General features: G+C 39.4%; 4 protein-coding genes and 2 long non-coding RNA genes across 8 annotated transcripts; 2 read left to right on the top strand and 4 right to left on the bottom strand.

Annotated features, from left to right (window-relative positions):
• Positions 1 to 7,117: 7,117 nt before the first annotated feature.
• Positions 7,118 to 13,501, bottom strand: qrsl1 (glutaminyl-tRNA amidotransferase subunit QRSL1). The gene is made up of 11 exons (XM_084381092.1): positions 13,397 to 13,501; positions 12,183 to 12,342; positions 12,003 to 12,101; positions 11,816 to 11,912; positions 11,489 to 11,650; positions 11,218 to 11,393; positions 9,460 to 9,572; positions 8,769 to 8,961; positions 8,531 to 8,648; positions 8,080 to 8,285; positions 7,118 to 7,635 (listed from the first exon to the last, which is right to left on the bottom strand). The coding sequence occupies exons 1-11, from the start codon at positions 13,418 to 13,420 to the stop codon at positions 7,418 to 7,420; spliced, it is 1,566 nt and encodes a 521-aa protein (XP_084237218.1). The 5' UTR covers positions 13,421 to 13,501; the 3' UTR covers positions 7,118 to 7,417.
• Positions 13,502 to 13,570: 69 nt separating this feature from the next.
• rtn4ip1 (reticulon 4 interacting protein 1) lies at positions 13,571 to 31,398 on the top strand. Its single transcript, XM_084381093.1, has 9 exons — positions 13,571 to 14,169; positions 15,495 to 15,646; positions 18,011 to 18,079; positions 18,488 to 18,612; positions 19,589 to 19,637; positions 20,051 to 20,187; positions 20,583 to 20,766; positions 30,044 to 30,136; positions 30,992 to 31,398. The coding sequence occupies exons 1-9, from the start codon at positions 13,887 to 13,889 to the stop codon at positions 31,112 to 31,114; spliced, it is 1,215 nt and encodes a 404-aa protein (XP_084237219.1). The 5' UTR covers positions 13,571 to 13,886; the 3' UTR covers positions 31,115 to 31,398.
• Positions 31,399 to 32,740: 1,342 nt separating this feature from the next.
• On the bottom strand, positions 32,741 to 80,697 carry crybg1a (crystallin beta-gamma domain containing 1a). The gene is made up of 23 exons (XM_084380973.1): positions 80,270 to 80,697; positions 63,993 to 64,134; positions 55,377 to 56,803; positions 52,297 to 53,438; positions 45,906 to 51,562; positions 44,260 to 44,298; positions 44,045 to 44,163; positions 43,497 to 43,674; positions 42,438 to 42,577; positions 41,878 to 42,004; positions 41,749 to 41,784; positions 40,327 to 40,487; positions 40,026 to 40,152; positions 39,609 to 39,754; positions 37,996 to 38,122; positions 37,766 to 37,795; positions 37,549 to 37,661; positions 37,140 to 37,272; positions 36,852 to 36,985; positions 36,321 to 36,444; positions 35,936 to 36,094; positions 33,877 to 34,039; positions 32,741 to 33,599 (listed from the first exon to the last, which is right to left on the bottom strand). The coding sequence occupies exons 1-23, from the start codon at positions 80,602 to 80,604 to the stop codon at positions 33,511 to 33,513; spliced, it is 10,848 nt and encodes a 3,615-aa protein (XP_084237099.1). The 5' UTR covers positions 80,605 to 80,697; the 3' UTR covers positions 32,741 to 33,510.
• Positions 80,698 to 84,637: 3,940 nt separating this feature from the next.
• Positions 84,638 to 85,714, top strand: ccr6b (chemokine (C-C motif) receptor 6b; the record flags this gene model as incomplete). The annotated part of the gene is made up of 1 exon (XM_084380615.1): positions 84,638 to 85,714. One exon carries the CDS (start codon positions 84,638 to 84,640, stop codon positions 85,712 to 85,714), a length of 1,077 nt encoding a protein of 358 aa, XP_084236741.1.
• A 20,161-nt stretch (positions 85,715 to 105,875) lies between these two features.
• LOC311273755 lies at positions 105,876 to 110,133 on the bottom strand. Of its 3 annotated transcripts, none has more exons than XR_014624699.1 (10): positions 109,592 to 110,133; positions 109,148 to 109,478; positions 108,866 to 109,032; positions 108,503 to 108,739; positions 108,289 to 108,374; positions 108,074 to 108,178; positions 107,786 to 107,966; positions 107,369 to 107,410; positions 106,195 to 106,276; positions 105,876 to 106,111 (listed from the first exon to the last, which is right to left on the bottom strand). It is a non-coding gene; the product is annotated as an uncharacterized lncRNA (long non-coding RNA). The 3 variants fall into 3 exon arrangements; XR_014624701.1 differs by lacking the exon at positions 106,195 to 106,276 and having other exon boundaries at positions 109,592 to 109,724; positions 109,829 to 110,133; XR_014624700.1 differs by lacking the exon at positions 106,195 to 106,276.
• A 417-nt stretch (positions 110,134 to 110,550) lies between these two features.
• On the bottom strand, positions 110,551 to 112,697 carry LOC311273757. Its single transcript, XR_014624702.1, has 3 exons — positions 112,419 to 112,697; positions 111,146 to 111,247; positions 110,551 to 110,987 (listed from the first exon to the last, which is right to left on the bottom strand). It is a non-coding gene; the product is annotated as an uncharacterized lncRNA (long non-coding RNA).
• Between the last annotated feature and the right edge of the window lie 7,605 nt (positions 112,698 to 120,302).

The raw sequence follows: 120,302 nt of genomic DNA, 5'->3' as shown, positions 1-120,302 counted from the left end.
TGTTATGTTATGAGTTGGTATGGTACTATTTTGTTTGCCCTCGGTCTTCTCCTACGCACCTTCGATCTTAATGTGTGCAAAAACTGTATTCTATTGATGAAAATATAAAAATAACTCATTTATTTTATTTCAATAATGCATAGATCTTGATGAAAAGATTTAATGTATTTAGGTGACTGGTATCTATGTGTGAGTACAAATTGATCCAGATAAAATCTCTAACTGATTTGAATGTTTTATTTAAAATTGGACTAGGCTTGATTTAATTATAGGGGGCTGTTGGGCCTTGATGGAGGTATGCACCTTACTGAGTGCTATTCTTGTTATCCATGCCAGAGAAGTATCCTTTACTTACTGCATTTACTGTACTGATAAAAGCCATCATTGCTTCAGGGAAGCAGTGCTCTAATCACAACAAACAGTCAACTTAAACACGGTTCAAAGAGAATAAACCTTTAACACTTCCCATGCACTCAGGGTGTATGATTTTTGACTTATCTCGACGAGCAAATCACATTTTCCAAGCTAATGTATTAAACATCAGCTGTTAACATGAGGAGACAATTATAAATCAAACATGCCTCTGTGCCGGGAACAAATGTGAGCAGTTAATGGTAGGTTTGTCATCCAATTATCTGGCTACCATGGTAACCATCTTTTTCGTCATCTTGGTTTCCTCATGTCATTACATTGTCTACAATAACATACATCTATCCATCCATTTATCCTGGAAGCAAACTGGATGATAAGTATACAAGCGAGCATTGGGCAAGAGACATCCACAAGAACATCCTGAACAGGTCACCAGTCCATCACAGGGCTAACACACATAGACACACACAGATGTGTTTACCTTGAACGGCTTTCCAAAAACAGCCCTTTGAACTTGTACAACCACATGTTAATCTTTGGAAGTTGCATCAAGCTGAAGAAGGCAACTTCTGTGTTGGGGAAATCCCTTCACCTGGCACCGCCCAGCTGTGTCACTAATCTGCTGGCCTAAAGAGGAATGGGCGCGTGCATGCACACACACACACTTTATCCTTTAGCATAGAGTATTGTCAGCACCGATTAGTTGTTTGGTATATGATCACTTTAAACACGCTATTGCAATCCAATATGAAAAAAAAAAAAATCACACAATGAAAAACTGGTGATATTAAAACATGAACAGTTTTGTTCAAAAAGAGATATCTATCATTTGTGAAAATTGGCACCTTTCTTTGTGTGACAAAAATGATTCTTTGCATGAATATAAAACTCGTGCTGAAATATCATTGGAGTTATTAGCTGTCTTAGGTCCTTTTCTTACAGAACATCTTTGTGTAAACATCAGCTGACTTTTATTTCTGAAAGAAGTGTTTGTGTTTTGGAATAAACCCATCACAACCATGGGTTTGCTTGCCATCAGTTCTAGGTTAACATGCAAGTAGCACACTGTACTAAATGTGTGTAGGAGCACTGGTTTAAGTCACTTACAATTAAACCAATTTGAAATGTGAAAAAACACTGCAGTTTACTTTATGATAGAGCATCAATTGTCAGTATTTCGCTTATTGGCTGGATAGCACAACCTTCTCATGCATGACATTTTTCAGTGTTTAACTTAGTGAAGAAAAATTCTGAACTCAAAGTAAACTGACCTCTTGCATGCTGTTGATGCTGTGCTAAACATGTCTGCTAACCGCCCAAAGGCGCTGAGGTTAACTTTCACATTACCAAGTGACTGACCTATCCAGGTGTGTTTCAGGTGCCTGATAAAGTTTGATGTGGTCGATCCAGCGAGTCTTTTGTTTGCACCTTGTGTGTAGTTCCTATAGGCAAAGCTTACTTTAAAATATAAAAAAATGAACATTATCAACAGAATGTGAAGAATAGTGTTGATGTCATGTCAAAGACATTTATGTACTGTGTTGCAGACATGTCTACTAAAGTTAGCATGCTAACCAGCTAGCACCAGCCCACCCAGTCCTTATAGGCAAGTCTTGTCATTCGGCAGCCATCAACGCCTCCGGGTGGTTGTTTGGGGCTAACGACGAGGCCCCTATCTAAATGAATGGGGAGAGAGCCAGAACTTCACTTTCAATGGTCACCAAGACATACAAACTGCATGCATAGAATCAACAGCAAATCTGATGATTTTCCCACAGGTTATAGCCTACCTCTGCATATGTGCACGGTTTCATGACACTGACTTCTTTTCAATTCAAAACCAAGTGATGCTCCCAAAAGAGCACTTGAACAAATGCAAGTTTAATGTCTAATCTTTGAGTAACCTTGCCTCATTTAGTAATGTTGTGTATTAGCATGATATCCTTCTCTTCCATGCTTTTTAGAAGTATGTCTGCAGCTGCACCAAATTGTTTGAAACAGTGGTGTATCTCAACTGTGTGCTCCCATCAATGCAACTTGGCTGATCTATCTTTTCCAGTTCACTTCTATAAAACAGACAATTGGCTTTGGGAGGGAAGTGACGGAATACATGTCATACAACTGCCATGTCTGGCATAAGGGACTTTTATATTCAAGATGCCTGAAGTGTTCTCTATAATGTCTAGATGCTAGCTGCAGCAAAGAGAACTGTATAGTGAGCAGTAGTAGAGCTTAGATCAGGCCCAAAAAATCAAGCCCGACCCTACTCGAGCTCGTGCACGTTGTGTCCGAGCCCGACACATTAACTGCAATTATGAGCCCGAGCCCGATTTAAACCCGACATTTTTTTAATACGTGGTGTAACAGTCAGAGTTATTCAATGTAGCGCCGCTAGGTGGCGCCTCCTATTGTTTAGTGGGTAACGTAACCTGTACGATGAAGAAGAGCAGGTGTACTTCCGCTCCCCATGAGAAAGGAAACTGCCGACAGAGCGAAGACTCCCCATTTTATTTTGTCTTTATTTTGTAAAGTGTTGGTGCAAGAACCTCGGCCTGTGTTCGTTTGCCTGTATGCCTGTAACATCTAGTGCCGTAGAGACCTGGCATGGTATGGTCAGTATTATGAATAAAAGTGCCGTGCGGAAACCCCCACATGTTGCCTGCCGTCTCTTGTAACCGGAGCTATCCGCAATAAAGTGGACCATCACCTTCCCCTTCACCAGCCCATGTTACAGTGGGCTGTTAAAACTGACGTTCTCAACTACAACTCCGAGTTGTATCCGCATGTAAACAGCGTTGTTTGTTTATTCATAACGGAATGGATCGCAAATGAATAAAGTAATGATTAAAAAAAACCACAAACACAAATGCTTGATCAAGGGCCCGGCCCGGTCCGGCCCGAGGACAGTGGCGGGAAATATCGACCCGAACCGGCCCGGTCAAGTCCGAGCTCGGGCTTGGGCAGAGAATCTAAGCTCTAACTCTACTACCTCTGACCTGGAAGATGTCATCTCTGAGCTGCGCGCGCACCCGCGACCATAGACATATATACATGTACATGTATATATATGTATATATGTCTATGCCCGCGACAGCCGGCTTGTTTACCTGTAGCTGCTACTGCTAGTTTGACCACGCATGTTGATAACAGACGAGCCCGGACTCAGAGGGGAATAGCACTAGCGTATCATGACAAAATATTGGTGAAATTAACTAGTTTCGTGGCAGATAATGCGTTATATAGAGGCTGTATTTCAGTGACCCGTCACTCGCATTATATGGATATATCGGCGCTACACTGGATCTAATTTCGTCCGAACGACTTCAAATGACACCAAAGTTATCTGGGTGAGTAAATGATCATATATTTTGCTAGAAATAAGGTCCAGGTTGTAAAAAACGGTAGTTATCCTTTAAGCAGGAGATTGATCAAAATTAATTCGTAAGGATCCTTAAATCTGTAAAAAAAAACAAACAAAAAAAAAACAATGTCTGTTACACATTGCTAAATCAGCCAGTTTCATGGATTAAAGTTCTCCGTCGCTACGACGGATTTCCGTCATTCAAACTTCACAGAGGCGACTTGTGAGATCACTGTAGATCAGAGGAGAACTGTTGGCTGATGTTTATTGACAGATTGTCACACTCTACAGCCAATTGTATCGTTAACAGCGTGTGCGCGCCTGACCAATGACAGTGTAGTGACCCACACAGGGCGGGATCTCAACACGGAGCGGCGCCAAAGTTTAGCTGCTTAGCTAGCAAGGACTCGTCGCGCTGCTACGTTATCAACTGAGTTTAGTCAGCACGTGAGAACTCGTCTGACACGGAGAGTCTCCTGTTGTGTGCTACATGTGTGAAATAACAACTATAGTCTGGACTTTGTCTGCAGTGTATCTGTGTAAACGGCTTCATTCAGCGTCTCTCCCTCCCCTCTGGCACCGTGAGTTACCATGGTTACAGGAACGCCCTGAAACTTTATAATGATGATCAATAAGAAGTTTTTGGTTAGTTTGACTGTACACAATCATGAATGTTGCCTGATTGTAGCTCAATGCTGAAATCTTGTATTAAAACATATAGAACAAAGCCTCAGAGCTTCTTTGATTATTAACAGCATGTTAGTGATGACAGAAAGTGAGAACTCGCCATCAGACTGACAAGGCTGCAAAAGTTGCTGTTTGTATGATGTATTTTTCTGTTAAACGATAAGAGGCTCACTTTAAACAATATTATTAATAATAATAATAATTAATGATAATGATGATGAGAAGAAGAAGTAGAAAAATAGCGTACTGAAAAGTCCTGTAGATGGTTGATTATTTGAAAGAGTAAAACTTGAGAGAAGCTTGGCAAAAAAAAGGCACAGATTGATTTCATAGATTGAAAATTACATTGAAAAGACAAAAAACATTTTAAGTGTGAATAGAACAGCTGTTCAGATCATCCTCCTGTAAAACACTGTTGGTCAAGTATTTAAACTTGATGTCTGCATTAGAGAACATGGTGTGGGGTGAGGCTGTAAATCTTATCTTATTTTTTAGCACGTGTCTAGTAAAATGCCCTGTAACATGTTTCACAAATTACAAATGACTTGGCTACAGCTCGAAAAAACATTTCAGTCAAAAGATTTTTTTTTGCTTTAATCCATGCAGTTTAGATCACTACAATGGGCTTTCACTGTTTATATGATGGGGCTTATTTTTGAGGAATAGTTTAACATTTTAGGAGCCAGCTCCATGATTAGCAAGGATAAAGCCTTGGGGCAAGGGGAAACAGCTAGCTTGGCTCTGTCCAAAGTTAAAATATATACGTGTATTTTCACGTGTCATACCATCCCTTGAAAGGTGAAGCTCTTATTTGCTAAGGTTCCCACACAAACAAGGGCACAAGCTCTAACTAGCCTCTTAATCTGATTCTTAATTGGCTAAATGTGGCATATCACTTTGTGTTGTCCTCAGCCTGTATTGACCTTCTTTCAACCAATGGCAAACAGGTTATATGCTAAAAATAGCAGCCATGCTAGCTTCATGCTAATTATAGCAGCAGTGAGCTGATTTAGGAATTCCTGGACACTATAACAAAGTAAGGGAATTGTACACCTGGTCTTGAATAACACTACATGGCAAATTTCTCCTTCTTTGCTGCCTGTAATTCATTTTTCTCAAAACAAGTGACAAAATATGCAAGGGTCTTAAGGATATTTCACCGTATTTATAAAGCAAATACAGTATATTTTAATTTAAATGTTTAAACATTTTTTGTTTCAAGGTACAGACATTAATTTATAGAAAATAATTGAAAACAAGATTTTATTTATTTCATTTTTTTGCAGAGTACGCTTTTTTTTAAACTCATTTATTAAATATGAAATATATTAATATAAATATATAAATATAAAAATGTAAGTCCTTCTCTAAAATTAAGAAGTATGACTGTTGCACCATTTGCTTTTGTCATTTTAGGCAACCCAATATATTACAACACTCAGTTTGATTAATAAAATAGAAATACAGGTACAGTTTATAGATACAAAGTGTATAGACACTAAAACAGAGAAGAAGAAAAGAGGAAGAGGTACATGCCTCGTCACACCAGTGAAGTAAGGTCACTAAGATAATCAAATTCACTTGTCAGGTATACAGTGGCGGTTCTGTGAGTTAAGCATGTACATTTGTCAGATGACGCAGCAATAGTCATATCAACTCATTAAAGTTCAAGTAATTATTATTTAAAAGAAACCAAAAAAAACCAACAGCATTTATGTAAATGTATATAAAAAATAGTGATTATATGCGTAAAAAATAATATTCAATCGTATGCACTTTTTGAAAACTGCTGAGTTGCAGTATCAAGATTAGTCATGAGTGTTACAAGGACCAAGTATAGATTCCCTCCTGCAGGTAAATAGTGCAGGATTACATGGAGCTGGAGTCGGATCGAGAGAAGGTTATTGCACTCTGTGCAGCACCTTAGTTTAAGCCAGTTTCCAGTACTGTAATTGGCTGAATGGACTGATTTTGCTTGAATTGATTCCAACACTTAAATGTAGACAGTCTTAGTATTTCAGGGAAAGTATCTACTTGAGTCAAAGGGGTTTTAGGATTCTGCAGGTATTTGGTCATGCAAAGTTGTTACTCAACTCTTCTGCACTGTCTTTCTTCTGTCACTCATACTTGCAGAAAAGATTTGATGTGTGCATTTGACTTTGATATGTGTAGTCTGAATAGACAAATTTGAGGCAGGGTCTAGACTTGTTGTATACAGAATGCTGACCTCTTTACCTTCACTTGCGTTTTAAAAAACTTGTGTAGACCCGCTTATTTTGGCGGAAAGGCGGTACTTCCCAGATGTAGATTGTTGGTCTGTCATTGCTCAGAAAGCTGCTCTTAGCTAGGCAGAAGAGGCAAATGCTAGCCAGGAGGCTAATGTTAGGTAGCGTCCCCACCTGTGAGAAAGAGGATGTATGTATTTATGTAAAAAATAGGGAGTATGCAAATATGTTGATTTGAGTAAAGCAGGTTTGGGGAAGTCCCATTCACCGGACCCGCACAGGGGCCTAGCCATTTCAGGTAGTGAGTCTGTGCTAGCATGGCCCAAAAAAATCAAAACTCTTTTCTATCACCAAGTTAACAGATGCAGGTGAAGTAAATACTTTAAGCAGAAAATGTGTCACCTTGATTTAAAAAGAGTGATGTGAAACTTTCTTAAACATTACATATAATAAATAACACTGTCAGAATAAATCAATCCTGCATTTATTTATTAGCACCACTTTCAGAGAACTAATACAGCAGCAGGTCACAGATCGAACACAATGTCCTGCTCTTAAAATGTGATGAATGTCGTAAAACGTTGTTGAATTTGTCACTTATTGTAACTGTGTTTCATTCCATCAAGGAAACTTAAAACTTAAGCACTGGACTCAACAACAAGGTGTCTTACGAGCTACAAGCTAAGAATGTCCATCAAATAGCATAGCCCATTCTGTGAACCTGTGTTTAGTGACTTTGTCAACAGTCAGTTACTTGTGTTCACAGTTGTCCTCATACAGCTGAAGCCTGCTCCCCATTAGTCATTCCTGTGTCCTTTCTCCTTTTGCTGGAGTCTCCATAGACACTGATGGAGGGAAACCGAACCCTCTGCTCGACCCATTGGGCAACACTAAGCAGCTTTTTGTCTTGGAGGGCGGGGCCGATAAGCTGCAAACCAATGGGAAGGCCCCGTTTTGATAGAGCAGTTGGCACAGAAACAGAGGGGAGACCTTGGGGGGAAGGAAAAAAGGAGATGAAGAAAAGCTCAGGTAAGGCAATGATTAGATCTCAAGGTTAGTTACTGTTTAGTTTGGAGAGGGATACAAGCCGGTAGAAAGTTGAACTGAATCTAAACACTCAGACGGTGAGATACATTGAGCTGAAATCGTGATGTATTCCTTGCAATCAGAGCTTACCAAAGTAAAGTGAGGGAACTGCTTTCGCTTATTTCCTCTTTCAATTTCACTTTGACATTTATTCTCAACTGTGCTTTGCTTATAGGATGGCAAATGAGCAGAAGCATAAACTAAAGTAGTTCTGGATGAAAGGTTCTTTGTTCCGGGTGTGTGGGTGTATTATAGTGTGTGTGTATCCATGTATGCAGAATATATAAGTTCCTGATTCCTCCCACACTTCCTATCCATGTGTGAACAGTTCTGTTTTTCTCTCTGTACCTGCCATGTTGACAGGCTGGGTGAAGACGTCTTCCTGTGCGCTGCGAGTTCGGTTGTCTTCCTGTGTGAAGTCGGAGTAACAGGCTGCGTCAGTCAGAGTGGTGGGCGTCAGCAGCAAGTCCACACCTGTGCTGAACACGTGCTTGAAATCGTTTGCGATCAGCCGGCGGACTTTCTGAGCTTTCACAAAGTAGTGCTGGTAGTTCCTGGCAAAATAAGGATGTCTACAGTTAATTTTGCTACTTTGGAAATATTACAGCTCCACCAGACAATTTTATTCTGTCTTATATTTCATGAAAGACAACTTGGCTAGTAACCAAATGTGCTCATAACTGTCGGGTCAAATAACAATAAAGCAGAGAAAAGGTCAAAGCAATAAGTGTCAACTATGCAATGGTTTGTAGGTAAGGAACTGAAACATAAGTGTGCAAGAATCAATCTGTTGTCTTACTTTTTGAGCAGGAAGTAGTTCCCAGACAGTATCCTCCCTCTCACTACATCATTGAAGCCCTCATGTCGGGTTGAGGCATACATGGCCTCCGTTGAGCTGTTCACTGGACTACGATGGCCTGATAGAAGAGGGAGGAAAATCAATAGTATTACTCTTCCTGATTTTGCACTGTAAAAAAATCCAGGCTCCCATAATCTCAAGTGTGATGTCAACTAGTGTAAAGCATTGTAGTTTATACCGTATTCTAGGCCGTCAAAACGGGCCATGTTAGATGCCACCTCAGTATGGCACAGGACGTGGTAGCACACAATGGAGTACTGGGTGTGGGGGAGGGATACTTGCACCACCCGCGCCCCTGCTCTCTCAAACATGTCAGCAACACGACTCCACTGCACTAGAGTCTCCTCAGACAGCCCTGGGGCGTGGTACTCCTAACATATATTAAGACAGGAAAGACATGAAGCTTTAGGAAATCAATGTAGTTGAAAAATATTATTTTAAGGCCATTTTGCCTTGAAGCATTGATGAAGCATTGAAAAAATAAAATGCATATATATATATGTACACACACATATATACATATATAGATTCATATGTATGTATGTATGTATGTATGTGTGTGTGTGTGTGTGTGTGTGTGTGTGTGTGTGTATATATATATATATATATATATATATACACACATACATACACAAGTCTGATCTGCTTTGTAAGTCCTTAACTACCCTTTACTTCTGCTTGCTTGAGGATTGCAGTTCTCTGAAGTGTTTATAATTTAAAACAACTTACTTACTACTTACTACTTACTTACTTACATCTTACATTTAAAATTCTGTAGGCTGGCAACTACCACTGAAATGTTTAAGTCTTTGACAATTCCAGTAATTTTTAGTAATGCTGAGATAATACAAGAAAGGACTTCAACTCACCTTGGGGATGCCTACACAGATGTTCTTTGCAGCAAAGTCCTCAGTTAGCTCAGTCAGTGATGAGGGTGCAGGAACTGTTGTTGAATCTCTAATATCAAAGCCTTGAAGGATATCTGTGTAAGATATCAGCAAAATCAAGGTTAGGTCCATAATTTGAGGGGAGTATGAAAAAGGCACAACAATTTAGAACTACACTTCTGATTCATTTACTATGTCACAATTTAAAGGTACCCTGTGGATCGGTTAAGTTATGTTTACTTTAAGTGTTTCTCACCAAGACCAACCACCAAAAAAGCCAATGTTTTAGAAATAATTTAAAATATATCAAATGTGTGGATTGTTCACATTCATGTTTGCTTGCCTGCCTTTGTTGGTGCATTGCTACATTTGTTGGTGTGTTCTCACCACCAACTCTGGTGTGAAATCAATGGGTGGCTCTGTCCACTATTTTTACAGTCAATAATAGCAACGCTTGTGGTCAAAATGCCACAGCCTACCTTTATTATCAGTATTCTTTGTAGTATCTGGGTAAGCATACATGTATAAATTTAAACTACACTATTATATTTTAAACATGTTGTTCAGTTTCTTAGTTTATTGACACTGAACACAGACAGGAAACACTGCAACAAAGAAAAGTGGTTTACATGCCAACCTCTCCCATATCAGAGAGGGAGCTGTAGTGGTTTACCCTAATGTCATGGCTGCTGGATATGGAACTATTTTTTTTAATTTGTCCCATCACACTTCCTGAAGAGCCAACCGTTAACTTCTGATATATCTGACTAAAAATAAACTGTTATATTTACCGTGCATTAAATGGTACCTGGTCATACACTGGCAAGCATACTGTACTAAATACTTTCCAGGAGGAAAACAAACCTCTGCTCCACAACTACAGTGTGGAAACTGAGCAGAAAAATAGATTTTTTGTAATTGCACTTATATAAATGTAATTTATGGTGCTGTTAGATTACTGCTAGACCGCCCTGTTTAATGGGCTAGAGGTGCCTGTGTCTGTGTCTGTGTCTGTGTGCGGCAAGAGGGAGAGCAAACAGTTTTTTGACCTCTATGAAAATGTTGTTTTTGAAAGGTTAAATGCATATAAATATGAATTGAATCAGAATATTTCAGTAGTTAAATTTATGTTGTGAATTTTGGAAATTATTACAGTTAATACATTTTTACTTTTAGATGTTACAACGCTCTAGAGTTACTGGAATTTTTTAACACGGGTTGGAAACAATCCTACATAGTGACCACTAAAAACTATTGGGTGTAGACATAGCTCGGCGCTCCATTTAATCCAACAAATCATTAATTGTTTTTTAAGGGTCATGACACCCTAAATTATCCATCCATCCATCCATCCATTTTCTTCCGCTTATCCGGGGCCGGGTCGCGGGGGCAGCTGTCTGAGCAGGGACACCCAGACTTCCCTCCTACCGGACACTTCCTCCAGCTCCTCCGGGAGGATCCCAAGGCGTTCCCAGGACAGCCGGGTGACATAGTCACTCCAGCGTGTCCTGGGTCTTCCTCGGGGTCTCCTCCTCCCGGTGGGGCATGCCTGGAACACCTCCCGAGGGAGGCGTCCAGGGGGCATCCGATACAGATGCCCGAGCCACCTCATCCTAAATTATGATATATTAAAATAAAATTCATAGTCAAAATATTCAAAGCTTCAACCGAATACCTCAACAGAAATTTTAAATGTAAAAAAAGACATAGTGTACTAATGGATCATCAACAGTTTCCTACCTAAGACGATGGCTGCATCATTGACACTGCGGGTCATAATGCCGGGGACATCCATGGAGTTGACCAATGGGATGAGACCATGTCTGGACAGCAGACCATACGTGGGCTTCAAGGCCACAACACCACACAGTGCTCCAGGGTTACGAGTAGAACCGCCTGTGTCTGAACCCAGAGCCCTGCCAAGTATTACCAAAACAGTACACTTGGATTTGATTCAAATCTTTCTTTTCTTTTTAACAGTGTTCTTTAGCCAGTGAATGTGTTCACTCACACGTAGCTGGTGAGTGAGGCCACAGCTGCAGCACTTCCTCCTGAACTTCCTCCAGTGACCACCCAGTCAGAGTCTGCCACTGCTCCTGTCTGCTCTCTGTAGGGAGCCGCATAACTCCAGGGGTTTCTCACTGGGCCAAAAGCCCCATCAGTACTGCCCGCACTGTGAGACAAATACATAAATCAGACCAGTAACCTGAAAAATGCACTCTGTGTCTTTTTCCAGCCCTGTCAATCAATAAAAAAATAGTACAATTTGTAACTAGCTGTTACTAAAATCTGGCTGTGAGTAGAAAAGCTATTCATTCTGACACTATAATGGCCCTACCCCATAGCAAACTCATCCATGTTGGTCTTCCCCATGAGAACAGCTCCTTGGTCCAAGAGCTTCTGGACCACTGTAGCATTGTAGGGTGGGGTGTAGTCTGAAGAAAAAGTAATGGTAGCTTATTATTACTGGACTGACACAGAGTGACAAATAGATCAGTTGTACTTTGACTGAGGTTTATACATACCTTTCAGCATCCTGGAAGCACATGTGGTCTTGACATTCTCTGTGCAGAAGTTGTCCTTGACTGCAAAGGGGATTCCATCCAGAGGACCTTTGGGGGCACCTGAGGGAAAACAATAACAAACAGTTACAGTAACAAATATGACTCTACACAGCATATATAGAAACACTCACATGTCCATACCTTGCAACAGTCTGGTTTCTGCCTCTTGAGCCTGCTTCAGCGCCAACTGCTCTGTCACGGTGATGTATGCATTAAGATGTTGTGTTTTCTTGATGCGGTTCAGACACTTCCTACAAAGCTCTGTTGGGGAGATTTTTCCCTCTCTGAGCGCTAAAGATACCTGGAAAACAATAATAAAGCAGTAATGTAACTCAGTTCCTTTACTATTAGGCCTTTTTTCACAGCAGACAAGTTGATTTGTCATTGCAGGAAAAGTGGAAATTCATCATGATTAACTTTATTATTTACAGCTGTGCTCTTCTTTCATCTTATCGTGAAATGCCTTCCATGAAAAAGGCATATTATAGTGAAAGTTTTGGGTAATTTAGTTGAGTATTTAAATGTTATCCTACTACTGTTGTATATTTCTACTCCAATAAATTTCAGTGGTTAATGTTTTTGTTTTACTCCACTACATTAATTTGATAGTTTAATACATATTACTTTGCAAATAAAGACTTTACAAAGATAAACTCCTAAAATAGGATGATGCTACAGATTAAAATACTCAGCAGTGTATCAAGTATATTAGCCCATATCGTGCCATCATATCATCGTGCATGACTGCATTAAGATGCTTCTTACCTGTTAACTCATCAGTCATATTGTAGTTTAATGTTAATTATTAATATAAAACCAAAAAACACTGTTTTGGGTTACTTGGCATAATGAGTACATACATTTTGAAATACCTAACTTACTACTTACTTTAACTTAAATAAACGTATTGCTTATTTTACTTTGGCAAAACATCCTTTTTTAATTCTTCCACAACCACGAAACACATTTAACTTCTGTAATTGTTTTGTTTGTGAATTTCTAATTGTTGGCTGGACAGCTAACTGTATGACATCATATTTCTTTCAGTTTATGCAAGAGAGGTAAGCAGGTTAGTAGCATTTTTTGTTCACTTAAATCTTCTACTATAACGTATTCATAAAACTACGTAATACAACTTCTTCAACAACTTCAACAACCAGATAGAAACTTTTTTAAACACCTGCCTGACAATATGTTTTAGCTATTGCCAGTCAGGGAGCAAAAGTATCAGAAATTCCATATTTTTTCACTTTGGCTTACATGAATTGACAGCAAACAGCGTCTACTATGCAGTTAAATGGAGCAGGCAAACACGGAGAACTGAGCTCAAAGAGCAAGTGAACAAACGTACTAACCTCTCTTATTGTCAAGCCGAGCATATCTACAGCATTTTTGTTATAACCTTTCAAATTAACAGCAACCTTCACACAGTGTGCATCACTAGCAGGCCGCCATGTTTGTTTCGATATTAGATGTCTAACAGCGCTCTATGTGATTGGACCGCTGTTGAGGAAACCTCGCTCTGATTGGTGTAATGGCTGAGCGCTGTCAAAGACACCGGTCGAGGAAGTGCCATGTTTCAGAGGAGGACGTTGAGTCGAAATGAGCATAAACTTAGGAAATACTGCATTTTATCGAATCGAGTAGTTCGACATGTTTATATAAAAATAAAATGTTTATAGTCAGAAGGTAGTCGTGAGTTATAAAGACGTTTAATAAGGGATTTACGCTTGAATTATTACGCTTGTATTATTCCTGCAGGTAACAAGGACTGAAAGCACTGCTAATTTACAGTTGCGCAGTTGCTTTGTATTTGACAATATTTAAGCTGTTAGGATTGCAAAGATGTGTTCTGTAAGACACTTAGTGCACAGCGGGTGGTTAATTCTACTTAATAAATCACGAAGGGTAAACACATCACTTTCCTGGCATGGCATCCAGTCAAGACTGTTCAGTACTACCAAAACCTGCATGACTATTATGCCTGCCTGGGTTATTGATAAATATGGCAGCAATGATGTGTTACGGTTCACTAAAAATGCCAGTTTCCCTGTCATCAACTACCCAAATGAGGTTATTGTCAAAGTGTATGCAGCAGGACTAAACCCACTTGATGTCAGCATGAGAGGTGAGTGACAAGCCTATTTGCATGTACAGTATAGAAGTGGCATCAGATTTGAACCTGCAGGACTGAGGTTAAGAAAAGTGTGGGCACTCTCGCCACTATACTGGAAATTAATCCAACAAATAATTTCGACACATGCACTGCATATCCAAGCTTAAAATCAAGTATAGTTTGATTGGAGTTTTTTTTTTCTTTCTGTTGTGGGCAAATAGATACTTAACAGTGAGGATATTGTGTCTCAGACTGATGTTTCCTGTGGTTAGATGTTTCTTACAATGAATCATGCAGCCCATCCTTCTCCCACACAGCCAGTTATACCACACTTTGATCTAGAAGGAGGTAGGTTAGTGTGGGGGTGAACAGAAAGGGGGCAAAAGCCATGATAGTTTCTAAGGGCACTCAGTGAAAATTTAAGTTTCATTAGCTGAAATGTTCTTTGATAATTGCATGTTGGAAGGTGTTATGTTGTCCCTGCCTTACGTGTTTGTTGTATGGATGACTAAGACATAGGAAAACATGAAACGTATCTTTTGCGATACTCAGACCTGGGACAGTCCAAAAAGTTTGATGGAGGTTGGTGAGTTCCTGGCTTCATTCACTTCAAGAGGAGCTAAAACATGTTTGTCATGTAAGAATACTTAAAGGGACAGTTCACCCCAAAATCAAAAATGAATATTTTTCCTCTCACCTGTAATGCTATTTATCCATCTAGATTGTTTCGGTGTAAGTTGCAGAGTTTTAGAGTTATTGGTTGTAGAGCTTTCTTTTCAATATAGTGGAACTAGATGGCACTCAGCTTGAGGTGTCCGAAATAAAACATTTGAAAAACTCAACAGCAATTTTCAGCTTTCCAGAAGTCATGACCCATGGAAGTCATGGCACAAGAGGAAAAGTCAGGGGATCACCAAAGTTATTATAACGATTCTGATACCGTGGGATGCCGCCAGTAAGTAGCAGGGTTATGTTTCTGATAAATAAATTATGTGGTACTGGATCTATGTGTGGTTTTATGCACTCGCTGATACCAATTTCAGCATTTTAGGCAGTATCAGAGGAAATTTTAGATACTGGTATCAGTATCAGAACTACCCTATGGACCTATACACCACCAAAAAGAGAACTATTTGGTGTCTCTGATTTTTTTTTTTTTTTTTTTTTTTGCCTTGGTTGGTATATTAGGCAGTCCCCAAAAGTAAAACATTTAAATTATATTATTCTGTTGCTACATGAAATAATCTTCTGTAAAATTTGATCATTCTCTCATGTTTGACTGTACTGAAGCTGTAAGCTTGAGTACAGGCTGTAATCGGACACTCTCTCCCTATCAGGAGGCTATGGTGCTGCAACGATGTCTATGAAGAGAGACCCTCTGAATATCAAGCAGTCAGGCAGTGAGTTCCCTCTCATCCTGGGTAGGGACGTGTCTGGGGTCATCATGGAGTGTGGCCTTGACGTGAAGTACTTCAGAGAAAGGGATGAGGTAAATCAAATGGCAAATGATGGAGATGTGTGCATTCACACCCAGTAACCACTTCATTATTCATATACCTATTTATGGTAACAACTTGTTCCTGCACACAGTAAGTCATATATGAATAAAGTATGAGTGTAAAGTAAGCAGTGAGGGTGCTATAAACAAAAGCATCTAGCTGTGCATGAAAACACCTTGCTGAAAGACAGATTAGACAAGATGAGAATGATTAAGAATAATTCAGTCACATCTTTAAACAGTGCAAATAGATAACCTGTCCTGATGAATCCTCATTTATGATGACAGCGCTAAGACAGTGTTTAGCAGGAAGAGTGTCAGCATGTCAATGGTGCGAGCATCTGGTGGTGTAACAGTGTGGGAGTGTTTTCTTGGCGGACATCAGGCTCTGTAACGCCAACTGATCATCATCACCACACTGTGTCTGAGCATTGTGGACGACCGAGTTCATCCGTTCCTGGCCACAGTGTACGCTTTGTCATAGCGATCCTTCTACCAGGATTATGCACCGTCATCTCAACCTGGCTTAGAAGCGTGACATGACTCGATGCTTTTCCACCTCTCAGCCCAAAAAAACATTTCAGGTAGAACCTTTGCACAAAGCTGTGAGATGCTGTCGAGTCTTATTAAGCCAGTGTGGTAAACTTAATCAACAATCACTTTTGTTATTAGATACCTTGGAGTATTTTTAATTGATAATATTGTATATTAAATGTACTACAAGGAGGTTTTAACTGGTTGTGAAAAAGTCTGTTTAATGCTGATGTCTCTATATGACCTACAAACAAGACCATCACCAAGTGGAATTTCTATACCATTGTTACAGTAATTCTTAATGCCTGTAACCAGGTCAGATTCTGACTTAACTGGGTAAGAAAAGTGATGAAGTTAAAAGTATTTTTTGATGGTAGAGTGCTGAGGATGAATTGAGGAGTCTAATAGCCTGAGGAAAGAAGCTGCTCTGTAGTCTGGTGGTACAACACTAAATCTTCATATTACAGTTATTAATCCCATATAGCCACAAACAGATACATTACCTCAACATCATTTATCCTTCAAACAGCTGTGTTTAAAAAAGTCCACAGGGACCGCTAGAATCAACAAAAAATGAAAGTTCCTGCTAGCTGCTTTACAAATCTGAATCATTGTTCCATTACTGTATGTTCCAGCTTTTTTTAAATCTTATGTTGGCGTGGAAACATATGGAGTTATTTTTGTGTATATTATGCAATTAAACAAAATAGATTTGAGAGGAAAACTTTCCACACTTCAATTAAAAAAAATGTATTATTGCAAGTAACAAATTTGTTTTCAGATCAGATGTCATCAGATCCACATAGATCTGATGTTTTTCTCTGCCACTATAATTAAAATTGAAAATGGGTGGATGGATATCCGGACAGCTCAGCTAGCGTGACACCTGTTGTTAAAACGAGAAAGTTAACTAGCTGGCTACAGGCTGATAAAATATTACAGCAACCAACATTAGATTGTTGAACACAAGTCCTGTAAACAGTGGCTAACATAACATGCACATGCAGGCTTATAGGCAGCCTGGGCACATAACGTTAACGTACCTATGAGGAGTGAGTGACTAGCTAATTGAGCTAACGCTAACCTAGCAGCTACGGGCTGACAAATAATCTGTTTGTTTTTTTTAACCCATAACAATATCACAGATTGTTATACAAAAGCACAGTACAAATACATGCACCAGTTCAAAAATAACATTCTTGCTATTACTAACACGGAAGTTATGTGTAAACACATCTGGGCATTGATTATTTGTCTATACATCCATGCTTTGCTCCCGCTGTCTTCTCCATAGACTTCAAAAGTGGGTGCTGCCAAGCTGTCACTCTGATTGGCACTGGCCAATAGAGATGTGTGTTACATCTTTCAGCGTAGGTCCTGCCCACAAGATGCAGCTCAACAGCGGGCAAAACTTTTGGATTTGCATTAATACATTTTTAATCACAAATTTATTTTACTTGCAATAATACATTTTTTAATTGCAGTGTTGATAGTTTTGCTCTCAAATCTATTCTGTTTGATTGCATAATAAAGACACAAAATAACTCCATAGAAACACAACAGGTGTGACCAGTGGTTCTCAAATTGGGGGGTTATAGTGGGAAAACTATGGAGTTCAACGAAGTTGAATAAAAATAATTTATGAAATACACAAACAAGGGTTTGATGCTATAATGCTGATCTTTATTTCACTAAAATTTAATTTGGATCCTTTGTTATAAATTGCTTGCTGTAGAGATATGATACATTACCATACAACCTCATCATCCTAAACAATTGTGAACTGACTGTATAGAAATGTCGACTGTGTGTCTCCCTCAGGTGTGGGCAGCTATCCCACCATGGAAGCAGGGCAGCTTGGCTGAGTTTGTGGTACTAAGTGCCAATGAGGTACTTTTCATCTCATGGATACATTGTTGTTTTGAGCTAACGTTGTTAGTGCTGCAGCAAATTTCTCACTTTAGTGTTGAGGTTGACTTCTATGTGTGTGGAGTAATTTAGCCAGTATCAGTTCTGTGTAATATGTTTCCTTTTTGTTGATTGTGGTTTTTGTCAGTGACACACTTGACCAGTTTCATCATCAGCATATGAAACATGTGTTTTTCTACTTCTAAATTTAAAAGGCAGGTCCACCACTTGCTGCGTATTACTACTGCATGTAAATGGGGTCAGGATTAGATCGGCTAACTCTGGCACAGTAGTGCATTCTCATAATGACTTAGCAGGTGTACTGCAGCAACGTGTTGAGGCAGTGCTACTTGTATAATTGCTGTTATTATGAATGTGTGTTGTGCTCAGGTGTCCCACAAACCAAAGTCACTGAGCCACACAGAGGCAGCAGCCATTCCCTATGTGGCTACCACTGCCTGGTCGGCACTGGTCAACACCGGGGGGCTCAGTAAGGACAACTGTGCTAAGAAGCGGTGAGGGAAGACACACACACACACACACACACACACACACACACACACACACACACACACACACACTTGTTTTCATCACTTTTAGGGAGATTTCATTGATTTACATTCATTTCCTGGAGCCTAACCCTAACCTCTACTTGCCTAAATCCTAACCTGACCTACGTCTTCACCCTAAAATGACATAATGTACGTTATGGAGTCCATCATTTAGGTCCCCGCAAAGCTGTCAGACCCCATACCGTGAGTGGCCTCCTGGGTTTAGGACCCCACAAATGTGGAAAAACATGACCGCACACACACACACACACACACACACACACACACACACACACACACACACATTCCACCTGTTGTTAATCTCTGTCCACCCCAAAAAAGCTCCCTGTCTTTGATCTAGACAATTATTCCACTCGGTGGTCCTTCTAAGCTCGGCCCCTGTTAGCCCTCACTGTAATGAGCCACTGGGTGATGTTCTCTGGTTCTCTGGCAATGGCTCAGACACTCTCTCACACCCCAGTGATCTTGACACGATAAAGCCTAGAGTGCATTTGACATTAATCCTAATGAGGGAGAGTCTGTGCAACAGTAGTGTAGAGAAAACTGTTGACACATTCATGGTACATTGCATTCATGGTAATTTGTATCAGATATTCTGTCAATGCAGTTTGTAAACTGTGATTTTGTATTTCTGTTCTGTACATGCCACATCTATTGCATGTCTGTCTGTCCTGGGAGAGGGATCCCTCCTCTGTGGCTCTTCCTGGGGTTTCTTCCATCTTTTTTTCCCCGTTAAAAGGTTTTTTTCCCATTATGGCAAGTTTTTCCTCACTCGAATCTAGGGTCTAAGGACAGAGAATGTTGTTCACTGTACAGTTTGTAAAGCCCACTGAGGCAATGTGATTGTGATTTTGGGCTATATAAATTTAAATTGATTTGATTTGACTTGGTAAATATATGCATCTCCTCGTCCCCACAGGATTCTAATTATCGGAGGATCTGGGGGAGTGGGAACATTTGCCATACAGGTATGGACAAAGAGGAGCTGCATGTTATACACATTATGTAATTTTGTACCACAACAGCCTGCTTTAAATTCAAAAGTGAATATGTTCACCCTTACTCTATCACAGCAGTGCAGAAATAAACAAGAATACTGATGTTGTGGTGTCCATGTTATAAAAAGTCTGTCAGGTTTCAGACTTTGCCGCTCACCTCGCTTGGTGACCTCAATAATGTAGCTCACATTACACAGATGTCACACTTGATCTCATTAATTATACATTCTCTGTGCTTCTCAAACATTGGGTAACTCAAACATAGACTTGTTCTGTAGTTATGACATAAATTCTACATATTACCATGAGAAACAACAATTTTAACACACTTTTTCCATGTGGTCATAATGAAAAATGGAACTGATACTATTGCTTGTATCCAGATGCTGAAGGCTTGGGGAGCCCATGTGACTGTTACCTGCTCCCAGAATGCTGAGCAGTTTGTAAAGGAACTGGGCGCAGACCATGTGGTGGACTACACTGCTGGACCTGTTGAAGAGCCGCTCAGTGCACTGGATAAGTGAGAGAATCACACACACACACACACACACACACAGACACACACACACACAGAAATCTACAGTAATTTTTAATCCGTGATGGTATTTAATTGGAGTGGCTGTGTGTGTGTGTGTGTGTGTGTGTGTGTGTGTGTGTGTGTGTGTGTGTGTGTGTGTGTATCAATGACTTGCCCACTTATTATGAGGGCAACCCCATCCCTTTATATTTATTATATTTATATCAGCTCATTAGTGTTACATAACTTAATCACACTCACCCTTAATCTCTTTCTCCATTTCTGTCATCTGCCCAGCCATCCTTTTCTTTTTACACTTACAAATTCTCCCTATATGTATATATATATATTTGCTTGTGTCACTTCTTTTCACCAACCCTACCCCTCTTCACCTCAAGATTTGACTTGATCCTGGATAACATTGGGGGGGACACAGAGCATTGGGCCCTGAGTCTGCTTAAGCCTTGGAGCGGCGCCAAGTATGTCACCCTTATAACATCGTTCCTCCAGAACACTGACACGCTGGGCATTGCTGATGGGATGATGCAGACTGCTGCAACCATGGCCACCAAAGCCCTCAAGGTAATCATGTTAGAATAACATGAAAAACAGTTTGTTTAATGACATATTTATTGAAGGATGCATCAGTGACATCAGTTGCTGCTAGTAGTGCAAGTATTTCATTCTAGGCATGGTTTATTTTACCATGCCAAGAATAAAATAGTTGGACAAACTTTAAAAATGAGAATTTTAGGTAAACATTTTGCGCACTACCCACTACCTACCTTAAAGTTCTCTCAAACAGCCCAAAAACTTCTCTGGAAAAACAAACATAAAATCATCAAATGATTCAGTTAAGTTGGCTGCATTCATCAAAAAAAAAAACACAGCTTCCTCATTCATTTGAAATGGAACACTGCGTTGACACACAAAAAAAAAAGAATCTGACTCAACTTTTTTTCACAACACGATGTAATGTCATCCTGCACATACTGTATAGTGTATGTGCAGGTGCATATTCCTGGTTGATGACTTTGTGATATGAAAACTTTATATGGACTGTTTACTTTGTGATGGTTGATAAAATGATTGCTGCCAATTATACCCATATTTTGATTAGAACATGTCAAAACTATTAGTATTAATCTGCTGCTATAAGGATCTCCATTATTCTAGGAGGGCTTTCCACAGAATCCTGAAATATGAATTTGGATGGATGTTGGCACTAGGAATGTGTATGATGAGCCGAATAGAATGTTGCTACCCTCGCTGGTCGGTCCCATATTATATATATTATTAAATTATTATTATTATTATTATTATTATTATTGCTAGTAGTAGTAATAGTAGTATTTAATTAATGTACGCATTTCAAAAACACATTGACATAATTTGCACTGAACTGTTGTGCCTTCCTATACAAATGTTGTTTTATAAAAAATGAGCATCTTTTACGAAATGTTAGCTAGATATTATGTTACATAAGACATTATGCAATATTTTTTGGGATAATGTTTAAAGGTGCAATATGCAAGAATTGGCCACCTTTTCAATTCACTTCAACCTGTTCAACAAACAGGGGTCAGCATTTCACCAGAGTAACAGCTAACTGTGGCTGCCATTAGCTATTTAGCTTGTTTAGCCATGCATCTGGTGGTCCAGACTGAGAGCTTAAAGCACCAGAGGAGTGTTGGTGTTGTCACCGCTTGCATAGGAGCTTTGAACCGGGGCAGGAAAGGGCTAACTGGCTAACTGCCTAACTGCTTTGTGTTCCTTATTTGAGGATTTGAGGATAGCTGGAGAGTTGACAGGAAAGGGAGGAAAGAGAGAGGAGGGATCTTCCAGTCCCTAGGCAGAGAGCAATCAGATATTTATAATAAAATTAAAAAGGCATTAGCTGGAAATATACATACAGGCAGACAAACATCTAACACAGACACTGTGAGATCTCAGTCTTGATTAGCTTGTCACATAGTCCAGTAATCTGATCCAAACTACAGTTGACCTGTGCTGAGACAAACTGAGTGAAAATGCCTGTCATTTCCCTTCAGATAACAGAGGAAGCTGCTCATTGCCAATACCACAGATGTCATGTTATTTGTTTCTCCAGTTGCTATAGCTACAGTGTTTCTCAGTCAGTCTCAGTTTTCAGTGTAACAGAGAATAAAACATTCTTCCTGAACTTCATTAATGCTTGTTCAGTACATATGTGGTGTCATACTCAGGACAAATTTAGAATATAGCACCACAGACACGCTCCTGGAGCTGAGTACGTTCAGTGTAAGTGGCATCCTGTCAGTGTACCCGCTATGATGAACATTGTGCAGAGCAAAGCTTGCATGCAGTGCATTTGTGGCTTGTGCACTACCTCTTTCCACTTGAGTCTTAACCACACAGTCCACAGTATGAACTGACTTTTGATGGAACAAATTGATTGAAATAGATGTTTCAATGTCGGTGTGGCAACAGCACTATTTCCTTGGTTCAATCATTGGTTATGGCTAAAGCTCAATTTGTTGTTCTTTTTTTATTAGTTGGGGTAATCTAGGATTGTCTTTAACATGAATGAGAGGAAGTATACTTATGTGTATATATACAGCAGCAAAGTTAAGAAAGTTCTGTCTTGTTACACACTTTTATTGTTTGGACATAACAAGTGCATGAGTATTATCTGATCCAAGCGATTAGAGCATAATACAAATTATTTCCATTACATTACATTACTCAGTAAAAAGGAAACTGTGTGTTGACACATTTCTACCTAAAACAGGATGTGATGTTGAGTTGATGTGGGAAACTTTAGAAAGTTGTTCCAATTTGTTTATTTGTTCAAAAAATTTTGTACAGCTCTCTTTGTTGACCTTTCTAAGGCCTTCGACACGGTTGATCATTCTATTCTGAAGCGACGACTGCTTGACATAGGTTTATCTGAGCAGGCCGTTGGTTGGTTTGATAATTATTTGTCTGATAGAAAACAACGTGTTCATTTTGAAGGCAGCTCATCCACACTGCTAAATGTTTCTACTGGTGTGCCTCAGGGCTCAGTTCTGGGTCCGATTTTGTTTGTTATTTATGTAAATACATTGGGTAGAAACATCCCAAATGCCAAATTTCATTTTTATGCTGATGACACGGTTATATACTGTTGTGGCTCCACTCTTGCCGAGGCTCTTGGCAACCTACAGACTGCTTTTAACCTTGTGGAAAGTCAACTCATTGAATTAAGACTCGTCTTAAATGCTGCCAAAACTAAGCTGATGATATTTTCCAATGGCAGGGAAGTACCTGTGTCTCCTCCCAGCATTTTGTCATTACAAGGGTGTGAGATTGAACTTCTGTCCTGTTACAAGTATCTCGGCATTTTAATCGATGATCGGCTTTCTTTTAAACCACATGTAGAAAACCTGGTAAAAAAATTAAGACTGAAACTGGGATTCTTCTTCCGTCACAGATCTTGTTTTTCTTTCTCTACCAGGAAAAAGTTGGTTGCTGCCACTTTCCTCCCTGTGCTTGATTATGGCGACCTCTTATATATGTATGCCCCTGCAAATTGTCTGCGTTCTCTGGACACCGTGTATCATGGTGCCTTAAGGTTTGTCACTGGATGTAAAGCCCTCACTCACCACTGCACTTTATATGCCCGAGTTGAGTGGCCATCTCTGGCAGCACGCCGCCTTATACATTGGCATATTTTTATTTATAAAGCCATCTTGGGTCTTCTCCCCCAATATTTATGTAATTATGTCTCTAAATCTCAAAGCAATTACCGCTTGCGTTCTAACGAGTTTTATGTATTAAATGTGCCCAAAGTTAACTCTGAATTTGGTAAGCACTGCTTTAAGTACGCTGCACCTGCTGCTTGGAACGCACTGCAGAGAACACTAAAGTTAAAGGGGCTCATCAACCTTGGGTCTTTGAAAACTCGTGTGAGAGAAATTGGAGCAGCTTCATACCGCACTTGTTCTTGTTTTAATGTGAATCTGGAGCTTTAGTCCTGTTGCTTCTATTTGTAATGTATTTTATCTCTGTTGCTGTGTGATTTTTGTGTGTCTTGTAATTGTTGCAACTTTTCTATGCTGCTGTCTTGGCCAGGCTTCCCTTGAAAAAGAGACCATTGTGTCTCAACGGGACCGACCTGGTTAAATAAAGGCAAATAAAAAAAATAAAAAAAAATAAAAAAAAATAAAAAAATTTGTTTAAGTTTATTTGCTCATGATCTTCAGCTGGCTCTTATTCTGTAGTTGTAAGCATGAATGAATTTTTAGCCAAAGGTATTGGAAACACGAAACAGGATTCTCTTTTTACTACTGCTGCAACTAATGATTATTTTTATTGTGGATTAATCGTTAATTAATCGTTAATTTTCTCAGTTAAACAATTAGACTTTTGTTCTATAAAATGTCAGAAAATGGTTGATTGATGTTTTTCAAAGCCCAAGATGATGACCCTCTAATGTCATGTTTCATCCACAACCCAAAGATGAAAGAGGAGAGCTAACATAAAATATTCACATTCACATTCACAAGATTTTTTTTTCTGAAAAAATTACTCAAACTGATTATCATATCATCAAATAACCAAATAGTTGGCGATTAATTCAGTAGTTGACAACCAATCAATTAAACAATTAATCGTTGAAGTTCTATTTTTTTTTTCACTGTTAAATGTTTTTCAAGAGCCAAGATTAGTGATTTTTAAAGCTGCTCTAATCAAGATTTCAAGTTCGGCCAAACATGAAATTCAGTCATTATCTACTCACCCCATGCTGATGGAAAGTCAGGTCAATTATGCTGGATGAGCTGTATGGAGCCATTTTAGGGTTTTTTTTTGTTTTTTTTTTGTTTGTTTTTTTACTTTTAAAACAAGTCTCCATCTACTTTGGTTGTTTTGGAGAATGCTGCTGTACTGTTTTGCTGTAAAGCCCCATCATTTTTTTGTGGACTACAATACTTCACCTAACTCTCTCTCTATCAACATAGGGGTGACTAGATATTGACTACAGTTTTATTTTGGGTGAACTTTTCCATAACAGCCTGCACACAGTGCTGTTACAGAAATAGTCACTGAACACATACCAACACATTTGTAATAACATTAATATACAACTGGTCAGCCGCAACATTAAAACCTACTGACAGTTCAAGTGAAAAAAAACATTGAACATCTTGTTGCAATGCAATCTTCTGCTGGGGACGTTTGGTCCTGACATTCATATGGCAAATGTGGTTGTAGATTTTTTTTTTTTACTTAGCTTTGGTACAGTACATTTGATACTATCAAATGTGGATATTGTGATTGTTTCAAACCCATGTTATCAGCAACCTTACTTAGCAATTAAACATATAGAGTATTTGGCAACTAAAGAGCCAGATATTTTTTCTCAGGAGTTGATTGAGACCAAAATAGAGCTAAAAGTTGACTTAATTGCTAACTTGGCCTCACTGCTTTCAAGTGAAGCTAGACTTCTCATGAAGTTCAAACTTAAGAAAAGGAGTGTGTAAGGAGGATTAGAACAGGTTGGGACAGCCTCAGAGAAACTTGCCTATTTCTTTTTTTTTTTTCATGCTAAATGTGACTGAGTTACACCACTGGGTTTGCCCCAGAGGTTGCCACAAAGAGGTATGACATCTAACAGGCTACACACGCAGACTTTGGGGAGAGTTTGGTGTTTATTGCTTTCCTTGTGACAAAATACCATTTAGATATAAAACTTTAGCAGCAGCTGCATATTTTGTTCAGTACTATACTCCTTAACTGGTCACTGAATTTCTACACTTCCTTTCCAGCATTAAAGACAGTGTCCAGTTTCTTCTCCCTTTACAGTACCACTGATCCTTAACCCTTTCGCCTTCTTCTTGCTGACTGTAATCAGATAGTATAGTATGTCATGTAATGTGACGCCTTAATGGCGCCTTAGAAATGTTCTTTCTTTTGCTATTTCCATAGAAATGCCATGACCAGCCGTGTTGCCTTAACAGTCCCTTAACAGAATATTTAAGGGCTCAGCTGATTTTTTTTTTCATGGTAACACCTTGTGCTTCTGGTTACTTAACATGTTTCCTTACAGTGTAATATAAGTAAGACTAGGAGAGGTGGGGACTTAATTTTCAACAACCTTGTCTCTCATTAGCGCCCACACTCTCGTCTCTCATTAGCGCCCACACTCTCACTCCAAACAAAACTTTAATTTGAGACAGATTATTCAGACTAACGCAGCAAAGGTGTCCTTTTCCAGTGGCTGATGCGTGTCCGTGTTAATGACTGATGTTCTCTCATAGAGCTTGAATGAAAAGACACATTTACATCAGAATGATGATACCTCCGACTAAAAGAACAGGAAGGGGGGTGTACCTCATGGGTTTATAGACAGGAAGGAAAAAATACTCTACTGTATATCTCCGCGTTCACTCACACACTGTGTACATTGTTAATAAAAGGGAAACTAGAGCGGCGACAGCTGGACTTGTTGTCACAGTGTCCTCATTTCTTAAGAGGCCTGAAGGAAACATGTTAAGTAACTCCTTTTATATCCAAATCTCTACAGCGGACACACAAGCACACACTCGGTCAAACATAACAAAAGAGCAAGTCAACTCATTTCTTCTTTTGTCATGAGTTGCAGGGAAACCTACTCAGCTGTTAAAGGCTCAAGGGAAAATAGGCTGCGTCTCCACCCTGTTGCCTGACACTCTTTGGATATTGACCCACACTGAGTAATGTAATACTATACACTGCTGAAAAAATTAAGGGAACACTTCAATCACACATCAGATCTTGATGAATGAATTGTATCCTTTTAGGGCCCTGTCCAGCGCTCCTTGTCTAACGGCCGGCCTCCTGGTGTCTCCTCCATGCTCTTGAGACAGTGCTGGGAGACACAGCAAACCTTCTTGCCACCTCATGTACGGATGTGCCATCCTAGAGGAGATGGAGTACCTGTGCAACCTAATTGCACTACCCATACCACCATATGCTACCAGTAGTGACTAGGACTGTCCGTGGCCACCACATGCAAAACCATTCCCTTTTTGGAGGTTGTCTTACTTTCGCCTCTCCATTGCACCTATTGTCACTTTCATTTGCACCAAAGCAGGTGAAATTGATTCATAATCACTTCTGCTACCTAAATGGACAGATTGATATCCCCGAAGTTTAACAAACTTAGTGTTATACTGTGACGATTAAGTGCTCCCTTAATTTTATATATACAGTGGGGTCCAAAAGTCTGAGGCCACATTGAAAATCTCAAATATTGTCACAGAAACCTGGAAATATTCAGAAAGTTTGAGGATTCAGATAGTAAATGAAAGTGTCAAGTCAAGTTGCTATTCAAAGCAAAGAGGGGCTTTCCCAGCTGGATAATGAGCCCAAACACCTCAAAGACCAAAGAAGACCAAGGAGTCCTGACTGTCATGGACTCTACAGTCACCTGACCTTAACCCCTACTGAACATTTATGGGGGCACTCGAGAAGCTTTGTGGAATACTGTCAAATCATGCTGTGATAACATGAGTCAGCAGGTTTTGTGGAAGATATTCTGACATTAATGAACATTTTTGAAAGATTTAATTTTCACTCAAATGTTAAGCTTATATTCCTATTTGTAATGAAATGAATAGAATTACATTAAAAACAAATGCAAATTAGAAGCATTTTGACAAGTTGTCTCAGACCTTTGGACCCCACTGTACACTGGTGTATATACAGTATATAGATGTATAGAGGATATAAATTAGTATTTCTGTCTATCCTTGGACACATGTAGGTCATGGCTTGCATACACACTACCATTGTTTCTTTAGTGTTGCGAAGACACACTTAACCACCTAAATAATGAAGTCCCACCTCTATATAGTCAGTTACTTATTCAACACTAGTGAATCCTTGGCCTCGAGCAAGCACTACTGTCACACATGAAATGTAATGAACACTGCTTTTTGAATCAGGCTACACTTCCTTTTTTCAGTGTTAAATCTGACATCAGTCAGGTCCATATTTGGAGCATATTCTGTGGAGGTTTGTGCTACATGGAGAAAATACTGTCTAAGCCTAAAACACAAACCATTTTATAAGCATTCAACTGAGAATAGCAGTTCACACTCAAGTCAAGAGAGAATGTAGAAAAACCCTGTCTCTGACAAAGTCAGTTACAGCTGCACACCCATCACTGTCAGGCCTACAAATACACAAGAATTCTTAGCAGATATGTAGGCAATCCCCTCACACTTGTTTTATGAAAGTTTTAAAGGAAGTAAATGCATCTAACAAACACAAGTAAAGTGGAATTTCAAATGTGATCAAGATTCTTTTTAGGGCAATTTGGCTTTTAAAGCTTATGACAGTTTTGCTTATGTTGCTGTGGCCACAAGGCAACTACTGTATGGGATAATACTAAACGCTAACACTTAGTGTAACAGCAGCACAAGTCCCAAAGTCAGCAAACTTGCTCGGTGAATTGACTTACAGAACAAAATGTAACTAGAGTTGGATTTGATAGCTTATTTAGGCTAATGTAAACATTAGCTATCATACACTACTGGTCATACGTGATCACAAAAACCCAGATTGTGTTAAGCGAAAATTCAATGTCTTCCATTGCATTCACGTCACAATACTGCTGTTGTTCAAATCATCTGCCCCTTCAAGCGGTTGCTAGTTTGTGCACTAGCTAATGTTGCTAAAGCTAGCTAGCAAATAGTAATGTAGCTCATGCTAGCTAGCTAAAGTTAACATTGATAACGCTACCTAATGTTAGGGTTACAGTATGCTGTGTGAATACTGTAGAACTCAGCCATTTTTAAGTTTTTGTTTGTTTGTTTGTTTTTCACAATCTGGCAACTACCTAGATGATGAAACACAGATACCACATGAAACGGCATTATACTATTGGCTCACAAACCTAGCTAGAAACTGGAACCAATGGTCAGAATTCTCACACAGAGATAAACAAAACTATTATTATATATTATTTTGGACTCGACAAAATGTTTTAAATTATTCATTCACAATCATAATGGAAAAGAGATACTTTTGTCTGTACTTTTCTACAAGCTCTGTAGATGTATTTTTCATTTTAATGATTTTTCTACATAAAGATGTTGTCAATAAGACCTTCAACTTATTAATTTCTATTTCCATTTTGTCTTTCTATTTCCATTTTGTCTTTTAAAAGCAAAGGTTGTCAACATTTATAAAGACAAACAATTCTAACCAGTCTGTCAGAATTTTCTCTCACACATTGCTGTACTATAGTGCACCAGTACTATAGTTATTACAACGAAAAATGTATCCTTTATGCTAGTAAAATCAGTGACGAGAAGAGGAAGTATTTGATGAGTATATTGTTAATCATAGTAAGGTCACAGCACCTGTCACAGGAATGTGACCTTAAAAGAAGTTTTAAACTTCTTTAAAACTTCTTTAAAAGAAGTTTAAACTTCTTTTAAAACTTCTTTTAAATCTCTTCTTAAAACCCATTTTTATAGACTTGCTTTTACGTGATGTCGTCCTTTTACTTTGCTCCTACCGTCTGAGTTACTATATTGATGTTTTTGTTTTTGTTTATTTAACCCATTTCTTTTACCTTCTTTTTCTTATTCTTTACTTATGTTCTTCTACTACTTCTCTCGAATCTGTTCTGTTTGTCCTCTACAATTTTGCTTTGTCTTTGTCAAAGCACTTTGTAAAACTCTGTTTTTAAAAAGTGCTATATAAATAAAGTTTATTATTATTATTATTATTACTATGTTACACTGTCAAGCTAACATTATCAACAGCACAGTTTTGTTAATGCACATAATTATACATGCTGTAATTATTGTGTTCTTCATGCTCTTTCTATCATTTTGTTGTCTTGTAGCACCTTGTCAAAGGAGTTCACTACCGCTGGGGATTCTTTGCACCTAGTGGTCCTGCTTTGGATGAAGTAAGGGAGATGGTGGATGCAGGACAGGTACAGGACCAGATTCATCGTTTAATTAACTGTTCAGACAATTAACTGACTTCTGTTTCTGCATTTTTTTCTTCTTCTTTTAATCGTTGTGTACTTCCCATAACCTCACTGGACAAACCCCCCCTTCTCACAAATTCTAATTGAACCCCTGGTTCACATTACACAGAAAATACATGCAGTAAAAATGTAGGCCAGGGAATGTTGATTATTAGACATTAATGACTCTCCATCAATCAATCAATCTTTATTTGTATAGCGCCAATTCACAACAAAAGTCATCTAATGACACTTTCCAAATTGAGCAGGTCTAAACCATACTCCTTAATTATTTACAGTGACACAACATTTCACCCATGAGCAAGCACTTGGCAACGGTGGTAAGAAAAAATTGCCTTGTTTTTTTTTTTAGAAATGAATGGGTCAGAATAGTATGAGGCATATTAGTAATACAGTATATTAGATTCCATGAATGCATTTGACATCTCAACCAAATTAAAATTTGGTGATCCTGTAGAAATGGATTACATTTTGATATATCATGCAGTTCAGCAAAGGGTTATTCCACTCTCTATGCAGATAACAACCCTTTATCTATCTTATCTCACTTGCGCATGTTCCTGGACAAGCATGGTTTGAAACAAGGAACATGCAGCAGCATTTAGAAAACAGCTGGGCTACATTTGAAATCTGATTTTTGTCCTATTCTTTTCTTATTTTGGAGCATTTGCACGATGGAGACTTATGTTCAAACTAGAAAAGCCTTAAGATTTCACCCACCCACCCCTCACTGATCTTGTAATTCATAATATTTGAGAAACAAGGCTTGTATGACTTCCTCTATCTGCTCTCTATCAGATCCGGGCCGTGGTGGAGGAGACCTTCAGCTTCTCCGAGGTTCCCCAGGCTCTGAAGAAAGTGGAGAAGGGTCACGCTCGAGGAAAGACTGTGGTCCAGATCAGCAGAGGGGGACATGACTAAAAGCACTGACTCTAGAAAACATTTTTCTGCACAATCATTAAGCAAACTGAATGACAATAATTTGAATCCAGGGGGTTAGCTTCGTATATCCACAACTGCAAACAAGGTACAACAAGGTTAATACTGTACTGGTATCTTTTCTCATGTGTGCGCTTTGTAGCTGTGTGTTGGGTTGCTGAAAATGTGTATGTGAATACTACAGATGCTGTTGTATGATTTAAAATGTTTGGCATTTTTAAATTGTCTTCAAATAAAAAAAGACAAGCTGATTAAAGCAAATAGAACATGTAAGCACTGTCAATTTATTTAATTATTTATAAAGCTCATCATGTGACTGCTGCTCCTGATTGATGTCATGTTTCTGACATTTTCAAACAAGCTTGACTGGTTGCAGTTTGTCCTCAATAGTGTAAATAGTTGTATAGATTTTGTCAGTTATCTAAATAAAATAACGCTCAATATAGCGAGTGAACACTATCTTTTAAGTTTAATGATGAAGTGTGCTTGAGAGATGTTACCAAAACTCTATGGTCATTTCTCAGGCAGTTCATATTATTTTATCCCTCGTGTTTTGTAGATGTTAGAGACTATAAATTCTACACTACTATGTAACTTGACCTAACTTCGTAGAAAAACATACAAATGCACACCATTTTGCCAAGTTCCATTTCATAACCCATTAACCGGCAGTGTTGTAGAAAGTACCTAAAAGTCATACTTGAGTAAAAGTAAAGATATCTTGTTTGGTGAAAGTCACCAATATGAATAATACTTGAGTAAAGTACCTGATATGATATGTATTTAAGTATTAGTCATTTTCTGGAAATAAATGTACTTAAGTATCAAAAGTACATATAAAAGTAAATTACTGTAAGCATACATTTACATGTATGTACAGTAAGTGTTGACTAGGCGTTATCGGCGTTATCTGCATTATTGACGTTATTGACCTTGCCAATTATTGGATCTGATATTCAGCATTTCTCTAATTATCAGAATCAGTGTTTTTTTTTATCTGATTGCGCAGAAAATAAATACATTTAAAAATGTGCTGCTTTGGCGCTGAGGCAGCCTGCAAGCTGCAAAGTAACAGTGTAGCAGAGTAAAAATGACAGCATTTGCCTCAGAATGTAGTGGAGTGGAAGTGTAAGTAGCATAAAATTGAAATACTCAAGTACAGTACCTCAAAGATGTACTTAGGTAGAGTGCTTGAGTAAATGTACTTAGTTACATACCATCCCTGTTAACTGGTGGTCGTAGACAGAATAAATAAAGAATATAAAACATCTGGAAGTAAATAATAACAAGTAATGCATAAAAGTGGTCTTACATTTTTAACTGTATCAGTTCATTGGTCCACAGATCTGTGTCCACGCTTAAACAACTGCAACTTTCTAGGCTGACATTTGCCATGGAGGTCAAGTGTGTGCGCACATGAAAGCATAAACGCATGGATACCTGGGCATGCCGGGTTGCAGCGACTGTGAATTAGAGTTTGTTTACTTTTACTTTTTATGTGGTGGGCAAACATCTAAAAATAAACGTTTAATTCTATTCACCAGTGGATCATACAAAATGGTTTGTGTTAGTCACTTGACTGTCTAAAAAAGTTTCACAACAGGTAAATTAAAAACTTAGGGATAGTTTTTTATTTTCTAAAAAAAAGGGCAAGAAAGACAATCACATTCTTGTTTTCATGTGTAACAGTTTTGTTTTTTTACATTTAAATATTTACAACAGAGAGCAGACCTGTGAGTGCAGTTCTGTGTTGAAATTTCAACTCAAATGTATACACTTGATGCCTATGTACAACTGACTGCAGTAAAGTACAGCTTGTGTAAAATTCTAAAAAGATGTCCAAACTTTACAATAGATCGAGAAAACATCTACAGAGATCACTGGAGTGTAGGCAGCCACTGCCACTGTCAGTAGACAGTATACATTCATATTTTCCAACATTATGATCAGAAAGCAGGAATGTAGTAGAAAAGTACCATAAACTTAAGAGAGGTGTGCAGCATTGAAACAGGGCTGAGTTCTCACTACATGCAGTGAAAACACATAGGCTGCATGGACTCTTTGGTTTATAGTGTTGTAACAAATAGGCACATTTTTGTGCTACTTGTTCATTCTAAAAAAAGGACACCATTTCATGAAATATGTGAGTGCATATTTTTAAAAGTTTGGTTAACAGTTAGAATCCAGTCGATGGTTACCCTTCTCCTTTACAATAGTAAAAATGTTACATAAGAGTGCAGTGTTTGTGTAAAGCCCTCATACTGGTCACATCTATGTGGTGAGGACCTGAATTACAGGGCTCACTGATCTGACAGAGCTACAGTAGAGGGCTATGAGGACCCCAGCAGAGCTTCTCTGGAGAGTCAAGGCTCTTCAGATCACAGGATCTCCACAGTCCACCTTTGGTTCAGTTTTCTCTCATCAAATGTGTTGAGGATCACCTGGTTCTTGTCATACTGATGGCCACCTAGGAGGCAGAGACAACACAAGTCAGTGTTTTTGATTGTAAAATATGTTTAGACTGTTGACACCAACTGATGAACTGTCAGTAAAAAAGAGAACTGTATGATTGCATTTGGGAAGCCAGTCTGACATTAGTAATCTTTGTACCTCCTAAGTACACCAGGAGATGGAGCTGTAGGATTAGGACTGAATGTCAATCATGCAGAGTTTTACTACTCAGGGTAGTTGAACCTTGTTAATTTATTATATATAAGCGACAAGTTAAGACAATGCTATCTGACCTTTGACCTCAAGGACCAGGTCAGGTTTGAGGTGGCAGCGCACCAGGCCGTCTGGGGTGATGCTCCACAGCAGGTTGTTTGAGCCTTGCTCTGGGGAAACGCAAAGCCTGCCTCCTGCCATCACCACACTGCCTGTAGTCTGCAAGCTACATTCTTCCACCAGCTGGAGACACAGAGGACATGATAGACAGGAAGAAAATACATTAGTTAATATGGTTCATTTGTATTTGTTGCTTAAAATCCAGTTTAATCGTCATTATATTACACTAAACTGGTTGTCATCATAGACTACAAAGAAAAGTAGAGAAATCTGAAAACCCATTCTCTCTTTTGTCAATTTTGTAATAGCAAAAGACAAAATACACTACAAAACTCTCACAGGATACCTCTGATTAGGACTGCAACTATGTAATTATTATTTTTATTTTTTTGGCCTTTATATCACTTTATTGATAGACACAGCTCAAGATAGACAGGAAACAGGATGAGAGAGAGAGGGGGAGTGACATGCAGCAAAGAGCCCCAGGTTGAGACTCGAACCCGGGCGCTGCAGCGAGGAGAAAGCCTCTGTACATGGGATGCCTGCTCTACCAACTGAGCTAAACAGTTCCCTGTGTAATTATTTTTATTAACAATATTCTGTTAATTATTTTAAAGATTCATCAGTTGTTTGTTTAGTCTGTAAATGACAAAGAAAAGCAGCAAATCCTCACATTTAAGAAGCTGGAAGCAGCAAATTTGAAGCACTTTTGCTTAAGAAAATGACTGAAAGCATCAAAATAGTAGTTGGTTTCGATTGACTAATCAAAGCAGCTCTACGTCAGATGGCTCAGTCTTTGCTACTACTTTTTCCTAAATGTGTTACTTTATGAAAGGAAATTGTAAAACTTGATCTGAATCTGAGTCGAACAAAGTGATAGATAGTGTTGCAGGACAAATGTGCATGATTTTTTTTATTTCAAGGTACAGCAGTAGCATAACCCTAAAAAAAAGAAAAAACGTTTTTACATTAAATACTAGCAGTTGATCCATCCTTAACTTTCCTCCAAACTGTCCTGCCCACTAACTGCAAACAGGCATGAAAACATAAGCTCTTTGGCGGAGGCCACCAGTGGAATGAAAAAGTCTGTTGGGATTACAGTACATGTTTTTTCCTGCTTTGCATATTGTCTCGACCAACACAGTTAACTAACATAGGGTCAAAGATTTTCACTACAGCCATGTTTGAAACAACAACTTTCAAACAAGTAGTCCATCAAAAGAAAATTAGGTGCCAATATTTTTTTTTTTAAATCTATTAATCGTTCCAGTCATTTTTCAAACAAAAATATAAAATATTTGCTGGTTCAAGCTTCTTAAATGTGAGGATTTGCTGCTTTTCTATGTCATTTATGATAGTAAATGAAGAGTCTTTGGTATTTGGACTGTTGGTTGGACATAAGAAGCAATTTAAAGACATCACTTTGGGCTCTGGGAAATTGTGATGACCATTTTTCATATTTTGTTTGACATTTTATAAACCAAAAGATTATTAATCATTATTATTATTATTAAAATAGTCAGCGGATTAATCAATAATAAAAAATGGTTGTGAGTTGCAGCCCTATAGAAAATTAACAGGTTTGCAAATTCACACACTTAATATTTAGGGCTCATCTGTGACAGGGAACTTGTTACTGTCGGGTTGGACAATACTGTAAAAAGATGACAATGTGATATTTTGGTTTTCTGCAGTATAGATTGGGATATGAAAAAATACATGGATTTCCACCAGAATAACTCTATTGACTAGCTCTATTTGGAAATAATTAATCATTCTGAGTGCACTTTACAAACAACCAAAGAAATTGATAAATTGACCAAGAATAATTGTAAATGGTGGTTTGTAAATTATGGTCATAGTTTGCATTTTTTGACCGTGATAAAGATGTCTCTGTTCACTTGAATGGTTTTGAGATAAATATAGCTCTGTCTGTTGACCCTGTCAGTTTCAGTAGAGTTTGCAGTCATGTGGGTGAGTAGATGATATATTAGCAGTGGTGTTCACATAGTGCTGTACCTTGCAGGTGAGCTGCCCGTCCCGATAGAGCCAGACCTGCTCTACCCCTCCTGTCTCTTCCACAGCCTGAACCCTCATGAGCTTGATGTCATCCAAAGTTCCTGTCAGGGACATCATACATCCTGTCTCCCGGTTCCGCAGACGGAAGTACATCTGCTTCTGTTAAAGTAAAAACCACAAAAACACATGGTTAGATTTCATGAATACATGCCAAAGTCATTTACAATCACTTGTGAAACTTGTTTTATTGAACTGATTTATTTCTGTGGACTATTTTTTTAAAATTATTTTCCTGGGGAAAAAACAAAAATAAAGATACCAGACATTAATTAGTTGAAGTCCTACACCATTTTTTTTTTATGGGTCCATATTGATCCTTCCATACCTGCAGTAATGGACGTAGGGATCCTATTCTCTGCCAGCCGCTGAACTGACACAAATCAGCCACTTGACTTGGCTGAAGAAGCAGCTGTCGACCACAGTAGTTACTACCTTCATACAACACCCACCTGGGGAGAAGACAATCAGCCATGTGTGTTACCTAAGCTCCATAGATTTGCATTAAACATCTGGGATGGTGTAGAAAAGAACATAACAAATGAACTGTCTATAATTAAATTTAAAGCTGAGATAATTTTTTTTTTTTTTTTACAGTTTTAACATATCTATCTAATTGAGGGGGGGCCTTCCTTATATTTGCATGCTTACTGCTCTTAATAAGAACATGTCCAATTCTAAATGCTAAACTAACACCAATTAAGGGAATTTAATTTGTCCATGTCAAACTTTTTGTACAAATATGAACATTTAGATGTTTTTCTATTTAACCATTTTGCATTCTCCACACTGTAAATTCGAACTGTGCCTTTACAGGTACCAAAAACACAACAGTGAAAATTGACAAGTAGTGACGTACATTCCTCCTTCCACCACCAGGGAGCGTGTGTCTAGGCCTGTCTGCAGCAGGTTCACAGCTCCATTTCTCAACACCACTCTGCGACCTCTACAGCCCACCTTACTGAACAATATGATGGAGGGTAGAGAGAACTCCTGAACAAGAAGACCAGAGAGGTTAATTTATTATTAGTCTCATCTACAAAGACTAACAGAACAATGATTCCTCTATAGCCAACAAGGCAGAGTGGGCACCTAAAAGGGCCCAAATGTCACATTTAAAACACACGCAGACACAGACAATACTCACATGTCCAACGGTCTGTATGGAGCAGACTGCAGTGCCTGAGGACAGGAAGCCTATGGCTTCTGTGTTGGGGTATTCTCCCTTCTCCAGCACATACATGTTCTCTGTGAACTGGGCTCCTTCATATGCAACCCAGCTGACACACAGAGACACACATATTATTGGTGTTATATTGCTCTTCAATTTTGCCCACAACTCTTTATTCTCAATAAAATCATGACTCATTAACAGTAGATCCAACTCCATCACACTTCCCCCAATTTGGTGTAGCTGTGTTTATTCAGTGTGTTTCTAAAAGGTCTTGTTAGCACTGAGGGATATCATATTTCTCTCAAAGTACCTTTTGTTTTCATCTTGGTGCCAAACACAGCACTAGCAAGGCAGTGTTTGGTGCCTGTTCAGTTGTGCCTACCTGCCAGCCAGCACCTTACAGGACCTGGGTGTGAAGTCCTCATCCAGAGCTGCTATGCTGTCCTCCAGAGCCACCAGCGTTCCCTGGAAGTCTGGCTCAGAATACAGCTGCACCTGAAACATATATACAAACAAAACTTAGTGATCCAGCCAGAACAGACAACCATGATGGTGGAGGAAAAATGGGTCAAATAAAGCCTTGAATGAATGGCTGATACCTTAAATTTTGTTGTTCCCATCAGTGTGTCCTATGGAACAGACAGGAGAAAGGGATTAATATCAACTGTGCACTGCAAATGGTTGATTGTTGCTAGGGTTTATTTTAAAAGGTTGAACTTTACATCAAAGATTACATTTACTTCAAACATCACAGTGAAAGACACATTTATTTTTAGAACAACCCATGTTAAAAAATCTGATAGGTCACATTCTGTTATTCATTTCTTACATGGAAGACTGGCTGTATGGATGAGATCTTGAAGTTTGGGGCACCCCAGTCCTCTGGGCTTCCATATAGGCCCTTCTCCAGGATGTAGAGCTCTCCACTGAATCCAGGCTTCTCAAAGGCTACCCACCTGCCAGGGACACACAAACATGACAGAGTCATTCATCAGAACTCATTCACAACCCCAATTCCAAAAAAAGTTGGGGTGCTGTGTAAATCGAAAATAAAAACAGAAAGCAATAACATATGGCGTTTTTCCAAATACAACTGTCAACCTGGCTCTACTCGTTTTGACTCAGCGCGGCATACCTGCTTGAAGGTGTATCTCGGCTAATGATGCACTTATCTCGATCCCCACAGTGCTGTAGAAGAATCACCGCTAACAAAGTGGAAACTGACACTTCTTTGAGGGGAATACGGGTGCTTGTTACAGATTGGTCACAGTCACGAGAAGTCCCTGCAACCTGCTTGAAGGCAGGCTGGCCCTACTCGGCGCAGTAAAACTGGTGATGGAAAAGTAAATCAGCGTGACTTAGCGTGACTCAGTCTGACTCAGCGCGGCCAAAAGTGCTGGTTTTACAAAGTGTTCCTGAGCCCACGTAGTATTATCCTTATACAATTATTTGTTTGACAAAGTGCTGAACCTCGCCCCATCCTTGTTTGTGAACGACTGAGCCTTTTTAGGATGCCCCTCATGATACCCAATCATGATACTATCACCTGTTACCAGTGAATCTGTTTACTTGTGGAACGTTCCAAACAGGTGTTTTTGAAGCATTCCACAAGTCTTTTGTTTCCACTGTCCCAACTTGTTTGAAACATGTTGCTGCATCAGATTCACAATAAGCATATATTTACAGAAATCAAGAAGTTGATGAGTTCAAAAATATAAAAATATTGTCTTGTCTTTGTACAGGTAAAGCTGCCTGATCACAGCACAACTTAAGTATCCGGATTAAATCACAGTGTTGACCTGTAAACTCTCACTATAAAAAGAGAACATCAATGCTTCTCTGAGGGTTGTAAAACAATTCAGCAGGCGAGGCAGTTGTAAAGTAAACAGTGACATTACATATAGCTCTGAAGATTAAACAAATTCACTCAGCTCAAATGTGCAGTTGGCAGACTGACAAAAATCTGCTGACTAAAAAATGTATGTCACATTCTAAAGGTATTATTTAAGATAAAACTTTTTGTAAACAGTTAAGTACTTTACAAGAACTTCATAAACTGTACAGTATTTACTGTACTTGGATCAAGGACTTTCTTTCTTTACTGAAACATAATCTATATCTTAAATATTAACTCAAGTCTCAGTCGTTATTAGTATCATCAATCTAAATCCTTGCCCTCAAGAGAGTTTTTTTCATCCTTTTTCAAACCTGACATAACAATTACCCAACTGATCCGTCACACTGGATTGTTCATAATTATTTTCTCTAAGGCTGTATGGGTGCACACGAGTGTGTATGTTTGTGTGTGCAGTGACAGAACATGCCTTTAGAAACACTATAAGGGTGTGGACCACACACAGTCAAAATGTTTCCCTCCTTCATTATTAATTTTAACTTAGAGAGGTATAACTTTTTTTAAATACAAAAAACTGTTTTACTTACACTCCACTCATGACATTGATGGACTGAGTTTTGACACCATAGCCAACGTCCTCCATGTTGATGACAGGACCCAACAAGTCTGCGCTGAGCCCCAGTGCGTCAAAGTGCTGCTCACTGAACAGTTTAACATGCGGGGACAGGAAATCCTTGGAATATGAAAACACAGTGAAACAATAAGAAAGTGAAAAGCATCTTATTGTAAGTCTTAACTGTCCAGGAAATAATAACACAGAAATTTTAAGTCTTTTATGTTTCTAGTTGATTTAGAATCATCAGGGGGAGCGCTGGCACATTTTAGTTGACCTGTTCAAGGTGGAGCTCAGAAAAACCACAGCAATCTGTGCTGAGCGTCAAAGATGGAAACAAGATCAGACAAGAAATTTGTGTCAGTGTCAGTAATATAGGGCTGATACTTACTGTGCACACGGGTCGAAGTGACAGGAGCCCTTCTTCTGATCCTCCCCAGTCAGTGCAGTGAGGATACTCCCCCTCCTCCAGGATGTACTGCTGCCCTTCAAAGTCTACCTCTTGATAGCCCACCCAGCTACAATAACAAAACAAAGAAATATGAGTAAAAATTCACTACCTTTACATTATTTGATTTTAAGAAGAAAACATATCCAAATTATTTGGCTACCTGCCAAACAAAGGTGATTAGCAGATTATCTTTGGTTAATGACGATGGGTGATTTATCTATTGACTCAAAATGATACTCACAGACCGCCAAGTATCTTTATAGACCCCACTGTAGACAATGTCTTCTTGTTCTCCTGTTTTTCATCTGTTTTTTCCTCCTCTGGTTCTTCTTGCAAGTTGTACATGTCACTGTTGACCTCTATGCACTCTCCCTCAAAGCTGGGCTTCTCAAACACTAAGGCCTGAATGAGAGAAGGAAAGGAAGGCGTTAAAGATTAGCCTCAGTTGTAAACACAGACCTTATATGTGTGTGTGTAAGTGTAGAGTTTGTGCCTCTATGTGTTTTTGGCTCATTTCTGTCCTCACGTAGACAATGCAGTATACAAAATAACTTGACATATCTCATATGCTGTCTTAGCCTGGGGCTTTGAGCTTTCATTGAGTTGTATCAAAGAAATTTATCGGGAATTTGTATCACAGGAACTTTCCCTTGGGTCCAGGAACCTTATGAGAATCTCTGAGGAACTTTATATTGAAAACAAAGATGGGCTTTGTGGTTGGCTTCCCAACTTTTTAATAGAGAGAGAGAGAGAGAGAGAGAGAGAGAGAGAGAGAGAGAGTGAAAGTAATCGAGAAAGTAAGAGAAATAAGATTTTATTTTCTTTATTTTCTGATAGTTTCATGGCGTCCATGCACTAAAACAGAAATATATGTATGTCTAAAATTCAACAAATTGTCTGCTGTGCACTCTGAGCATTTCAATTTTTTTCAAATTTTTTTTTGTTCTGTTAGTCTTTTTTTTTTTTTTTTTTCCATTTCTGGCATTTCACTCAAAAAGCAGAGTCACGCAAATACGAAGAACAACAGAGTGACTCTTCCTCGTGTGAATTATTTGTCTGATCCTATTTCAGATAGAGTGGAGACATACAGGAATGTGCAGAATGGACTTAGTTCCTATGGCAACGATTGATCGTTAATAAAGTTAATTTTCTTTTGACTGACTAATCAATTAATGAAACTCCAGTTCTGCCTGCTTGACCAAAAATCTGAGTACTATGTCCCCACATGGCAGCTTAGATAATATGTGCAATTATTGCTTCAGACTGCTTTTTTAGCTATAAAAACATTAAATATCAGTTCCCCTTCAACTAAAACATTTAGAGGTGGTCACATCACATCTTCACTACTGTAAAATCTGAGACCTTCACAACATTTATTTCTAATATTAGATGGTATGACTCTTAAGTGTCTCTAAATCTATAAATATTCAACTCAAATTTGGAGCCATGGGAATACAAATGCCTAAACAAGCTGCAATTTTTCCCAAACCAATGTGAATATAAGCCAAGCCATCAACATAATGAATCATATCGGTTAACATGCCTCAGCTAAATCGCTCAATATCCACAGCCATCTTTTTCATCTTCTCAGCTATCATTTGCAAGATTCTCTAAACAGCTGATATTAATAGAAGCAACAAATGTAATTTAATACAGAACACACCTGGAAGTCATTAGGATGCTCCACCCTTATTGCTCCCTATAATAAAGAGAAGCACATTTGTTAGAGCAATACAAGTGACAAAATGACAGTATTGTGCAAAAAAATATATCCATATTTCATGTACTGTACCATTCGGAGGGGTCTGAGAGACCCGACAAAGGGCTGAGGGAAACCCCAGGACTCTGGGCAGGGATACTCCCCCACCTCCAGCACTCCTACAAAACCTCCAAACCCTGGATCAGTGTACACCAGCCAGCTACAGACAGAGACGGTATGTGAGAGAAAGTGGGGACAAAAAGGGAGGGAGGAAAGTTGACACATGACAGAGTAATGACTATTTAGTGACATCTTCACAGTACTTTAAAAGGGTAAACCTGTTTCAAGCTATCGCATTATAAAGTGACTAAATACATTACTTCCACTCTCTACATAATGAGCCAATTGAAAAATGTAAGTGCTAACCATCATAATCAGCAGTAGTTAAAACTATGTCAGCCACTGGCTCTAGCCTGCAGCAAGCATTCCTTCATAGACAGATCTGAATGTTGTATACAGACTCTTTCCCACACAGTCTCCAGTTAGTAGCAGGTTCCCCACCAACAATGAAACTGAAATGTCTCCAGAATTCAACATTACTTTACATGAGTAACACAAAAGAGCCGTTGGCTTTCAGTGTCAGCTGAACTTACACTCCAGAATGGACCTTAATGGAGCCAGTGGTCTGTGGCATCCCATAGGAACCAATCTCTACAGTGTCGTCACAGTAAGATGACATCCTCCCCAACCCATTCATCTCTGCAAACAGATCAATTCGGGGCATGCTATAGTCCTATAAAACACAAAATAAAAATATGTGAGAAGATTTTATTTTGAATATTTACAGATGGTGAAGGCTATCATTAGACATTTTTATTACATGTGCCAACACAATATTTTGTAATGCTTTAGTTTGAGTATTATCAAAAAAATCTAAACTCTTTATTTCATTTAGCAAAAGAGACAAAAAATATATTAAATGTTAAATACTGATAAAACACAAGCAACCACACAAAAACTTCTACCTAAACAAATTATTCTATATCTATATCAGAAATTGTCAGGTAGAGCCCAACTGATACTCGTTTTTTAGAGCTGATGCCAATACTGATATTAGGTTGCAAAATATTCTGATATTGATATATCGGCCGATAAACACATTTTTGCAACGATCCCTTAAATGTGGTTATCAAACACTGACAAAGATATAGGCAGGATATCCTACAGTTATTCTACAATGAACTTTATCGTATGCCTGTGCACTGAAACAGTAAACTGCACTGGGAATGTAATCATAAATGACCCCAAGCATAATTTTCTGCATCATGATCTCTAAAAAAAGCGTTTTCATAATGCTGCATATCGGACAACATATACGCCAATACCGATATATCTGTCATAGGCCAATATCGGACGATAATATCAGCCCATTGATATATTGGTCGGTCCTATTGTCAAGTAAGCTAATAGGTAAAGTATTAAACTAATTCAGCAATCAGTGTAAGCTTTGGATGGGAAGTTTTTGATAACTGATGAGAAGAGATTTTTGTTGATCCCAGAAGTATTGATATTCAATACACAACCCTATTTAGGGTTCCATAGGATTCACATGAACCACAGGATTTAAAGAAAATTACAGGAAATGCAATAACTGTAACAATATGAATGCAGTATGATAGACTGACAAATGAAATCAATCATTCAGTACTTACCCTGACTGCCAATCTAATAGAACCTATGACCATCGGTGCTGTTTGTACAGGTTGACCCGTCTGGTCTAATGTTGTTGGAGTTCCTTCTTCTGCCCACATATTCACTATGTGCTCTGTAGGACCTTCCTCAAGGGCAATGATACGACCCTGGAAGCCAGGTTTTTCATAGAGGAGCCAGCTAAAGGAAAAGAAAATTATTTCATCAAAAATCTAAACCATTTCTCATTATTATAGTTTGTGGAGAACTAATGGGGATAATTTAACAGCTCAAGAGATGGCTCTGTAGGATATATGCTTATGAGGACAAAGAGAAAACAAGTGGGAATAATCTGGAAGGATGGCTCTGAAACATGGCCAGTGTAAGTGCAGACATGCAGTACAACCTGGACAGTCATTTACTGTAGATTATACCACATCAGCCAAAAACTTAATCACAGAAGAAGATGGAGTGATGTTCCCACCCTCTATGGTTTTACTGAATTACACTTATGATCATAAGCATTCATATTAAATCTGTAGGGGCTTGAGACTGGCACAAAGACCCTTACCATCCTCTGATGACTCTGACTGAGATGACTGGGGACAGCTTCATTGTGGTGGCATCCTCTGTATCACAGTAGAGCTCAAATGCTTCCCCTCCAAACTGAGCTTGTTCATGTATGACAATCTGGATGAGAAAATAGACATTTCATAAGATATGTGGCAGTGTGTTAATCACACAAACCATTAGTAAAAAAATCATGTAAATAACATGTAATCATACCTTTCCAGGTCTTTTGTGGAACCCTTTTACTGCAGGTATCTGAAAGAAAATGTAGTACTTTGATTATAAACTTGAACCTTTGCTATAAAAGGCCCAGTCCTCCTAAGAATAAAGCTAATAGATGCTTTGTTAGCCTTTTCAGAGCCAAATTATGTCAAGAAATAAGAAATTTCTTTTCACCACCAGTCTTGTTCCAAATGTTGTGATTTTAATTGATTTGAAACTAGAAGTTATTTAACAATAAGATTATTTAAAATGGCTATTATTGTTAAAATATTTTCACACAATTGTGATCAGGTTGCTTTGGTCAAGTTTTGTACTACTAGGGCCTATACTAGCATCTACATCTTCTTGCAACTCTTTCAAACGTTTATTCATTACTTGTAGCTAAAAATGTACTTATTATCCTTTACATTTAGCTATTTCAATCTTTCATCCATTACTTTTAGCTTAATCTTCACTGTTTATCTCTTACTTTTAACTATTTCAACTGTTTATCCATCACTTTTAACTAAATATTCAGTTTATCCCTTACTTTGAACTATTTCAATTGTTTATCCATTACTATTAGCTAAATTTTCACTGTTTATCCTTTGCTTTAGGCTAAATATTTCAATCATGAATCCATTACTTTTAACTAAACGTTCAGTTTATCCCTTACTTTTAACTATTTCAATTGTTTATTCATTACTCTTAGCTAAATAGTTACTGTTATCTTTTGCTTTTAGCAAACTGTTTCAATTGTTTATTCATTACTTTTAGCTGAATATTCAGTGTTTACTCCTTACTTTGAACTTTTTCAATCGTTTATCCATTACTTTTAGCTAAATATTCACTTCCATTACTTTTTAGTTATTTCATCCATTTATCCATTACTTTTAACTATTTCAACTGTTTAGCCATTACTTTTAGCTGTTTCTCTAATTATCCTTTACTTTTACATATCTAACAATTTATCCATTACTTTTAGGAAACTAAAAGGAACCCTCTGCTCATTTACACACGCTTGTGGGGCAGCATGTGTGTTCAGGTGTCAGGCTAACTCAATATGTGGATGTATATATATTTAAATCAAATTGTAATTTATATTTTACCAAATGAGTTCATTAGTTACTCTACAATCTTTCTACATATCCTCTAGTAACTGCAGAAGTACTCCCTGGGGTACAAGTACTCCTATGGGAATCACTGAGTACACAGTTTGAGTAAAAGAAACCAAAATAATTGTCTTGTGATGCCAAGGGTCTAATGGGAAAGAAATAAACATGTTGTGCAGCAGGTATTATTTTTTTCATAGTGCTGCTTTATTTACATGTTGATGCAAATATCTTAATGCTGATCTTGGCAAAGATTTCCCATGCAAAATTCCTCACTGAGAACACACTCCTTGTTTCGCCTGTCCTCACTTGCAAATTACTAATGACTCTGTTGCAACAGCAACAAAACAAAAGAACAGGGTAGGAAACTGAGACACATCGCCATGGAAATAAAGTAGGGAATTTCTATCTGTAAAAGCCTAGCTGTTCAAGACCCATTCATGCTTTGGGCTACTGTTTCTCTAGAATGATCAAGACTGTTACTTAAAATTAGAAAAAAGACTGAACTGACAATAAGAATATTAGGGCTTTAAAATATTGAAATCCAACCTTAGTCTTAGAAGTAGAGAGTCCATTTCTAGAAGTCTGTTGGCTGTAGTTGTTGGCTGGAGGCTGTCCTGCAGGGCCCTTCAGCCCCACATCCACATTAGTTGCTCCTGCTATTGAGGCCTGGTCCATCATAGTACTACCCTCAGAATTCAATGTAGTCTTATTCCTCTGTGTAGAGCCCTGGGAGGCCTCAGATTCTCTTTTGTTCTCCTTGAGGTATTTCTCTAAATGATCAGGCAGCTTTATCTCAGAGAACGAGGGCAGAGGGGGAGGAGAGGAGGAGCTGGGTGCTGACTCAATCATTGTACCTATACCAGCACCCACAGGTGGGCCCTTCGTGTCAATGCCAGGCAGAGGTGAATCAACAATTCCCTGCTTTCCAGCTGAGGGCAGGTCGTTTTGTTGGTTAGATGAAAGTGTGCTATTTGAGGCAGAGGCAGCTTCCTTTCTGGCCTTCCTGGAGGACCGAGGAGAGCTCAGTAAGCTGGAAAGGATGGACATCCTTCCAAGCCGTGACGTTGGCTTCCCAGGCTCTTCTCCATTGTTTTGTTTCTTTTCTTCTCCTGAATCAATATTTGTCCCCTCTTTGACTTCATCTTTCCCTTTCACCTCATCAAGTGATTTCATTTGGTCTCTTGCTGTGTGCTTGCCTTTATCTTGTGCATGTTTTTCTAGGGTCCGTCCTTCCCTATTAGCTGCTTTTTGTTTAATAACCATACCTGGAGAAAGATCCCTAAAACTTTTGCCGTTTTTGCTTAAGCCGAAGTGGAATTGCTCTGGATCATACGTTCTCTCAAAGTGGTCCTCCTTAATGGCCGGCATGGCAAAAGGTGGAGATGGGGACTTTTTATGGATATGCCTTTTTGGAGGTGCTGAGAAAGGAATGCTGCCCTCCTTAATGCTCCTGATAAAATCATCATAGTTACCAGACTCAAGTGATTCATCCTCACTGGCTGAGGAATTTAGTCTTCTGTTATGTTCTTTCTTCTGTTTTTGATGATGTTCCACATCCAACCAGCTAGATGGGGATTCGTTCTTTAGCGGAAGACTTTGAGATGGGGTGGATGGTTTTACTTTAGCTAAAAGAGATGAACTGTCATTGAGCGATGGCTTTGTAGGCTTTAGTGGATCACTGAGGATCATGTGTTTTTCTTGTCTTGAGGTCTGCAGATCCTGTTTGACACCACCATTTGTCTTTGCTTTGTCTTTTGTGTCTTGATCATTCTTGTCAGCCTCAATAGCACTAAGAACTTTATATGGACCGACAATGGTTTTGTCGGTTTGTTTTCCACCACCTGTTTTGATGGATGCATCTTTTAAAATAACTGGTCCTGACTCTTGCTTGGCACCTATCTTTGATGCCTTCGTCTGCTGATCCTCCTGCTTCGTCACTTTATTTTCAACTTTAACACCATCTTTAATGATGGTTTTCTGTTCCTGTTTCTTATTAGTCTTTCTAGCAGCTTTTTCAGTTGTCTTTTCTGGGAATTTGGTATCATCTTTTGTCTTTAGAGATTCTTTTGTTACAGTCTTTTGTTTCTGTTCAGGGTTAACATTTGGACATTTCGGTATTCCGGACATGTTTTTCTCTTGTTTTGTAATGTCCTCACATTCATCTCCAAGAATTATGGACTTCTCAGCTTTCTGGATCTTGATTTCACTGTTAGAGTTGGTAATTCCAGTCTCATTCACCAAACTCTTCACTGATGAATACTTGGTTTCAGTGTCTTCTTTAGTACCCGCAGTACTCTGGGTTTTACTTATTCCCTGAATTGTATCCATTTGTAAAACTGTTCCTTCTGTTGTCTTCTCTGGAGCTTTTTCTGTCTCCATTTGGTTTTCTAGGTTAGCTTTTTGATATTTGGATTCTGCGGATGTAGAAGCATTTTCCTCTGTTGTTTTAATGTCCTCATCTTGGTCTCTAGCAATTACGGTCGTCCGGTCCTTGTGACGACTAACTTCAGTGTCAGCAGTCTCATTTGAAATCTCATCTGGTAAATTCTTACCAAATGCCTTTGTTTCACTCTCTTCATTAGTGCTTTCAGCATTCAGATTTTTAGTGCTTGAGGCTTTTAGTTCTGGAGTTTGACTCTCCTTCATAACATCAGTGTGTTTGTTCTTCTGCTTTGATTCATTTTCCCTGACTTCCTTGTCTTTGGTTAGAAGTTCTGTGGCTTCTTTATCTTTCTTCTGAACATCAGTACCAATGACTTGATCTGGAACAACGGTGGTCTTGTCTTTTTGTTCTGCACCACTTGTTTTGATGGATGCATCTTTTAAAATAACTGGTCCTGACTCTTGCTTGGCATCCATCTTTGATGCCTTCATCTGCTGATCCTCCTGCTTTGTCACTTTATTTTCAACTTTAACACCATCTTTAATGATGGTTTTCTGTTCCTGTTTCTTATTAGTTTTTCTAGCAGCTTCTTCAGTTGTCTTTTCTGGTAATTTGGCATCTTCTTTTGTCTTTAGAGATGCTTTTGTTACAATCTTTGGTTTGTGTTCTTGGTTAGCATCTGGATGTTTGGATTTTATTGACTTGTCTTTCTTTGGTTTTGTAATCTCTTCCTCTTTATTTCCAACAATTTTGGACTTCTGGTCTTCCTGGATACTAACTTCACTATTAGATTTCGTAAATGTAGTCTCATTCACCAAACTTTTTATTGATGAATCCTTTCTTTCAATCTCTTCTTTAGCACTCTTGATTTCACTTAGTTCTTGAGTTGTATCCATTTGTAAAACTTTGCTGTCTGTTGTCTTCACTGGTGCTTTTTCTGTAGAAGCATTTTCCTCAGTTTTTTTAATGTCCTCATCTTGGTCTCTGGAAATTATGGTTGTCTGGTCCTTTGGGCTACTAACTTCAGTTTCGGCAGTCTCATTTGAAATCTCATCTGGTAAATTCTTACCAAATGCCTTTGTTTCACTCTCTTCATTAGTACTTTCAGCACTCTGATTTTTAGTGCTTGAGGCTTTTAGTTCTGGAGTTTGACTCTCCTTCATAACATCAGTGTGTTTGTTCTTCTGCTTTGATTCATTTTCCCTGACTTCCTTGTCTTTGGTTAGAAGTTCTGTGGCTTCTTTATCTTTTTTCTGAACATCAGTACCAATGACTTGATCTGGAACAACAGTGGTCTTGTCTTTTTGTTCTGCACCACTTGTTTTGATGGATGCATCTTTTAAAATAACTGGTCCTGACTCTTGCTTGGCATCCATCTTTGATGCCTTCATCTGCTGATCCTCCTGCTTTGTCACTTTATTTTCAACTTTAACACCATCTTTAATGATGGTTTTCTGTTCCTGTTTCTTATTAGTTTTTCTAGCAGCTTCTTCAGTTGTCTTTTCTGGTAATTTGGCATCTTCTTTTGTCTTTAGAGATTCTTTTGTTACAATCTTTGGTTTGTGTTCTTGGTTAGCATCTGGATGTTTGGATTTTACTGACTTGTCTTTCTTTGGTTTTGTAATCTCTTCCTCTTTATTTCCAACAATTTTGGACTTCTGGTCTTCCTGGATACTAACTTCACTCTTAGAGTTCATAATTGTAGTCTCATCCACCAAATTCTTTATTGCTGTATCCTTTCTTTCAGTCTCTTCTTCAGCAATCTTGATTTCACTTAGTTCTTTCACTTGAGTTGTATCCATTTGTATAACTTTGCTGTCTGTTGTCTTCCCTGGTGCTTTTTCTGTAGAAGCATTTTCCTCAGTTTTTTTAATGTCCTCATATTGGTCTCTGGAAATTATGGTCATCTGGTCCTTCGGGCTACTAACTTCAGCGTCAGCAGTCTCATTTGAAATCTCATTTGGTAAATTCTTATCAAATGCTTCTTCTTTAGTACCTTCAGCACTTTTAGTGCTTAAGGCTTTTGGTTCTTGAGTTTGACTCTCCTTTACAATGTCAGTGTGTTTGTCCTCCTGATTTGATTCATTATCCCTGACTTTCTTATCTTTGGTTAGAAGTTCTTTGGTTTCCTGTTCATTTTTCACTGTTGACGCCTTCATCTGCTGATCCATTTCCTTATCAACACTTCCTGCATTATCTCTGAAGAGGATCCCACATTTAGTTTTTGTATCAACCACACCAGCTGTATTTTCTTGAAGTGCACTTCTTGTTTGCTCTGTCTCTGTCTTCTTGTCTTGTAGGGCATCTGTAACTATCATCCATGGTTCCTTCTCTGAGTCAGGCTGTAAACATCTCTCCTCTGATGAAATATGTGTTGATTTCCGTGGTTCTGCAATGTCTTTCTCTGCTTGATCCTCAATAGTTCTACCCTTGAGCTCCTTTTTGCAACTGTTCTGTGAGTCAGTGCTTTCCACTGCTGCGTCATTCTGCCTTTCATTTGGTTTCGAGTCCTTCTCCAATCTTTCAAATTCCCCTGCCAGTAAAAGAGGCTCTTTGTCCAGCTGATTTTCAACATTCTTGAGTGATTCAAAAACAGTCACAGTCTCTGTTTGTATGTCCAAAGCCTCTGTTGGTTTCCTGCCAACCTCCTCTTTGCTTTTCTCCTCTACCTCAAAATCATTTACACATTTGCTACTGAATGTGGGCAATCTATCCTTTTCAAGAATGATATTTGTGGTTTGATCCTTTAATAACTTCTTTTGCTGCTTTTCACTGTGATGGGAAACTCTACCTGGCATAACACCTTCCTGATCCGTGTGATTCAATATGTTGTCATGAATGCCGTCAAACAAAACAGGTTTGGCTGAACTATCAGTTACATCCTTATGAGCTGCTTTTGTGTCCTGAGCCAACCCTGCAGAATCTGGCTCTTTATCTTGAATTGAATCTGGTTTTATGTCACTTATTAGCTGGGTTGTCTCCAAAATGTCCTTTTCTTTCAAATCTACTGGACAAATCTTTGGTGAAAGTGGTGTTTCCTGTTCCTGTGTTTGAATGTGAGTTACATTTTCAGGTGGAGACTCAACTCTTGTTTGTTGTTTGGTGTCACACTTTCCTCCCTTGCTATCAGCCTGAGCCTTATTTACATCGGTAACTGGTGACTGAGACAGACCTGCCTCACTGTAGGGCAATACCTCAGCTCCTGGGCCTGTGACTGGTGTAACTTTTGCTTGAGTCTTTTCTGTAATAGTGACATTGTTGTTTTGAATTGATTGAGTTTTTGAAATCTTTGTAGTTGTAGGACTGGTTATGCTCTCCACCACTTCTTTTGTCTCTTTTCCTTTTGGTTTGAATTCACCTGTACTGGACTGATTGTCTGTGAGTTTTATCACGTGTTCTTCATCCTCTGTAGACTGAGACTTGAATTTGAATCTATCATCATCGGCACTGTCCTTAACTTGATCTGCTATGAAACTGTCAGACACCTTGACAGCTGTCTCTGTTTTAGTGTTCTGATCTGTGTCCTCCTGTTTAGATGCAGATGTATTTGGAGAATTGTCAGGTGGTGTAATGTTTCTGGATATAATTTTGTTGGAGCTTTTCTGACCTCTTGTAGGAAGCTTGCTTACAGATGAGGATGGATCAGCTGAATCCTTTACTGGACTTTTGTTGTGTTTGATGTTATCGCTTTGTTTGGAGAGCCTCCATTTCTCTTGCTTGGTAGGAGGTGGAGAGACAGGCTCTTTGTGTGTGTCACTCTCTTTGTGACTAATGCTTCTTTTAAAGGTGTGTTTGGTTGGTCTTGTTGACAGCATACTTCCTGTTGGAAACACACACAAACACAGTTTTAAAACAACAACAAAATGTGAAATGAGAAAAATCCTCTCGTATGAAAAATAGTTGCTTATTACACTTGTTTGCTTTGTTGAGGAGAGTTAGATAAGAAGATCAATGCCACTTCTATATTTATGTGGTTAGTATGAAACTGGAGTCAGAATCTTGTAAGCTTAGTTTAGCATAAAGACAAGAGGTAAAAGGCCCAGCTCAGTCCAAAGGTAATAAAATCTGACAACTAGCACCTCTAAAACTGACCAAGTAACATGTTCTATCTCAATTGTTTACACAAATAAAAAGGTTAAAAACAACATGTTGTAGTTTTGCAGGGATTATGTGCAGATCTGTTTATTGGATAGTTAGGTTTTGTACAGGTTAAATAAACAAGGCATACCTTGTTAATTAGTGAGCTTGACATGTGCTGGTAGGCAGATTTTGATGTTTGGACAAAGCCAGGCTAGTTGTTTCCAACTGCAAGCTAATCAGCTGTTAGCTACATTTTGAACGTATAGATAAGAGTGATATGAACATTTAGACTAACTCTCAGCACACAAAAAGCTAATAATTACTCAACTCAAAACTATTCCTCTAACATATGAACAATTTTAAACATCCAAGTAAACTGTATCCAAGGATTTTGTTACAATGACAGCATAACCAGTACTGGAACTGATTAATATACTGTGTCACATACAACATGATGTGATCGTACTGCCGTACCTTTCTTAGGACTTTCAGAGAGCGGTGGTGGTGTCTCACTGCCAGGTCTCTCGTCAGGGGTTAGGTCTTGCCGCTCTGAACTCTGCTTCTGGACTGTCTTGGGTCTATCTGAGTCTGCCTGACTTGATGTAATTTTTTTTATGCCACTTGTTTCAGTTATCTCATTATTCCTCTTTCTTGTCGGAGATGAAATGGGTAACCGACTACTTGATGCCATGGAGTCATTGTTCTCCAGAATGTTTTGCCTGTGTTTTTTGACATCCAGGCTCCTTCTGTCAGTTGGGTGCACTGTTTTAATACTACTCTCCTCTGGGTCTTTCACCACACCATTTACCAGGTTTATAGAGCCAGTGTCCTCATCTGACTTTTCTTTAATATGCTTTGTTCCCATCTTGAGTGTTGTTTTTGTAGGAGAAATGTCTCCTGATGTAGCTTTCTCCCCCTTGGCCTCTTCAAAAGTTGGTTTCCTGCCAGCTTTGGTTATACTGACGGGAGATTTCAAAGATTCTTTGGTCCTGAGTTGTTTCTGAAGTTTGGAAATGACCACTGACCCAGAGGCATCAGTCACTGATGATTTATCTGGTGTCTCTTGTGATTTCACATCAACCTCTGATGTTGACCTTTTGGGGATTTTAGACTTTGAACCTGTTGCACTTGATGTACCACTGGTGCTTTGGTCTTTTATGTTTATATGTGTTGGTAACATTGGTAACAACGTATCATTGCTACGTTCCCTCTGTGGTGGTATATGACTGGAAGTTCCAGCTCTTGGACTCTCTGTGGAGGCCTTATCCTTTGTTATCACATTTTTTGCCTTGCTGCCAGCTGCTGAGGATAGGGTCTTTGCTCCACTGACTGTGGTATGCCGACTTTGTGATGCTGATTTAACCCCTTGTATAGAAGGTGTAGCCTGGTTAGGCCCTTGGCCTCTTACCCCAGACCCTACCATTTGTGACTTTGCTCTGTACATATCTGAGGTTGCAGAGGTATCATCAAAGTCAGAGGCCTCAGAGTCTGTCTTTTCTTTAACTACGGGTTCAGTAGTATTTGTATCAGAGTGTGTATTCTCATCTGTTGTTGGAAATGACTCAAGGCTGGCTTGAGCCTTGAGTTCTGCATTGTTGTTTTGGAGGCTTGGCAATCTAAAGGGAGAGAGAGAGAGAGAGAGAGAGAGAGAGAGAGAGAGAAACATTAACAGAAATACAGTATTTAAGAGTAACCTGAATAAGCTCAGGCGTATGACTCTTTCAATAAGGGACAATGGATAGTACAGTTCATTTTATTCTCATGTTGGAAAGAAGTATCTACATGTCAGTTAAGTAATATAAAGGAATAGTTTGACATTTTAAGAAATACAAGACGTTTTGCCTTTTGATGACATGGTTGACTGCTTTCACAGCTGAACAGAACATACCTAGTTGAAGCCAGCAGCTGGTTAACTTAACTTAAGATAAAGACTGGAAAAAGGGAGGGGAAACAACTAACATGGCTTTCTAATTAACTCACTTAAGACATTGCTGGAGGACCTGTAACTGTTCCTTGATAACCTGATTGTGTGGAAGGCGCTTTTTTTTATTCTGCCGAAAACAGAAGAGTGGATTAGGCTGTGCAGAAGGCCTAGAACTCAGTTAAACATCAACACCATCACCAAAGACACCTCCTTTGTTGAAAGGTAACATTACAATGCATAATCACATTATATTGATGCCGTAATCTTCACGGACACATCACATTGTGTACAGTCACATCTTAGGTCAGGTCATCTAATGTTACCAAAAAGCTAGCTAACTTGTTATATCAGGGAGAGTTAGTCTGATGACATGTCACCACAGTTAGCCAGGTTTGCTTCCTCCTAATTTCTGTGGTAAAGTTTGAAAGATTTGGAAAAGGAAAGATAGGTTGGTTGCTGACGTATTTTTTAGACGGCATGAATTATCGTTACCAAGAAAAGATCAAGGCTTCTCTCATTGCTGTTGAGACTGGAATGACTTGGTCTCAATTTACATCATTTTACCGTGTTCATAAAACTTTAAGCAAAATTATGTAAAAAATTGCATTTCACGTGATGTGGCAACCCCCACAGTGCAAGACCACTTTGTAAATACAAATCCCAATTTGTCAGACGTAATGTAGGTGTAACTACTGACAAAATTCATTATGTCATAACAATGTTATGTCTTGATTTGTTTCTTGAAGTAAACATGTATGTAACGCTGTGATCCTACCTTCTCACTGAAATAATATAGTGCAGAAACAAGTGATGGGGGGGCGAAGTGGCTGTGACAGCGACACCACCCTGTTACAAGACACTGTACCATCAAAATGATTTTGAAGCTGTTATTTTAAGGTAAAAAGTTACATAATGTTGCTTTAACATCTTTAATATATCTATCCATCACGTATTGTAGAACTTGTTGTTGGGTTCTTAAAGCTATATTCCCTGCTTCCAGAAATTAATAAACACTGCGGCACCCAGCTAAATGGGACAGGTGTTGCTATGTTGAAGAGAAACTATTGTTAAAACTACTTTGTGGTCAAACTTAGGCTATGTTACAAAACCCCCCCTCAGGAGTTCTGTAAGTGTAAATCAAACTCTCGTCAGGTATTTTTTGGCCTTTTATATATATTAGGCATGTGTCAGTGTTACCAAGTAACCCTTAAATCAAACAAAAATGCACAGCCAGTTTTGTAATGACTAACTTATTCAAGCAGTGAAGCTACACAATAGGTAAACATAGCAAAGGTGACCTTCATTTCAATTAAAACTTCACAAAAAGAAAATGAATCTTGACTTCATTATTACTACAATTATTTTTTACTAAGTAATAAATACTTCTTAGGACTTTCAAGCATAATTTGCTGTACGTCATAGAAAAACGTATGTCCTGTACATGAATATTTCAGTGCCTCGGTGCCAGTTTAGCCTGTATTGTTCTGCTCTGTTACAATGGAGCATGGGAACTCAGAGCTCAGGTTGCATGCAAGCTTAGCTCTCTTTACCTCCCCTGCTTTCTGTTTTCCCAGGATCAAAAGGACTGTTACACAGTAACCACAGAAAACTAAAATAGACAGATACTCACGGTTTTAATTTAGCTGTGTCTGAAGCCTTTGAAGTTGAATCTCTGCTATACTCTTCTCCGGCCAGTTCGTTCCTGTCTAAACTGGGCTCTGGGCTTACATACACCTTGTGGGCGAAAACCTTGTGTTTCGAAGGCAGGTTCACAGTCTTGCGCGTAACACGAGTTTCCCCCGATCTGCGTTTCTCCTCAAGTGAACCCTGCTTTGAAAGGCCGCCAGTGTCAGGCCCCTCTGGCTGCGGTTGAAACTCCCCTGCAGTCAGTGCCAAGGAGATGGCTGATTCTGGAGTGCTTCCACTGGACAACAAACCCTCTGAGGGGGTAGAAGGGCTTTCTGCACCTCCCTGGGTGTTTGAGTCGTCCTCAGGAATTACTGTGACAGGTATAGCCAACACAGGGGGAGAGTCAGCTCTGAAGCCTTCCTCCTCCTCATTCATTACATCGTTCTCTTTCTCCCCCTCCCTCTCCCAGTCCTCCTCCTCTCCCAAGTGTGTTTCCACCCATATGGCTTTGTGGAGTCGGACAGGAGAATCACCTCTGAGTACTTGCTCTTCCTCAGGTGAAGGGCTCAATGCTTCAGCTACAGTGTCCCAAGAGAATATCCGAGCCCTCCTCCTGACTCCAGAGTCTTCCTTTGATGTGTCTGGAGTGTCTTTATCTACCTGTTGAGTTGTGATGACGTGTGACTTGGACGACTGAGTGCCTAAAGTTATTCCTTTCAAAGCTGTGATATGCCCCTTCTCTCCAACTGTCACTGATGTTTTCTTTGATCCTAAGCTTATCGAGGTTAAGTTAGGTGACCTAGGGGCCTCGTTTGCTTTGGAGAGTGGTATTTTTAATGACGACAGCGTGGTATGGTTATCTGCACTACCCTCACTAGAGCCCTCTGTGTGTTTCAGGGTATTTTCTTCCAAACTGACCTGCAACCTCTTGCTTACTTCCTCCACAACTGACTCTGCAAAGCCTAGTTCTGACCTTGAATCAACACTTGGATGAGTGGTGGTAGCAAGGTGCGGAGTGATGGGAGTCACATTCCCAGAATGCCTTTCATCACTGGCTGTGCTGACCCTGCACATATGCACCTGCCTCACACTGCTTCGGCCACTGCTGTCGCTGTCTGCAAAAGGGAGGTCTGCTTCAGATGTCAGCGCTGAAGCTGAGCTTGAGGCGCTGCGACTGGAGCTTTGGCTAAGGGTCTCGCCACCCTCTGCTCCCATTCTGCTCTCTGCATAATTAGGCACTGCTAGTTCACTGTCTTTTCGAGAGGGAGTTGGAGTCTTCAGCCCATCCTCCTGTTGTGAAAGTGGAGACGAGGGGGATGTTGGGGAACTTGGATCTGCGGAAGCATCTGGATGCTGCCTGCTCTTCTTTTTCTTTGAGTTGAAAAAATTGGTGATGCGATTAAACATTCCCCTCTTCTCCTCCAAATTCTGAAAAGACAGACAAGAAGCAGACATAAAGATACATATTCAGTTGGAAAGAGCAGCTGGCACACCCATTTCTGTAAAAGATGTGCTCTTCAATAGATATGTAACTGAAAGCTAAAAGCTAGAACAACTGACACAATAACCATACATTTCTTTTGAGGATCTGTATTTAAAATGTGAATTACCACACTTTTGTTTGAAATCTCCAGGTCAGAGGCTATTTACATTATATATTGAACTCTTAACTACTAACTTACGTATCAAATTAAAGCATATATAACATTTTAGAACAGGGACAAGGTTTATATGTGTAAGTTCAGAAAAGATTTAAGGAAGATCTAGGAATACTAAAACTAATCAGCAATGGAAAACACATGTAGAACAATACAAGTACTGCATTCAGTTCCTGGAAAGAGTATGCATAGAAGATACACTATATTATCATACTTATTCAGCAACCTATTAGTGACATAAAAAAGTTCAAGACAGTGTGGCAAAAACCTTGTCGCACTTGGAAACCGACCTGGTGACAGTTATTAATAGGGATGCAACGATGCATCGGCTGAACATCAGTATCGGCTGACGTTTGCCTCGTTAACTGCCATCGGCCATCGGCAAATAAAAATGACATTCGCCGATGGCCGTGGTCGATGATTATATCTTGATTTAAAGCTCTGGTCTACGATCTGAGAAAGGTTTGAAAAAAGCATCCCCCCCACACACACACCCCTCCCCTCTGTGCTCCTTAACCCCTCCCCTCCGAGCTCGTATCGCTCTCCCCTCGGAGTCCCGCAACACACCCCCTCCCGCAACAAGCAACAAGAGCAACAAGCCGGCCGGCAGAAACCAAATACAGCCCAGCTTTGAATGCGGAGTAACGATGTCGGATTCACAGGTAAAGTTATTACAATGCACGTTGAAACTCACGTAAATCTTGTAAGTCATTACAATGTCCACAGCTAAGCTCCACAGCCAAGCTAGCGTAACGTCATTAGCATGTTACAGCTACGTTACGTTACAGCTACGTAATAAGTTACTATTTATCAACAGCTAAGTTAGCCACTTCTAAAAGTTATTGAGGGCCAAGAGACTAACAGATGCTGCCGTCAGCTTTAATCACAACGATCGCTTCCACATTGTGGCTGAAAAATAAACCTTCATGAGTCTCGGACCAGCTGTGTCCCAGCTGTTGTCTGAGTAGCACCAGACCGCGACACAAATGTGCCCATAAACCGTAATCTCTTGTTTATGACAGATAAGACACACAAATACACACATCGTAACGCGTATATGATAATCCATCATATTGATTTAGCAAAGGCTTCGTTGAAAACAAACGGACAAGACCGGGAGGAGGGTTAGCAAAACAGTTGAGTAGTGACCGGGCGAGAGGTTGTTATGGAGAAATAAATCCGGACAAATAAAATAAAAATCCGGAAATAAATCCAAAACCCCTCCGCTTCGCGTTGGGGTTTCATTCATTCATTCATTCATCTTACTTGCATTACTTGCTACTTCATTTAGCTGCCACGAGCAAATAAATAGGCTGATTTGGTGTAAACATGATAGCAATGTTAGCTTGTTGTAAGCTTACAATGCTAGCATAGAGGCTAACGTCTCCGTCAAACAAATTAACAAGTGATGACAATACTGCAGAGACAGAAATTGTCTCGACACCGTCTAATAACACAGAAACAAACTAATGGCAGCTTTCACAGTCATGAGCCAGCATCGGCATGAAAGTTATCTGTGTCACAAAGTTATCTGTGTCACAACACAACACACAATAAAGACGAAAGATTACCTGCTCAACAGAAACTCTGCTGTTTCAGCATCGCTGGACAGTGATCTGGCTAGTTTTGGCTGCATGGCACACACACTTCAACTAGCAATCCATGATGGTTTTTTTTTGTTTCATAAATTGGTCTGATTGGATTTGTACTCATTCAAGGATAGTGTGATGAAGAGCTGAAAGACTTGTATGTTTCCGTGGCACAAAAAAAGGAATAAATAACAAAAAGAAAAAACATCGGCATCGGCTACGGCCAAGTTGTTATGTTAAACATCGGTATCGGTATCGGCCCAGAATTTCACAATCGGTGCATCCCTAGTTATTAAGAATAGCCAGAGTAATCATACAGAATAGCCAATCATTTTGCTGATGGTCTCTATTGCTAATGTAGGTTATATTTAGGCAAAGATTCTATTGTATAATGTCAATTAAAACAGTTACAAGTTACTAAGTCTCTTAAGAACTTTAAAATAGCTCAAAACTAAACCAAGCTAACAGGTTAAATGCAGACAACCTGTTGCAAACAACAACACACTGGTAGAACAATCAGGCTGGAGTGGGATGACTAATAACTAACCAGACAGTAGACAGATATAAACTTCTTTGATGTTCAGCTCAAAGCTCACCCAGACCAGCTACTAACTGTGCATAAACAGCAGAGTAAAGAAGTCAAATATGACAGGTTTAGGTCCAAAAAGAGCCTAATAGCCAACTAGGACTATATGATTAATTAACAAAGGGTACAGTGTTTAACAACAGTGACTTCGTAATGTCAGGGCAGTCGGTTGTAAGCCACATTTTAGTGCTTGCCATAACACATAACACAACAGGATTTATATTAGAGCCTGACACAAAGGAAAAACACCAAGCCAACATAAAACACATCTTTCAAACTTTGTCTAACTGTAGTCACTGTATAAAGAGCACATGTAAGGACAATAAAAACCACAGTGTAAAAAACAACAGTTACAGACCATAGTGTAGAAAGCAACAGTTGCATACCATTTTGTCGTCCCGTAGTCTAATCTATTTTCTGCGTCAAATTAATGCTTGGATTGCAAAAGTTGCAGATGAAAGAAATTCAAATGTATGTCTTTTAGAATGATAAGCATGATGATCCTTAAAGTAGGTAGGTACAAAGGTACTCATAAAGTTAAATATTAAAGCCAGTTCGTACTTCTTTAGCAGACTGCATAGAAAAAAAAATCCTCTCTTATAAGCAGTCAAGCAGGACTGGCTGTATGACTAGTGTGTGTCTACAGTTAAGTTTCCCAGCTCTCAAGTAAGTGTCTGACTTGAGGGCTTGGTCATTTGCATCACAGCTACAGTGTAAAAACACGATTGTGAAAGAAGGTTCACATGGCAAACAAGCAAAAAGAATTCACAATCCAGTAAAACTGAAAGGGTGTGGATAGAACTGGTGGAGAAAACCCCACCCTTCCTCATTCTAAAGCCAGGCAAATCAATAGGACAACTGTTATCAACTGTGCTTTTATTAAGAAGAATTCTATTCTATTCTAGTCTATTCTATTCTATAGCCTACCTATCACAGTGAAATGGGTAAAAGGGGCTACAGTCCAGTGCAGTGTGAGTACGTAAATAAATGTGCAAAACATTTGGCATTTATCTTAACTGCTCTGAAGATCTAATGTGAATTTTTCAAGAGTACTTTCTGAACAGGCAGTTTTCTATGACAAAAACCTGTTTCCAGTGTTGTCAAACATTCACATAATTCACTGAGCAAACAGCAGGTAGAGACAAACTGTGGCCAGGTTTTCCAGTTCAAGTCTAAACAAAATGGAACACAGAAGCCTGAAAACTTAAAAGCCTCACTCAGATCAAATATTGGTTTTGCTTTAATGTCGTCAAAGCAGTGATACTGTACCTCCAGGATGTTTTGATTCATTTACAAATCCACCATGTTAAGGCAAAGTACATTGAAAAAGAGCGTAAATTAAGTATCCTTTGTCCAAGTCTTGAATGACTACCTGTCATCCCTCGAAGCAAAGCTTCTACAAACAGCTCACCAATAAGCATTGCCCTTGTATTTACTCATAGTGATGACAAATGTCGTGGGTGGAGATATGGTATCATATCTGTGTGCACTGTGGCACACTTCCTTATCTGTTAGCCGAAGCTCTGCTTCATTCTCTTGATCTTAGCAGCAGATAATAATAAAGGAACAATGATGTTGATCTTAAAGTTAGATAATGCAGGGCTCAGGGTCGTTCACACTGCATGCAAAAGTGTAAACACAACAGGCTGAGGCTGATGATTTAATCTTTTTTCCCGCTATAAAACTGAAGAAATTCATAGTTTTTTCTTGATGTTATATACTCTAAATATGATATACTAGAATTCCTGAAAACATTTAATAATAATAAGATGGCAACTTATTCCCAAAGACACAAACGTCACTAACAACAGGTTTGACAGGTTTGAGTCTATGAAAAAAGCCAAGGGACAATTCCATCCCATAGGATTATGGTTATCCAGTCTTAAAGGGGAAGGACAACTGTTTTACACACTTTTACAGCCCCTAAATATGTTATTTGACAGGCTAGTCTGTCGGTGAGCATTTACTGTCTCCTACAACCAGAAACAGTCTGAATTGGTGATGTCATGGAGTTTTGCAGCTGTTTGGACACTAAAGTGAAAATATAAACTAAGTATGTCCTATCGTCCTAACCCTAACCCTAAGCTACCCCCCATGACCAATATGGAACATGCTCAAGCTATGGATCGAAAAGGTCCAAGTCTACTACAGACAAGTGAGTAAGATTATCACACACTGTTCTTACTGAGTGTACAGGTACACAAAACACACCTCCCTCCTGTATGCTGCACCTACTTCCATTTATGACATAATTACTTATTGTAGTGAAGGTAAAGTGTATTGTTTGATTGCTAATTAAATTATTTTTGTGTATATTAATAACAGCAAAGTATACAGCCAAAAGAATAGTACTTCATTTGTTCAGTTAAAGCAACATTGTGTAACTTTTTACCTTAAAATAACAGCTTCAAAATCATTTTGATGGTACAGTGTCTTGTAATAGGTGTGAAAATGGTGTCACTGTCATAGCCCCCCCACCCCCCATCTCTTGTTTCTGCACTATGTAACTACAGTGAGATGGTAGGATCGCAGCGTTACAGACATGTTTACTTCAAGATCCAAGTTTCAGTTCAGCTCAGTTGGTAGAGTGGGTGTCCCATGTACAGAGGCTTTGTTCTCACTGCAGCGGCCCCAGGTTCGAGTCCCAGCCTGGGGCCCTTTGCTGCGTGTCATCCCCCTCTCTGTCATCCTGTTTCCTGTCATCTCTCTGAGCTTTCCTGTCAATAAAGCCATACAAAGGCCAAAAAAAGAAGGTGGCATACAGAAGAAACACTGAAAGTGCTTATGGACAAAAATATTCAGATTTATAACACAGTGCCCAGTCTCCTTTTGTAAATCCCAATAACTCAAAATGAAACAGCCCTAATTAATATTTATTCACACTGATGGCATGAAGATGAAGAAACCAGCGAAAAGGGGTAAAAAAAAGGACTTTTCACACAGTTTTAAAGTCTTGCTGTTGAGGTTGAGACAAGAAAAAAGATGTTGCTTGGTGGACACAGTGTGGACAAAACATTTGTTGAGATGCAACATGTGACGGATGCTGCTGGCTCAGAAAAAGAAATCAGACATAAAAGTGGATGCCAAAAGCGCACAGCCAAGGGGGCTGGACATGCAGGGGGAACGAGGACATGCAGCCCACTCACATTCCTGCCTGTTTCAGGCCCTGAAACAGGCAGGAATGAGAAGAGAATCCCTCCTCAGTGGAGTACGGGTGAAGCGGAAAACAGTTGTGAAAGACGCTGAGTCGTGGTGCATCATTAGTATTCCCTAATTTTTCTTAGTATTTATTATCCCAAATCATGTTTTGTTTGTTTGTGTGTATGCAATTCAGGGTGTGTCAAACAGGTGTTTGTTTATTCCTTTTCAGGATTGATGGATCAGATTTACATTTTTTTGCAAATAAACTCCTCACATATATTAGGTTAGAGCTATTTTTTTATTTATTTTACAGAAAAGGTATCAAATCCAAACCGTTTCTGCTGTTATATCCTTTGCCATCGTAGTCGCAGTTTCTCATTTCTCCAGTTTATGTGCACGTCAGAGTTTCTTTGGATGACTGCACTGTCCCCCTTCAAGTTTGTTTTTCCTAAATCCCATACTTTGCTTTGAAAGGGGCATACGCCTTCTTTTGTGAATGAGGCCCCTGGGATTTGTATTTGACAGTGGTGTTGCACTCAGAAACTGTGGGGGGCGCCAAATCACAAAAAAATAAATATATATATATATAATGTTGCTTTAAAATATGATTTTGACAGCAATAAGCAGTGGTAGAGGAAGTACTCTGATTATATACTTATCAAAAGTATAAATACTGCAATACAAAAATACTACATTTAAAAGTAAAGTATCAAGTAACTAAAGTATCAAATGTAAGTACTGATAATGCTGTATTTTGTTGCTCCTCTGACTCTACTATTATTTATTATATCATTGGATTATTATTGCAGATGCATTAATGTGAAACCAATATATTACTGTTGTAGTTGGTGAAGGTGGAGAAAAAATGTACTATTTCATATATTGTTTATTGTGTATTTTATGAGCTCATAATATTTTCTTTGTCAATAACAAGTAACAAAAGCTGTTGAATTACTGTAGTGGAGTAAAAATCACCAAATCTGAATCTGGAGGAATTTCAAGGAATTTCACTCTATTTTTTCCATTGCTCTAAATGTACTTAAACAGGAATAGACATAACAGCTAAGAACAATGAAAACAAGGTAAGTAGAAAATGCAGACAAAAGTTGAAAGTAGAACAGTAACTCTACATATAATAAGTCAAATATAGTCAGTATGTAAATCACGACGACATTATTTATTTCATGTATTTTGCTTTTGTCGCTTCATGTATTGTTACTGTTACTGTTGCTCCCATTTGATGTAAATTTATGTCCAGCTTTTCTTTATTTCTTTTACAATAGTTTGATGATGGACATGCACCTTAGAAAGAATTCTACTGCTTTTTTTTGGTACAACAAAACAATTTTACTATTTGGGTTGACAATTAAAACAGAATTATTGAAACATGATGCTAATTGTCCCTGAAATCAATTTTATTACCAAGAAGTGAGTAATGAATTCAAAGAAAAAGGGTAATTCTTTGCAATTGCTATAAAAACTATTATAATACTGCAGATACTGTACTTTTAAAAAAGTACACACGCATGCAGAAATACACGCACGCACCCACACATACTAAACTGTAACACGTTTCTACTATTTGCTACAATCTTTTTAGTTTACACTGATTATAAATGTGAAAATAAGTTCAAGAAACAAACCTTGAAGAATTTGGAGGGCGAAGTAGGGTTGTATGGCTGACTCATGTCAAAGCTGATCATGGAGGTGGACTCAGATTGAGGGTCCCAGTCCGATTCAGTCTGGAAACTGCACTCAGTGGAAACACTCATCTGGTCAAAGCTCCTGGTGGAGAGAGAGGCAGGAAACAGAGAGAAAGAGAGAGAGCGAGAGAGAGGATGTTATGTCATTGTTTTTTGTTTTTTCTCACAATACAGAGTGCTTATGATTTTACAGCATTATATCCTTTAAGGCTTTAAAAGATATCTCTTTTAATGTGTACTGATTTTTCAATAACTTATAAAAGATATAACAATAATGAAAGTAGATCATATATTTATAATGCATATTTCCATAAGTGCATGATATCACAATTTTAAACATGAGCTACTTTGTTGGTCTAGTTCAAAAATGTACATATAGGATCATGGGTGGTGCCCAGTCAGTGTTCACATAATGTTCCAACCTTAGATCCGAACTTGCTCCAGTCTGCTGTGGGACATGTTTGTGGTCTAATTGTTCTTAGCTACAGTGATGTCTTCCATTCTGCGTTTGTGTTGAGTTGGAAACAAACACACACAGAGGAGACAGACAATATGACACTTGACGGACAACATTCACTCTGCAGCAGCAAACCACACACGCTGAGCAATTAGAGTGCCTTCGGGGATTCTAGAACACATGTGAGGCATGAAGAGGTGAGTCTATTTCAAGAGGAGGGGCTTTTCTGCAGTTGGAGTTAGTCTGCTATAAACAAATCACACCCAGTCTGGAACTACAGAGTCTTCTGAGCAGCCTAACACACTGACAGACAGCATTCCACCTCATCAAAACAACACATTTGCTAAATTTGGACTTCAAGCAATGCTGTACTGTGTCTAGTATGATAGCACTATTAAACAACATAATCATGGGTTTAACTGCACGAAGGCCACAAAATGGCAGACTCCAGGTGTAATATGATTAATTTTCCCAAAATGCAACATATCCAAATGTCAGTATTTACTTAGTAAGAGAGGATATTAATCCAAGCCTTCAACTCTTTATTTTTGTCATAACAGCGTGACAACATATTGTTGGCTGCTCTGGCATTCATTATGCAGTACTTCCCTTTAGCAGACCTTGTCCCCAGTCACAATCACATGAAACAATATGTTGTTTCCCCACAAGGGGGCAGAGCTAGACTGATTCTACAGTCAAGCTGGCAAAAAGATAATTCACTTGACATTAGTTTTGCAGCATTTGTCTGTTTTAGAATGTGCCAACATTTTGAAGTCAGCCTCCGTAGTTGATGACGACTGCTGTACTGACTGAGAAAAATGTGCAAACATACAGTAATTTACTTTGTGAAGTCATGTTAAAAAATCAATGTATAGTAGGTGGACTGCTGTGCTGTCAAATCTGAAAAGACAGAATTAAAATAGAAGATCCAGAGGGCTTGGCCAGAGATAATCTACCATATTTACATTCTTTGTACAGGCGAAGCAGTGGGATGAGTCGACCACACCTCACCAGATATGAACCTCAGTAGTTTCATGTTTCCACTTGATAAAACAGGCTGATCATCTGATTGCACACTTTGTTGGAGCTAGTTAAAATCTCCCTAGTGTTTACATGACCTAAGAAAGATAGACCTACACAGTCTATCACACTCTTGGTTATGGATACATTTTTATCTATTAATGTTGATTTAAATTACCTACTACCATTAATTACCCTGTCCCGTTTCATATCGAAGCATCTCTTACTCCCAAACTATTAGGGTTCTATCTTACGCTCAGTGCAAAGCGGTGCACAGCACAGCGCAAGTGTCTTTGCTTTTTACACAATGTGGGCATCAACTGCATTGATCTGAAACTAGCAAATGTACTTGCGCCCACCTGTGCGCCCCTGGGCATTTTGGTCTTAAAATGAAGTGTGGTCAGGCACACCAATGGCAGATTGCTATCTTGAGGCTGCAGAAAGCGACAGTGCCATAGACCAACTAAAAGCTGGTCTAAGGTCAAAGGCACAGTGTGTGTGTCAGATGCACTTTCCCAGGCAGGTTCACATTGTGCACACGCTCAGATTTTACGATTTGAGAGGCTGCTTTCCATTATTTGACACAGTAATGCCACTGTAGCAAATATTGTGGCACATTTAAGCAGGAAAACTAAAAGCTGTAGTTATAAACTCTCCAAAGGACAGAACTTTTAGCTTCTGAAATACATATGTTTAGACAGGATCTCAGGATTTATCAGGACAGCTGCTTTATGCCAAACTATTTTACTTTATGAATCTGGATGGCGATTGGGACCTTTCATGTGTAGAAGAACAAAGAACATTAACATGAAATACTAACTGACTATCCACCGTCAATGGACCATCTAAATAGGGCCCATAATGAGTTTTATTAAACTTTTAAATACCATTCATGTTAATTAGACCAGTGGTTCTCAAACTTCACATCAAGGTCCTCTAAACTGACACAAATTAATCCATGAACCCCCATTGGATAAGATTTTGTCCCAGGGTCTCCATCTGACAAGAATTTTGCTTTTAAATGTTTTCTAACAGTAAGTGTATGACATCTATGATCTATGATTGCGGTAAACATTCATACATCCTGTCAATGGACGAGATCCTAGTGAAAATATATTATTCCCCTTTTTGCTCAGGTCCCACCAGAACCCCCTCAAGGACCCCTTGGGGTCTGCAGACCTGACTTTGAGAACCAGTGAATTAGACCATTTCCCACTTTTCCAACTGTTCATACTCCTTAAGCTGCTTCTTCTTACATGGTTAAGCCAGCTAATGCGGTTTCGCTACCAGCATTTAGTGAAGCAATGTAATTCATCTCCCATCTTAAATTAAAAACTATTCATACTCTTTAAAACATTTATGTGCTCATTTATACTTTAAGCCAACTCCATTCAAACAAGAAAATGTTCCAGATCTTTCATGTAATATGACTTTTATTTCACTTTTAAATCCCATTCAGATTAGTTAGACTATTTCCCACAGTTCCAACTCTTCATACTCCTTCAGTCGCTTTCAACAAATCTTAAAATATTCTACATCTTTCAGACATTATTGATATCATTCAGCTTTTAAAGCCAACAGTGCAGTTTAGATTCAGCTTTTCAACTTAATTTATATTATTATATTCTGGCATCGGATTTCACACTGGGCTGTCATAGCACCAGAACAACAGTAGAGGTATATGCCCTACAGTATCAGGCTGTTGAGCCAAATCACAAATTTGTCTAGTGTTATTGAAAAGAAGGAGGATTACTAACTGTTTCTAAAACTTGCTTAATGTCTATGCAATGAGTGATCTCTAGAGGCATAGGAAACATAAGCAGCTCTAACTGACCATAGCACTCGAGGAGCATGTCAGTTTCACCTTTGCAATAACCCCCTAACAATTAAATCCATCTTAAAAAATGTAAATGTATCTTGTATTTGCTTTGCATTGTGGTCCTGTAAGGATGTCGCTACTGAAAAAAAAAGTTTTTTATAGGAAGTGTAAGAGACTTTAGTTTCACATTAGAGGTGGTCAGGTTGATGTCCATTAAATTCAGTAAAAGCTTACTGTGAAGGGAAAAAGTGACCGATGCACTCTAATACAACCTTGAGGCTACATTTCAAATGAGAATGTCAGCAAGCACACAGGTGTCTTAGGGCCAGCTACAGAAACAGCTACAGCTCACTCTCAGAGGATAATTGCTACCTATGCATCCTTACCTAAAAGAGCCAAGCTGAGAATAACCCCTGACCTTGTTAAGGTTGAAGTTACAAAATCCGTTGGGGAAAATCTGTCTCACCAGCACCCTGTCAATGTGCAGGCACAAACCAGCTTCAACTTGTCTGAACCTTCTCCTTGTTGCACCACAGACAAAAGCTCTACTGTTGTAAGTGCACAATTTATGAGAATTTAACAAGGAATGTTTGCTGTTATGCCTTTGGCATCCCCTGGAAACTGAAAAATAAATATAACCTACATTTATATCAGGGGTTAAAAGTTTATCTTTAAAGATGATTTAAACTTATATGAAAATGATACAAAAAAAGGTTAGGTATAGAAAAGTTGAGTCTCCTGACTGCTCTTAAGCTTACCTTTGCTGTCATCTTATCTAATCCTTTTTAAGACAGCTAGTAAACACAGTCACTGTGAGACCAAGAATGATGGACTCTGAATAAAGATTGTGTCAATGTTGACATGTTGCAATTCTACATTCTACAACACTGCACACAGTTAACATAATTAGTGAAGGCTGAAGGGGAAATACATGTAATTATTGCTGCATGATTTTTGGGATCATGAAATGAAAACTTTTCATAACCTCTGGGTTTTTGTTGTTGTTTTTTTGGAGAAAAAAAGGTGGCAAAATCTGTAGAACATGCAAGGCTCATACAGTTTGTGGGTAAATTGCTTATTTGTTTATTTCTATAGAATCTTGTCATCACAGTTTTGTTGCAATGCAACCATCCGAGACTCTAGAAAGTCACTGCCTTGTCCTTGAAATGATGTGCTGTAACATCCCTCATGCTTTTCATTAGGCTTCATTCTAATTTTATTTAGCCTGAGGAACTTGTTTCTTGTTTTTGTCTCTGAAAAAGGTAAACCCAAATCTATGTGATACAAACTGTTCACAAGCTACATTAACTATAAAAAAGGAGGACGTTACCCAGGCATTTGCATGCACGAATTTCCACCAAACCTCTATGAACTTAAACCACTTCAGATTTTCAGCTAACCCACAAAATAACACCAGACTGATCCAACATGCTGGTGCCAAGAAAAAGGTTATCAACACAAACTCATCTTTCATTGCACAGGAACAACCAGGCAAATAAAACAAACAGATTCCAGTGAGCCCAGCAAACCTGCAGACCTGTGCAGGGCTACCGTATAAACTCAAACAAGGGATGGAAAGGATTCAACTACTGACTCACCCTCTGTTGTGTTATGAGTCACTAAAGACAGTTGATGGAAGATTTTCTTTTTCTAATATAAGAAAACTAAGACCACACTGAAGAAGGGCACTGCTTGATTACACAAATTGTGCATGGCAGAACTGCTGCCTGATGTAAGGGCCTGCTCCAAGGTCAAGTTGCCCAACAGGAAACTTGGAATAGGCCACTAAAATTAAGTGCAATGCAGCAAAAATGTAGAGGCTCAAGCTTACAATGGGTCTAATTTTCTTTTTTCACACTCAGACACTAGAGAAGTTTCCTTTAGGGCTGAAAACTGATGTTATGCTATGCAACAAGTGATACATTTATAATGCAAATCCTTACAATAACCTGAAGCACTACTGACAAGATATAAATAGGCTCTAACATGGCTTCACACTTTGAATCCAAAACATTCATTGTTTGTAAGAGTGACTGTGCAATAGGGAGTGCCTGAAACAGCTGCTACAGGGTCGAGTATTTTGCCAGATGCTGGGCGGGTCTGCAACAACCAGTAGGCTGCAGCCACTACACTTCCACTTGGACCAATAACTGCTATGATGGCGTGCAATGGAAACAAAGCCAACATGTTTGTGAATATTTTCAAGTGTTTTCCTTAACTGCAGAGTGCAGACATTTTACAAAACTTAAGCTAAATTGTATTGTACTTCCAGTATGTGGGCTCCATCTCACAGATGGCAATGTGCAGTGGAAGTAATAAAATGTATACAGTACTGTGTATTATTGTTGCAATCACCTACACAGACAGTTGTGATGTTACCACAAGTAGAAGTGGATGTCACAATGGCTGCTCATAATGCTGACATTTTGATTTTGGAAAGGGAAACACCTATTTGTAATGTTTTCTCCCATTTTCTCTCTTTCACTCTCTTTTTCCTATGTTCAATCTCATTTCACTTCAGTTTTTTATTGGTATGGAAGCAAATTTCTGTCAGGACAAATAAAAATAACTATGATAATACTGATACTAGGTAATGATGACCGTAGTAAGTCAAATCAAATGAGATACTACATCTCTATATATTTTACATCATTTTAAAGAGAACATCTTATATTTTGAACTTGGTAGTTGTAGTAAGTTTGACTAAATTAGTCAACTTTTCTCATTTTGACTTACCATTCTTGACAAGACAAGTTGAAACTTGCAACTACTCACGCTGTGCCAGCCTGCGACATTCTGAAAACCTTCCAGTTAACACAAATGCGACAAGACAAGTCGGTGTACCAACTAAATAGCAACAATTCTTGGTACTTCCATTCTAGCTACCGGATTTTCAGATCTTCTTTTTTAGTTTTCTCTATAGCTGGATATCATCTGTAGCGTCTTAATACATGAATGAGCTTAATGATACTGAGTTTCTTGCTATATTTTTGGAAATGATTAAACAGCAAATACAAACGGTGCCTGCACAGTGATTGCATGGTTGAGTGAGTGAGAGAGATCGAGTGGCCGAGAATGAAAGTTGACAAAGGAAAGCACTGAGGTTGTCTGTTTATCATTAAATAAAAATTTTAAGGCTTCTTTCATATAGACACAGCTGTTACTCAAATTGATTTAGGGATTTTTTCCATCCTCCTTCCAAAACTGCCATTTCAACCAGCTGTCAGTTTGTACCTTACTTGACTAGCTGACTTAGCTATGAGGCTGATTGGCTGTTGAAACAGGGGACATGCATTCCCAAATAGCAAAATTGTAGACATGTTCTTACCGCCCATATATCGCGTGGAATAGTGGCACTTGGGCAGTCCACGTCTGTTCACCAGATCTGAGCCACAACAATACATAGAACTGTCAAGGGAGGATTTAATGCAATAAGACTACTTAAACTAGATACAGATTCATTCTTTTCTTTTTCATGCAAAAATAAAAATAGATAATTTGAGGCACATGCTGTAAGTTCAAAGTAATAGAGCAAATAAGACTGCATGTCTGAGTCAGCTCACAGTGTTTGCCTAATTCCAACTGGAGTGAATACTCCTTTTATAGTCCTCGAGGTGCGCTTGTGTGAGAACTTGGGAACTCTACATGAAAGTGTGCTTGTGTGTAGAGAATGCTATATATACAGCTTATGTGTTTAAAACCCACCCATAAAGAAATGTACCAATACCAAGTATGAGTTTCAGGACCAAAGCTAGGTCATATTGACTTTGTTATACCTGCATGTTTGCTCTTTCACCTTGATTTTAATGGCTGTGTTTGAGAGCCTACTGGAGCACAAAAGGGCAAAGGCAAACAACGGGTTAGGGTTAGGTGTTTACGCTGGAGTTAACACTTAGCCTTCCTGACTGCCATTCAGTGTGCAACACACAGCCATCACCTGTCAAGATGAACTCAGGATGCATACTGACTTACAAAAAGAGAAACTGACATCTATACAATCCAAAATAAACAGATGCACACACACACCACGCACTCTTCTTCCTTTTCAAAACCTGGTGCCTACATTACCCACAATGCAACTTAGCCACTGAGTGACATCACAGGAGGCAATTTATCAGATTACATGCAGTTACCTCTGGAGCCACAGAAGGTTTGATACTTTTTCACATATGCAGTAGTACTCCCCAAGACCTTTAAACACCCTTGAACATGTAAAAAAAAAATGGTGAAGTTACAGTGTAATCTTTAAAGATTCTCCAGGTACTTTTACATCATAGGCCATAAATACCCATATTTTATCCAGTCATTATAACATCATCAACCCACAGACTACATCAAGAAAGAAACATGGAAAAATAGCTCTACTTTGTCCAAACAGTATACTGTCACTTATCTGATAAGCTGCCTCAGTTTCCACAGTAGAAGTGGCGCTGTTGTATTTCTGAGTGGACAAATTACATTGTTGTGGTAGCTGTTTTTAAATCCAGCTTTGTCATTTGGACCTCTATTAAAAAGAGGTGTATCCAACTTATCAGGTGACGTTCATTTGTTCCATTTGAACCAGGTTCATTCATTAGCAGAATGAAGTTAGTCTACTGATTTCCAAGCCCCACTTAGAAGCCTCACATACTTGAGTATAGCTAAACAGAGCATTTTTGGCTATGACAGGCGTTTGACACTGTGGCCTGATATAATAGGTAACATTTTGGAAAATTGGCAAAATATGCAAAGTTAGATACCAACAGTTCCTGTTTGCAATTCATACTGATAGATGTGCAGACAATTATCACTTCATTACTTTCATACGAAGATTTTCACTATGAACTAGTGATGTCAATGTTAACTGTCGATACTGTTTTTAAACAATTATGCATGTTGGTCTATTGGTGAATTTGCATACATAGGCTTCACACTGTCCCTTAATGGCTTCGCTAGAGCGGTCTGAGGTAAAAAGTGAAGCACGCTAATAAAAGCTTATTGTGGGAACATTTCACAACTACCTGTAACTTCACCAGTGCTGACAGGGAAATCCAGTGTGTTCCCATCTCCAGCGCTGACACAGCAAAAAAAAAAGTAGAGGTGTGAATTTTCACTGGCCTCACAACTAGATTACGATTCAACTGTCAACAATTCGAATTCCAAACGATTCTCAATACATCTCGATGCAGTGTATGGCATCCTCAATGATCTAAATTACTGCACATGGCTTCTTTTTCATCACCCTTTTATTCAGAAAGTCCTTCCAATAATCAGACTACAGCAGTCTACAAAATAAAGGCTCCAATACATAAAATTACAAAAACAAAACATTTATCCATCTGCAGTGCCTTACACGTTTGTTGTAATCCACAATAATATTGTTTTCACATAGCAGCTTTAAGATAAGGCATTTATTGACTCTGCTGCACACACCTCTCTCAGAGTTGGACAGAAAAGTTGACAGCGCTTCCTCAGATCTTCGCTCTAACAGTTATTATTTATGGCTGCAAGACATTAGCTCCAGGTGAAAATGGCTAACGTGATTAGAAATTGTTGTGAGGCAGAAGTCACACTCAGCCTGTGTCTCGTCCAGTTCGCGCTTCCCAAGAATTTAACAGGTGGAAACCAGGGGAAACATGTAAAAAAAAAACACAGATGTCAAGGTCATGATGTAAACCGTCACGCCTCTTTTGGTTCCGCAGCGCAGAAGTGCTGTGTGAATTGACACACTGGTGCGGCTTGATTGTCATCCCCTAGCTGCTAGTGTGGCTAGAAATACTTTGGAAAGGCTTAAAGTTTGCAATTTAGTCAACAACAGTTATGGTTTGAATGCATAGATTTATAAGATAAAGTAGATACCAAATGCAAAGATTGTGCCTATTCAGTCCAATGCAAGTTGCTCACCTAGTACAATAGCAAAAAAAGTTTTCTAGCTTTGAGGTTAAATTCCTGGTCATGCGGCCCATTGAATATGCGCAGTACAGTATGTCCCACTGGTCCTGCCCGCGAGGTCCTTCTGGTCACAGATTTCAAAACCACTTTTCTCGGCTCAGGGAAAGTTTTGCAAATATGAAACCTCCAATAGTCAAAGATCCATAATAGAATGAGTCTTAAAGGATTATTTTTGCAGTTGGAGGTGTCCTGTCAACAGTTTTACAGACCTCTCTTTAATAATAGTTTATGGGGAAAATAATTTTTGGGCCACAGGGGAATTTTTAACTGCAATACCACGAGTGGCCACTGGGCATAATTGAAAGCCAGGCTTGCTGGCTCTATTGTATCCGGGGCTATAATACATTCATGTTTAACTGCCTTTAATTCCCTTTCTCATTGAACTGTTGACAGATCTGTCAGCTATAATCATATTTAATTGCGACCGTCAATCACTTCAGAAAGTGGCACAAGGGAAAGAGACATTCCTCAGAAAACATGTGGTTCATTAAGCCAGAACAAATTAACAACCTCCACACATTCAGCTAGTCAGGAAGTAGTCATGCAAGTGGTTATACAACCCTGATTACAAAAAAGTTGGGAGTAATGTCGTAATTTCCTTTATACAGTCATGTAGTTCACAAAGTAGTAAACCTCATCCCATCCTTGCTCGTGAACGACTGTGCCTTTCAAGGATGCCCTTTTCATACCCAATCATGATACTATCACCCTATCAATGAACCTGTTTACCTGTGGAAAACAGGTGTTTTAGGAGCATAGCACAACTTCCCCAGTCTTTTGTAGCACCTGCCCCAACTTGTTTGAAATGTGTCGCTGCCGTCCTATTCAGAATACGTAAGAATCAATTAAGTTTATGAGGTTAACATTAAATATATTGTCTTTATAGAGTATATATCAGGGGTCGACAATATAAATGGCCCGGTGGCCCGGACGTACTTTAAAACCGTCAGGGCCACCAGATCGCTCCAAGCACTGGCCCGGTGGGGCCAGCATGGATTAAAGTTCTCCGTCGCTACGACGGATTTCCGTCATTCAAACTTAACATAGGCGACTTGTGAGATCAATGTAGATCGGAGAACTGTTGGCTGATGTTTATTGACAGATTGTCACACTCTACAGCCAATGGTATCGTTAACAGCATGTGCGCGCCTGACCAATGACAGTGTAGTGACCCACACAGGGCGGGATCTCAACACGGAGCGGCGCCAAAGTTTAGCTGCTTAGCTAGCAAGGACTCGTCGCGCTGCTACGTTATCAACTGAGTTTAGTCAGCACGTGAGAACTCGTCTGACACGGAGAGTCTCCTGTTGTGTGCTGCATGTGTGAAATAACAACTATAGTCTGGACTTTGTCTGCAGTGTATCTGTGTAAACGGCTTTATTCAGCGTCTCTCCCTCCCCTCTGGCACCGTGAGTTACCATGGTTACAGGACCGCCCTGAAACTTTATAATGATGATCAATAAGAAAATCATGAATGTTGCCTGATTGTAGCTCAATGCTGAAATCTTGTATTATAACATATAGAACAAAGCCTCAGAGCTTCTTTGATTATTAACAGCATGTTAGTGATGACAGAAAGGTGATAACTCGCCATCAGACTGACAAGGCTGCAAAAGTTGCTGTTTGTATGATGTATTTTTCTGTTAAACAATAAGAGGCTCACTTTAAACAATATTATTGATAATAATAATTAATGATAATGATGATGAGAAGAAGAAGTAGAAAAATAGCGTACTAAAAAGTTCTGTAGATGGTTGATTATTTGAAAGAGTAAAACTTGAGAGAAGCTTGGCAAAAAAAGGCACAGATTGATTTCATAGATTGAAAATTACATTGAAAAGACAAAAAACATTTTAAGTGTGAATAGAACAGCTGTTCAGATCATCCTCCTGTAAAACACTGTTGGTCAAGTATTTAAACTTGATGTCTGCATTAGAGAACATGGTGTGGGGTGAGGCTGTAAATCTTATCTTATTTTTTTAGCATGTGTCAAGTAAAACGCCCTGTAACATGGAGGGGGGCGCAAAAATCAACCAACTGAGGAGGAGATGGAGGAAGAACTGATTGTGCTTGAGTAATGCAGCACTGTTTGCACTTTTGATTATGTATTTGCACTTTTTGACCTCAGTACTGCAGTATTAAAATAAATGTTATTAAATCAAATTGTTCTTTTTCGTTATTATGGGGATCGATTCCCGGGCCAGTGGTTACAATGGTGGGGCCAGTGATCTTCAAAAGCTTCAAATTTCCCTTATTGTCTACCCCTGTATATTGAAAAGGATTAGCTGATTATTACGTTCTGTTTTGTTTTACAGTGTCCCAACTTTTAGGGAATCATGGTTATATATTACAACAGATGTAATATAGATCATAACTAGACTAAAGAACAACAAAATATGCACATCATAGCTGGAGATGAAACGCAAGACAAAGGATCTAATTAAAGACCTAACCTAATTTCTACTTGCAGTTTCTGTAAAGAGAAAGACTCCCACTCAACCTACAAACCTGTTTTTAACTATGGAAAAAAAAAAACCTCTCAACGGTTCAAACAGAAAACACCACATTTCACAACCAGTTCCCTGGAGCGACATCCTTTACATGTGAGTGTATTTATTATTCTCTCCCAACCCTCCCTACTGCATACCAGTAAGCCTTCTTAACGGCACCTGCACAGCTATCTCCTCCCAGTCCTTCTGCAAAATCTGTCTCGGTCAGAATTAATCTAGACAGCACACAACAGGTCAATATTGAATACTCGAAATGCTGGTTCGTTGGACATGCCACAAAAATTCCCAGTTTCAAAAGCCATGTAATCTTTTAAAGGGAGGTAATACCTGTTTAGGCCCCAACAGGTTTGGCAGTGTTGTTCAAGTATTTGCTATAAACTACAACGTCAATGAATCAATCAGCAGTAAATCAATTCTTATCATCTGATCTGCTAGAAAGTGCTTTTAGTCAAAGGCTTTGCTAGCTTAGTGCATTCCTGCAAAGAGAATCCCATGACAGGAAAGACTAGAGAAGCGGTAGATTGAAGACCTAGATCACAACCAAAGGAATATCTGCTGACGTGGACAACATGACTGAACACATTTTTTTCATGCTAGATCCAGTGTGTGTCTGTTACAACTTGTAACTTGTCTACCACACTAAAATAATGTCTTCCCAACTTTTTATTCTATGGTGTAATACTATGTTTTTCTCCCTTTCTAATAACCAGCTCCAAACATCAGTTTGCAACTTCTCAGAGAAAACTAGAAGAACTGTTCATCCTCTTCCATTCTTTGTGTCTCACACCACAATTCTCCCTAATAAACTCCTGTACTTATTTTTGTTCCGAAAACTGACACAAATCCATTTCTTGAGAGCAATTAGTGTGCAACCTTGGTTGAAAAGGCCAAGACTATATGACCAAAATCTGAGCACTTGAACTCAACGTGGAAATTATACATGATTACAATTGATTTAAATATGTAATTGACAAACATAATTTTATAATAATCGGTTTGTTGAAGACCTGTCTCGTCTTTGTTTGCATGTGAATGTGCAGGTGTGGTCCTTCTCAGTTCCGCCAACACTTTCACTTTCAGACAGTCTGAGCCTTCAGATCTGACAACACAGGTTTGGCCTCTCAGCAAACCCGCTCAACAGCCCAATCCTTTGTCAGTTCTATTTTAAATCTTAAAAAGTGATAAAAGGTTTTGCTCATAAGTAAAGTGAGTTTTAGCTCTATTAATATCACATCATAAAACCCTCATCATTGCACAGCTGAACATAGTACCAAACAATTAGGGCAGGGTTTGCAACCTTTCTACTTTTTTGCATCACAGTCATTGGGATCATTTTATGTAATGTAATTAGGAACACTGTGGCACTAAAGATTAAACTGGATTGGCAGCCACTGTGACTGAATGGTGCAACTTAGCTAAAGCATTGAATTTTATTTACATGGCATTGACAAATCATTTAGGCAGTATTGGCACAAATACTAATTGGGTACATCAACATGGTGCATCCCCCAACTATTTATCAGCTGGGCACAGATACTTTTACTGAGTACAAGCCAGGCAGGTCTCTCAGGCCTACAGGTACTGGTCAGCTAGTGGAGCTTTTAGTCATTATGTTGCACCCCTCTGTAATCAGGTAAACTTGGAGCTAAGATTTGCCAACACAACCCATTTCTTTTGTAAAGACTGTTCTTTTTTCTACTGCTTTTAGCTTATAAGTTTAATTGTGCTTTTATTTTTTTATCACACGGATTTAAAATTTGCCTGTCCTTTAATTTAGCAGTGTAGATTATCCATGTAAAGCAAATGCCCTTCAGTAACATAAGCTTGTCACTAAAGTGATGCAGCAGAGGCACTGAGTGACCTGTTTAAATTTGTTCAAACTAAAACCAAAGGCTTCCAGAGATTCATTCTTTTCTTGAATTATTCCTTGATCAAACAGTATTTGATTTGAATCACAACTCTTTATTTTTTAACTGATAACCAATTTTACTTTTATGAAGGTCCTGTAAACTACAGTACAGTACCACAACTTGTACTAAAAATAACAACAGTCCTAACTATTCCTTAAAATACAACAGCAGTGTATTGAAGCAGTGTATGTGTATGTGTATGTGAATTAATCAGGCAAAATGAAAAAGGAAAAGATATGAGGAACTATATATAAACCAGGATGTAATCATACCATACAATTACAGATTACAATTACAATTACAATTTAAGACTCACAAATCAACTATCCTTCTCCAGATTTGCTAACTGCCCCCTCGGATTTCGGGTTTACAAACAGCAACTGACAAGTCCTGCTTAGTATGCCTTTAAGTCAATCAAAAAGCAAGGTAGGGGTGCATGCAATGAAAGGTGATTATTAATTTCTACATTGCATTGGGAGAAAACATTTTTGGCTTGTTCATTTTGGCTTTTTAACTCCACACCATCACCGTAGTGATTACTTAAATTGTAAGAGCAGGACTCAGCCTCTGATAAAGGGTGGGGCATGTTTATCTAGTTTGCTAGATTAAATTATTTTGGAGTGCTGCATAAGCTTCCACCTACTCAAGTTTCAAATACGTTGGTCAAACCTTCTCAGTGAAATGAATGAGTTTTTTTGCAGATCCTACAGACTTTTTTATGTATCATCACAGTTATATGTTGAAGAAAGGATGCATGTGTCCTTACACCTTAGCTCTCAAACAAAAACAGCCCTCTAACAAAACCTCTGAACTTTTTATAAACCCTCAGTATTATCAGTGAGTTTGAACAGGTTGTACTTTCCCTGTTCTCTGTGTACATGAATGATTTCAAGTGCTACAATGGTCAGATTCCAGTAAGTCACAGGCCTGGAAATCCAAAAGTGCTGTGACATAATTCACCTCCATTATTTTGACGAGGCAGAACTGATGCAGTGGTTTTCTATACAGTGTTGTATCTCGTACTGTACCATAGGTGCAGAATATGGGGGAAATGTATGAATTGTCTAGATTACTAGTTGCTGAATAGCAACAGATGGAAATGAAGTCATTATTTTGTGTTAAATCTATATGATTTAACACAAATGGTGTTAAATCATGGCTTACGGCCATACCACTACCACTCACTCTAAATACTATTCATTCAAGTAAGCTGGTGTTTACTTTATATTTTTACTCCTTACGTGGCATACTCTGATTTTGCATCAAACATAGAGAATATTTCCTAATGGAAAAACATCCACCATATTTAATATTTTATTAATAGTCAACCGAGAATCGATTGTTAAGACAGCCAAGTATCAATTAATGAAATTGTTTAAAATCTGCAGCCATTTTACAAAATTACACCCAGCTGAGTGGGAAAACATAATCATTGTCATATTGTGCACCCTTTGTTTTGTTAATAAAGAAGTGACAGTGACATTCATCTCTCTCATCTGTGTGAAGGTGTCACCCCTTCTCTGGCTTCTTTCTAGGTCATATTTACCAGGTTAGACACATCATCAACTTGATGGAGCGACTGAACAGGAATATGTGTCATACTTGCACAGCAGGTTTTTAATTTCAGCATGATCCAAACCTGCCTTCCTGATATCACAACAGCATCTGTCAATAAACCTTAATTAACCTGACAACGTTTGACAATAACACCTGCGTCAGAGACAATAGATCACAACACATCAACAACTTGGTTTGGATGCAGAACAATACAGATGATACATATGTGAAGAAAAATGAAGAGAGAAATGGAAATATCTGGGATAAATACAGAACTGGAAACTTCTTTGACAATTTTTCATGACCACTTGAGGTTAACCAGTTTCTTTTTGAATCTTTAACCTATCCAGGGAAGAGTGACTCATAACTGCTATTTACTGCACAGTTCCCCACATTCCCATCAAGGAGCTGCCAGAGTCTTGCCCTGTCGGCCAATGAGAATGGATTAAAGGGGTGGAGGTCAAATGCCTTGCCTAAGGGCATCTAAGGAGAATGGGGTCAGTCTGTGTTTCACATTCAATTTCCATAACTTCAAGAAGAGTAAATTAAGTATTTTCAATTGCTCTTCCTCCTTGCTGTTTGGTTATCTTGTTTTGCATTTTAAAAGTTGCTGCCAACAAAAATGATGCATGACTAAACTAGTTCAACCATAGCTCAATGCCACAGCTGTTAGTGCCAGAGGGAAAACAGTTGTTCTGTGACATTTTTCTGCTCCCACACTTAAAGCGCTTCCCTCAGGTCAGTCAGCTTGTGAAATAAGGTGCACTGGTTTTCAAAGTGCTGACTGAAGACTGCCAGGGACCCCTATGTGAGTTTCAAGGGGTCCCATCGGCTTCACTATTAATTCAGTAACAATTACGTTTTTTTATTATGTAGATAATTAATTTATTAATGGAAGGTTCTGACCACATATATTGGAGGTATGTTTATTTCAAACTCCGACATTGTTGCAGTGGTGATAACATACAAGAGGGTCATTTGAAAATGAATTATCTAACTTGTTTTCATCTTACCTGTGGCTACTGAAGCTGTCCAGTTCATCGGTCTCAGGGAAGAACACATTTCCTTCCTCCTCTTTTTGCTTGGATTTCTTCCGTTTCAGCCTAAATGACAACAGCTTCTTTCTCTTCGTTGATTTCGGGGAAACGGGCAAAACATCATCCCCCAGTGTAGCGTTGTCTCCCGGGCTGAGGGGACCGGGGCCCGCCGGTAAGGTCCTCGGCTTGTCTCTGGGGCTTGTGGTCTCTCCATCTTTGAGGGAGCCAGACCGTTTCAGCTCCCTGTTTTCTTTTTCAGGCGATTTAACTTTAAACAAGCCCTTTAGTTTCAGTGTGCTGGACTTACTCATAGTGTCCGTAAGGTGCGAGAAGGAAAATAAAACTACGACGTGAGTTGTCCTACTTATAAATGCAGGAGGAGTGAATCACCGGGCTAACCTGCAGAGCGGGTTCCCGCGAGGGCGGATTTGTCGACATTAATCGCGCGCGCATCAGGTAAGAGAAAGCTCCAGCAGTGTCAAGACACCCAAGAGGGACATTATACTTCCGACTGTTACCTTCAAAACAAAATGCCTTTACGTATTTTAGGAATATTTGTTCAAACAACATTCCGTAAATTGTTGACAAGGTGTATCGTTTAAGGCTATATGTTAAAAAAAAAAATGTTATTTTGGTTGCCAACCCGAAGAGTCAAACACCAAAGCCTTTCTCTATCTTAAATTCTAATTAAAATTAAATTATGGTGGATAAATACCCATTAACTTCATTTATATATAGGCTAAGTAAAGGAAAGAGAGAAAAGGAGAGAGAAAGGGGAAGTATTTTTCTCTGTGGATTTCCTCTTTGTAGCCTTTATAATTCTCTAGTCATTAAAATGAACTGCAACAAATAAATCATACATAAATATATTGAGACTAGAAATAGGCTACTGGAATCAGCCTAAAACATACATTTCATTATAAATGAATCTCTAATTTCTTTCTCAACTAATTGATTGATAAAAGGGCGTGTCTATAAATGATCCAGGGTTAATAAAGTTACTTATTTCATATCACCAACAGTAAACCCAAAGATACTCAGTTTACCATAAGGCACAGAAAATTATCAAAACCTTCTAAAACACCTTTTAGAAGCCGAAACCACATAAACTAAAGCCAATGCTTGCCTTTTTGTTTTGTAAAATAACCGACTACTACTACTACTACTATTACTTCTACTAACTACTTTAACAAGAGCTTCAACAAACAAATTTAGGGACTAATATCCGCTTGTTAATTTGACTAAACTTGGGTCCACCAATGGTCCAGGAACTTGAGGGCTCTGCTCCACCTGTCCTGTGAGTAATTGAAACAGGTTAAAACCAACTTTAGCAACAATCAAATACAGTATAATTGAAATAATTGAGTTTAGTGTTTGAAAATGTGTCTGTGAATACAGCCCATAGCATGGGGCAGTTTTTTGAGTGTGTATGCTGAGAGACCTGATTTTTTGCATCTGTGAAAAATTATATTTAAGATTAAATACCCATTTCATGATAGTATTCAGTTTGATATTGGCATGACTTGTGTTGCTCTCTCACCAAAATAGGCTACACCAAATAAAAGCTTTTATTTTGAAAGCAACATTTGTTCTTACAGATCCTTGCTTGAGGCCACTCAGGCTCTTAAATCTCTCAGCACATTTTCAATTTAATCTCACATTGATGCAGACCTCCATTTACCCTTTAATTACCTCGTGAATGTATGTATTTTCCTCTTTTTAAAGACAATTTAAACCATAAAATTTCCCTACATTAAATTGATAGATGTCAGTTGTGTTCAATTATGATAATTATGATATTTTTTAAGTTAACACGTAGTTGTTTGCATACTCATTTGTTAATTTTTTGTGCAACAACATATGTATATATCTGTATTATATATAAATATATCATACTATCTATAACTATATAAACAGAAGTCATTGTTCATTATGATACACCTTTTTCATTGTGACTGTCAGTCTCAAACTCCACTGATTGTCTGCTATACACTGAAATAACAGCTCTATCTGCTGGTCATATTGAGGAAAAGCATCTATGCCTGATTTTATTTTTCATCAAAATCCATTCATTATTCCCTGACAAATTACTAAAAATGTCAAAAAACAAGGAGAATAAAGTGAAAAAATAATTCTTGGATATGTCTTTTTCTGCACTGGAAGTTAATGGGGTCTAATCTGGTCTGAGACCTGTCTTCCATCCACTTTGTGGCAATCCGTTCAGTTGTTTTTGTGTCATCCTGCTGACAAGCAAACCAACCAACAAACAAACAAACAGACATGGGTGAAAACAAATCTCAAAAAATATCCACTGTTTTGATGGTTTTTGAAGTGAAAAAAGTAAAGGATTCATCAGACTAAATAATCTACAATTATAAAATAAATTCTTAAAACTTAAAATAACATTAAACCAGAAAATACAAACAAAACCTGGCTGAGGTTTGAGGGCATGCATGATATTAAAATAGTTTCTGTGTGTGGTATGTTGGGCTGTGTGTGTTCAAAGGCAGAACGCATGGGAGGGAAGCAAGCTTTAATTTAAAAGCTTCTAAAACTCTTTTCATTGATAAGGGAGACTTGATTTCTTCAAATTGACAAAAAATCTGATGGAAAACACAGTAGTTAGTCACAAAAGAAGATGGTCAGCAATTGATCAAGCAATCTTGCAATGAATCATACCTTGGAAAGCAAAAAAATTAAATATGCATTGAGCATGCAGGGGGGAATGTCCCTGCATGCAGAGGGAAACAGTGTTGTTTTGTTGGTCGGATCTGTGTACAAAGGTGGGCAGCACAGATCAGTTTGAGATCAAAAGCAGGAAGATCACAGAAACACTGTACTCACAAATCAGCAGAGCCTGTGAGAATTTGGTTTTGGCTTTATCTTGTATTGAGATCTTTTTTAAGCCTACAGTCATTTTGATGTAAAGCCCCCACACTGAAATCTTCTTCTTTAAAAGGCAGTTTTGACAACGGTGGAGGAGGAATATATAATTTCCTTTTGACTTGACAACAGCAGACCCAAAAGACAAAGACATTACAGAGAATCTGCATCATTCTGCAAGGTATGTGTTTTCTAAACAAAATATAAGCAATAAAACATCTAAATTCTGTCCTGAATTTTGGTTACTTCATAATGTATTTGAATGTGTTTATTATGCATTCATTATTTAATAACATTTAAGGCTGGAACTATAACAAGTGTTTTTTTTCTGCATGTGATAAATTCAAAAGCCTGAAACTGCACTGCACTGATCATTTTTAAAGTTTTTCAAGGACCGGATCAGTTTTACTTAACTAGTTTCACGGAAAACTAAAATTACGCTGATGGGAACACCTCACGAGATGTTGATGAAGGTTCTCAGTTATCCAGGTCATGGTAATATTATGTGCTGTATCGTAGGCAACTGGACTTTCAGCTCACCAGAGCTGTCAGTTCTGCAAAACATGGAAACAACATTTACAGAACACTTGCAGTTCTCAAAATGCGTTTCTATAAAACAGGCTCATCCCTTTCCCCGTTCTATTGTCCTCCTAAATAGACATGTACAATACCTTCCTCATTGTAGAGTGCTTCTACACCACACTATATATATCATTTTACTTTTGTCTTTTTTGAGAAGTGAAAGTTCTGTAACAAGAGATACCATCACATGTCATGTTTGTTCTTTGGATCAAGTTTTTGACGAAGTAAGCTGAAGCGTGCAATTTGTCTCCCACATACTACTATTTGCTAAATGAAAAAATGTGTCTTTATTAATGTGCTGTATTAAATGTGCAGCACGTTTTGGTTGGTGTGATTAAATATTCATCAGTTAAATTTTAAAAACTCATGAGAAATCTAATGTTATAGTGTGACACAAAAAAACGCTTTGATCTTTTTCTTATCTCTTATAAAACCTGTGCTGGTGTTTAGTGACCTTGTTACATGTTAGTGACCTCTGTATGTTTCTACACCCTGTTTTTCAGTGATACATTTAAAATCTGATAAGGATCTTATCAGCTTCTAAGATCAGACAAAGCACAGAGTGCAACCACCTGCAGCCTTCCATTGCGTGCATTCACTTGATGCCTAATGGGACTGAAATTGGGTCATTCACAACCAGAGGAAGAGCTAAACTAGAACACTGGTACTTATCCTGTAAACAGACAAAATCTGTAATGTCAGTTTTACTCAGAGAATTGAAGTGAAGTATATTTACGCACACACACACACACACACACACACACACACGCACACACATAGTACCATTACTAGCATAGATAAGCAAATCTAATATCGCTGAAACCCTAGTTGTATTTCTTCTATTATCTGTTTGGTGTTTTTCCTCTGCAGATTAAAAACATGGAGTCGGTGACAACATACTATGATTATAGCACAGAAGATGGAGGGTTCTGCAACCTGGACCCTAACCCCATGGAGGTCATCACCAAAACTTACATCCACTCCATCATCTGTGCCTTCGGGCTGGTTGGCAATGCTCTTGTAATTGTCACCTACATATTCTACAAGAGAACCAAGACAATGACAGATGTCTATCTCTTCAACGTGGCAATGGCAGACCTCATCTTTGTTGGAGCTCTGCCATTCATCATATACAATGAGCAGCACAACTGGTTAATGGGTCCAGTGGCTTGCAAGATACTAAGGTCAGCCTACAGTATCAACCTCTACAGTGGCATGCTCCTGCTTGCGTGCATTAGTGGCGATCGTTATGTTGCTATTGTTCATGCTAGAAAATCCTTTGGTGCTCGCTCACACACTCTGATCTACAGCCACCTCATCTGCTCAGTTGTCTGGGTATTTGCTGTGGCTTTGACTCTGCCCACACTTATCTACACTGAGCGCTTTGAAGAGCAGAGTGATTTTCAGAATGGCACTGTCAGCCACACGTGTCAGCTGTCTTTCGACAACTATGAGACAGCAAAGCTGATGAAGGTGCTGGTTCCCAGCTTTCAGATGGCCATTGGCTTCCTGCTGCCTCTGCTGGTGATGGTGTTCTGTTACTCCAGCATTGTGTACACCTTGCTGAGAGCACAGAGCAGCCAGAGGCACAAGGCTGTTCGTGTAATTTTGGCAGTTGTTGCGGTTTTCATCCTGTGCCACCTTCCCTACAACGCAGCTCTACTGGACCACACGTTGGCTCTTTTTACCGAGAGGAGCTGTCAGGCAGAAAAGATTAAACTCCGAATTCTTGCTATTTCCAGGAGCGTAGCCTACCTCCACTGCTGCCTCAATCCTATCCTCTATGCCTTCATTGGGGTAAAGTTCAGGAGCCACTTCCAGCAGATAATGTTGGACCTCTGGTGCTTTAGCAAAAAGTACATCTACAGTGCTCGCTCATCACGCGGGGCGTCTGAAATTTGCGTTTCAGCCCGCTTGTCTTCAGACGGAAATAACATGTCATCTTTTACTGCATGATGTTGCAGTGGTAATTAGCAAAGCCAATAATAAAGTAACCTCTCATCTTTTCTAAGCTGCTACTTTGCCATAGCAACACATAAGAAGAGATGAAAGCATCTTTGCAAAGCGCACTTAAATAAAACATGCAGTGCATATCTACTGTATTCTGAGCAAACATTAGTAAGTTACTTTAAATATAATACAACAATTTAGTTTATTTTTTTAGAGCAATGATTAATCGATTAGTTGACAACTGTTAAATTCTTAAATCTTCTTAAATTTGAATATTTTCAGGTTTCTTTTTCTCTTCTATGACAGTAGAGTCTTTGGAATTAAAATGACAATGAACCTTGAACAGCTTAATCAACAATGATTATAATGATTAGTTGCAACATGTTTCAGCTGGTTCTAAAGGGTGCACAGTAAACAGTCGCTTTCAAGCTGAATGTAATTAGTTTTTTGTAAAAACCAAACATCTGTACATGTGCATAAGTAAAGTAAAATTGATTGTTAAATCTTTAGAAGGGTACTCCTGCGATTAAAGGGTAACATTAAAGTGTGTAAATCAGATCTTATGGACTACTACAGCATACCGTCACCCTAATAAAATAATGGCTTAAGTCATTTTTTCAAGCTTTTGGGAAAACACAAAAAACTTCACCAAATGCAGACCATAGGATATTTATTAATCATTTCACTCAAAAAGGCCCTCATAGTGGATGACTCTTGAGATACATAGAATGTTGTGTCTAAATCATGTAATATTAAAGAATAAAAGTGACTTATAGTGTGACTTAGGCAACTTTAACACTGTCATAAATTGCCATTCCATTCCCTATTGGACACTCAAAACTGAAATTACCCTGAGTTAAATTAAACAATTGAAGTGGAGAAAGCAGCAGGCCAGCACACAAGAAGTATCTCCCAAGAGTTTAAACAAAAAATTTATGATAGCAAACTTTGTCACTCACCAGTAGATATTGACTCAAAAATCAAGTTTAGAGCTTCTTCTGTGCTACAATGTCTGCTGCTCCTTGAAGCAGCTGCCATCATGAAAGCTTGTTTAAATTGCCTAAGTCAGAAATGTTTTTTAAAAGATTCAATTATTTTGACTTAGGCAACCAATAAAATTGCCTAAGTCACCCTCTTGACATAGGCAATTGTCTTATTGGGAAAAAAGAGCATGATCCTTTCAACTACGGCTGATGGGGATTTTAACAGAGGTGGCCAGCATTATCAGGAGCTTATTTATGCCAAAAACTCATTTTTGTCAAAAACTGACTTAGGCCATTATTTTATTAGGGTGACGATACATGAAAACAAGAGTTTAACGCCTTTTGTGGCTCCAGAGGAAGCTACATGTAGTCTGATAAACTGTCTCTGGTGATGTCATTCACTGACATTGTGGGTAATGTAGTTGCCAGGTTTTGTAAAGGAAGAAGAATGTGTGGAAAAATACAAAATATCTCTGGTGCTGCTGTATCGATTTGATCATTTATTTTTGAACTGTCCATAATGGGTTTACCAGAGTTAACGGAGTGCAATGCTAGACCAGTGGACTGTTTTTCAGAACTTGGTGCCTACATTACCCATAATGCAATTTAGCCTTAATTTATCAGATTATGTGCAGCTTCCTCTAGAGCTACAAAAGGCTTTCCATTACTGTTTTTTCACATATGTAGTAGTACTGCCCAGGCCTTTCAATGTGACAAATTGGTGGAGTTACCCTTGAAGCACTGCACTTCCATTGAATAGATTCCCTGACTTGTAGTATGTATTATGAGTAAAACTGATTGTTAATGCCAAAGTTACATTGTTTATCTTCCATATCCTTATTCTCAAATGATTAGTTGGTCATGGGTTAAAAGCCATGTTGTAACAATGGTACTTTTTATGACCCATGGAATTACATTTCCCCAAGCAGTGATGTGATTAAGCTCTGTTTTGTAATTTTTTGTTGTTTATTTTCTACGTATATGACTTTGAGTGAGTCTGCTCATTTTTTTAAGATAGGATGCTAATGAGATCTGCACATTTCCTTTTTTTTTCGACTTGTAATTTTTATTTTTCAGATGTACACCTTACACAAGCATACCATATTTGAAAATAACAAGATTGTGTAATGCGAGGTGTACAACAATGGGAAGGGAAAATAAATAAAATAAATGAATAAGTAAAAAAGAAACAGATAGGAAATATAATGAAATAATAGCAATAATAACAGAGGTGTTACAGAGGTGAGCTGCAGGACTACAAAGTCATAAGTGAAAAACAAGTCAGGTCACAGTTAGTTGGGAGTCCAATCTTGGATAAAGTGGAATCTTCGTGATCAGTTCAACAACCTTGGACCACTCAAAACGATCTGGCGGCCTAATCCATGACTGACATGTCCAGAAAAGCTCTCAGCCACTGATCACCATCCAGTAAATTTGTACATTTATAGTTCTGTGCAGTAAGTCTCTTGGCCATCATACAGCCAAAGGTTAACAAACATTTATAATGTTTAGTCCAACAGCCCTGAGGTGTATAGTCCAATAGGCACAGTAGAGGGTCCCTGGTAACTGTGCAACTCAGGAAGACCCCAAGAAAAAAGGTCTCTCTCCCACAGTGTATGTTTCACAGATTTAGAGATTTTGTGAATATTTTTCCAAACTGTGCTCCAAACATCTGTATTCAGAGTAATAGCAAAATCTCTCTCCCAAATACTTGAAGGCAACTCCACGTATTGACTTGGGAGCCATTTGACAATTTATAAATCTTGAAAACAATTTTCCTTTTATCCCTTAATATATTTTGCAAGTCTCCTTCTAATTTTGATGGTTTGGGTATAATCACTGTCCGTCCCAAATAGCCAGAAAGCTGTGCTCTTATCTGCATTTAAGCTAAGAAATCTTTATCCTGTAAACCATACTTGTTATTGGCTTGAGCAAATGTAAGTAGTTTTCTATCATGGTTTCCATCAAGTCCACAAGTTTTTCAATACCCTTAGATTTCCAAATCTCGTTTCTCAAAGGCTTGCCACCCTGTGTGAACATATAGTTATCCCACAGGGAGGTATATGGTGAGTTGTTACACTTAAAATTAACAAGGGATTGAAATATTACTACTTAAGGTATCCTTGATAAATAGCAGCTACTATACTCAGATGAGGGCTTGAAAATTGTTTTTCTATTTTTTCATTCTTACTTTATCAATGGTGATATGTTGTGGTTTCTTTCTTGTGACAAATGTACTTATTGTAAGTCGCTTTGGACAAAAGCGTCTGCTAAATGCCCTAAATTAAAATGCAAATGTAAATGTAATATTCTGAGTTCTACATATTTCTCTACATATTTTCTAGAGCTTTATACTGTGCATACCCTATTTTGCTATACATTATAAAATTTTTACTTTGCATATCTGATTGTATTCTTCTGTCACACTGAATAAACTAAGTCTAAAACATTTTCTCAAAAAATGTAATTTCTTGACTATCGGATGCTGTGAAAATTGAGTCCCCTGTCTCAAAAAGCACTGTAGATAGTACTTAAGTTTACAGTGTTGGTGTAACATATTGATCATTACATAAACGATGTTGTAAAATATAAATTGTACCATTAAATAACATGTAAAGCATTCATGTGTTCAGTGTATGATAGTGTGATTTGAACTTCATGCATGTTTTACCTGTACGCCCTGGGTAATGATACCAAATTACTTAGTACTTAGTTACTTGACATTTAAATCCTGAATAGCATACCTGAATACTATCACACACACCCCTCTGTTTGTATGTTATATACACTTTCCATGTCTTAACCCTAACTTAAGGTTCAATTATTTTTTCTGATGATTTAAATAAGATAACAGAGAAAGGGGAAGAGTGTCAGCACATTGTCTCCCCAGAGAGAAGATGCTGCTGATAATGACTGGTAAATTTAATCTATGTGTGGTGCAGCATTTTTGCTTGTTGTATTTTGGGTTGAGAGAAGATGGTGTCTGTGATGAAGATGTGCAGGCAGGCAGGGAAATGGAAGAATGAAAATAAAACAAACATGTCAAAGTTGGAGACAAGATGCAAATGCCTCCAGTCCTCTTTTGGAAACGCTGTCGACTTCCGTGTTCATGCCGCTGATGAATGCAAAGATGCCTGATACATACACCATGTGTTCTATAACATTTTAAGAAAACTAACATAGAAAATAACCAATTTTTTAGCTTTATCAGTAAAGATAATACACTTTCCCGCACTGTGAGTGTGTTTTTTGTGGGGCATGAAACAGATTTAAAAATCCATTTCCTTGTACCGATTAACTGCCAAACTGACAATGGCCAGAATAAAGTCAAATTAAGTTTACAGCAATAGCATGAAAGTCATTGGTGGTAATGGTTTTATCCTTGCCTGGATAGAGATAACAGCATTGCTCATAACTGTCCAGAGTACCAAAATGAAAGTATATACTGACAAAAAACAAACAAACAAAAGTACTATTACATGCTCAGATACTCAACAGTATATGTGGATTTTGCTGATGTCTCTTTTTTTAAGCATGGCATTGCTATTTTCTGAACAATGATCTTGAGCCACCATCTTGCTCATTCTGCATCCTTATGTGCACTATTGTTTTCAGGAAAGAGAAACTTTGCAAAGACCACAAGCCTCATTTAGGGGCCTCATTTTTAAACCAGATCTACAATACATTTTGATGAAGTATGTATTAAGCAGAAAGCCACATATAAGTAGTTATTTTTTAAACCTTACTATGATATGGAAATATTTTTTTCTCGCTGCAAAATAAAAAAAAAAAAAAGTGATTTTCCTGCTGGTTATGTAGGAACAGTTTGAGTTGAGTTTGGAACATCTAAGCCTTTCTCGAGCTGAATGTTTTGCTTTGTTTGTCAACCCACTATTTAGTCCAGTGAATAATATGTGCTGCCTGGCTCCAGTCTACTCTGCCATCACCTGATCTCATCTTCCAAAAAGCTTGATTTTCTCTGTCCACTGCTATTCTTGACCCTCATTTGTGCTGCTATTATGTAAGAGAAAATCTCAAGGCAGGTGCAGTCAATTTAAGTTGATTTGAGATTTATAGATCACAGGTATGTAAGGTATAAATGGGATTCGTAGAACCTGCTTAAATAAGTTTTTTTATGTTCAGTATCTTTTATGAATCATACATAAGCACACCATCAGAAATTATGTTAGACTAAATTAAAGTATACAGCTAAGAAATGTTTTTAATAAAACAGGCCCCAGGTCAAGGAGAATCCAAACCTTACCGATTGATACTCCTTCATCAATTATTGACTCATTACACTTTACTCAATTGATATTTTGACAAATTGACAAAAATTTGCGTACAAGTGTACTTTGATACTGAAAGTTCATATATGTACATACATATGTATATAAGACAATTATTATTACAGAATGTAATAGAAGCCAAGTACACAGGCAACAAGGATGTATTTATTGTTTTGTGCAAAGCCAATAAGTGATAACATAATGTAAATAGCAATACAACCTGAATACTATCAGAAATGTATAAGCAAAAAGTATAAGCAGTGATGGTAACAGTAAGCTTATATGATGATATACAGTACATGATATACATACCTGTAGGCTAAAATTATTTTTCTGCATCAAGTTGATGTATTTGTATAATAATAATAAACCTTGAACTGGCAGCTGGCAGCTGTATGCCTTTTTTGTAAAGGTTGTGTTTAAACATGTTATAATAATATCATGTCATGATCAATCATAAACAGCACTGATGAAGCACATGTTGATACCTAGGCTTTTATGAACAAAGACAATAACACAGGTGCAATATGCCGAAATGTGGTAAAGTACAACAGTTCACGTTTATATGTTATCCTGGTATCTCTTTTAATAAATGGAGCACAATGTCCTCAAGAATAAAAGAAACAGAGAATTTTGACAGTCTGTTGTTGAATAATACGACATTGAACAGCATCATTCCTACTTTTTCATCCACTGGATGTCCTCAGTAAGCTTTGTTTAGTTAGTGTGGTTTTTACTTAATGGATGATATACTATCCTTTCCACCCTCCTGTTGTTCCATATGATTAACTGAATGTAAAGCAGGCACGCTACATGTCAATTGCAACTGTTTTGTTCACATCTTCCATCCTGACAACCCTCCCACTTCTGTTGTGTTTGCCATACAGCTGGCTCAAACTGGTAACATCTGTACTGGGGCGTCGCTCTTGGACAATCTTTCCTTACTTTGGCTTCATACCTCTTTATTGCCACACCACACATTCAAATGTATCATGCACTCACAGCTATTGACATACATACATTTTATAAACATTGCGATTATCCTTTGGGTTTGGTTGTTCAGCAGTTCCTTATGCATTTTGTTCCTTTTGCATTACTGACATCGAGCCAGCTGGTCACACAAGTTAACTGTATGGAAATTCCAGAACTGACATTACGCAATTTGAATCATTCAATCAAATTGATATTTCACTTGAGACCCATTTTAAACACATTTGAATGCCAGATGTGAACTGCAGTTAAACTCAGCTGGATCCAGGCACAGTCTGGATACATCTGGACACAAGATAACACGTCTGAACAGGACCTGAGTGGCTTGATAGGACAGGATCCAACACATTTGGCAATCACTGCATGGTCTTAACTTCCAAAATCATTTGGCAAATTAGTGAGTTTTGGAACAATTTTCGACTTTTTCTCAGAAACAGAAACAAATAATATACAAAAAGTTGTCATGCCAAAACTTTTACAGCTGACTATCTACACACCTCTCTGCTGAACCATGAGTTGCAGTGCATCTGTTTCTTATTTGCTTAATGACAGCCATGGCAGATATAGACAGACAAAACCAACCAGTACATGATCTTTGTGTGCATGTGTGTCTGCAGAACTGAAAAGCAGGGATGACATAACATGTTTAGCATTGCATTAGTACTGTGTGTACTAAAATTTCAGAATACGCTTTGAAATACTTTAGTCTTTCCCATTGAAGAAAAAGCACAGGTGTAAGTGATGGATGTAACATTAAAGGCCCCATAAGATGCATTTTTCAGGTTCATATTTTTAATTTGGGTGTCTACTAGAAAAATATTGACATGCTTTACTATTTAAAAACACATGAATTTTTGTATACTGTCCATTTCTGCAGCACCTCTATTCACCCTCTATCTGAATGCTCTGTTTTAGTGCCTGTCTCTTTAAGAACCCCCTCAAGAAAAGCCCATCCTGCTCTGATTGGTCAGTTCTTATAGGCCGGAGCAGACACCACCCGCTGTGTTTCTGCGTCAGATTTGTTTTTGTAACCAGTGGAGTGCTGGGGCATGGCTGAAGGTGGTGAATGTCCTGACAGCTTGGTTAAAGGCACAGTTTCTGAATACAGGCTGTGCATTTCTCTGTGGACTGAGCATTTTAGTACTTTCACACAGTTTCTATAGCACCTAGACCTGCTTTACAATCAAAAATGCCATGGAAATCTCACTGTCTACAGTATGGGACCTTTAATGGTGGCACTGTTCTTTTAGGTGATCCAGTACATCATGTTGGTAGTAAACAAGCATGTATAAACAAGCATGTATAATACCTGTTAGTAATTTTGTTGGTCAGTGTGTTGTCACACAAAATGTTGCTTTGAAAAAGGTCCATTACAAATTGAGCACCATAAAAAATTTTGCAATCATAAATGTGCCGGCAGTCTCCTTTTTTCCCCCAAGAGGTTTTATACCTGTGGTTCATGATTTTTATGGCTATGGCTTTGGCAAAAACAATTTGTTAGTTCATCATAGTAATAAAGAATCCTACACTGCATCCTGTTTTTTAATCTTATTCCAAAAAAACAAAAACAATATACCCTCTAAGATGTTTTAATGGCTAAAAAAATAATATTCACTCATATCATTTGATTTATGAGCAATGGGTATTTCTTTTAACAAACACAGTCTCCTTCTTTCTTTCTTTCTTTCTTGACCACATTCTTGAAAAGGTCAGCATTGAGATATTTGCATACCTGTATCCAGACAGAATGCAAGTGTGCTTGTAAACGTGGAGTATCGCAGGTACTGTTATTCATCACCTGTCCAATTGCTGCAACTGAAGAGTTTCCTCCTGTCCCAGTCGCCTGCTCACCAAGCTGCTCCTCATCAACAATCAGAAACATTTGGGCAGTGTATAGTGAAAATTGAAAAGAAAATCCCATGCCATCAAAGCAAAAAACATGCAACACGCATGTTTGTATCCATGACAGACATTTGGAGATATCAAAGCACTGGTCTAATTGGTAACTTTAAAGATAGCCATTTCCTGATCCTCAATATTGTGAAAGCTGGTTCTGTTATGTCGGGTCTTTCTGTCTGGACCCAGATGCAGAGAGTCGGAGGCAGTAGTCAAGGTGCAAAGGAATTTATTCGAGTTTAGAGGGTTCATGGAGGGGGACGTGGTGGACGAGCTTGGCTGGCCGGGTGGCTGGTAGGCAGGTGCCAATAACAACAATAACAATAACAACAATGACAAAATCAGTTATAACAAAACATATTGAACATTAAAGTAACCCTGGACAAACCGGAAATCAAAGCAGACTTAAAATCATCTATGCCATCTGCCTGTCAAAGCATTGCCTTTTAAGACATTTTTTAAAAACAGTTACAGAATCAATGCTTCTAACATTATCAGGTAACTTGTTCCATGAAGATATGGCTCTATATAAGACTGTTCTTTGCATTGAGCACGATTTTGCAGGAGGCACAACAAATAAGTCCTTTGCAACCTGTCTCGTGTGATGGTTATAAACATCATGAATATGACAGATTCTAGAAAAGAAACATGTGGGCTTATTTAAGGTACAAACTTTGTGAAAAAAAGAAAGAAGATTACAAGACAGCCTATTATCCACAGTCAGCCACTGGAGCTTGGTGTGCATACCTTTGACATTGGCTCTAAAAGGGCAACCTAAGACCAGACGTACGGCTCTGTTTTGCACAAGTTGAAGCTTGTGTATGTCTTTTTTTGAGGCACAAGACCATACAATTGAGCAATAGTCAAGGTGAGTAAGTACCAGTGCCTGAGTTACAAGTTTCATAGTGTGATTATTCAAGTACAAGGAACATCTTTTAATTACTGAAACGGCTCTACCCATTTTGAGAACTATATCATTAATATGTGTAGTCCAAGATAGATTCTCATCAATAGTCAGTCCTAAGAGTTTGACTTTATGGACTTGCTCAAGAGCTGTGTTCTTGATGTATAAGGAGAGGTGATGATCCCTCCTAAGCATGGAGTTAGAGCTGAAGGCAATACATTTAGTTTTTGTTATATTAAGAGCAAGTCCATTGCTTTCGACCCATTCAGAGACAGTCAAGTTCCTTCTGAAGGAGACTATTAAGTTCACAATAACTGTCCGCAGCAGCATGCACAGATGAATCGTCAGCATACATGGTCATAGTTGCCTTATTCAAAACCAATGGCAAATCATTAGTAAAAATAGAAAATAATAAAGGACCGGGGCAATTTCCCTGTGGAATTCCACACTCAAGATGTCTAAGGGAGGAAAAGTTATTTATTAATTTAACTGTTTGTTGTACTTGTTGTAAAAAGTGCTATCATATGAAATGTGCTCCTGTCAATGCATATGAAATGAATGAATGGAGCTCTTGGATCTGTACCAAGTGTGTTACCGTATTTCCCTATTATAACATAAATGATGATGACTTGGTGAAGATCATGAAATCTCAGGATGGGACTCTATCTACTCCAAATCATATGTTGTTTAACCCATTTGATGTTAGCCCATATAGTAGTGTTAAATTCACAGAGTGTCTTGATCCTGATTTGAATTTCTTTAACTCCTCAATTTCTGAGACGCTATCATGTGACTATTTTAGTATTGATCAATTTAATAGTCTACTGCTTGATGCGCCAAAGTCTCAGTCTTAGACATCGTCAATTTTTCACTTAAACATTCGTAGTCTCTCTAAAAATTATGATTCTCTTATTCATTTCTTGTCTTCATTAAACCAGGAATTTTCAGTTCTAGCATTCTCTGAAACTTGGCCGACTGATGAATTAACATTACTTTTTGACATTCCAAATTATAATGCTCAGCATCATTGCCGAACGGCAAGATCTGGAGGAGGTGTATCAATATACCTACATAATAATTTTCAATCCAAAAATAGAGATGATCTTACTTTCAAATCTGAGTGCAATGTTGAATCATTGTTTCTTGAAATACCCTCTTGTGATATTTTTGATGGAAAATGTGTTATCTTAGGTTGCATTTATAAGCCTCCTGACACAAACATTGAACTTTTTAATTCTAATCTTGCTTGTGTTTTGAATAAAATTAACCGAGAAGGTAAAGCATGTTTTCTAGTGGGTGATTTCAATATTAACCTATTTAACCATAAGTCCCATTTACCCACTGCTGATTTTCTGAACATTATGTATGCTAATTCTTTATATCCATTAATCACAAAACCCACTAGATTGACGCCTTCATCTGCATCCCTTATTGATAACATATTTACCAACCATTTTAACAGTCTATGGAAGGCAGGTGTCTTCTATTCTGATATATCTGATCATTTTCCTGTATTTCATCTTGCGTCGGTGACTTCAGTTAGCCATCAGGAAAGAGAGAAAGTCTCAAGCTTTAGAGTGTTCAACAAAAGAAATTTTGACCGATTTGAGGAGATGATTGATGTCATTCCCTGGGATGATGTATATACTCATGATGATGCAGAACAAGCATATCAATCTTTCTTTATGTCTTTCAATGCTGTATGTGTTGTTGTTGTTTTCCCTTGGTTAGTAATCAAACAAAAAAGAATAGTACTTCCAGTAAACCCTGGTTTACCCCTAGTCTTCGGAAATCTCTGCTAGCTAAGAATAGGTTGTATAAAAAATGTATTAGTAATCCTTCTCCACTGAATACTGCTAATTATAAAACCTATCGAAACAAATACAATCATCTTATTAGAAATGCAAAGAAAAAATACTTTTCTGACAAATTTAATGAGGCCTCAAATAACACCAAATGTACATGGAGGGTCATCAATCAGCTCCTAAACAGGAAAAAGGTCTCAGCTACTCTTCCTTCTCAGTTTGTTGATGAAAATAGAAAATACTCTGACCCCTCTGATATTGCATGTGCTTTTAATAATTATTTTGGAAATATTGGCACAGTTCTATCTCAGAGGATTAATCATATTGCCGGGTCTCCATCAGAGTTCTTGAAAGGTTGCTATCCTTCTATTCTGAACTTTAAACCTCCTACTGAGAAAGAAATTATGGACATAATTATCGGTTTGAAAGATTCAGCTGCGGGTCATGATGAGATCAGGTCCAGCCTAATTATTAAAACTAGTTCCACCATTATCGAGCCATTGACTTATATCTTTGCTAAATCCCTTGAAACAGGAATAATTCCTAACCACCTCAAGATTGCTAAAGTAGTCCCTGTGTACAAATCTGGAGACCATTGTCCTTTTACTAATTATCGCCCAATTTCTGTCCTTCCATGTTTCTCGAAGATTTTAGAGAAATTGGTTTATAACAGAATGATGGAACATCTCCAGGAGTGCAATATTCTTTATGAACATCAATACGGGTTTAGGAAAAAGTATTCTACTGATATGGCTATGCTTGAACTGGTTGATAGAATTCATACTGCAATTGACAATAATGAATACAGTTTGGGGATTTTTCTTGACTTATCCAAAGCCTTTGATACTGTTAATTATGACATTCTACTCCAAAAGTTGTCTCATTATGGTTTTTCTGGAACAGCTCTTATATGGTTTTATAATTATGTTTATAATCGACAACAGTTTGTTTCCATTAATGGCTTTGTATCAGAGCGAGTTAATTTAACCTGCGGTGTCCCACAGGGATCTATTTTAGGACCACTATTATTTCTTATTTATATTAATGACTTGGCAGCAGCGTTATCTTTTATGTTTCCTTTGATTTTTGCTGACGATACTAATTTGTTTCTCTCACATACTGATTTATCTGTACTTATGGACAAAGCTAATAATGATCTAGATAATATTTCCAAATGGTTTAAATTAAATAAATTATCTCTCAATGTTAAAAAATCAAATTTTATTATATTTACTTCAAAAAATAAGAAATACTGTATTTCTAACACTTGTCTGTCCATAGGAAATAATCCAATTACTCAGGTTTCTTCAACAAACTTCCTTGGAGTTTTTATTGATGAACATTTAAGTTGGAAGAGTCATATTCACTTTGTCTGTAATAAAATATCGAAATCTATTGGAATCATTTGTAAATTTCGAAGTTTGGTTCATCAAAAATGTCTCCTAACTCTATATTATAGTTTAATCTATCCATATCTAACATACTGTAACATAATCTGGGGAGCTATATACCCTACCTATCTCCATAAACTTTATATATTACAAAAACGATTCTGCAGAATTGCTACTTACAGTGACTGGTCTGCTCACTCAGCCCCCTTGTTCAGACAACTGAATATCTTATCAGTTTTTAACTTAAACAAATATCTAATTTGTGTATTTATTTTCAAAAATATATTTCAGCTTCAACAGTTTTCTTTGCCCTGTAAAGCATTTTTTAAGTTAAACAGTGACATACACAAACTCAATACAAGACAGGCTAATTGGTTACACTTCCCCAAGTTCCGTACTGAACTCTGTCGATTTTCTTTAAGATACAGAGGGGCAGAACTATGGAACAGATATATTCATATTTCATCCCAGTCTACCTCTATAAATCAATTCAAATATAGGCTTAGGACATTCTTGATGAACCTGACTTGATTTACTGTACTTATGCTTAAGTTCACATGTTCTCATATACATACACACATTTTTTATTTTTTTATTTATCTTTTTTGTATATTGATTTTATGCTCTAAATTACTTTAGGGCTACTGGTTATTTTGTGGATTCATTATCATTGTTATTGTTTTATCATTATTTTTGTTATTATTATTATTACTATTGTTGTTGTTATTATGGTTATTATTTCTATCATTATTATTTATGAGTTGACGTGGATTATTATTTTTAAGAAGGTGAGATTCATTTTATAAACCCCACCGGGTTTTCTGATCTCACCTGCACAATCTGCTTATTTGAGATGTTAATTATATTTGTTGTTTAGTGCAAATAAAATAAATTAAAAAAAAAAATTATTATTCATTATTTATATTAGTCATTAAAATATACACATTGCATTCTAGAATGTAGGTAGCTCTTTACCCAGCCCATGGCATTGACATTAAACCCATAAGCACAGAGTTTTGCTAGTAGAAGCTTATGATCGATGACATCAAATGCCGCACTGAAATCAATCAATACAGCACCAATAATTTTTCTATTATCCATATGACTGAGCCATTCCTCAGTCATTTGTGAAAGTGCTGTTGCTGTCGAGTGGCCAGTTTTATAGGCATGTTTATAAATTGAGTCTAATCTATTAGAGGTAAAATATGTCAATATTTGATCAAATACAATTCTCTCCAGTATCTTACTGAGCACAGGAAGGATGCTGATTGGTCTACAATTGGGCCCATTAAAGGCATTCTTGTTGTTCTTTATGATTGGGATTACTTTGGCTGCTTGCCATGCCCGAGGAAAGATTCCGTTCCTGAGGCTGCAGTTAAAGATGTGACAGACAGGTATTGAGATATGTTCAGCCATTATTTTTATCAATCATCCATCAATGTTATCAAGACCAAATTGTGTGTTATTTTTTACTGACATCAGAAGCTCTTTTACCTCTTCAACTAATACAGGTTTCAATGTAAATGTGCATTTTTTATCAGATGGGCACCATCAGCCTCTACAAATGAGGAGGAATTAGTTTTACACCTGCCTAGTATGGTATTACAAGTGGCCCATAGTTTTTATACTTACTTATTTTATACTTAATTTCTTATACTTTATCCAATCCATAGGATCATTGGATCTTGTAGCTGCCAGTTTAGTGTTATCTCTCTCAGTCATTGTGCCTCTCAATTCGTCATCAATCCAAGGAGCAGAGTTTCCTCTTACAATTAACTTTCTGAGCGGAGCATGCACATTAATTACTTTCAGTACCATGTCTGTGAAGAGTTCAAGGGCAGCGTCAGTCTCCTGTATGGCACATATCCTATCCCAGCTCAACTCTTGTAAATCTTTAATGGAAGCCTCCTCATTAAAAGATTTATATAATCTCTGAAATAGAATTTTGGGTCCAGCTTTTGGCACTTTAGTTTTCCTCACAGTGGCCACGATATTATGGTCGCTTAGCCCTACTGGGATAGAATAGGCCTTGGCGCAAAATTCTCTGGCGTTGGTATATATATGTTCTATGCATGTAGATGATATAGTCCCAGTGATATTAAAGGAAACTCTCGTCGGCAGATTGACAATCTGAGTCAGATTACATACATTCACCATGACAAGTAGCCTGTTTTTTAGAGTGCAGGTCTTAGATTGCCAATCAATATTCAGATCACCTAGAAAGTATGTCTCTTTATCCTAATCCACTACTCTTTAAAGCATGTCACAAATATTATCAACATATTGAACATTAGAACTTGGAGACCTATAGCAGCAACCGACAAGCAATGGTTTAACATTAGGTAAGTGCACTTGTAGCCATATGGATTCTAAAGATGCGTGTATGAGGTCATCTCTTGTTTTGAGGTATGTGATTTTGTATATAGAAAGCAACTCCACCTCTTCTACAGTCTCTATCAAGTCTGAATATACTATAACCCGGGATATCTATCTCAGAGTTCATGACAGATGCGTCTAAATGTGTTTCAGAAATTGCCAGAATATGTATGTTGTTGTCCTGAAGCAATTTCAGAAAGATCATCAATTTTGTTTCTAATGGTGTTTTTCCATTACACAGTCACGGCACGGCACTACACGGCACAGCACGGCACGGCCGAGTTCGGGTGCTTTTCCATTACAACTAGTACCTCCATAGTATCTCCTCGACGTGGGTGGGGTCGTCATACCACGGCTGCGAAACTGCCGTGACGTCATTTACACGCGACGCACGCACAAAACCGGGAAGAAAACAATAACACCATCACAAACAATGGAGGACACCGAGGCGATCGTGTATTTGCTGCTCGCTCTGTGGCTTGTTGTCACACACAGAGCTAAAGAAGAGAGCCAGAGAAGAATCCAGGCGGCGAGACAAAATACAATTGAAAAGTACAGAAAGGTTTTGAAAGCCATACAGGAGTATGAAGCCGAGGACGAGAGAATACGAGCTGCAAAAAGACGACGTTTGGGGGTAAGTTAATGTTGCTATCGCTAGCTTGGTAGCAGTCGTCGTGCACAATAATGGCTGCTGGCTATCACTATAAAGCATTAAAATGTGTATGCTGTATGTGTGTGTGTTTCAGATGGTTCTCGACTTGCGTCGCCGCCGCAAGCCGTCGGTCTGGGCATTTAACCGAGCCTCCGAGTGGTGGGATATAGTTGTCCCTGGCTTCACCAACGCGCAGTGGGTGCAGAATTTCCGAATGTCCGAAGAAACGTTGGATTTCCTGTGCAACAAACTGCGCCCGATTATGGAGCGGCAAGACACCAGCTTCCGTGAATGTGTGCCCCTGAAGAAGAGAGTGGCTATCGCACTCTGGAAGCTTGCTACTGGCTCTGAGTATAGAAGCATTGGACACCTTTTTGGAGTCAGCATAACAACAGTGTGCCGGTGTGTGCAGGAGTTTTGTGCTGCAGCACAGACGGTGTTGGTCCCAGAGCAGATCCGTTTTCCTAATGAGGAGAAATTCAGAGAGATAGCTGCCTACAACGAGAACAGATGGGGGCTCCCACACTGTGTTGGTGCCATCGATGGATCACACATCCCTATTATAGCACCACAGGAATAGCATTGTGACTATTTTAACCGTAAAGGGTGGCACTCCATCATTCTCCAAGGTGTGGTTGATGGAAAGGGGCTGTTCTGGAACTTGTTTGCTGGATTGCCAGGGAGCCTACATGATGCCAGGGTCCTGAGACTCTCTACACTGTGGGAGTCAGCCAGCCGGGGAAACCACTTCCCAGCTCACACAAGAAACATTGGTGGGGTGACTGCTGGCTATTACCTCCTAGGGGACTCCGCTTACCCCCTGCAGAACTGGCTCCTAAAACCTTTTCAGGACACCGGGCGACTGACAGATGAACAGCAAGTATTTAATAGAAAATTCAGCAGAGCACGAGTGGTTGTTGAAAATGCTTTCGGCAGGCTCAAAGGAAGATGGCGTTGCCTTCTGAAAAGGAACGACTCGGACACTGAACTTGTGAAGTCAATGGTGCTGACTTGCTGTGCTCTGCACAATCTGTGCGAAAATCATGGAGAGACCTATGTGACAGAATGGGACACACCTGCAGCAACAGCAGTTGAGCCTGTGGTAGCAGTGGCACAGGGTGCAGAGGAGGAGGGGAGGGCAGAGATGTTAGGGAGGATCTGATGCGTCACTTTTTGTCAAGTGCCTAAACATTTATTTTGCCCTTATGTGTGTACTGATGTACAGAATGGGAGATGTGCACTATACATTTACTGTGTGTTTTGACCAAAAATAAAACTTTTTTGTATTTTGCAAATATGTCTCCACTTTTGTTCATAAATTTACCAAGGTTATAAGGATTTACTAACAAATATAATGTATGTAATGTAAATAGAAGTAAAAGTATATGGTAGGAAATCTTAACTTTTGCTTTTTAACCCCTTTTCTGCACGTGTACAGACAAATGAATGAAACAGAAAGTCTTGATACAATCACACATTTATTAAAAACAAAAGTAAAGTGCAAAACCAACTATTTACAAAGTCCAAAGTACGTATTTCTCTTGAGACCAGGTCCAGGTGAGGGGAATGTTTTATGTACGCCGATCACTCATTGCTTGGACGAGCTGGCCCAGGAGACCAAGGAATGACTGGTTGAATGCAGCCCTCTGTGCACTCTCCTCCCTCCTCATTGTTGCTTCCAACTGTCTGGCATCTCGGGCATCAGCAAGGAGCAACTGAATGTGGTTATCTCGCTGAGCCCGGTTCTGCTCCTGCTGCGATACATCCTCAGCCTGCATCTCCCTCAGCACAGCTGCCTGATCCTGCTGGAAGAGCCCCCTTTTTCTCTTCCCTGTACAACAATAAAGAAAAGTATTAATAGTAGGCAATTAACCAAAGCAGGCTTGTAAAAATATTTCTGGGGACATACATTTACTTAGGGCTAAAAAGGCACATGATGTAGACATCAAAAGACACTGTCGGTTGTACAAATGAAACCAAACGGTCTCGTAAGAGTGTATTATTACATTTCAGACCAGCGTATATTATGTATTATGTCTGCCCTGTCTCTTACCTGTGACCACACGCTGTGTGTTGCTCGACGTCGAAGGACCAGAATCTGCTGACGTCGAAGCTTCAACTGGCGTCGAAGCTGCTGCTGGTGGTGCTGGGGTAGGGGAAGGGGAACGTGGGGGGTCGTCGGAAATCTCCTCACTTGTGGGAAGGGATTCTAAAACAAAAAAATATACACACGATGACTTAAGTACAAGCACAAAACAGAATGGCAACACGTGAACGAGCAAGATACAGCACACTAGCAGAGGACGGAAGTTTTAGCTTAGCTTGCTATCGATAGCTAAAAGTAGCTAGCTCACTGTGTACAACAGACAACAACCAAACTTTTACACGAGTAAATACATTTCAGTGAGCTTTGCACCAACGGGATACGTAACCAGTTATTTTCACGATTACTACAGACAAAAGTCACAAAACACTTACCATCCTCGATCATTGTCTGTGACAACGACGTGGCCGAGTCCAGACCACCCTCCCGTCCATTGTTTGACGGCCTGCGACCATAAATGGCGTCCATTTCGCCATACCACCTCCAGGCCTTTCGGTTGGCCCCACTTCGGCCGTTGTGGTCCTTTATGGCCCGGTAATTGCTTTTGAGCTTTTTTAGCTTGTCCCTACATTGCTGGAGCGTACGGTGGTACCCGTGTGCGGCCAAAAGCTGGGCGATCTCCTTGAACACTTTTTCATTTCGTGCTGTGCCGTCGAGCTCCCTTTGAATTTTTTCTTCGGCCACTAAAGAGAGGAACGTGTGGACCTCGTCGACCGACCATGGCGTTGACTTTCTGTGCGATTCCATTTTTCTCGAGTATGACGGGTTACGTGTTGTCGCAGAGCAGCCGGTTTTAAAAATGCCGGGGTTGAGTTGTGTTTACAGTCTGGTCGGACGTGGCACTTATGACGCTTCCAGTGACGACACTCGTTGGCCAATCAGTGTAAGGCAGTCGGCTGACGTCACGTTTTAGTGGAGCTTCGGCCCGCTTGGAACCACAGCCGAGGCATTACAAAAAAAGTACCCTAACCCTAACCCCAACCCTAGTGGAAAAGCAAAAAAAAACGCGCCGCGCCGTGTAGTGCCGTGCCGTGACTATGGAAAAGCCCTATAAGACTGCAAATATTCAGATGTGCAATGCACAGTCCTTTACCTTGTAAATTTAAGGACATTGTCAGTGTGAAGATGTATGATGCATGTGCATATCAGACAGTTATGACCCTGGCACTTATCCTTCTCTTCTTGGCCTCACAATGAGGCGGTTCTTCAGGTTGGCCCTAGCTCTGGCCAGGACTAGCTGTTTATCCTTACAGCGCAGCAGCTTGATCACCACTGCTCTCGGCTTTTCCCTGTCGCCTCTGAACTTTCCATTTCTATGAGCTCTCTCGAGCTGAAGGGGGTCTGTGACGACGAGCCGCCGTCACTACGCACAGAGTGACGTTTACGATGATTGTCACGTAAAAGACTCATAAGCATTCACGCATTGGATAAAACACAAACGCACCAGGTGATGGTTTAAAGGAATTGATTGGGGTGATACATCACAATGACGGAGATGATCGTTGCACGGGGAGGGACACGGGGCGGATGCGTTCCGGTGTTCACCTGTGAATGAGACAGTTAAGTCAATTTACCTTGGTTGATAATTGAATGGAAAGCGAACTGAAAGAAGAACGTAAAACGTAAGAATTGATGTTTGCATGAGCTTACCTCCGCGGATCTTCCTGTCTCCCAAGGTGTGCGGGCAAAAGAGTTCCCCAGGAACACGCGCACCTTATAGTTCCGGGAGGGAGTGGAACAAGTGGGAATATAGGTGGAGGGGAGTTTCATAGTGTGTAAATATGTATTTAATTAATGCAAGATAGATATGGGTATTTATGAGGTTTATTTTTGGGTGTGTTAATAGTTATTAAGATGATATATTTTCTGGTAATGGGTTGTGTAAATAGTGTGGTTATTAAATATGTGTATGTTTCTGATTTTACCTGTACGAATGGTATACTCCAGCTCAAACACCGGAGAAACAATGTATATAAGGAGTTAGTCTGAAAGTGTTGGGGGTTGGTGTAGGTGTTGGAATTGTGAATTGTGAGTATTGAGAAAAATAAAAGTGTCTTTGGATCGTCAGTTGTGGAAAAATCTCCTTATTGCCTCCCTTGGCCGCTCAGGCATTCTAACAGGGTCAATGAGCGGTAGTGGGTACTTGTTTTTCATGGTAATGTCATTGAGCCCTCAGTAGTCGATACATGGGTGGAAAGTGCTGCACTACTTCAGGGAGCACTGGGGAGTAAGTCAATGGCACAGTCGTATGGTTTGTGAGGTGGTAAGGAGATGGCACAGTCTTTACTTGATACATCACTCACTGAGGGGAGAAGTGAAATCTATGACTCCCCCTAAACCATGATGAGCCTGCCCTTTTGGCAATTGGGGATACTGGGAGAGGGCATGACCAGAATCACAACAGTAAATGCAGAATTGTTCTTCTTTGTCTGTCTAAAGGGGTTAATCTCATTCGGCCAAGCTGCATGGGCTCCTCAGGGGGGAAGAGATGCCACTCTGGTAGGAGGATCAACAGGAGGAGAGAGGGAGGGGTTTTTGGGCTGGAGTGGAATAAATGGTGGAGCACCTCTACTAGCCTTCTCTCTACATCTCTCCTGCAACCTGTTGTCAAGATGAATGGCTAATGCTATGAGGCTGTCCAATGACGTAGTCTCATCCCTAGCAGCTAGCTCATCTTTAATGCAGTCTGATAGACCCTGAATGAACAACCCCTGTAACAACATATCATCCCACCGACTATCTGCAGCCAAAATCCTAACTGAATTACCCCCGTCTCAGTGCGAGCAGTCGCTTAGCCGGGCAGACCCAGAAGCGAGACATGAGGCAAAAAAATAATAAAAAGGTTTATTTTCACAATGAGTAGAATGACAAAGTTGAGGGCAGGAAGGTGAGCTGGTAGAGACGAGAGCCATGGTTGAATGGTCTCACTGGGTTTCCAGGAAGGTGCAGGACACACAGGTGAGCAGGTGAAGGCAGTGGAGCAGATTACTGAGCAGAGAGAGGCTGGACATACCTGCATGTGTGCCAAGCAGAAAATAGCGTCAAACAAAGACATAGTAAAGTCAAAGACTAGATCAAAAAGACGAGATATGATACTTGAGATAACGCTGGAGTCGCTGTTTGAGATGGAACAATCTGGCACTGGAGTGAAGAGAAGACCAGGCTTATGTAGTGGCAGCTGATGAGAAGATGAATCACACGTGTGTAGTGGTTTAATATACTGTAGATACATCATAAGAATTTCACCAAAACACCCCTCTCCTCATGATAGGTTTCATTTTTTGGATTTTTTAATCTCATGCCTACATGAGTGTTTTAGAGTTACATGTGTAGGTGTGTGTGGGGTCACATTCAGTGTGATGATGTAGGTACATTGATGCAAGTGCACCAATCAAAGCCTTTTCCAACATGGCTGGAGATAAGTTACTTTTGAGCCACGCTCGGCTGATAAATGTTCATAAAAGCTATTATTTGTGATTTGAATGTGATGAAACTGCGGTGGTCTGCTCTGTGTAATGTCCGATCCGTCCTGTGTGAGCCATGCAGAGATTTGAATTCGCTAATTTTTAACTGATGCTATGTATTTCTGTTTCATCACAACAGGTATGGAGATAGTAAATTGTGTGAATGGTGTTTTACATGTTGAAATGGTTTTATTTTCATACAAAAAGGTAATAAAACATCGGATTTATTTATGTTGACCAACTATTTAGTTTAATATTTTCTTGCTTAATATGAACTTTTGTTGGGTTTTTGTAATTGAATTCTATTGAGCCAAATTGATTATTTTATTGTGACATTTTGTAATTTGAGTGTTATGGTAAAAAAGCCTTTTCTAACATGGCCGGAGCTGCTGAGTAAATGACAACCAGAGACCCAGTACTGCCTCCTGTGTCTTCCTTCCATGCCACAACTGAACACAATGCAGACTTAACTTGCACATGGTTTCATTGGTGCCGTGACCCTTTGGGATTCATCAAGCATGGACACTGTCTCGATCGCTGTGGGGAGCTCATTGTACTCGCCCTCACTCAAAGTTGGTCAATTTCAGCCGTGTGGGACATTTGTTTATGTTTGACTTTTTATTGGCCTGGAGGCTTTAGAGGGTCAAGTGAATATACTTAATCTTGATTAATTGTATAGTGTGTAATTTTATATATAGGCTATTTTTGGGTTTCCCTGAGAGGGAGGTTTATTCTAATGTGAGCTGTGGAAGAGGGTGGGAGCAGAATAGACAGGTGGAGTGAAGCTGAATCTCTTGCTGGCATACCTGAGTATATGGTTGTGGAATGACTCAAGCTCAGCTGTAGACCTAGAAATGGTTAAACAAATAAGCCCTTTCATGAGGGATTTTTCTTCACAATACACAGTACTTGAAAACTATAATCAAAATAACATAATCAGAATAATGTGATCCTGGACAGCGTGACTGCATTTTACAAATATGTCATGGAGGGACATAATCTGTGCATGATCCTCCCCAATAATTATTCTTATCCTCCTGTCAAGATTTTTATGGATTTCTTTTCATGTTCAGTTTAAACCAGGGCCAACACACTTCCACTCAGATGGAAGGAAATTGATGGCTTGCACACGTAATTTAGCGATATATAAAATATGTCAAGCACAGACTTAAATTATTCTAACACACATAAACATTCACCATGTAAAATCCATGACAGTTTACCTAAATCCCAGGTACTTCTCCACTTCCCTCAGCCAGCGTTCATCCAGCACTACCTCATTGAGTGCGTCGCGTGCCGCTGATCCCTTCTGAACCCAGTCCTTGTCTCTGTTCTCTGACAAGGGGCCATGATGACAGGCACCCAGCCCCCACTCATGTACTCCTGTGACGTGGTGGAGCATACCTGCCCACGTGTCCAAAGAAAACATAAATGCATAAGCAATGTAACAAATATTAAAGATGAAAAAGATATGTTCTATGTATATGCGTTACACACTATGTAGTACTTACAAAGAACTCATCATAGGTTGCTGCCATTTTGCAACAAAACCAAAAATGGTTGCATATGTCCTTGCTCCAAATGAGTAAAATGGAGCACCCCTTCTACTGGCCTGCCTGAACACATAATGAATTCAAAGTCAATCCAACTAACAATTTATCCATACAGTAATAGTATATTTAATAGTGACAATGAGTTGTAATGAGAAAACATTCAATTACATTACCTTGTGGATCTTCTTTCCAAGGTTTTTGGATCCATGTCACATGTCAAGGGTATGGCGAACTCCCCATGACTTATAAATGCCCTTGGCTGTAAGAACAAGAAATTGAAGATTAGTAAGTAAAGACGCTTGCTCCTCCCCTGCAACACAGTAATACTACATGAACATATTTTTTACATATTACTACGTATCAACAACTCAAAGATTATATATTTACTGAACAGTGCAGCAATCTGACTATGAGCATCAGTGCAGATTTCACTGAGATATTCAACTTCCTGGCGAAGTTCTGTGAAAGTTCGGATGAAGGCTTCCTTCTCCATGATCACACTGTCCCGTGCCATTTCCCTTTTGTCAACACTTTTAATGGAGATTATCTCCTTGGAGTCATTCTCCTTTACACTGTACGTGCAGTACTGCGCAGAGAAACCAGGGCTGTCCATCCGACCATCTCCTTTTCAATGACAGAAAAGACAGAGACACATATTAGACAGATTGATAGAGACAGACCGTATTATCTTCCCAGAACTGCTTGATAGTGTCTACGCAGTAACTATCTTGTATATTAAAAAATGTGGACCTTCCAACCATCCCCATGTTCATAAATTTGAACAACAATGCAACCTTTGCATAATTGTTTCCAGAGAGGAGGACATTTGTGGCCAACATAAAGTCCCCTATCTGCATCCCATATTTGAGACAGGACTGTGAACTCCATTGCCACACAGTGTGACCAGAGGGGGAAATCTAGGAAAGAATAAAAATAACTATGCTTCAATTGCTGGTAATAGGTAAGCTGTTCACAAAATGAAATTTTATAAAAAGACAAAAACAATGTCAAAACAGCTAAATAGTTACCCACCCACTGAATGATGGCAACTGTGGCCCTGGATTTCACCCTCACTTGAAATGGTCCAGGGGCCTGGCACTCATCAGAGGTAACAGGGTCTTTTGCTGTACACATGTTGATAGGCAGCAAAAGGTACTCTGCCAGCATCTTCAAGTTATGATGGTAGGCAATAGAAGCTGGCTGGCCAATCACCTCAGTATCACTTTGGGCCTGAGGGCTTCCTGACACATCATATGCACCTATGTGAGTGTAACCCACATCCGAGGAGTCATGCACAGTGTCCTCGACACTGATAGGTGGAAGTTCATCCAAGCAAATTCGGCTTTTTAGAGCACCACCAGTTCTGTTGACCAAAAATAAAATTTCAATTACAAGACAAAGCAATGTAAATTACTATAATTATTATGAATGTCGCTCTAAAATACCTTCTGAGACAAAAACACTATAGTCACTTACCTAACACAAAAGGGGGCACATAATCACTATCACTGTCGTCATCACTGTTGACTTCCCTAGTCTCCTCCTCCTGCAAAGATGACACTGATTCTGTCTCCTCAGCGGGCACCAGGTGTCATCTGCCCAGTCAATGCTACAGACAAGATGAAACTAATCTGTAATAGTATCTTTGGCCAATATAAAAATATGCCATATGACCAAAACACTATAAGGAAAATCATAAAGTGATAAACTTACGTGGAATTCTTAATGTCGTTGAACTCCTCTACATCAATAGATGTTTGGTCCGGGAGGCGGACACCCTCTCTACCTTTAAGAGTAGACTTAAGACCTTCCTTTTCGATAGAGCTTATAGTTAGAGCTGGTATAGGCCTAGTCCGGGGGACAATGACACACTGAGCTTCTCTCTCCTCCCCTCTCTCCATCTGTATACATTATGCCTGTATACATGCCCCATCTCTGCATGTCACTGACTTACTTCTTCCCCGGAGTCCTTGTGCTTTCTAGTCCTACAGGCTCCCATGGATCCTGGCCGCGCCCGGGTCGTGGATCGTGGATGCGCCCACTGCTATGGCCCTGCCTGATCGTGGATGCGCCTACTGCTATGGCCCTGCCTGATCGTGGATGCGCCTACTGCTATGACCCTGCCGGATCGTGGATGCGCCTACTGCCATGACCCTGCCTGACACCCACCACTACTGTCGCTAATATTAGTCACATCTGTTACATACGTTCCACTACTATTATTGTAATGCATTACTACATACTATCCTTACCATTAATCACTACTACTGTTATCACTAGTAATCACATTTCCATGTGCATTTCATTATTATTGCTGTAATACATCTTTATGTACTTTCACTCCTGTCAACCATCGCTTATAATTGAATACATTGTGATCTCGTTGATCTGCTCTGTACATGCGACATCTATTGCACGTCTGTCCGTCCTGGGAGAGGGATCCCTCCTCTGTGGCTCTCCCTGAGGTTTCTTCCGCATTTTTTTCCCTGTTAAAATGGCTTTTTTTTGGGGGCAAGTTTTTCCTCACTCGAATCGAGGGTCGAAGGACAGAGGGTGTCGTCTCTGTACAGATTGTAAAGCCCTCTGAGGCAAACTGTGATTTGTGAATTTGGGCTATACAAATAAAATTTGATTTGATATTATTTGATTTAGTGTCAGTATTTAAATCCAGTGAGGTCATACTAAGGACAATGAAACAACATGAAAAAAATCACAAGACTGCACATCACAAATGTTGACGCCAATATAACATTCCATAATCTACCATCTTTATCACTAGAATGGAAAATATACCTTATCAAGTTGCTGTAGAGATGGGTCATCAGGGCTGGTCTCCAACTCTCCCACACCAGCAACGGAGAAGTCATCATCTCTGAAAATGAAGTAAACATTTAAAGAAAAAAGGGCATCACTCTCCAGAGGTAGAGCCACTTTCTTATTCTGTTCTTATTCTGTTGACAACAATGGAAACATCTACATGGGGTAATTCAGATTTCACATAATAACACACTATAAATAATTTGACTTAACGGTCAGAGAGAGTCTGCCAAAATACTGGATGCTGCAGGTTCTGGAAGTCTGCCTGTGTATCTTCCCTTGTGTGGTGTTGATGGTGCTCTGTTACTTTCATAACTGCAAGACACATACATTCGATGCCATAATAGTTAAAAATGGCCTGCAGTCAGCTGTAGCTTTGAGCTTTCACTAAATGTCTCAAAAGGATAAAGCATACACAACACAGTCATAAATAGCCAGATGTCATGGTGAATCTATTCACACAGCATATCCAAAAAAACAAGAGCAACACGTATTTTCCCTGTAAAGAGGTATATATGCTAAAGCCCTATTCGAAATCTAGAAAGATGATTAGATGGATTACATGCAAGGCAGCATGCGGTAAGGAACATTCTTCTATCTTTCAACAGGCTCACCAGTTGTTATTGTTATAATAAACATATCCATATCTAACTGTTGTGCTGCTCCAACGAGGGCTCCGGTGCGATTGTTACGCATAGGTTGCGCAGAGCCTTGACATCATATCCGGGGAATAATGTCAGTAAATTCGAGTAAAAACACAGACTTCGCTTATCCCGTGGGAATGCGCCGCACGAAACACAAACGTGGTGGGGTAATTTCTAAATCACATGAGGTCCCCAGGTAATACTAGTCCTGTGCGAATAGGGCTTATGAAGAATAAAACAATGCTACGTATAACGTTACTGTGATTAGCCCCTGCTTGCCAAAGCCGTGAGGTACTTGATATGTTTAGCATAAGGCCAAACCGTGTACAACATCGAACATTGCCACAAAAGTCACATATTTTAGTGGCGAATCTACTTATACAGCATAATCTAATGACAACAGCAACACTTATATATCACGGGAAAGAGGTGTGAATGCTAAGAATAATAAAACAACGTATAACGCTAAAGTAAACAATTACCCCCACATGCACGGACTATCGGAGACAACCACTTTATTCAGACACCTCTTTCTTTTCACCACAACCTGACAATAAATAATAACTGTCATATCCATATTTACACGGCACACGTCCTCTGTATGTCGAGTATATATAACGGTACTGACAATACATTTGACGTTGACTTTGGCTCTGACTTGCTTGTAGCTGTCGTGAGCCTTTGGCTACGGTTAGCATAAAGCTAATCACCTCACAACATTACTCGTCAATTGTGACCACAAACCGCCTGCTTTATTAGATTCACGGTCATTTCAACTACACAGCCAATTACTACCACACATTTAGATTATCAGCTACGTAAAACTTAAAGTGGAGGCTCACCTGTCCACGAGAAGATTAGCAAGCTCAGAATCCAGCTTCAGCCCGATGCTATCGCGTAACTCTCTCCACCTCAGATATGATTGTCCAATGTTTACACAGGCTTTGTTCTTTCTACTGTCACTCTCCCGTTAGATTGTCGTTTTTCCACATCGGTCTTCCTTTTTTTGGCTTGCTTAGCCGTGAACGCTTTAGTAGGCAATGCTGGGATAGCAGCTTTTCCTGCCTGGACGTCCGCCGTTGCATCTTCACCACTGATGGAAGGTGAACGCGCATCGACTTTGGTCGAGCAACCAATAGGAACGCCCAAAACAGCTTGCTCTGTAAAATGAACTGTGATTGGCTGAACACTGCTGTCACGGCACTGATTTCTTAAAGCCTGAATACAGAGCCAAGAGGAGACACAGAAGTGCAGTGTTCTGTCATAACACTATGAATTACAATATGCTGAAAGGTTGTTATTGATTTTTTACCAAATGACGCCAGAAATAAGTTAGACACTCCAGCTTTAAGGAGCCGCTGGTTTTCAGGGGTGAGAGCAGTGATAAATGTTATGTCCGTGAGTGGGTGGACATCGTGGAAATGTATTTTGTGAAAAGAAACATATAAACACACCAGCGGTCACAAGAGATATTAGCTAAGGTAATGGGTAAAGCTAGGGATGTAGTGAAGGTCACACTCACTGCATGGAAAGTGGGATTTTCGGCCCCGTAAACGCCCGGAAATCTTCCTAATTTCCGGCAGTTAACGACAATTTACAGGCCGTGAACGTGGCGTTCGTCTGTGCCAAAAATTGTCGGAAACGAACCATGACGTATGTGGAGCTCGCGGAGGTGCGAACGCTCTAATTAGCATATGAATAGCAGCAAAACCACGCCTGGCCAGAGGATGTGTGGCCTGGCTTAAATTTCCTCACTCAGTATTGGATGAAACCACTACTTTTAAACACGAAAAATCACTCGTGATTGGTTGGCAGATCTGTCACTATTGGTCACCCTGGGTCATTATAAATGTAAACCCCACCCATATATATATATATATATATATATATATATATATATATATATATATATATATATATATTCATTCATATGATATGCTATAGACTACACTATTATTGCCATCAAGGACATGAAAGAATTTTTTGAGGAAAGGAAAATTTCAAAGACAGAGCTTTATTAGCAGAAACACAAACACACAACTATGTACAATTCTGCCCACACAACAAACGGGAAGCTCAGGAGAAGGCCTATCCTACAGCACCGTGACGTGTCTAGATAGATAGATAGATACTTTACAAGTGTCCAGTAGCATACAAAATACAAGACATACATTACAAATTAACAGTAGCTACAGTAAACAGTGCAAATGGAGTGGAGTGGAAGTGAAACAGTGCAGTCTGCCGCCTCGGAGCTGTAGGTAACTGGCAGCATTCTGTCCGAATCTGGTCCATTTTGCAGACGTCTGTGGTGCGTTCACATTGCCCTGTACTTGGGAATTGCCTCTAATCTCGACTGCAGTGAGGCACAGAGCTCGGTCTTACTGTCTTACAGGCAGCTGGAAAACAATTAAAGGAGAGTGGTATTAACAAAAAAACGTAAGTCACAGTAAAATTAAACAAGGAAGGAACAGGAACAAAACAGTAAAAGTTACTTACACACAATGGCGTCACTATCAGCGTCATGTAAATCTTGACTTGCGGACATAGCTCCGAGCAAATAGGAGGTCACGGCCTCGTTATGAGACGAGGGTAGTCTGTGAAAACAAAATGAATGGTTAAGATTGGTGTCTATTAATGTTTCCTTATACAGCAGAATGAAAGCATATTCTTTATAGCTTAACCTTGCTCCGGTTCTTAGCGCTGTCCGGGCCGAAGAGAAACTCACGCAGCGCTATCCGGCGCTATCACAGCTCCACATAGGCTTTACTCGTCAGGTTAGCTTGTCGCTAGCTTGTTAGCAAAGTCCATGCAAAAGCACTGCTAGCCGCTAGGTCAGAAGCTAACTGAAACTCCTCTCTGTCGTCTTGTGCCGAGTAGTCCACTCAAATGGACAGAACTCTATCACCAATAACGTTTTTATAAGAGTCCTGGTCGAACACTTTCACTCAAACTGGCGTAGATATTAACTAAAAAGTTTGTGTTTCCACTTTACAGTAGACAACCTGCATCTGTCGTCTTCCTCCGCTCGTCACTCTCACGCATCTCCACCCACTTCACCTCAGTTCCTCCACCCCTGTCCTTTGACCTCGAAGGTGATTGGTCCAGGAATCAGAAAGGTCCCGAAAGTAACAAAGTCATGAAAGGTCCAAGGATAACAAAACCACAGAACATTTCTGCAACTCTCTTTCCTATTCTTACAGGCATTTAACAAATATTATTACACAACCAATAATGAACATTTTAAATGCTGCATTCAGTAAACCTTTTATGGCAAAGCCTGATTAAAACTAATTGTTGAAACAAATTGTTTGTGTATCTTTTTACATAACATTGGCAATTGCTAATGACATACACAGTAATTAATCTATAATACTTTCATTAAATAAATCAATTCAAGCTAAAATTTAAGAGTCTATAATTAGGCTATACTGAGCCTGATCTATTTGAGATTTTCTAATGAAGTTAATACCTTTTAAAAAAATGTCACCTGGAGTAAAACTCCCCCTGCTACCCTGATTTGCATGTGTATAGCTCACAGCATTTTCATTTACATGTTAAAGCCTCCCCTAGAATTAGGGGGAGGGGGGTCATTGGGGGGACAACTGCCAAGCAAGGCCTGCGTCAATTTCTGACAATTCACGGCAGTTTTCCACGTCAATTTACAGTGCCGCATACTGACGAAAATCCCACTTTTCATGCAGTGACTATGCCACAGCCTTTCCCTTGACCACATCCAGACTCCTGAACTGATCTTTGACATCCTGAAACAGCACTTCGGTAAGTTAACCTACTCTACTACAGGGGCGTAGTGTCGAGGATCCAGGATGTTGATGATGTTCATTAAATATTGTCCAGACCCCATCCTCTCCAACAGCTTCAAGGCAGGTGAGGAGTGGACAACCAGTGAAGTTCAAGAACATATTGAAGTCTTCTAGCGCGAACTCAGAACATGCTCTCAGATTTTTTCTCAAGCCGAACAGACATGTGTTCAACCACACCCAGACAGCCATGCCACAGGAAATGGAGACATCACAGCTAGTGTAGGTCAGTCCCATCTCATAGCTATTTTCTGCCTCAGGATTTGCTTCACAGGCCTCCCCTACAGTGACACTCAGTACAAGTGTACAGTACTCAAACTTCACTCTGCAGCTTTCACTCACAGCAGCCCAATTCATTCCAGCTTCAGCCACTGCACTCTCCCCACATCCTTCTCAAACGCCAACATCCACCAGCCCAGTGCCAGTACTCACCTCTCAGCTCACACAGTCAAGTTGCAGCCTTTACACCAGCCCAACCACGAGAGTTTGTTCCACTCCACGAGAGTTTGTTCCTTTCCAGAGGAGGAACTGCCAGGTCTGTGGCAATGCCAGCCATTCCACAGAGAATCTATGTCTCTCATGCTTCACTCCTGTTCATTGGAAGAGAGACTGGACAGACATAGACAGTTGGCCTTCGGAAAACTAGAACACCCACACTTGGAGAGGGGCAGTGTGGAAGGTGGATGAAAGACACTCAGTGGAGATGAGTCAGACCTTGAGCTTCTCTATATTCACACCTGTTCAGTCATGCCAGAAGAATACAGAGTTGTGGTTCAAGGATCAGCAGGGGTGCCTGCCTTCAGTGAAGGCCTGGGTGTTGAACAACTCACTGAAGGCTGGCACCTCTGCAGTGAATGAGGTGGTTAAACTAAAGGGCATGATAGATTCAGGATCCATGGCTTGCACCCTGAATGAGGAGGCTGAAGGTTTACTCAGAGAAGCTGGAGCTTTTGTGGGAGAACCTCAGTCAACAGAACAAACTGTTCTGATTGACTGTGGAGGAAAGCAGACACACCCCAAGTGCATATATGACTTGACACCAACCGTCTATGAAGTGAAATGCATCATACCTGTCCTAGTGGTGCCAGGTCAGCATGATGAACTCATCATTGGCTCAAATATCCTCAAGCACCTGATGCATGTCATGAAAGGAACGTGAACACCTAGTGTGGGGCAAGCTCCCCAGCAAAGTGCATGTGTCTCCAGTTAGCATAATTATCATGGAGCCTTGCACCTCCAAGTCCAGACCAAGAGACATCCTTGTTGGTTGGGGCATCACACCGATGTGGGGAGATCAGTGGATGCCCTTGAAGATAACCAATCTCTCACCAAAACAAATCACAGATGGAGAACAGACCAACCACCACTGATGCTGACTTCAAAGACAGGCTTTTCAACCTGGGTTTGAGTGACCTTGACATCGACTCTTGCCATGCCAGCCTCAACTCTAAGAGAGAACCTGTTGAGGAGGATGAGGACATTTTTCACTCGCTTGACTGTGGAGAAGCTAAAGGGTTGGCATACCGCATTCGCCTGACAGATGACTGCCCATTCCACATGCTGTACAGGAGAGTGCCACCTGCTCATTCCCAGCAGCTCAGGTAGGTACTCACAGACATGGAGGAGAAGGGGATCATCCATAAATCCATCAGGGGATACGCGTCTCCTCGCATCATGGACTGGTTGAAGGATTGTGGACTGAGGATTTGTACGGACTTCAGGTGGCTGAAATCACAGACTCTGAAGGATGCCCACCCACTCCCTTACCAAGCAGACTGCCTTGCAGCACTCGTGGGCAATGCCTTCTTCAGCATGATGGACTTAACCTCCAGGTTTTACAACATCCCCGTGTGCGAGGAAGACAAAAGGTACACTGCCTTCACAATGCCTGTTGGCCTGTATGAGTACAACAGGATGCTGCAAGGGCTCTGCAACAGTCCAGCTTTGTTTATGCGCATGATGTTGGACATCTTCAGCGATCTCAACTTCACCAGTCTGCTCTGCTATTTGGATGACCTTCTTGTCTTCTCACCCACTGAAGAAGATGCCCTTAGCAGGCTTCAGGTGGTCTTCCAATAGCTGAAAGACCAAAATCTTAAGCTCAGCCCCAAGAAATGTCATCTGCTGTGGTGTCGCTGTGGATCCTGCTAAATTGGATGTAATCTCTAACATGTCGAGAGAAGCCCTAATGGAAGGGGACAGCTGCACTCCCTCTGTGAAGAGGCTTAAATCTTTTTTGGGCATGGTCTTTTTCTAACAGAGCTTCATCCCTCTGTGCTCAGCCATTACTGAACCTCTACTTGCTCTAACAGCAGGTCAGAAGAGGGAGGGCTCATCCTGACTTTTCAAGATCCTTCATCGTGGAGGATAAGGCATGCCCCATCGCCTTTGCTAGCAAATCCCTCAGCAGTCGCAGCAGAGAAATCATGCCCATCGTCTTGAGTTCATGGCCTTGAAGTGGAATGTCCCAGAGAAGTTTAGTCACTGGTTGAAAGGGCACAACCTCAAGATGTGGACGGACAACAACCCACTTACTCGTAACCAATTCCAACCTTGATGCTTACAAACAAAGATGGGTGGCCAAGTTGTCTTCCTAGAACTTCAACTTGAAGTACATTCCAGATCCAAAGAACGTTGTGGCAGATGCACTCAGTCGTGATCACTTCACCTCTGCCATCAGCAGACGTCTCATTCAGGAGCCCTACAACATCTTAGTGCAGGAGGCAGAGGGTGCAGAGGCTGATAAAGTGCAGGGTGCTTTCAAACTTGGTATCCAGCATCCTCAGTTGGTCCAACAACACAAGTCTGTTCCAGACACAACAGGTTCCTGCAGCTCGTGGAGGATCACCAGCTTCAGGCTCCCACCATCTCCAGTGTCCTGTTCATGGCCCACAGGAGACAGCCCCATTTGAAATCAAAACCTCAGCCCCCATGGAGCTCGTCTGCATCGACTTCTGGTTGGCAGAAGACAAGAACAAGAGCTCTGTTGATGTACCTGTGGGGACTGACCACTTCATGAAAATGGCACACGCCTTCCCGTACAGGAACCAGACCGCCAAGCAGATTGCCAACCATACCCTCAGCAATATGTTGCAAACCCTCCTTCTCAGAGCCAAGCAAGACTGGCCACAACAAATCCAGACATTGACCTTTGCCTACAATGGAAACCACTGGCTACGCAACTTTCCACCTGATATTTTGCTGTGTTCCAAGGCTTCCGGTCGACATTAAGCTCATGTCTGTCTGGCACAATCTCATTGTGGCAGACTTATGCAGCTACTCCAAAACTCTTCTCTCATACCTGTCTGAGGCTTCCAGAATCACCCAGCAGCATGCCACCAAAGAGCAAGAACACCAGGCCCATCAGTACAATAAGAAAGTCAAGGGTGTCTCTCTACATGTTGGAGATCGAGCGCTGCTTGTCAACAAAAGAGAACGGAGCAAGAAAAAACTTGCTGACAAGTGGGAACCTGTGGTGTACGCTGTTGTCGAGAGGAACCCCAAGACACACATCTACAAAATCAGCGATGTCTTGGGCCAGTTGTGCACAGGAACCTACTATTGGATGGGAGTTTTCTCCCTATCCAGCATACACTGGAGAGTCGGTTTTGGACAGCTCGTCTGATGCTGGTGACCTCAGTGTCTATGGAGAGATGGATGGACTTAGTTGCCTGGGGACGGAGTCCTCTCAAGCTTGGACGTCTTTGTGGGTCCTGTCTGAAGCAGACTGATATTGTTAGTGTCAGTGTGGCGGATGAGCTTGTTTCACAGCTCATAGATATGACTACGACCTGCTGTGATGGGGTTGACAGGTTGGACAATGTACATATTGCCCCTGACTTAGGTGCATCTCTCGGCTGCAGCAGAAACACTGCCCACAAGCACACGCACACTGGGAAGGAGCAGCGAAAAGGAGGGGGCAAACAGGTCAGGAAAAAACACAACAGGGAAACGAAAACAAGAGACAACAAAACCGACACGGCACCCACCGTGACAAATTATTTACAATACAGAAGCATGAGTAGCAGTATTTTTGAAGCATGATATACTGTGTAAATATACTGTATATTATTATAAGTTATTAACATTAACACAGAAGACACACGTAATGCTCTGTGTAATAATCATGTAATCTTGATTCTTTTGTCTATATTAGCGGTTAGCACTAGCCATACTGCTGCTGTAGCTTTGGCCAATATTCTGCTTTGAACCAAGTCGTGTCGATGCGTGGCTTTGGTAGGGATTGGATAACAGAGCCCCAGCTGGGACCAGCGATTGACCTGCCTCTTAAAGAAAAGTGCATGAATGTATAAAATAATAGAAATAGCCCAATGAAAGTGCCCAACATTGTAAAAAGTAGTGATTTTTCCCAAAACATTGTGAGCCTCAGTGCTCACAGGGAGGGGAAGGAAGGACGAGACAGCGTTGTGCGGTGATCAGACCGTTTAATTACCGCTGGCAGGAAGTGTGGCTTAACTTAAAGGTAAAAGAACACAAAATGAACAGCCGTCTCTCCGACGGCTGAGGGTCGGGTGCACCTGCCGCCTCTGCTGCCGTCTCCGCTCCGGTCCTCTCTCAGGACCCAGCCTACTGCAACAGACCAGAACCAGGTTACAAGCATGCTTATATAGCTGACTGATTACCTGATTCTGTCCAGCTGTCTGAACAACCGGCTGAGCCACTCCTCCCTCTCCTCCAGCAGCCGGCTTAACCACACCCCACTGCCACAACATCTACTCAGGTAAGAGTAGAAGTATGTTGCATTAAAACTACTCCAAAGTACGGCAGAGTATGATTTACTCAAAAAAACTTATTGGAGTACATGTAAAGGAGCAAATGTACCTCATTACTACCCATCCCTGCACAGATCTGAGAACTGAGAGTTGCAAAACAAGTTTTTGTGGGTTT

The sequence above is a fragment of the Pagrus pagrus genome (assembly GCF_965226575.1).
Source record: "Pagrus pagrus genome assembly, chromosome: 18".
NCBI lineage: Eukaryota > Metazoa > Chordata > Actinopteri > Spariformes > Sparidae > Pagrus > Pagrus pagrus.
Note: the sequence above shows the minus strand (reverse complement) of the source record. Positions and strands in the feature narration are given on the sequence as shown.

Bases quoted from the DNA above. Each gene is read 5' to 3' on its own strand.
- rtn4ip1 (XM_084381093.1), top strand. From the start codon at position 13,887: ATGTGTTCTGTAAGACACTTAGTGCACAGCGGGTGGTTAATTCTACTT. The intron at 20,188-20,582 runs GTGAGAGAATCA...CTTCACCTCAAG, and splicing joins CCGCTCAGTGCACTGGATAA to ATTTGACTTGATCCTGGATA. The intron at 20,767-30,043 runs GTAATCATGTTA...GTTGTCTTGTAG, and splicing joins TGGCCACCAAAGCCCTCAAG to CACCTTGTCAAAGGAGTTCA.
- crybg1a (XM_084380973.1), bottom strand. From the start codon at position 80,604: ATGAGTAAGTCCAGCACACTGAAACTAAAGGGCTTGTTTAAAGTTAAA. The intron at 51,563-52,296 runs GTACGGCAGTAC...TGTTTCCAACAG, and splicing joins CTCTGAAAGTCCTAAGAAAG to GAAGTATGCTGTCAACAAGA. The intron at 40,488-41,748 runs GTGTGTTCTGTA...TCTCTCATTCAG, and splicing joins AGCATCCTAATGACTTCCAG to GCCTTAGTGTTTGAGAAGCC.
- qrsl1 (XM_084381092.1), bottom strand. From the start codon at position 13,420: ATGCTCGGCTTGACAATAAGAGAG. The intron at 12,343-13,396 runs GTTAGTACGTTT...ATTGTTTTCCAG, and splicing joins TCGGCTTGACAATAAGAGAG to GTATCTTTAGCGCTCAGAGA. The intron at 11,913-12,002 runs GTATGTATAAAC...CTTTTTCTTCAG, and splicing joins TGCTTCCAGGATGCTGAAAG to ACTACACCCCACCCTACAAT.